Source organism: Pteropus medius, unplaced genomic scaffold (genome assembly GCF_902729225.1).
Source record: "Pteropus medius unplaced genomic scaffold, Ma_sr-lr_union100, whole genome shotgun sequence".
Lineage (NCBI taxonomy): Eukaryota > Metazoa > Chordata > Mammalia > Chiroptera > Pteropodidae > Pteropus > Pteropus medius.
The window spans coordinates 1-105238 of record NW_024340850.1 but is presented as its reverse complement, the minus strand read 5'-3'; the positions used below and the strand labels follow the sequence as shown (position 1 = coordinate 105238).

At 38.8% G+C, this 105238-nt stretch overlaps 1 protein-coding gene, 1 long non-coding RNA gene and 2 pseudogenes across 6 annotated transcripts; 2 read left to right on the top strand and 2 right to left on the bottom strand.

The window, feature by feature from the left end:
• Positions 1-9858: 9858 nt before the first annotated feature.
• On the bottom strand, positions 9859-14072 carry LOC120591564 (uncharacterized). 3 transcript variants are annotated; one of them, XR_005649918.1, is made up of 4 exons: positions 13604-14072; positions 12198-12359; positions 11859-12058; positions 9859-10219 (listed from the first exon to the last, which is right to left on the bottom strand). It is a non-coding gene; the product is annotated as an uncharacterized LOC120591564 (long non-coding RNA). The 3 variants fall into 3 exon arrangements; XR_005649917.1 differs by having other exon boundaries at positions 9859-12058; XR_005649919.1 differs by having other exon boundaries at positions 9859-12058; positions 12198-12351.
• A 20401-nt stretch (positions 14073-34473) lies between these two features.
• Positions 34474-39816, bottom strand: LOC120591553 (procathepsin L). 3 transcript variants are annotated; one of them, XM_039849050.1, is made up of 8 exons: positions 39679-39816; positions 38402-38538; positions 38007-38129; positions 37753-37899; positions 37349-37573; positions 36723-36888; positions 35922-36039; positions 34474-35175 (listed from the first exon to the last, which is right to left on the bottom strand). In XM_039849050.1, exons 2-8 carry the CDS (start codon positions 38525-38527, stop codon positions 35076-35078), a joined length of 1005 nt encoding a protein of 334 aa, XP_039704984.1. In that variant the 5' UTR covers positions 38528-38538; positions 39679-39816; the 3' UTR covers positions 34474-35075. The 3 variants fall into 3 exon arrangements, with proteins under 3 accessions (XP_039704984.1, XP_039705000.1, XP_039704994.1); XM_039849066.1 differs by lacking the exon at positions 39679-39816 and adding an exon at positions 39555-39676 and having other exon boundaries at positions 34963-35175; XM_039849060.1 differs by lacking the exon at positions 39679-39816 and adding an exon at positions 39512-39666 and having other exon boundaries at positions 34963-35175.
• LOC120591535 (vesicle transport through interaction with t-SNAREs homolog 1B-like) lies at positions 39519-95396 on the top strand (annotated as a pseudogene).
• Positions 95397-96478: 1082 nt separating this feature from the next.
• LOC120591579 (uncharacterized) lies at positions 96479-96597 on the top strand (annotated as a pseudogene).
• Positions 96598-105238: the final 8641 nt, after the last annotated feature.

Here is a 105238-nt window from a genome sequence, read left to right as displayed (position 1 = left end):
CTTTGCCCAGATCCATTAGGGGAATCACTATCTATGGCAACTATAACCTATGAAATACATTTCTTAAATAATAAGACTTGAAAATCACAATTACTCTTTAATCCATGGGCTGTAGAATAAATGTTGTATTAGCAGTCATAAAAACAACATTAATCTCATCGTACATCTCCATCAGAGCTCTTGGGTGACCAGGTGCATTGTCAATGAGCAGTAATCTTTTCAAAGGAATCTTTTTTTCTGAGTAGTAGTTCTCAACAGTGGGCTTAAATTATTTAGTTAATCATGTTGTAAACAGATGTGCTGTCATCCAGGCTTTGTTGTTTAAATTTACAGAGCACAGGCAGAGTAGATGAAGCATAATTATTAAGGGCCCTAGAATTTTTGGAATGATAAATGAGCACTGGCTTCAACTCAGTCACCAGCTCCTTAGCCCCTAACAAGAAATTCAACTTGTATTTTGAGGCTTTAAAGCAAGGCATTTCTCTTCTTTAGTTATGAAAGTCCTAGATGGCATCTTCTTCCAATATCAGGTTGTTTCATCTACATTGTGTAGAGAGCCAGATTTGAGCCATGCTTGACTGTGTTGCAATCTGCCAAAGGCAGAGAAGCAAACAAAGAACAGAGGGCTGCTTGTGATTTAGCACAGATAACCGGGTACAGACAGGCCTTCAGGAGATTATTGTTGCCAGCAAGTTTCGAGTCCTGAGAAGAAGACTCCCACCTCCTCCTTGACCTTTAGGTGTATATAATAAATGCACTGAGCTTATCTCAAAGTCACTGTATCTCCTTCAGAGTGTAGTGTTCTACCTGGCCTCAATTTTTCCTATAATATGTCTCTGTGTTTTTCTTAATCCTCCGTCACCCTCCCTCAGGTTAACCCTCTAGTCGTGCAGGTCGCAGCAACATTGAAAATCTGTTTTTTAGTATATCATTAATTATTTTAGCCAGATCTTCTGGATAACTTGCTGCAGCTTTACATCAGAATTTGCTGCTTCACTTTACAATTTTATGTTATGGAGACTGTTTTTTTCATTAAACCTCATGAACCAACCTCTGATAGTTTCAAACTTTTCTTCTGCAGCTTGCTCATCTCTCAGCCTTCAAAGCATTGAGTTAGGGACTTGCTCTGGATTAAGTTTTGGTTTAAGAGAATGTTGTGGGTGATTTGATCTTCTCCAGACCACTAAAACTTTCTGCATTTCAGCAATAAGGCTGTTTCACTTTCTTATCATTTGCGTGTTCACTGTAGTAAAACTTTTAATTTCTTTCAAGAAGTTTTCCTTTGCATTTACAACTTGGCTAACTTTTTGGCACAAGAGGCCCAGTTTTCAGCCTGTCTTGGCTTTTGGCGTGCCTTCCTCACTAAGCTTAATCATTGCTAACTTTTGATTCAAAGTGGAAGGCATGTGACTCCTTTCATTAGAATATTTAGAAGTCATCGTAGTGCTAATAATTGGACTAATTTCAATATTGTCAAGTCTCAGGGAATAGGGAAGTATGAGGAGAGGGAAGAAATGAGGAAATGGCTTGCCAGTGGAGCAGTCAAAACACACTCAACATTTATTGATTAAGTTCACTATCTTATTGGATGTGGTGTGTGATTCCCAAAACAATTACAATACTTGTAGTAACATCAAAGATCACTGATCACAGATCATCAAAATAAACATAATAATAATGAAAAAGTTTGAAATAATGCAAGAATTATCAAAATGTGATACAGAGACGAAGTGATCAAATGCTGTTGGGAAAATGGTTCTGACGAATTTGCTTGGCACGAAGTTGCCACAGACCTTTAATTTTTAAAAAGCAAAACGAAACATGATATCTGTGAAGCATAATAAAGCACAGTGCACTAAAATGAAGTATGCCTGTATGTTATTAGTAAGTTAGAGTGACATCACCAAGATGGCAAATAGGAGACCCCGTTTCCATTCCACTACAAAGATTAACAAGCAGACTGTTATTAATGAACAAGAAGAGCTCTGGGAGAACTTTCAAATCCACTTGAAAAAAATTCAGCAACACAATGTAACAAAAAACCTTGAGAATAACTGCACAAAAAGGGGAGGAAGAATAGTTTCCATTTGTCTGCATTACCCCATCCCCCAAGCTGGCATTGCCCAGCACCAAGAGGAAGCTCCCCAGCTGGAAAAAGTTCCTCTCTCTGGGATAAGAGGAATGGAGTGAGCAAACAGTTTTCCCAGAGACAGCTTGGCATGAGAAAGAAAAGCAAGAGCTAACAATACCATCCATGCAGCTGGAGTGACAGCAGATCTCAGTAACCTGCTCTGTAGTGACAACAACAGCTTTTGTCACTAAAGAACCCATGGCCACCACAGTTACTGTGACCCTCTGCATTTTCACTAGTGTTTGCTCTACAAGTATTCATGTTTGCCAGCCACCTGAGTCACTCCCCATTCCCCACTCCCTCACTCTCTCCACTTCCACCAAAGCCCAGGACCTGCGCCAGCAGTTGGCCCAAGCCTCTGTGGCTGTGCAAGTGCAAGAAACTGGTCTAGACTCTTGTGTTTGACACCCACTACTGTGCATGTGCTTTGAGCTAGCCTCTTTAGTTGTGAAATTTCATTCTGCCAGCCTGACACTCATCACTGGCCTCCATTGCTTTGTGTATATGCATGGCAAAGTCTTATAGCTATGGCACTATAGCTGTTTGTAGGCTTGGAGTCAGCCACATCTTCTATTACTCTCCTGCACCAGTGAGCTCTCCTACAACTGAACCCTACAGATGCTGACCTGCATACTTCCAGCCTAACTCTCATGACAAGCCTCCATGCCAGTGCACGTGATCTGCACTTAGTACTTTACACCACTAGACTGGGGTTACAGCATGCTCCAGCATGACTCAACCCACAGGAAAAGGTCTTTCCTTGCCAAAGTCAATTCATAAAGTCTGGAAAAGGTGACTACTTCTTCAAATATGCTGACACTTATGCAAAATTATGAGAATCATAAAGAATCAGGGAAACATGATTCCACCAAAGGAACAAAGTAAATTTCTAGTAATTGATCTCAAAAACTGAAGATACAGGAATTGCTCAACAAGGAATTAGAAATAGGTGTTCTAAAGATGATTAGAGAGCTCCAAGTGAACACGGATAAATCATTTGACAATTTCAGAAAACAAAACAAAAACAAAATGAGAAATTCAACAAAGAGATAGGCAATACAAAAAAGAACCAATAGAAATTTTGAGCTGAAAAATACAATGAATAAACTGAAGAATTAATTGGAGAGCTTTGACAGCAGACTATAACACGCAAAAGAAATAAGCAGTGAGCTTTAGAACAGAAAATTTGAAATTATCCAGTCAGAGGAACAAAAAGGAAAAAGAATGAAAAGGAATGAAGAAAGCCTACAAAACTTATGAGGTACCACTAAAATCTATGTATCAATGAGTCTCAGAAAGAGAAGAAAGGGGAAAAGGAGTAGAAAGCTTATTTAAAGAAATAATGGCTGAGAATGTCCCAAACCCAAGACAGAGCTCAAAAAACAAAACAAAACAAAAAACAAACAAACAAAAACAAAACAAACAAAAACTCCCCTAATGTTACACCTCAAGAAAAAGGAGAGAACATACTAAGTCTCAAATAACCAGAAAGAAGGAGATAGCAAAGATCCAAGAAGAAATAAATGAAATTGAGAATAGAAAAGTAATAAAAAATATCAATAAAACTAAGAGTTGGTTTTGGAAAGATAAATTTTACTCTTAGCATTGCTTTCACTGCATCTTATAAGTTTTGGTTTATTGCTTTTTTCATTTTCATTTCTCTCAAGATATTCTGTAATTTTGTTTGTGATTTCTTCTATGACACACTGGTTCTTTAAGAATGTGTTATTTAATTTCCATATTGTGAATTTTACAATTTTCTTTTTTTTTTCTATTTTTATTCATGATCAGAAAAGCTTTCTTGCATGATTTCAGTCTTGAAATTTATTAAGACTTGTTTTGTGGTCTAACATATAGTCTCTCTTGGAAGAAGATCCATACGCATTTGAGGAAATTGTGTACTCTGCTGTTGTTTAGTAGTGTGTTCTGTATATAGTTGTTAAATCTAATTAAGTTATATGCTGTTCAGATCATCTACATCCTTGCTAATCTTCTGACTAGTTGTTCTATCCATTATTGATAGCGAGGTATTGAAATCTCCAACTATTATCATAGAATTATCTATTTCTTCTTTCAATCCTGCCAATATATGAAGTCAATGTGCTTCATATAATTTGGAGATCTAATGTTCAGTATACATGTGATTATAATTTTTATATGTTTTTGTGAATTGTCCCTTTTATCAATAATATAATGTCCTTCTTCATCTCTTATAACAGTTTCTGATTTGAAGTCTACTTTGTCTGCTATTAATATAGCCAGCCCAGCTATCTTTCAGTTACTATTTGCATGTAATATCTTTGTCCATCCTATCATTTCAACATATTTATGTCCTTAGATCTAAATAAGTCTTTTGTAAACAGCACATAGTTGGATCACTTTAAAATTAATTCTGCTAATCGTTACCATTTCATTGGAGAGTTTAATCCACTACATTGAAAGTAATTATTGATTAGCAAGGACTTACCTCTGTTAGTTTGCTATTAGTTTTTTGGATAGGTTATAGCTTTCCCCCCTCATTTCTTTCATTGCTTCCTTCATTTGTGGGTAGTTGATTTCTGTAGTGATACATTTTGACTTCCTTTTCATTGTACACTTATAGGTATTTTTATTGTGGTTTCCATTGGTATTACATATAATATCCTAAAGTTGTAGCAATCTAATTCAAATTGATACCAAATAAATGTCAATCACATACAAAAATGGTACTCCCCAAAAGCTCCATCCATCTCCTTTATGTTATTGGAATCATAAAATTACACCTTTATACGTTATGTGTATGTGTACGGTAACATAAACTTATAATTGTTTTTATACAATTGTCTTTTAAAACCTGATAGAATAAAAAAAATTACAAACCAAAATTACAATATTAGCTTTTATATTTGCTCACATGCGTACTGAAGATTTTTATTTCTTCATATGGCTCCTGGTTACTATCTAGCATTCTTTCATTTCAACCTGAAGGATTTCCTTTAGCATTTGTTGTAGAGCACATGTAATGGTAATGAACTCTCACAGCTTTTATCAAAGGAATGTCTTAATTTCTTCCTTATTTTTTGAGTGAATGATTTGTTGGGTATAGAATTCTAGGTTGATCTTATTTTTCATTTTAGTACTTTTAAAATATAATCCCACTGTCTTCTGGTTTTCAAGGTTTCTGATTAGAAATCACTTGATAATTTCACTGAGGATTGCTTATATGTAACTGTAGTACAAATGCCTGACATGAAGCTTTTTTAAAAAATTGTAATATAAATGTCTGGCATTAAGCTTTGATTGTCAAGGCATCCATTTCAAAGACATCCATCTTGAACAAACATATCGTCAGGTGTATGACATAGCTACTAGCTAAATAATTAGGTAAAGACGCAAGAATCTCCTACTACAGAGTTCCTCTTTTAGAAATCCCTGGGTCACCTGGATAATCGATAACTTGAATGACTCTGCTTTTCCCTTCCTGTGCCCTAATAACCGCTCTTACATTTTACATTTGCCAATAAAGAATAAATCTCTGAAACTGCTTCTCTCTTGCTGCTTTGAAGATTCCCTTTGTCTCTGATAGTGTGATTATAATACATTTCAGGCTGAGTTTCTTTGAGTTTATTCAACTTGGAGTTTTTTCACTTTTTTGGATTTGTAGGTTCCTGAATTTCAGTAAATTTGGGACATTTTCAGCCATTATTTCTTAAAATAATCTTTCTGCTCATTTCTTTTCATCTTCTGTGACTACCATAAGTTTATGATTGTTCATTTGATGGTGTCCCATAGGTCCTTTAGGCTATATTCACTTTTCTTCATTCTTTTTCTTTTCTTTTCCTGAGAATCAATTATTTCAATCGGCCTATTTACAGAATCATGGGTTCTTTGTCCTGCCTGCTCAAATTTGCTGTTGACTCCTTCCTGTGAAATTTTCATTTTGGTTATAGTACTTCATAGCTCCAAAATTTCTATTTGGTTCCTTTTAATAATTTCTTTTTGTTGATTCTCATTTTTTCTACATAATTTTCCTGATTTCCTTTACTTAGTTGTTTGTCCATACTTTCCTTTAGCTCTTTGAGTATATTTAAGACAGTTGTTTTAAGGTCTTTGTCTAGTAAGTCTGATGTCTGGGCTTTCTCAGGGACTGTTTCTGTCAATTTATTTTGTTCCTTTGGAGAGGCCATGTTTCCCTGTTTGTTTGTATGCATTATAATTTTTTTTCGAAAACTGTTCATTTGACTATTATAACATGGTAACTTTGGAATTCAGATTCTCCTCATTCCTTGGGGTTTGTTGTTTATTTTTTGATTGTTGAAGACTGTAGTTCTCCATTTGTTTTGAGACTTTTCCACTTACTTTTGCAAAAACTATTCTTTACCATGTGTGATCTCTGTTCCTTCAGCTCACGTTTAGCTAATGTTTTAACAGAGATTTCCTTGATTGCCAAGAGCTTTCTTAGGCTTTGCAAATCTGCTTTGTGCTGCAGCAGTCCTTCGACACTTAGCTAAGCCTGCTCTGAGGCTCAATCCAAGGTGAAAGTTTAAGGTCTTCTGAGGTCTTTCTGAGCATGCATCTTGCCTGGTCATGCATGTATCTTTCTAAATTCCCTTGTATACATGGCTACATTTTAAAGTCCTAAATTCTCAAATAATCTCACCCCACCTTCTCCAGATCCTAAATGGCTTATTATGTTTCCACTTGTAATCTTTTGACCAGACATCTGTGCGTCTTGTAGCTATTAATAGCAGTGCCCACCACTTTTCTGCCTTAGTTCTGAGTTGTATGAAATAGACAGTGCCTTGTATTCTACGTTAAACAGATATGCACAATAACTTGCAAATAAGGTCTGCTTTGCTCCCTGGGAACTGGACTGCTGTTGCCTTAATGCCAAACCACCATCATGCCCCAAAGGGGTTTGGGAAGGAATAAGTAAAAATATCACAAAGCTTTCCTATAGCAATCAAGCTATGAACCTCTGACAGTTTTCACAGCTATGACAAAGTTGGTTCAGACAGTTTCTTTTTTTTTTTTTAACCTCGATATTTCTGTAGGAAAACAAGGGCTTTCCCACAATTTTTCTCATATATATGAATAAAATTTTAAAGCTTTTTCAATGATCGGATTTTAGTTTTGAACATATTTACAATTTCTAGTTTTATTGAACTATCATATTTGTATTCTGGAATTTATTAAAGGTTTTTTTTGTTGTTGTTCTAATGTATTCTTATGTTTTTAAATATACTGTTGGCATTGGTTTATTCTTTATTTCCAGAGTACATAGTTTGAAAGACGTATCTAGATATTTATTAGATTCACTGTATAAAATATTCCGTGTACATATTTTGGAGCAGAGTTTCTCAAATTTATCACTGCTAACATTTTGGACCAGAGAATTCTTGCTTGTGTGTGTGTGTGTATTGGGGTGGTGGCAGTGGTAGTAGCGTCCTGTGCATTATAGAAAGTTTAGCAGCATCACTAGCTTCTAAATGAAATAGGCGTAATATTTCTCCCTTAGCTGTGACAGCCATAAATGTCTCCAGACATTGCTAAATGTCCCATGGTGGGCAAAAATCACCTTCTGGAGGTGATTTTGAAAACCACTGTCTGGAGTATGGATTGGTAAACACTTTTTTGAAAAGGTCACATAATAAATATTGTGGGCTTTGCCATATGATTCCTGTCACCAGTCAACTATGCCTTTCTAGTATGAAGGCAGTGGTTGACAATACATAAAAGAACTGGAATAGCTGAGTTCCAAAAAACTTAATTCACAAAAACTTGGGTCAGGTTGGATTTGGCTCAGGGATCTAGTTTGCCAGCCCTTGTTCTAGAACTTCAGTTGTTCTCCATTATATTTGGTATAAAACCAGAGGGGTATATTAAGGCCTACTATATCTAATTTGTTTCTCTTTCTCCTTATATCTTACAATTGTTGCTTTATGGTTCCTGGTAGCTTATTTAATGCACAGATATTCAAAACTTTCATTGCTTTTTTAAAGACCATCTTTAAAAAATATCATTCAAGTGCCCTTTTTTCTGATTTAATGTTATTTTGCCTAAATTCTAACTTTAGCAGCTAGGTAAATGGATCCTGAATTATTTGTATATTTATTAGCTTACTGATTTACTGTTTTATATTTCAAACTTTGCATTATTTTTAAGGTATATCTCTTTGTTACAATCTTATAGCATTTCTTTTAATAGGTAACTTTAACTCCTTTATATTAGTTGATGTGGTAGATATGGTTGTTAGACATGTTGAGTTACGTTGTAAAAGTAAAAAGGCCTTTTCGGTAATAGTTCTGTTTTCATTGCTGTTAAATTTTCTTCTAATAATTAGGAAAGTTGTGTTTTTGCTCTACTAGGTACTTTTATCATTACAAACTTGTGTATTTTGTTAATATTCTATTTACTTAGACTATCTAGAAATTCCATATTACAGAACCAATGATGAAATTAATGTTTTTTCTCTCTCTAATCATACTTTAATCTTTCATTTTAGTACCTTTTCTAATATTTCTTAGTTTTTATTATTTTACCATTAAATAAACTTCCGTAAGTTGATTTGTCAGTTGTAAATGATATACTTGGGCTTCCAGCTTTTGAAGATCAGAATACCAATATGATTACACTTCACTGGTTATGTTAAACCACCATCACCTTCCACACTGTATTGGATCTATTCTTTGTAAACTTCCAAAGATAAAGGCCTTTACAAATTCCCACCTCTAAATGACCAGTTTGGATTTAATTTTCCCTGGATACCATCTCCTAGTACTCAGTAAATCACCTGAGTAGCTCCTGTTGAGAAATTCTTCCTCTAATAATCACAAATCTTCTCCTTCCTCCAACTCGAAGGACACATCTGATTTTCTAAAGTTATACTCTGTAAGTGGAAATAATTTAAGATTTGGATCAGCTGCATCAGATTTAATACTTTTGAATGTAAAGAAAGTTATAGCTTCAGGAGCTGCACATTAAAGATGCTCATGTGACCTTTTCGAAATGACAAAAGGAATGAATCTTCTTAAATCCCTGAACCTTATGGACAAAATAATAATAAACTCTAAAAATAGTCCACATGTGTTGGGTTTTATAAAAAAGACTGTATAGAGACTTTCACTTTATCTTTTCATGTCAAATAAGTAGAAAACCATACAAAATTGGATAACAGTCAGTACAGGACAGAAATTCTTAAGAAAAAGAAAACAAATTAGATGAGGCCTATTATTATCATAATTGGGAAAATTTCTAGGCCGCAGTACAGCAAGGGGAAAGTAAGGAAAGCCTGATAGTTTCAATAAGATGAGGAGACAGAGTTAGGGGTTTAAAAATGATAAGGCAACTAGAATTTGCAGGACAAAATACTAGAGAAAAAAGATCCATAGTAAGGGAAAACTGTGATGATCTGCATAAAAGTCTCCTTGAGTCTTTGGCTGAGTATGGATTTGTGTGTGAATGTAAGGCAACTACCTGAGTTTGGGGAAAGAAACACTGGGAAGGAGTAGAGTGAAAAATAACCAAAGCACACACAGAGATGGGAAATTTGTAACCCACCCGCCAGAGTAGAAAGTTCTCTTAATTCATGGAGGATTCAATATAATAACCTGAAACAATCTGCCTTAGTATAGGAGCAATATTAGCTCTAGAGTATAAGGCAATCTGAATCCATCAGAACAAAGATTAAAAGCAGACCTTAAAAGGATCAAACTAATTTCAAATAACTTTATTCCAATGAAGGCCAAAAATATTTTAAAATACCAAAAAATACAGTGTGCAACGATGTATATCCACAATATCTAGCATCTAGTAAAAAATTACGAAGCATGCAAAGAAGACACATATGACATTTAGCCTGGAGGAGAGTCAATCAATAGAAACAGTAAAGGATATGACACATATGATAAAAGAAACAGTCAAGAATAAGAGAACAAACAGTATTTTATTTTTGATGGAATCATATGGTAAAGCCCACTCATCCACTGAGATAAGGTGGCTGTAGTTCTCCAGGATCACATCTCTGTGCAGGGTCCTCTGAGCAGAGCCCAGGTGTCTCTGCTCCTCCTGGGTGAACTCCATAGTCACATCTTTGAATAACCCTGCTATCTATAAACAGCACATTTAGGGTTTAGAAATGCGACATGTAAAATACCTTTAAAAACTCTTAATGTTTACTTTTGAGAGTTTAAAACAAAATATTATAAAAAATAAATAAAATTATAAAATATTATTGCCCTTTGTTTTATACTTTGGGGGTATCACAAAATCAGTCTGAATATTATTCTTATGCCCTAATTCATTTGTATATCTTTCTAAAATATGTTCATTTACTGTCAGTTAATATGCCTCTATAAAGCTTGGTACCTTTTTAAAGACAAAGTCATTATACATAGACTTCTTGTAATCATTTCCTATACACCAGTGACTTATCTTGAGTACTTTCTAGGGTACGCACACCCTCATTCAAAGTTCTCTGATGGGGTAATGGGGAATCAACAAAGAGATATATGTAAGCACTGGAGGTGATACTAAGAACAGATGTGTATTTAAGAAGCACATATTAATCCTCAACTGATTTCCAACAGAAAAATGACATTTCAACGAAGAACGTATATACTTTTCAACAAATTGTGTTATAACTTTCAAATGTACATAAGGAAAATAAAAAGGTGAAATGCTTATGACCATGTTAGGCGATAATTTCTTAAGACAAAAAAAGTATAATTCATTGTTATTACTGAATTGTATCCCCCAAATTCATACTTTGAAGCTCTAACCTCCAACATGACTATATTTAGAAATAGGACCTTTAAGGAGGTCATTAAAGTTAAATAAGGTCAATAGGGCTGGTATTTTTTTAAGAGGAAGAGACCCTAGAAATCTCTCTTCTTCTCTCTGTGTGTGTATGCACAGAGGAAAGGCCATGTGAGGACACAGTAAGAAGGTGGCCATCAGAAAACCAGGAAGAGAATCTTCACAAGAAAACAACACCAATGATAACTTGATCTTGAACTTCCAGCCTCCAGAACTGTGGGAAAAGATATATCTGTTGTTTAAACTACTCAGTCTGTGGTATTCTGTTATGGCAGCCGAAGCAGACTAATATACTCACAAAAGAAAAAAACTGAAAAAATTTAAAAATTTGATAAGTGTAAAACCTCTGATCTTTGAAAGACACTGCTAAGAATATGAAAAAACACAAGCTGAGAGAAAAGTTCTACAAATCACTTACTAGAGAAAAGATTTTTATAGAATATGTATTACTTTCCAAATCAGCAAGAAACAATTTTTAAAAATGGGAAAAATAATCAAACAGGCACTTCACCAAAGAGGAACAGATGGTAACCAAATAAAAAGACGTTTATTATTAGACATTAGAAAATTTCAGATTCAAACTAAAATGAAATACCATTATAAACCTAATATGAAGGCTCAAATAAAAAAACATTATTAAATGCTAGTGGAGATGTGAAGCAACTAGAACCCTCACACATTGCTGATGGGAATACAAAATGACATAGCCACTTTGACATAGTCTGACAGATCCTTATGAGTTTAAACACACACTTATTTTGAGACCCAGCAATTCCACTCACTCCTTAGTATTAATTCAAAAGAATGAAGACAGATGTCCACACAAAGAAACCTGTATATGAATGTTTGTGTTTGGAAATTATCCAAATACACATCAACTGGTGAATGGAGAAATAAACGGTGAATAGCTATACAATAGGTCACTACTTACCAGTAAAAATAAGTGAATTACAGAAACATGCAACAGCATAGACTGTGGCAGAGTGCATGGCACTGTCTTAGATTCTGTCAAAAACAGATGGCCCTGGACAATTTACTGACACTCTCAGGTCCAACTTCTTTAAAGTTTTAAATGAATCAGAAATGGATGATAACATGTGGTGGTAGATACATATGAGAGCAGCACAGCATCTGTGAAGAAAGAGTGGGGCTGTTTAGGGAGAGTGGAGACAGAATTTCCTCCTTTTGCCTCTTTACCCTCAGAGTTTGCTCTCACTACCTGTCCCACAAAGTGGCCTTTCCTGGGCAGCCTGACCCTGGGCCAACCCACCTCACTTCACTCTTCTTCACGCTGGCCCAAACTGCCCACTGTCACACAGTGTGGTGGCTTCTGAATGTGCTGGTGTCTTCATCAAATTTGGCTCTTTCTGGGCAGGAGAATCAAGAACTGCTTCTGGCTGTGCAGACCGGCTTTTCTGCTTCTGCTGTGAAGCTCCAAAGAGAGATCTAGGTTCAGGGGGGTGTTCTCTTCCAGGTCAGATTCCTGTTACCAGAGGCCCCCTGCTTCCTACTTCACAAGAGCTGCTTTGCTCTCAAATGAATTTCCCAGGAGCTGAGATCTAGATCTGGGCAATTAATTTCAAGGCCAAAGAGGTGACTCCTTTGAAATTCACAATACAGTTGACTCTTGAACAACCTGGGTTTGATTTGTGTGGGTCCACATATATGTCAATTTATTTCAATAAATACAATTGACCCTCTGTATCCTTGGGTTTCACATGACTGGATTCAACCAACCACAGATCAAAACAACATTTTCGATCCCAGGTTAGTAATCTGTGGATGTGGAGGGCTGTTTGCATTGTTCTGCACCATTTTATGTAACAGTCTTGGATTTTGGTATCTGTAGGGGTCCTAGAATCAGACTCTGGTAAATGCCAAGGTATAACTGTAGTTAAGTTTTGGGGGACTCAAAAGTTATACATGGATTTTTGACTACACCAGGATTGGCATCCCTAACTTCTATTGCTCAAAGTTTAACTGTAATCTCAGATTGAATATACAACTTGCCAGTGCATGGGGGACTAGTTCGTGACTGACTCAAGGGATCTGAAGATACCAGCACTTCCAGAATACATGCAACACTTGGTAGGATTCCATCTACAACCACTTCCCATTCTCTGCTCTAAATAAAATCCAACCGTGGGTTTCTATAGAAAGTGGCATTTCGGGCTTTCCCTCTTTTTGTAAAGCGATTTGTCTAGTTTATTGTCTAGTTAACTTTAGTGACCCTTTAAAAGTTGGCATTGTAAATAAAACAACTTGCAAAAGTTTTCTGGGGGGGCGGGGGGGAAGCCTGAGATGCTTGTTTTAAACAGGTGTGAGATATTTAGACAAAGCCTGAGATTGGAAGCAAAGAACACCTACCTTTGAATCTGAACTTCCTCACAGCTAGCTTCTGCCTGAGCACATCACTACACCAACCTGAGCTTCGGTTATTTTTAATGCAGATGATTATTCCGACCTCACAGAGTGGTTGTGAGGCTTACATAAGCCATCCAATGAAAAGAACAAAGTGTCTTGGAAATATAATAGCAGTTGTCACTTATTCAGGGCTTAGTACCCTGCAGTAGCCTATATGATTTACAAGTGATGTGTTAATCTAAGTTTCAAAATAACGTCATGAAGCAGTCATTATCAATATCCTTGTTGTCACATGAGAAACTTGAGTCTTACCTAGGTTCCCTTTGTCGCCTCTGCTTACAGGTGAAATCCCAGAGCTGGAATTTACTCTGGTCTTTCTGGTTCCAGAACTCGTGCTCCACCACAGACCTACCGCCTGCGCTTTCTGGCACGCTCGCCAACTGCGCTAAAAACACGCTTTCCCCGCGGTGCCACTGACCTGGGATATTCTCTGGTGAGGCTGCACATGGGATCGGAGCCCGACACTGGGGATTAAGGTTGGGCGGACCCCGGGACTTCTTTCTCCCGCACTCTGGGTCACAGGCTCACTTCTCTCAGGAAGTTCCTAGGCTTCGCGGGGTCCCCGGACCCTACATTCCATCTCAGGTGCTACAACGAAGGTCACAGTATTAGAGAGTGTAGTACAGAAGCAGAAATGTAGTACAGGGTCTGCACATGCGCAGGTGTAGCCCAGACCCTTACCAGGTAGCTGCATTGTGAACCAGCCAGATTCAAGACTACATTCCCCACAAACCATCGCGCATTGACGTTACTTTTCGGCGTTTCTTGTTTATTATACGATTGGAAGATGATCTCGGTGGTCTCTTCTGCGCAAGTTAAATTTGAAATTTATCGCCAAGTACAATGGGCAAATCGATAGGTGCCAAAGACATTAGGAACAAGTTGGGAAACTTGAATGTGGACTGGCAATTAGGAATATTAGTTAACATTCCAGTCAGTCAATTGTTAAGTGGAATTATATCGGAAAATGTATTGATTTTAGAAAGGCATGCAGAGTGACACATTTAGCACGGAAATTATCTTTGTTAATTCACTTTACAAAATTTCAGCAAAAACTAACAAAGCAAATATGGCAAAAGGTTAAGGTTTCTTAGATGGAGGGCATGACTATGGATGGATGCTCATTTTATCATTTTCTACTTTTCTATGTAATACAAAGAAAAATAGGGATTCTCTCTTCAGCAATGTGCCTTTTAAACTCAAAAATTCCCAGAGAAATCAAGGTACAAATATCTCTTGGGACTAAGGCGGTGAAATGTAAATAAGACACTTGAACATGGAACACAAGAGTACTGTAAGAAAGTATCTGTGACCAACAGTTTATCTCAGGAAAGGGGAAAAAAGCAAGTTTCAAAAATACATATACAAGAATACACAAGGCAAAATAAGAAAATGGTTATCAAACAACTCACACATTTCCCAGAGATGAACCTACTTTAAACATTACGTGAGCACCTTGTTGATTTTTCTTCTGAACCAAATTGGGGACATATGAGCATACTATTATAGGAACATCTTTTTACTAAATCACATATATTAAACGTGTATCTTGGTCAATGTTATTGTACAGCAATCATTTCTTCTTTGAAAATAAATTTGGAAATCGAATCCTGTTGATATGAAGGAAAAAAGGAATAGTCATAAGAAGTTAGTGAGATCTATGTGAAAAGACGCGTAAAGCTTTACTCTTCAGCAGCTTTCTTAGGAAACGCTCACACCCGCCCCAGCTTGGGGCTTAACCACTCGCGCGCTGGCGCCCAGGGCCTGCAGCAGGCGGTGACGAGGTCCGCGGGCTGCTCAGCAGCCCTGGCAGAGGTTCCTTTGGCGTGTTCTCCAGCCTCAGTCAGCCGCGTTTGGGGACGTCCTCCTCAGTCTTGCGTCTGGACGCGTCCTCGGGCCTCGCTCCGCTGAATCTGGGGGCGTCCTTTCCTCTCCCTACGCGGAGTCTGGGAGCGCCCTCTCCGCCTCGCTCCACCAGGTATGGGCGCGTCTCCTCCCTGTCCAAGGTCTTGAAGCGACCCCTTGCTTCGCGTCCTGACTATGGCCCCCCGCCAACGTGAAAGAAGTCTGGAGTCTTCTATTTGGTCAGCTCCTGACGATCATGGTTATGTCCCCTAAATCAGACTGAACTTTCCATCTTTGCAAAAATGGACCCTATTTGGTGTCATGTGGGCTCTTTTTCGGAAGGACAAATAACGTGTTTTCTACAAACAATGTAATTGGTTTATTAATAATCAAATACTCTCCTTTTTCATTAAATGTAGTTTTCTATGTAGAAAAACTTGTAATGCGAAAGCTAAACGTGACGGTATAACAAATGGTCAACCTAACTATGTTTATTCCTTTTGTAATAGGCTTTGCAACTTGATATTTCTTCACTCTTAAGTTCTGTGCTGAACAAGTCTGTCAAATTAGCCTTGTCATTTTAAAAACACTTGAGTTGTTCTTATTTACTTTTTAATGAAAATATATTTAATGTTTCTTTAAAAAATTTAAATATATGCTCAATTTGATATGAACACGGCAGTGCATGATTAGATAATGGAAGCTCCTTCTTACTTTCCATCCCACCTTCCAAATAATACCAATATCAACTGCCAACTGACTCTTAATTCTAGACTTTATGCTAGAGCTAACAAAGCAGCCATTCCCTTCCAAAGGATGCCAGCATAACTTGCAGACATATTTATAACTCAAGGAGGGTGCCTTTTCTTTCTCTATTAAATGTTTATAGTGGACTCCCCAAGGGGCTTTAAAGTGCATGGAAAGTCATGTGTTGTTGAGGCAGTAGAAGTACCATGTGAATATGACCACTTGCTTATACAGTTTGCTTGTGCCATCATGTCCAGTTTTGGTCTGAGCTTGTATTTACCATTCCACTAAACAAAAGATAGCCTTATATACATAATATTTTGATCCACTGGAACAGATTATACCAGTTCATGATAAATATTTTGGGTCATAAAGTCACTTGTTATTCCATGTTCAGGAGTTTATTCTCTTTTAGGACCAATAGAAAATCAGAAGCTGCTTTTCAAATGAAGGAAAGTTACTCTGATGTAAAAGCATACTTTTCTCCAAATCTCTAGGAACCTAAGCTATACATATTGTCTTCAAATCTATGAACATGTCATGTCTCTCCATTAATTTATGTCTTCTTTGACTTATTAATCAGCATTTTTTATTTATTTTTTGTTGTACAGATCCTATACATGTTTCGTTAGATTTATTTTAACTTTTTTTGGAGGAATTGTAAATAGTATTGTTTTTTATTTCAGTTTCCAATGTTATTTGCTAATATATAGAAATACGATGATGTTTGTGTGTTGACCTTGTCATCTATGATCTTGCTAAACTCTCTTAATAGTTTTAGGAATTTTTTGGTAGATACCTTGGGATTTTCTATGTAGACAATCATGCAATCTGCAAATAAGGATATATTTATTTCTTCCTTTCCAATTAGCATGACTTTTTTTTCTCTTTCCTTTTCTTTCATTATTGAAAGAGCCAGGACTTCCATACTGTGTAAAGTGTTTTGGGGAAAGTGGATACACTTAGTTTCGTCTTAATTTTAGGGGGAAAGCATTAAGACTTAGCCATTAAGTGTGATGTTAGCTTTAGTAATTTTGTAGTTCTCCATTAGATTGAGGAAATTCCTTTTTATTTCTAGTTTGCTGAGGGTTGTCATTATGAATGGATGTTGGATTTGGTCAAATGTTTTTTCTGCATCAATTGATGTGTTGGTGTGGGTTTTTCTTCTGTAGCCTGTCAAAACTGCAGATTACATTGGTCGATTTTCAAATATTGAACCAGTCTTGCATTTGTGTAATAAACCATGCCTGGTTGTAGTGTAGCTTTCTTTTTATAATTTATGGATATGATTTATATATATTTTGATGAGAACATTTGTGTCTATATTCATAAGGAAAATTGGTCTGTAGTTTCTTCCTTGTACTGTCTTTGACTTTGATATTGTACTTATAAAATGAATTGACAATTATTCCCTCCACTTTTGTTTTCTGGAAGAGTTTGTAGGAAACTAGTGTTATTTCATCCCCCCTCCCCCAGCTTTGTTGAAGTATAATTGACAAATAAAATTTGTATATATTTAAGTGTACAGCTAGATGTTTTGATATACATATATATTGTAAAATAATCACCACAATCAAACTAATTAACATATCCATCATCTCATCATTTCTTTTTACTTCCTTCTTTCTTGCTTTTTTTTTTAATAGTGAGAGCACTTAAGATCTACTCTCATAGATAATTTCAAGTAACAATACAGTATTGTTAACTGTAGTCATATTGTTGTATATTAGATCTCCAGATCATCTTCGTTTTGCATTACTGAAACTTTGTACCCCTTGACCAGCATCTCTATTCCCCCTCCTCCTAGCCCCTTGAGATCACAATTCTATTCTCTACTTCCATGAGTTTGACTAGATTCCACACATTATTTCATTTTAAATGTTTGGAAGTTTCACCAGTGAAGACAATTGCATCTGGAGATTTCCATTTTTGGCAAGTTTTTAACTACATATTCAATTTATTTAATATAAGACTACTTAAATGATTTATTTCATCTTAGATGAATTTTGTTTGTGGTTTTCAAAGAATTGAACTATTTTGTCTAAGTTGTTAAATTTTGATGTATAGAATTTTTTGCATTATTCTTTTATTATCCTTTTTATGTTTCTGGGTTCTGTAGTTAGACTTCCTCTTTCAGCCTTCATATTAATAATTTGTATCTTCCGTTTATCTTTGTTAGTCCTGCCAGAAGTTTACTAATTTTGTTTTTCTTTTAAAAAAACTAAAACCTTTGGTTTGACTTTTCTCTTTTGTTTTCATATTTTCAATTATATTGACTCTTTACCATTCTTTTTTTCCTTCTATCCTTCTGTTTATTTTGCTCCCCCCCCGCCCTTATTTTCTCGTGGTGGAAGCTTAGATTGCTGATTTAAGACTTTTTATTTTCTAATATAAAAAATTTATTGCTCTAAACTTCCCAATAAGCACTTCTTTAACTATATCCAACAGATGTTATGTTGTATTTCACTTTTATTCATATATATTCAATGAGTTTCCTCTTTGACTACTGGAAAGTTGGGAATAGGATTGTTTAATTTCCAAGGTCAGGAGAGTTTTCTATTTTTTGTCATTGCTTTCATATTTAATTGCTCCATGGTTAGAGAATATATTTTGCATGAATTTAATTATTTTAATATTTTTCATATTTATTTTATATGCCAGGACGTTATTTTAGTATTTCTGGTGCTCTTGAAAAGATGTATTCTGCTGTTGTTAGTTGGAGTGTTCAGTAAATTTTAATTAGATCATGTTGATTGATGGTGTCTTTCAATTCTTTTATATCTTTGCTTACTTTCTGTCTACTGGTTCTATCAATTACTGAGGAGAGTTAAAATCTCAAAATATAATTATAGATTTGTCTATTTATTCTCTCAGTTCTATCAGATTTTGCTTCACATATTTTTAAAAATAATTTTTTAAATTTTTCAATTGCTGTTGGCATACAATATTATATTAGTTTCAGATGTACAACCCAGTGATTAGACGTTTACATAACTTACAAAGTGATCACCCCCATAAATCTAGTATCTATTTGATACCATACATAGTTATTATAATGTTATTGATAATATTCCTTATGTTATATTTTACATCCCCATGACTATTTTGTAACTACCAATTTGTACTTCCTAATCGATTCCCCTTTTTCATCCACTCTCCTGACTCCCCTACCATCTGGCAGCCATCAAACTGTTGTCTGTATCTACGAGTTTGTTTCTGCTTTGTTTGTTTATTTTGTTCTTTAGGTTCCACATGTAAGTGAAATCATATAGCATTTGTCTTTCTCTTTCTGACTTACTCCACTCAGCATAATTCTCTCTAAGTTCATCCATGTTGTTGCAGATGACAACATTTCATTCTTTTTTTATGGCTGAGAAATATTTCATCGTATATATGTACCACCTCTTCTTTATCCATTCATCCATTGGTGGACATCGAGATTGCCTTGGCTATTGTAAATAATGCTGCAATAAACATATGGTTTCATATGTCCCTTCAAAGTATTGCTTTGGGTTTCTTCGGATAAATACTCAAAGCGGGATAACTGGGTCCTTCTTTGTTTCTTGTTATAGCCTTTGTTTTAAAGTCTATTTTGTCTGATATTAGTATTACTACCCAGCTTTTTGTTTGTTTGTTTCCATTTTCATGAAATACCTTTTCCCTTCCCTTTACTTTCAGTCTCTGTGTGTCTTGTGATATAAATTGAGTCTCTTGCAGGCAGCATATGTAAGGATTTTGTTTTCTTATCCATTTAGCTACCCTATATTTTTATTGGAGCATTCAATCCATTCACATCCAAAGCAATTGTTGATAGATATGGAGTTATTATTTTATTCTTATATTTTTGATGGGTTTTTTTTTTGTCCTTCTTCTTAATGAAGTGCCTCTCACATTTACTGATGTGCTGGTTTGGTGCTAATGAACTCCTTCAGTTTTTTTTTTTTTTTTTGTATGGGAAGCTATTTATCTCTTCTTCGATTCTAAATGATAGCTTTGCTGGGTAAAGTAATCTTGGGTGTAAGTCCTTACTTTTCATCACTTTTAATATTTCTTGCCAATCCCTTTTGGCCTATACAGTTTCTGTTGAGGAATCAGCTGATAGTCTTATAGATAACCTAATTCCTTTTCTCTTGCTGTTTTTAAGATTCTTTCTTTATCTTTAACTTTTGGCATTTTAATGATGTTATGTCTTGGTGTGGGCCTCTTTGAGTTCATCTTGTTTGGGACTCTGTGCTTGTCCTGGGCTTGTCTATCTATTTCATTCACCAGATTAGGAAAAATTTCCGTCATTATTTCTTCAAATAGGTTTTCAATTCCTTGCTCTCTCTCTTCTCCTTCTGGTACCACTATGATGCAAATGTTGGTACGCTTAGTGTTGTCCCAGAGACCCCTTAAACTATGCTCATTTTTAAAATGCTGTTTATTTCATCGTTGTTGTAGCTGTTCCAATTGGACTTTTCTGGCTAACTTATCTTTTAAATCGCTGCTGATCCTCTGCTTCACCTAATCTACTATTGATTCCGTCTAATGTATTCTTCATTTCAGTTATTGTATTCTTCATTTCTGACTAGTTCTTTTTTATGTTTTCTATCTCCATTTTTATGTTTTCTATCTTTTTCTTAAAGTTTTTACTGAGTTCATCTACACTTCCCTTAAGTTCATTGAACATCCTTATCATTTGAACTCTGCATCTGGTAGATTGTCTCCATTTTGTTTAGTTCTTTTTCTGGAGTTTTGTCCTGTTCTTTCACTTGGGATGTGCTTTTTTTCCTCCCCATTTTTACTGCCTTCCTGCATTTGTTTCTATATATTAGGAAGGGCTGCTATGTCTCTGGTCTTAGTAGTAGGTGTCCTGTGGGGCCCAGTGACACAGTCTCCCTGGTCACCTGAGTTGGGTGCTGGAGGTGAGTTTCTTGTATGGGTTGTGTGTGCCATCCTATTGTTGTTGTGCCTTGGTTGCTTTTGGCATGCCTGTAAGAGGGATTGACCCACAGGCTGATTGGTTGTGAGGACTGGCTGGTGACTACAGTGGAGGAGCTGTTGTGTAGGGGCTGACCCTACAGAACAGGATTCATTTTAAAAGGGCTCTGGTTCCCCCCCAGTCTGCCCTTTGGTTGTGTTGTCCTTGGATGTGGCCCTAGGTGGTGATCTTGCTCAGTTCAAAGCCAGCAACTGGGTGTGCTGGCCACAGAGCTTCATGGGAGGAGCTCGGCCATAGGCCAAGTTCCGCTGCAGCATATACCTTCTCCGGGGTCACTTGGCATTGGCCTCCCAGAAATCCACAGGTGGCTGCCATCACACTGCGCTTGGGAGGCACGTGAGAGACCATGCCACAAGTTCAGCTGCAGCATATACCCTGTCCAGGATCACTTGGCACGAGCCTCCCAGAAATCCACAGGTGGCTGCCATCACACTGCGCTTGGAGGTACCATGAGAGACCATGCCACAAACTGAGGTTGCCTGCTATGATTGCTGGGCTTGGGGCTGCTCAGCAAGAGGTATGGGGCACACCAAGGCCAGATGCTACTTGTCTGGGTTTTGTGAACCTTTGAGAGATTTTAGGAAAGTTCACAGCATAAGCCAAGACAAGCTGTTTGTGTGGAAAAGCCACTGGAAGTGGCTTCAGTGGGCCTGCAAGTTGGGTTGGTCGGGGTCTCAGGGAATCACCAGAGCAGGGTGAACAGTGTTAGCCAGGTTGGTGGAGACTCAGATACTATGGCTGCCTGTGTCTGCACACTGGGAGGGGTAGGGCTCAACAGAAGAACAATGAATTCTACCAGCACTTTTGTCTCCTTCAGGCCTGCCCTGAAGCCAGACAATCCAGTTCTTCTCTGAATGTCCCTGGTTCCTTTTGTGCTGCTGCTGCAGTGCTGGAGCTCAGAGCAAGTGATTCCTCGGTGAGTAAGTTTGTGCATGGGTCCTTTAACAGGAACACCTGGGACTTGGGCTGCCCTCTGTTTCACTCAGCCACAAACTCTGCTTGTTTTCACAGCCAGAAATTATGTGGCCTTCTCCTCTTGGCACTGGAAACCTGGAACAGGAAGTCTGGTGTGTGGCTGGGACACCTTGTTCCTCAGAGAAAACCTCCACAGCCAAGATAGCCCTCCTGATTTTTAATGGCCACACATGGGTGTGGAACCAGCCTGTTCCATGTCTCTGCCCTGCCTACCAGTCTCAAGGTGGCCTCTTCTGTGTGTCCCCAGTTGTAGGACTTCTGTTCAGCTAGACTCCTGGTGATTTTCATACATGTTCTGTAATTTAGTTGTAATTTTGATGTGTTTGCGAAAGGAGGCAAGCACAGTATTTACCTACTCTGCCATCTTGACCGGAAATCTACTTCACATATTTTGATGCTCTATTTGCTGCAAAGATATTTAGGATTGTTATGTAGTAGACTTCATTAATAGATCATTTTATAATGATGTAATGTGCTTTTTGTTCTTGGTTATTTGCTTTGAAGATTACTTGTCTGATATTAATATATTCATTCCAGGTATTTTTTGCTTAGTATTTGCATGTTATATATATTTTCGTATTTTTACTTTTTACGTACTATATTATATTACATTTTAAGTGATTTTTTTTGTACGTAGACTATAGTTTTTCTTTTCCTAATCCATTCTCCCAAACTCTGTAACATATCACTGTCTATTATTATCAACATTTTACTACTTCACAGGTTATGTAGAAGATTTATGAACTTTCTGGTATCTTAACCAACCCTCTTTGTAATATAATTGTCTATATCACTTTTACTTACACTGAGAATCACATTAGCCAATGTTATCATTTTTTGCTTTGACCCATTAAAAGTAATTGAAAAACTAAAAGATAAGAATAGTACATTGTATTAATTATATATTTACACTTTCTGTTGGTTTTTCATATCTAATGTTCCACAAAATAACAGTTTTCTTCTGTTATTATTTCCTTTCTCTCTGAAGAATTTTCCTTAGCCATTCTTTTAGATACTTGCTGGTGACAAATTCTTTTAGTTTTACTTCATCTGAGAGTGTCTTTATTTCATCTTCATTCTCCAAGGATATTTTTTCTTGATATAAAATTTGGGGCTGATAGTCTTTTTCTTTCATTAATTTTAAAATGTGCCATTCATTTTGGCTTCCATGGTTTCTGATGAGAAATCCTCTGTCATTTGAATCATTATTCTACTATAAGTTTGGCCTCATTTATCTCTGACTGCTTTCAAGGATTTTTTGTGTGTATGTTTAATTTTAAGAAATTTCACTCTGATATATCTTGGTATATATTTATTTGGGTTTATTTTGTCAGAGGTTTGCGTGGCTTCTTAATCTGTAGGTTTTCGTCTTTTGCTAAGTATTGCAAGTTCACAATTATTTCTTTAAACACTTGTTCAGTTTCATACTCTTTCTTTTCTCTTTCTGAGACTTTGATGACATACATATTAGACCTTTTGATTTTGTTCCACAGGTCCCTCAGGCTGTTTTCTCTTTATTGTTCAGATTGGATAATTTCTACTGATATTTATTTGAGTTCACTAACTCTTTATTTTCTTCATCTCCATTCAGCTAGTAAGCCCATCTAGTGAATTTTTATTTCAGTTACTGCATTTTCACTTTCATAAATTTCCACTTATTTTTCCATATATGTTCTATTTCTTTGCTGAGAATTTCTATTTTCCTGTTTGTTTCAAGATTGTTCACAATTGCTTATTGTAACATTTTTATGACAGCTACTTTAAAATCCTTGTCAGATAATTCTGCATCATGTTAATGTAGCTGTTTTTTCTATGATTTACTTTCTCATTTGGGTAGAATTTTTTAGCTTTTCCACATGATTTAAAATTTTGGATTGAGATTCTGGTTCCTATATAAATCTTCTATTTTAGAAGGCAGTCAACTTTTGGGGTTTAGAATGCACTTCTTGGACCAATTTCGTGAGCCATATTTCAAAAATTAATTTATTTTTCAAAAACTTTGCAAAGACTTTGATCTGTTCCACTTTATGCTATCCAAAAACCCAACTGAAACCTGGGCAGAATTCTGTACTCATGTTTAGTTCTCAAATTTTTTGTTGTGTTGTTTCTTGTTGGTTTTATACATGGGCTGCTCAGAGTTTGGCCCAGGACTTTAAGCACAAATAGAGAAAATTCCTTTCCTTAGCTCAGTTCTCTCTATAATCTTTCCCACATTATCTGGTTAAGAGGGACATCTCTTTTTCTCAATGGGTGATAAAGACAGACGAACTATGCTGACATCATGTGCAGTTGCAGTGTCCATTGTGGAGAGGAAGGGACATAGCCTAAGGCTGTTACCACAGTCTCTACACAGTGTCCATGGCTGGGGAGTGGATGCCTCCCTATTATTGTAGGGTGGGGTTGGTAGACAGGACGCCGTCCACAATCTCCGTAGCTGCAAGCCCAGTGACTATCAAGGAGGGGGCACTTTTTAATAATGTTTTTCTAAATTGAGCAGGAATGATCAGAATGTTTCTGTCCTTTTTCCTAGTCCTTTTGCTAGACAGAGTGGGCTTTTCTGGAAGTTTTTTCTTTTGTTTGTGCCCATTGGTGTTTCTAAGTTAAAGATCTCTCTAGTGCTCAGGCTGTGATATATGGGGCAAAAAACAAAAACAAATACAAAAAAATAAAAAACCCTACAAGAAATCAGCACTAGATTTTCCTTGAGTCTTATGGTCCTTATACAGACTGTCTTCTTCCCTCTATCTTCAGAGTCTTTTTTGAGTTGCTTTATACATTTTGCTAATTTTTTTTTTTGAAATAGTAGGAGAAACACAATGGTATGTGCTTTCTCCATCTAGTCTAGAACCAGAAAAGTGATAGTCATTGAATTCTAGCCATTGAATGTGGTTTTCCCCTGCATTTCTTGGATAATTATGTTGAACATATTTTCCTGTCATTATTTGCATGCAAAATTTCTTTTATGAAAGGTCTATTCAAATTTTTGTCCCTTCTTTTATTGAGCTTTTGTCTTATTTTTTAGCTTTAAAATTTAAAAATATATTTTGTACATATTTTGACAGATATGTATTTTGCAAATATTTTTTCCCAGTCTGTGGTGTGCTATTTTTAAATTAAACTTTTTATTTTGAGACAATTGGAGATTAACATATAGTTATAATAAATATACAGAGTGATCCCATGTAGCTAATTTTCCTCAATAGTAATGCCTTGCAAAGCTGTAATGCATAACCAGTATACTGACATTATAGTCAAGATATAGAACATTTCATCATATGATTAGCTCTTTATTTTCTTAACACCCTCAACAAGCAGAAGGTTTAATTATGACGAAGTCTAATTTATCATTTTTTCTTCTTGCTTAATATTATGTGTGATATAAGAAATCATTGCCTATCTCACAATCATAAAATATTTCTCCTTTTAAAAATTTATATTGTTACCTTTTAAATTAAGAACTATGATTCATTTTTTTGTTGTTAATTTTTATGAATCATATAGAGTATGAGTAAGAGTTGAGCTTTTCCTCCCTACAAATATCTAGTTGTTCCAACACTATTTATGGAAAAGATTATGCTTCTGTCATTGAAGTACTTTGGCACTTATATAGAAAATCAATTGCCCAGACCATAAATGTGTTGGTCTGTTTCTGGACTTGCTTTCTTGTTCTATTGATCTGTATGTCCATCCCTATGCCAGTTTCACACTATCTTGATTACTGGAGACATAGTAATTCTTCAAATCAGATAATGTAAGTCCTCCAATTTTATTTTTACTTTATACAATTATTTTGGTTATTTAGATCTTTTGCATTTTCACATAGATTTTAAAATTTTCTTGTTAATTTAAACAAAAAAGCCTGGATTGTGTAAAATGAAATATTTTGGAAATGTGTGTATTTGTTACTCATTTTGACAACATATTATCAGAGATCTAAAAACAATATGAAAAATCATATTTATACTAGTGGAGTTAAGAATTTCATTAGTCAACTACTTGACATTTATGTAAAGTTAACTGAAAAATAGGTTCACAAAAAGGGCCTAAATTCATGAGGATAAGTCAATTTGTGTTTTAAGATTCTACAGGTTTCTGTGAAGAAAAGGATTTTAAAGGTTATGAGAATGTTGACTAGATCTGAGTTTTTAAAAATAAAAACTATTTGCTGAGTTATTGGAGGGAAGCTACCTAAGTTATTTGGAATTTGGGCATATCATCTATTATTATTCATAATAAAGCCATATTAGTAGCCTTTGCTTAGTAAGTTTTTCAGTATTTCCTTATGCAAATTTCACATGATAAATTCCTTTTAAGCTTGAGCACCAATAGGAAATTGGATACTTCTAAAAAAAAAAATGGGCTTCCTTTAATCAAGAATTTTGAATTATCCTTGATTCTCGATCACAGAGATTATATTCATTTCTTGATAAATATTCATATTTAATTTATAAAATGATTTTTTCATTACTTATTTTAATCTTTATTCCTTATAAACTATGGAACCACCAAGCCTCTGACTGAAAAGAAATTTAAAAAACATTGGTTTGAAAGAATCAATCTCTTGGTCTCAGTCACATGGCAAGAGTTTTATATGTTTGTTTTAACTCCATGCATATTTATTTTTATTATGTCTAATTGTGAATTGTCAATGCCATTATGGAAATTTTAAATTTGAAAAGCACATCTCATATTTGCACATTGTTGGCTCCAAAAGATGAGCTAAAGATTTCCTTTATTGCAATTATCATCAATGAACTTGTAGGAGCAACTAGTTATCAAATCAAAACTAAACATCAAACATCAGTGGCTAATATACAAAAAGTGACAAGACATCTCCCCAAATCCCAAAATACAAGGCATGCATACTAGTAGCATCTGTACAGGAAGAATCAAGGAAAGCAATGATATAGTACAATTTGAGAACAGCAGCTATAAAATGAAGTTTGTTCTCTCCTGTACCACACAAATACAAAAGGGCTGTGTTAAGATGATTGATAGGGATAGGGCAGCCTAGCTCCTATGAACTCTGAATTGACATGCCAGGGTTCCTTTTTAGGGCAGGGCCCCACAACTAAGGAGAAATTGCTTGTAGTGGAATAAAAATCAAGCAGGATGGGGACTACAGAGACGGTGGAAAGAGGTTTAAACTAAAGCGAGGGAGGAGATTAAAGGCAGGATGTTTTAGAAAGGAAAGCCACCAAGTTTTTGAACCTTAGACACAGACAACAAGAGAGAGGTCATATTGGAGGGGTTGAGATTCTACACTTGTATTTGAAAAAAATAATGTTTGAAACTTCTCAAATTTGAAAAAAGACATAAATCTATGATTTAGGAAGCTGATCAATCCCCAAAAAGGTTAAATAAAAAGAAATCTATGCTAAGACAGATTATAATTAAATTTTTGAAAACTAAAGGTGAATAAAAAATTTTGAAAACATCCAGAGAGAAACAACACATCAATTATAGGGAACACCAATTTGAATAACAGAATATTTCTTATCTGAAACCCTGAGGACAGAGAAAGTGAAAACATTTTCCAAGTACTAAGAGATAAATTTCTCAATCCAGATTTCTATATCCAGTGAAAATGTCCTTCAGTAATGAAGGAGAATTCATGACACTATCAGACAAAGAAAAAATTTTATGCTGGTAAACCTACTCTTTAAAAATGGTTAAAGGAAGTCTCTAACAGAAAGGCTTAGAACACTAGGTAAGAAAGAACATTAGAATGGGTAAAAATACAGGTAAATATAAAAAACTATCCAAACTTTCATGAGTTTCTTAAATTATATTTGATTGTTGAAGCAAAAATTATAACACCATCTCATGTGGTGTTGAAAATATAATGAGGAAACATAACAATTATATTTTAAAAGTGGGGAAAGTAAGGGGGATTAGAAATGAAGTTTCTATACTTCACTGGAAATGGTTAAACATTAATAGTAGACTGTGATAAGTTTCATATATGTATATGTATGGAATACTTAGAGCAATCACTAAGAAAATTATACGAAGCTATATACTTAAAATACCTCAAATAAATCAAGGTAGAATCCTAATAAATGTTTAAGTAACCCACAGGGGGTTAAGAAAAGAGAACTAGAAACAAGAAACATAAGAAAGAAAACAGAAAGCAAACAAGCAAATGACAGACTTTAGCCCTAACATACCAGAATTACTTTAAATGTAAATAGTCTAAATGCACTAATTAAGAGACAAAGATTGGCAGAGTGGATTAAAAAACAAACAAACAAACATGATCCAACAATATGCTGTTTACAAAAACCTCACTTCAAATATAGGGACATAGGTACGTTGGATGTAAAAAGATGAAAAAGATAGATCATCTATATGTTAACTTAAATAAAAGCAGGAGGGGCTATATTAATACCAGATAGACTTCAGAGCCAATACAATTACTTGAGACAAAGAAGGTTATTACATATTGATAATATAGACAATTTGCCAAGAAGACATAATGATCTTAACTGTGTTCGTACAAACAAGTGAGCCTTAACTACATGAAGTAAACACTAGCAGAACTGAAAGAAGAAATACACATATTCGCAATTGTTGAAGACTTCAACATCTAATCTCAGCAATTGATAGAATTAGTAAATGTAATGTTTAAAATTTGTATTTATTTAAAACAAACAAACAAATAAACCCAGGCTGAATAATATAACAAAAAAAAACAGTGTTTTTGTTAGAAATATCGTTGGTGTACTCTTTCCTTTTGCAAACTTCTATTGAGCTGGCATGACTTCATGAGCTTATAGAATCACATGCTTGGATGTGGTCCAGAGCTAAAGTCAAACTCTGTGTCCACAGCTGCAGCTACCTCATCGTCTTGCAGGTGCTGAGGCAGCTCTTGGTGTCGGAGACCAAGCAGAAGAGAAGCCCAATGTGTAGGTGCACCAAGAGGACAAGCCAAAAACACATGCCAGGATCCCCAGGCCCCCAAAGTCTCCAGTGCCATAGATGCCTCATAGTTATATGCCTGGGACTGTTGCTTTCTGTGAAATCAGGTGATACTAGAAATCCCAGAATCTTCTGGTCCTCCAGAGCCTTCTTCAAGGCTGGTCCAGAAAGTCATCCAATGTTTGCAGCCTGACCTGTGCTTACTGATATGTTCATGGGGCTTTGTTGGAGGTCCACAAGGCCTACCTGGTGGGCCCATTTGAAGACACCAACCTTCTTACGCAAAGCAGGGCTTCTCTCTATAATATCCATCCTATGGTCTTTTCAGATTATACTTTCTACCCCATAGCAATAAGCACTTTTCTTTACCAAAGTCACAGCATTCCTGGCTAAATACTGATTCTTCTCTGGACACTCACAAGTGACCTTCTTAAAATGTGTACCCAGGCCTGAATACAATATTCCAGATGTGATGCCATGAAGTAGAAATTAATGTCACAATCTCCTTCTTTATCCAGCCAGCTTCTTAAGTCCATTTTTGCAAACTTTTGGAGCATCCAAATCATGCTGTTAATCATTGCAAAATTATTGATAAACAAAAACTAAGGTATCTTTAAAGGGTACTATTAAATCATTTCTCTTTCATCCTGTACTTGCATTATATACATACATGTGCTTTTAAATAAAATTTAACATGAATACATATACTTAATCTCAACATACAGCTTTACATTTATGCACAAGAAATTTCATTAGGTTCAGTCTTTCTAGGGCTTTAAATCCTTTTCTTTTTTTTCTCTCTTCTTTTAAATCTTGATTTTTAAAATTCAGAGTATACTCTATCATGGACACATGTCGTTCTTGCCTATCTGGCAAAGATGTCCTGGTTTTCCTGTGGAAGCACTACTTTCCAATAGCAATCCTGTGATTTAAGTGAGTGGTCTGTCTCCCACATCCTGAGGGGGCACATGATTCAAGCAACACCAGCCCTGAACACAACTGGGAAAAACTTTGAAGAGGATCAAAGTGGAAGCCCGTCTGGGAGAAGCAGACCCTGACCATAAACAACAGAGTGCTGGAGACATTTTTTTGAGCCCAAGATCATCCAGCCACATCTGCAGCCAAGAAGTCCCCTTCCTGCATCAGCCTGTTTAAAACTGGTTTCTGTCACTCGTAGCCAAGAGTCTTGTTTAAGACCATCCCTGAAAATTCTCTCTGAAGGTATGACAATCATTTCCTCACAGGCTGGGTTAGTGGTGACCTGGGGCTCTGGGGATTTATTTCAGAGGTTCATATTCATAGCAAACACAGTCTTTATTTGTATTTCATATGTATTTGGGGTGGTTTAGTGGGGTGGGATGGATGTGTGTCTGTGGGTGCATGCACACGTATGTTAGAAGTTCTTTCAAGCTTCTTTATGTAAATGTTTGTTTAAATAGCTGATAAAGATCACTGAGGGAAATCCAGTCAGGGACACAGCCTGTTTATTTGCCACGAGAGATCATGTGTAAATTGACAGAAACTAACATTATTTGAGTCCACGATTTAGCTTTTTTTAAATCCAGGTCATATTGTTTGTGGGAATGTAAAATGTTACAGCTACTGTGGAAAACAGTTTGGCAGTTCCTTAATAAGTTAAATACAAAATTACCATGTGATCCAGCAATTCCATTCAGATACTGTACACCAATGTTCATAGCAGCCTTCTTTATAACAGCCAACAGATAGAAACAACCCAAATGTCCATCAACACATGAATGGATAAACAAAATATGCATATGCATACCACAGAATATTTTTCAGTCTTAAGGAGTAATAGAATTCTGGTACATGTGAAACATGGATGAACTTTGAAAACATCATGCTAAGTGAAATAAGCCAGACAAAAAGGACAAATATTGTATGATTCCACTTATATGAGGTACCTGGAATAGGCAAATTCATAGAGACAGAAAGTACAATAGAGATTATCAGAGGCTAGAGGGAGGGAAGGATGGGGAGTTATTATCTTATGGGTACAGAGCTTCTGTTTGAGATAATGAAAAAGTTCTCAAAGTGGATAGTGGTGATAATTGATAACATGGTGAACATACTTAATGCCACTGAGTTTACATGGTTAAAATGGTAAACTTTAAATTATGTACATTTTACCAAAAAAAAAAAAAAAGAACAAATATAACTTGCAGACATCGGTACTTCCTCTTAAATACTTTAGCATGCATATCATTAATGAGGGTTTAGTATTTACATTTTTTCTTTTTGTGTAAAATTTACATATAATGAACTGCACAAATCTTAAGGGCAGAGATTTTTGAGTTTTAACAAATGCCTACACCTATATAACCCAAATCTTTATCAAGATATAGAATGTTATCATCACCCTAGAAAGTTCCCTCATGTCCTTCCCAGTAAAATGGTTTACTTAAGTTCTCTTCAGAACTGGGTTTGGGGAAAGGGAAGGGTTTCCTTAAAAAATGTTCAAAAATTGATGGAAAATTGTGAGCACATAGTTGTTTTCCTTGGCCAACTATGTCATTTTGCAACCAAAGTTTGTTTGGTGTAAAATGAAGTTATGTAACATGAAATACTTCATAATTCTCTGTGAACAGTATTGTAGGTATTATGTTATTGTTTTAATTATTTTTTGGGGAAGCAGTTTCAGGTTGGAGAAATAAACTCTAGATCATGGAATGTTTGGTGACTAGGTGTCCTCAATCCTGAAGGCTGAAACCTTGAAGACACTTTCTGTTAAAAATTACAGGGTGGACAGAAATAATCTATAAAAAGCATTTGAGAAAAAACACCTTTGCTCAGAATTAACTATGATTAGACAACATCAAGAGATTATTTGGGTCATCTTAAAATGTTAGAAAATAAAAAGAATAAAAATATTCTAAGTGTGTATGTGTATTAAGGGGTATAAGATGGGGATGACAGCAAGACAAGGATCAGGTGGGTAATCAAGGAAGGGGTGATGGAGAGTGGAGGTATGCATCAAGGAGAAAGTTTCTGTGATGTTTAAATGCTATTTATAGACTTAGCTAAGCTATAGTGCTTTGTGGTTTAGTCAAACACTAGTCTAGATGTTGCTGTGAAGGTTGTTTTGTAGATGTAATTAGCATCTATAACCAGCTGACTTCGAGTAAAGCAGAGTACCCTCCATAATGTGGGTAGGACTTATCCAATCAGTTGAAGGCCTTATAAGCAAAAACTGAGATTTCCTAGAGAAGAAATTCTGCCTTAAGATTGTGACATAGAAATAGTGACTGAGTTTCCAGCTGGTCAGCCTGCCGTAGGAATTTTTGACTTGCCAGCCTCCACAATAGCATAAGCCAATTCCTTAAAATGCAGATTTTGTTACTGACCATGGTTCTAGAGGAAAAAAATGTTAAGAATGAGTTTCCTGAATTGGTTTCTGGAACTGATTCTCTAATCTGATTAGTGGTAAGGAGAGCACTGATAATTCGTGGTATAATGTGGCAACAGAGATATGCAAAATTACCACCGTTGAATACTTCTAATAAAATACCTGTAAGAGGTATGGTTCTGAGTGACTATTTATTTATAAGTAGAACACTTTGGTCAAACTAATGAGTATGAGATTGGCTCTTTGCTTATAACTGCACTGGACAAAGAGGGGAAGAAAAAGTATGAGTTCAGGGCTTTGAATTCCTGGCTCAAGAGCCGCCTAAATGACCAAAGTTTCTATATTTGCCCTGAAAGAAATTCTTATCACTTATAGCCACAGAGCTAAGATTTCTGAAAACCAAAGCCAAAATATCATCCTCCAAGTGGCTGAATTACAATGCCAATCAAATTCCCAACTCAGAGTATGAGCTGTTAAAGTAAGGGCATTTATCGGGAAGGAATGTCCTAAAATTCGAAATGGGGATATATGGAGACATCCTGATAAAGCTGGCGATGTTGAACCCCTAAATCCTGCTGAGTCTTCTTTGCCAGGAGAAGCAGGCCTTCTACCACTGTCTGAGGGACCCTGCTTTGCCAGGCAATGCCCCTCCCTAAGGTAGTTTCCTTGCAAGACACTGCTGATTTCTTGGGACCTACCCTCACCAATCCTCTTTGTAAACCTAAAACTAGACTCAGGTCTCAGCAGGCCCTGAAAAGTGGGAAGGTGCACTACGTTCCAAAAGAATTGCCTGATTTTTCCAGTTTATATAGACATATATCTGGGAAATATGGGTATGAATGAATATTAAGGGTGTGGGGGTAATAGTGAAAGGAAAGTTATTTCAGACTGAGTTTATTGATATGGACCTATTATGCAGAGATTACAATACTGTAACTCAAGATGGGGTTACCTAGGTAACCACATACTTAGGCAATTTTGTTCCCTTCTGTGTTTATTTTTAATTCAGAAATTAGGTAGCTAAACCCAAATTTGGCCTAGTGTTCTCTCACCCATCTTCCAAGACCAGAACCATTTTTGTAGCCCACCCTTATCTCCTGTGGACCTCGAACACACTTTTCCAGTACTTATCAAGCACCTGAGATTTGTTCATCACAACCACAAAATTTACTTTTGCTGACACTACGTACCAAATGAGGCTTTTCCTGGAAAAGTTATGTAGAATGCCATCAGAGACTTGGCAGAAAAAAGACAGAACAGCCTTGGCAAGCCACTTGCGTCTGATACTTTCTGAACTGCAAAGTAGTCACATGGCCTTCACTAGCAATTCAGGAAGATGCTGCAGTAACTGGCTCTGAGACTTTTATCACATCACCTTATTAGGTTATAACCATTTTGAGTACAAGAAAGAGGAGCTCCTTTTCTAGTATTTAAAACCTACAAATTGGTATTGTCTGTTCAGGTCCTCTTCCCATTTTTAAATTGGATTGTTATTTTTTTGTTGTTAATTTGTATGAGTTCCTTATATATTTTGGATATTAGCCTCTTATTGGAGGTGTTGTTTGCAATATATTCTCCCATTCGGCTGGTTGCCTCTGTTTTGTTGATGGGTTTTTTTTTTTTTTTTTTGCTGTGCAGAAGCTTTTTAGTTTGATATAATCCCATTCATTTATTCTTGATTTAATTCCCTTGCCTTTCAGATCAAATTCATAAAATCCTCTCTAAAACCAAGGTCCATGAGTTTATTATCTATGTTTTCTTCTACGCAATTTATTACTTCAGGTCTTATATTTAGGTCTTTGATGCATTTTGAGTTAATTTTGATAGCAGTCTAGTTCATTGCAGCATTATTCATGGTGGCCAAAACATGGAAACAATCAAAGTGCTCTTCAGTAGATGATTGGATAAAGAAGATATATATATATGTATGTATGTATACACACACACACACACAATGGAATTTTACTCAGCCATAAAAAAAGATGAAATAGTGCCATTTGCAACTACATGGAATGGATCTTGAGACTATCATGCTTACCGAAATAAGTCAGAAAAAGTTGAGAACCATATGATTTCATTCATATCTGTGATATAACACTGAAAGCAACAAACGAATGAGACAAAACTCATAGACATGTACAACAGTTTAGTGGTTACCAAAGGCAAAGGGTGAGGGGAGGTAGAAAAGGGTAAAGGGGTCAAATATGATGATGAAAGGACATTTGACTTTGGGCGGTGAACACACAGTGCAATATACATATGACATATTATTGAATTATACACTTGTAATCTATATAATTTTATTAACCAATGTCACCCCAATAAATTTAACTTAAAAAAAGTGAATTATTAATACAAATTTACCTTTGTTCTTCCAGATTGTCATTTTGCTAGATTCAAGAGTTAGGTCAACATAGCAAATGGGCAGCTGACATGAAATCTGCATATTTATAACTAGAAGATCCAGAGGGCTACCCAGTGTCTTTCTCCAATACAGTGCTGACACATTCAGTTATGTCTTTATAGCCCAATTGTATTTCCCGACCATACAAAAGTTAATGCGTTAAAAACAGAAATAAGTTCCACTTCTACATATTGAATTAAACTTTATTTTAAAAGGTAAAGTTTTATATATCCTTTTAAAAAATAAAAATTCAAAAGTCTTAGAATTAAGCAATAAGTCTTCAACATTATAAAGCTATTTATAACAGTAATTAAAGTACTGGTAACATTTACCCTTATAAAAATGTCACAGAATTCACATCAAAACTTGGATCCTTAATGATTCAAGTGTCTTATCTTACACAATAAGGGTTTGATCAGTTTTAAGGTAAAATTCCTCTGGAGATATGCTGTCCTCAAGGCTTCTATTACCACTGTCCATCAGCTCACACAGTGGGATAGCTGGCTGCCGTGGCAATTCCACAGTGGTTGTTCTGGTCTTTGGCCATTTTTACATAGCCATTCATGCCCCATTCTGGACCCCAGCTGAAAGAAGAGCATGTTTTCCATTTTGTACAAAGAATCAAGTACACATTAGATTTGTTAATAATAATAGCTAATCCTTAACATAGTGCTTACCATGCATCAGGCACTATTCCTAAGTACTATTACATATATTCATAAGTATATTAATTCTCCTGGGTCCTTTACTTATTAAGATAGGAAACTGAAGCAGAACTAAGATTCCAATGTAGCAATGTGTTTCCACAGGCTCTCTTATACGTCATCTCAATTAAAAACTTTAGCTATGAAAATTGCTCATGACAACCCCCAAGGCCTCTGAGAGCTGAGCAGCAGAATGCAACGGTAAAGCATCAGATGGTAACAGGAAGGATGCAAAGAAGCCACCGGGCTCTTGGACAATTTTTAGACTTAAATAGTCTGCAGAGGCAAATGTTTCTGCTCACTATCTTGTTGAAATATTGGAGACAGAAAAGAAATTCATTCCTCAAACCTACAGGTGAAAAATCCTTTATCTGAAACTCGAGGCCAGATGTATTTCTGAATTAAGAAAATTTTCAGAATTTTGAAATGCAGTGTTACAAATACATAATAACCCCAACAAGGTTGCTACAGAATCTTATAAACAAACATTAGAACTTCCGTGTTGACTCTATGTGGGAGAAAGACTTTTGGGATTTCAAGATTGAGCTTTAATGGACATGAAACCATATACTGATTCCAAAAGGGTTCCCGTTTCAATTTCAAATATCACATTTGGAGTTTTATACCTGTTCTTGACAATCCAAAATTTATTGCTCTTTGGGTCTCCTCCTTCAGAGCCATAGCCAATCACCAGAACACCATGATCCAGGTCTTTGCTGCTGCAGTCTGGTTCATAATAAATGCCTAGGAGAGTAAAATTCAATGTTGAGGTGAGAAGCTCCCAGTGACAGGTCAGGTGACAGTAACCCACTCTATCAACCACGGTTAAGAAAGGCATCTCAAAATTCAGTGAAATGTCAAAAACAAATTTCAAATAAGTCATATATTTGCCAACCCCACCCCCAGTAATGCCTGATTAAAAGAATAAAGTTAAACTTAACTCACTATAAATCAATTAAATTTAACTAAATTCAATATATTTTCTATTAAAAAAAGATTTCCAATATGATCTAGTTATCAAGACTGAGGTGATTTAGGCATTGATCTACTAACTGATATTAGCATAATCCTTCTTACTCCTAGAATGTCAACTAAGGAAACAGCCTATTAAAGGTTCTATATGAACACTTGAGCCATAGGATGCTTTATTGTTCTAATTACAGTAAGAAATTTTTGGAAAAAAGGTCCAACAATTGGAGGATAGGTAAATTAGGTTGTATCTATAAAATTAATGACACAGCCATTTAAAAATATTTACGAAAAATTTTTCATCATGAGAAAATGCTTTTTAATATAATGTCCAATGGAAACAACGTTATGTTAAATGTACACATTCAAAAGAAGGACTTCATACCAAAAAGTTAATCATGGTGGTATTTTCCAATTTTCCCTGTATGAATTTCTAGAATAAAAAGACAAACACTTACCTTTGTTATAGAACTGGAACGATGAATGGCCTGCATCAATAGCAACAGAGATGGGCCCCATAGTCGCCACTGCCTTCATAAGGGCCTTCTCCCGCTGAGGGATGTCCACGAAGCCAGTGTCGTTGGCAGCAGAATATTCAGGCTTGTAGTTACAGGTATCTGATTCCTTTTAAAGGCAAATAGGAAAGAGACTTGATTACTACCATCATCCTCCTGGGGAACATTAGTTCTAGGACTCCAAGACTCAGCAGTTTGCACCTTAATGATTTCTAAGTCAACTTTGTTATACAGCAGCTCAGGAAGCAAAATATTATTGGTTGGTTTGAAACTGAAAAATTAGTAGATGTTTTTTCAATGAGACCCCTTAGGTCTACCTGTCCATAAGAAATTTTTCACTATGGAGAAATTTGTATTATATGTAGAATGGTGTACATAGTCTCCATGTTACATAGAAGTAAGAACAGCTATATGTTAACCATCTAACGAGAGAACTGTGCAAAGTTTGATAATTTATAATGACAGTTCTGAGAGTTTGCATCTAAAATATGAATGCAGAATAACGTGTCCATTTTCTCTGAAAAGGTTCAACTTTTAAAAGCACTGGAATAACAAGGAGCTTCATTTACCTTTGCTAGATAAGGATAGGATTCCTCTGAGTCTAGGCCTCCGTTGTCCTTGATATACTGGAAGGCATTATCCATTAGGCCACCATTGCAGCCCTCATTGCCTTGAGACCGAGAACAGTCCACCAGGTTCTGCTCACTCAGTGAAACAAGTTTGCCAGTTTTCCGGAACATCTGTCCTTCAAGGGAACCGGTTGCACTAAAAGCCCAACAGGAACCACACTGACCCTGAAAGTAAAAAAAGCTATCAGTTTATAAGACAAATACAAAGACTGACAACAGCCCACATACCTGAACACTCTTAAAAGTCAGCAAACTGTATGTTACTCCACAGTTTACCAAAGCAGGTATGCCATTCCTTTTTGGCTTTCCTGAGATAAAGGATCTGAATCTGAATACTCTCATACCTGATTCTTCACAGGAGTTACATAGCCTTTCTGTCTCCAATCCACAGATGGCGGGATCTGAGCAAAGAGAGGTTCTCTGAACACTTTCCCTTTCTTGTGCTTCTGGTTTTGAAAGCCATTCATTATCTGCCTGAATTCTTCATTGGTCTATAAATAAAAGTAAAAAAAAAAATTGTTGAAAAAGCAAGAGGTAATTTTGCTAGAGTATTGAGGAGAGGAAGCATAAAAAGTTAAGTAACCCACTCCACACTCACCATGTCACCAAAGGCATTCATTGCCATTGTGAAGCCATGTTTCCTTTGGCTGTATTCCCGATTGTGCAGTTCAATCATTTTCATATTCTTCTCCCACACTGCTCTCCTCCATCCTTCTTCATTCTAGAGGCAAACATATAACCTATCTTCTTTATTTCTACTTAAAACCCAGCCCATCCTTACCAAGAGAAGAAGAAAAACCAGGGATGGCTTTATATTTCTGGGAGCTGTTCTCCAAGTTCCAGCACAGGGATATACACCTATATTGTGCTCAGTAAAGACTGCCATTAAGTTACTGCCTTGGTAAAAGCTGACCTCTAGAAGCTACTCTCTGCTATGAACTTCCAACAGCCTTCTCTAAAGGGTCCCTCTGTACAGTTTCAGATGTTACCAACCACGCCATATAGTCTTCTGTGTGTTGCCTTCCACTGATACCACTGTGCATCCAAACTTTGATCAAGTTTTGGAATAGCTGAGACTATTCCCAAGCAAAGGGTAGCCAGGAAGAGTGAGGGATTCATGTTTCAAAAACCTAGGAAGGGAAAAAAATGAGTATTCGATTAGACCAATCCTTCTAAAAGCCATTCGACTTTCTCCTGAGACATTATAGTCACTATGGTGGAGTAAAAACGTTTAATTTATCCTTACAAGTATTTACACAAGGACTAGGAGGAAGGCTAAGGATGTGGGTGGAGTAAAACAGGCCGAGGACTTATCAAATAGTGGAAGTATAGAATTTAGCCATCAAAATGAAAAACAGGCTGACAAGTGCTATAGGAACTGAAACAGACTTCACTGTAATAGTGCAATGATAATTTAGGTTTTGATAAGGGTCTCAGGGTACTTTATGGGTCAGAATCTTAAAGCAACTAGGAAACTGTTGGTCCGGTTATTTACTCAAGGTACCAAAGTGAGCTGGTAAATCTTATTTAGCAAGATGCCTGATCCCAAGTAGGGACAGGGATTCCCAGCATTACACCTTTCTTCTTGACTACTGTACGGCAGGAGGTGAGATATGCCTTCAAACCTCTGTTTCTTGAATTTGAAACCTTTTTGAAAGGCCTTCCCAGAAGATGAGTAGGAGTGCGCCCAGCACTCTGCTACCCCCACACCTCGCCTCTTCCCTCCAACACTCCCAGTCCCTCCTCCCCCAAACCCGCGACGCGATCACGTGGCATGAAGTTGCCCCGAGACCTCCGTTCCCGCGCCTGCACAGGGTCGTGACCTCCCAGGGCTCAGGATACAAGCCAGGGCTAGGTGACCCCGACGCTATTAGGCAGGGCCGGGACGCGGGAATGTCGCTCCGCCCCTCGCACACGCCCGCCGCTCCCAGAGGTTGTTGACGCAGCGTTGGGAGCCGGCCCCGCAGCCCCGCGGGCAGGGGTCACGCTGCCTGACTGGTGTCCGCCACCGCCCTGCGGCTGACCAACTCCTGCACAGCCTCGAACCCCGGTGGTCTCAGCGCCGCCCAGGGTTCCCCGAATTTCCATTCCACCCTTCCCCACCTCAAGGATGGCAGGGCTCGCGGCAGCGCCGATCCAGCCTCACCAGCTCCGGGCAGACTCTCTCGTTCCTGGGGGTCTCGCACACCCCTCGCCCATGTGCCTGAATGGCTGCCCCCGCCTCCAGTCCCTGTCCTTGACGCGCCTTGGCCGTAGACCACAGTACTGACCTGTGGCAGCTACAGCTGCGCATACGCACGTAACTCCTCTAAGATCGCCGAGACTGGCGGTTCTGGCCCAGTTGCCCCTGACTCAGCCTTTAAGGCCCTGGGTTTCGGCCGCCCCTCCCCCACCGCCTGTCCGCGCCGCGATTGGCTGAGCCGGCCTGGGGCGGGGTCTGCGGGCGCTGGGACTCCCGGCGCTTGACCCGGCTCGGTCCCAACTTGTCCTGGGATAAGTCCTACCTGTCTCAGTGGACTGGAAAGAGGCGAGCTGGCTCTCATAGACAAGTTCCGCATGACTTAATTTCCCCAAATTCTTGGTCTTGGTGGTAGTTCATGAAAAGATTACAAGGAGCCCCAAGTGGATTTTCAGTAACCCTGCATGCCCTTTGTTTTTGGTAAAAATCTCAGGAGGGCTGAGAACAGTATAATCTAGTCTGGTGGTTCCTGTTTATTCCACAGCAAAGGTGGAAGAAGGCAGAGCCCACAGTCAGACGTGTGCTCACTGTTTCGGGATGGGTTCAGCTGAGTTTTGGAGGAATCTAGAGTGGAATGGCAATGTCCAAAACACGGGGCATGATGGTCATAGCTCTCCCAAATCCTTGGAAGGAAGGGGGCCGAACCAGGTGGGTCTTCAGAGGAGTGGCATTTGTGATGCACCTTTACTGTCTTCTCCAGTCAGGGAGTCTTTCTTCTGAAGCAAGAGTTATTTACAGAGGAATTTGCCTTAATAAAAAGGAGAAAAGCAATTGAAAAGGGCGGAAACTGCTTTTACTTCCCTAGTCAGTGCTTCTCTTTGGTTTAAGAAATGTACTTTAATAACATTTAGTGTCAGGGTTTAGGTTACGCAGTTTGAAGAAATGTTTTAGATGGAAAAATATGTATATATATAAAAATTTAAGAAAATTCAGAAACGTCTTAAAAAGTTTCTTTTAAGAATTATGTAAGAAACACTTATCGTAGAAAATATATTTTAGAAAATAAACATCCCTCGTCCCCTCCCTCATAACTCTTTTCTAGGTATATCTTTATATATTTTTTTTCACAAAAATGGAGTCACAGCGCATGCCGATTGGTAAACTCTTAGTTAAAATTAAATTGAGAGACTTCATAGACGTACAGACAAATATTTTAAAAAATTAATTTATTAAAAATTTCACTTTATGTCTTTTGAAGTAGCATCCCTTTCGTATGAACACTACCAGGAGCCAGAAGTTCTCAAGTGGTTAGAAAGTATATTGTATTGCATATGGCTGGAGTTTTTTCTTTTTTAAAAAAAAAAATAATTATGGCAATCAACACAAGTGGAAATAAATGAATACCACCCACATGAAAACAACTTGCTATATCAAGGAAGACGATTCAGACGGTCTGGGTGAGGAAAAGCTTTAAAATGAAAAAAACAAAGAAGCTTCCCTAATCCCTGATTAGAGGTCATTGTCATGGGGAAGCTGGACGAGAAACAACTAGAAATGGAATACGTTATGTGATTGGTTTGGGGAGAATGTTTGGATATCTTTGGTTTGCCTTGGATTGGAAGTGGAGGCAGAAATAAGTTGGCAGCCATTCAGCAAGTCCTGACAATTCTGAGGTGGATGCTACAGAGATTTATTTTATAGGTTGGAATTCTATTGTCATATAAAATCTAGCCACTGTCCTTTTGTTTACTTAGTCTATCACAAGAAATCTAAGTTATTTTAACACGTAGGTTTTACAGTTGTCCTTGGGTCATAGCCCCATAAGATTGCACAGTGTGGAAAAACCTGCTACTGCATGACAGCCTGCACCTTAGGCAATAGCCTGACAAGGAGGCTGGATGGCAGGTGCTGCTCTGAAGAACAGCATCCCATCTGTTTCTTGAAATGTGATACAAACACAATGAAAGAAAAAATGGACTTTATTGCAAATATACTCAAAACCTAAATTAAATCAAGAAATACCTAAATTCAGGAGAAATACAGGAGAAAGCCATTTAAGCAAAGAGTGGAAGATATCGCTCCAACTTATGACATCGATTTATAAATAATATGTTAAATAATGCATTACAGAAATGTGTTATTACTAACATTGTATTCTTCTATTTATATTTCTTTACAAAATAACTTTGATCAGTGCTAATTATTAAAATGTTCACATTTTAGTCAAGTGACCAATCCTTAGCTCTGCCTTTGATAAAATGCAGTTGGCAGATTTCCCAATTCCTATTTGATATACAGTCTCTGTGAAAGTATATTCTTTTGTGTGTCTGTCTAGATTTCTTTTGCTCACTAGTAAAACAGGATATAATTCTTTATCCCATCTCTAGAAGTTTTTAACCATATGGGAATGAACAAATCTAGTGTGGTGGTATTCAGGACACTGAGGCCATTTGACACCTTTCCCCAATATAACATCTCCTTCGATTTGTTGAAATTCCCTAAACCAAGACTTAACTCTTAAAAAATATTATCCAGAAAACTGTCCACTAGTTAAATGGTTTATTATGTTTTACAATTTTATGAAAAAGAGCCTGTTTATGATTAGATGTTATTATGAAGCCACTTATAAAATAACTTGTTTTTCTGAGTAGTGTAATCTTGCTTTTCCTACAGGGTTAAACATTAAGCCAATTTATTAATTAAATCAACCGTCAAGAATTAATTAAACTCTTACTTTGTGTTCATTGTCTTCTCCTAATGTAGTTTGTACATTTACTTAGCTACATTCTACAGTAACTTTACTAACAGCTTTTCTGAAGCTCAGCCTTCCTATTTTAAAATCTGAGATTAACTACAGTAATCTTGAGTTTACAGCATATGAGCACAGCTATGGCCAATATATTTAAATGAGATTATGGCAAAGCATCTTTGTGCAGTATGATAAAGAAAGAGCTGACTCCTAAGACCATAATCCGCTAACTCTCCTTTGGATACCAGAGGCTTTTTTCCTCGAATCTGAAAGAAATCTTTTCATGAATCAAGGTGTATTAGTTTCCTAGGCTGCTGTAACAAATTCCCACAAACTTGATGGCTTAAAACAATAGGAATTTATTCTCTTACAGTTATGGAGATTGGAAGTCCAAAATCAGCATTACATGGGCTGAAAACCAGGAGTTGGTAAGGCTGGTCTCCCTCAACAGGCTCTAAAGGAGAACCTGTTTCTCTCCTCTTCAGCTTTTGGTGGCTTTAGGCACTTCTTGATTTATGGCTACACCATCTCAATCTCTATGTCTGTGGTCACATTGCCTTCTCCTCTTCTGTTTTTGTGGAATTTCCCACCACCTGCTTATAGGAACACTTATGAGTGCATTTAAGGCCCATCCAGATAATCGAGGGTAATCTCTACATCTCAAGATCCTTAATTTAATTACATTTGCAAAAACTTTGCCATATAAGTTAACATTTACACGTTCCAAGAATTAAGACCCTATATCTTTGGGGACCATTATTTAGACTACTGCATATGGCATAAGTAAAAATCAGTTTCTTAAAGGAACACTCATACACTGCTAGTAGGACTGCAAATTGGTACAGCCACTATGGAAAACAGTATGGAGGTTCCTCAAAAAACTAAGAATTGATCTACCATATGATCCAGCAATCCCTCTACTGTGTACTTACCCCAAAGACTTGAAAACCTACATCTGAAAAGATATTTGCATACAGATGTTCATATTAGCATTATTCACAATAGGCAGGACATGGAAGCAACTGAAGTGTCCTATGATAGATGATTGAATAAAGAAGCTGTGGTACATATAATCAATGAAATATTACTCAGCTATAAGAAGAGATGAAATACTGCCATTTGCGACAACCTGGATGGACCTTGAGATAATCATGCTAAGCAAAATAAGCCAGACAGAAAATGTTGAAGATCACATAATATCACTTATATGTGGGATATAAACCTAAAGGCAACAAAGGAACAGGACAAACAAACAAACAGAGACTCATGGACATGGACTGTAGACTAGTGGTTACCAGAGAGTAAGGGGTGGATGGGGTAAAGGGGATCAAATATGTGGTGACAGAAAGAAATGTAACTATGAGAGGTGAAGGCACAGTGTAAATATATATATGCCTTACTGTTAAAGTGTACAGCTGAAACTTACTGGCTTTCGTTAACCAATGTCACCATAAAAAAAAAAAATTAATTAATTAAAAAAATCAGTTTCTTGACAAGGCTGATCAAAAATTTGGGTTTAACATATCTTTAGGCTGGCTTGACTAGGATAATTGGGTCCTAAATTCTATGTAATCTTCCTAAACTAACTTCTTCGCTCATGTGCCTGATTACAGCCAACATTTCATGCCTTGACTCTCCTGTTAGTGCAATGTTTGACCCAGTTTTTTAAGTTTCAAGACTCCTATACAGCATTTTTATTACCCCCTCCCCCCTTACTCTTTCCACAACCACCTATCCCATAATATCTGCATATAAAAGCATTGCTTACCCCTTTCCAAGACATTTCTGGTTTAGGCTTTGAGCATCTCCCTATTGTAATCATCCCCATTAATAAAGTCTTTCCTTACTAATATAAATTCTTACATTTTTTTCCTTCTTTATACTTCATATCATTATTGTAACTGGTCAAGAAAGAGAAGACTTTTATGCTGTTTAGAGAGTCAGCTTGCATATATATGAGCCATAGAAAGCCTACAGGAAAGGCATCTCATTCCGTGTGTATCTGGTACTACTGGAAATTAAAGTGTTATTAGAAAGGATTCCTGTCATGATGATGATGATACTAATAGCTAAATCACACTTAGAAGCCAGGCACTGTTCTGAGCATGTCATACATGATCCTTCATGGACTTTTTGCAGCAATCCTACGACGGTGGTTCTCAGACTTGATTGTGCCTCAGAAGCACCTGGAGGGCTTCTGAAACCAGATTGCTGACTCCCATTCTCTGAGTTTCTGTTTCAGTGGGTCTGGGATGGGGTTCCTCAACTGGCTTTTCTAACAAGTTCTTTTCAAAGTTGTTGCTATTGGGGGACCCACTTTGAGAACCACCGCTATAGGAGATGGGTGCTACTGGATGCTCATTTTACAAATGAGGATGGCCACAATGGTGAGGTGTACAAAATCAAAGGGAGTGCCAGGTTCCTCTCTCCAGTGAAGAAGTAACTTAAATGTGCTTTAGGCCAGTAGGACTTAGAAAAGTAAGCTGAATTTTGGGGACTTTGCCCTTGTCCCTCGCCTCCAGCCCCCATCACTTACTTGGCAAACTGAACTCTGGGTGCCAGAGGGCAGCAGGAGAAGTAAAATATGAGCACTGAGGTCATTGTGAGATACTGTACCACAGCTCCCCAGGGCCAGGCTCTCACTTTGGCACCTGCTTACCTGGTGTCATGCTGAAAGGAGGAAAAGACAGGTGAGCCACACAGAAGGCATGCAGCTGCCTCCTCTGGGCTGGGCTTCCGTATCTTCCCACCCCACCAGCTTCCAGGAGGGTGTTTTGCCCTGTGCTTCCTGCGTGTTTCCTTGCTTGCTCATTTCTTGGAGGCAAAAGCTTTGCACCTTACCTATGATCAATTCATTGACAGATATTTAAGCCTACCTCTGATAACAATGGTTTAATGACTCATGGTTTTGAGAAGCTCAGTTATTACAAAAGTAAGGTTTATTCATTCACCAATTCTAAAGACACACATAAAATATTCTTTAAAAAAATTTGAGACCTCAGAAAGCAAATAGAACCATATAATCAAGCATTCTTGATTTCTATATAATCCCCTCAAAAGCCAAAAATCAGGGAAACTTTTTCAATAGAAGCTTTGACAATTTCGCTGAGTCACTGACTTCATTCTAATGGTTTGTGATTTTTTTTCTTATGTCCTCTGTGTCCCCTCAATACCAGTGGTTGCTGCCTTTCTATGTTGGTTTCATTGTCCTCAAAGCGGACATGTAACTGTGGTCAAGTACATCTAAACTTTATCCTCAAACCCATAGGATCCATTGAAGAACCCAGCTTCCACTTTAGAGAACTAACTCTCTCTCTGAATAAGGAGTCTGATCTTTCTTTGGGATCACTGATAACACCTATGCCAGATGCATAGATGTAAGAGTTCAGTATAGAACTCAGTTCTGGTCCAAGAATGCAACAACATTTCTGTTAAATGATTTTATTATTAACAGTGTCCTGTGCCCAGATGTCAGTCTTCCATTCTAGGAGGAGAAATCAGGCAGATGGCAGAGTGCCCAGGTGCCTCCAGTCTGATAACCCGACTGCATGTTGAATTAGTAAGGCTTGGAATCTGATTATCCTGACTGTTTCCTTGCTCAGCATCCCAGGTTTACTGTCCAGGGAGCAAGGATCACACACGGTTACCATTCCCAGTCTAATTAGCATTTATATTATGGATATGAAATGTGTGTCTTCTAAATCCACCCACCCGTCTGCACAGCACTCTACCCCTCATACACTTTTCAGTTTCTAAATTTCCATGGGCTCTGTGTAAAAAGTAACTGACATGCAATGCTCAGTGATAGTGTCCAGTGATGGTTGCATGACTGTGTAGAAAGTGAGTGGGATTTGATTGAGAACATTTGGGAAGTGGTAAAAAGTATCCCCCTGCCCCCCCACTGAATTTGAAGAGGGAAATGAGACTAATGATAATTTGAATGATACAAGAAATGTCTTTTACTGTCATTAAGAAGACAAGTAAAACTAAATCATATATCTTGTTTTCCTAATGAAAGCATCTTGAGAACAGAGACTTAAAAAACTTTTATTTATTGTGTTGAGGTTCCCAGTGTGTGGTAGACACACAGTAAATATCATTGCAGAATGACAGTTATTAGGCTAAGAGAGAAATTGTTGCTAGTCTGGCTCCAACTCTCTGGGGCCCCTTGGCCTCAGCTCAGTGGGTTTCAGGTGGATTTGGGGGAACTTCTCCTGTTTCCAGGACACAGAAATCCTAGTCCCCCTTCACTGTCCTTGAAAATATTAGAAATTCCACAGTGTAGAATTATCTTGTTCCTTAGAGAGTATTTAAATCAGGAACTAGCCAGCAAAGGTCCCTAAGGTCTTACCACTTCATCTTCAGGGTCCTGGTGGAGTCTAAAACTCTGATGGAGTCCACCATCAGAGTGGTGCAAGAGGGCCCTGTGGAATCTTGGGATAATAAGCCAAGTAGCTATTATTGCATGCCTGATCCCAGAAAGTGAGACTCTCTCTTGCTGCCCTTCTTCTAAGAGAACCCTGGAGGGACGTTGAGAAAATAGAGAACTAGTTTGAGGTGTGTGAGAGAAATGCTAAAAATGAACATGGAGGTACAATTCATCTTAATCAGGTTTTTAATCTGGTAATTTCCAAGAATACTAGAAAATATAGTCATTTGGCATAATGTTGCATTACCTCTTGTGATACATATTAAAGATCTAGACATTGCACCTGGCAGGCAACCACACCTTTCTGTAAGCATAATGGGGAGTTACCCTTTGAAAGTGAATTATTTGATAATTTTGCTAAATTTATGAAAGAGTAGAGATCTGGGGATTTGTCTGAACTTTTCTGTTTTATCTTTTGGTTTTTCTTTTGGATTTGAAAAGCAATGAAAAACCATTTATGCTTTCTCTTCTTCCTGTTTATTTTATTATTTTGATTGAGGTGGAAAAGAGAGTTGATGAATAAGAATGTTTTGCTGGAAATACTAAACTTTGATAGCCAAAATTATAGAATATCCCAAAACTTCTATTTAAAAATCTTTCAACACTATAGCCTCGTTTGCATTAAAACAGTCAGTGGAAAAATGACAAACCAATAAAAGCACAGTTTTCAGTACCTCTTGACCCAATTTTCTACCAAATTTCACTGGCTTTGGAATATAGACAATTTCAGTTTCATCTTTAATAGGCATAAACTTTGTGCAAATGACTTACTCTAAGTCTTGGTTTCATCCACTTATACCCTTATAAGGTTTAGTAAAAATTAAATGAGATAACATGAGTATCGATATAAGCAGCCATTTATAGAATTTCTCCCTCAAAAATGAACATGTCCTTAAGAATGGTCATTCAATCGAAAGTCATACTAACATTTTAGCAAAAACTGTTGCCATTGAGATATTGGCTATTGATCATATTTATTGATTTACCATTTATCTAGAATTCTACTGTAAGGCATTAGAGAAGTTTTTTAACTTGATTCAGAATAAACAGCCCTCAGTAACCATAAACCATAAAAACTGACATCCTTCCCTTTCAGGATGGTTCTCTGCCAGATTTCTTCCACTGTTTCACCTATCGTTCTAAGAAGCTATCCTCTCCAGGGATTCATTTAGACCTATGAATGGGCTTGAAAGCCTCTAAGAAGAGTGATGGAATTGTACAATATGCTTCCAATTCCATTTGAGGAAAAGCGATGGGTGAGAGACAAAGGGTTTTGAGGGATTTTAGCCTAATTCACACAGTCCTGGCTTAGAGTGCCAGGCCTGAGTCCAGAGTGACACGAATGACTGGGTCTTGCCCTTCCCACCAGCCCTTTAGCCAGATCCTTGGAACTGCGTTTGGTCCATTTTTTTCCTTTGCGCATAATCTCCACTCTGTTCCTCCTGGGGAAACTGTGTAAAGTATTGGAATAGGAAGGGCAAGGGACATGATAGCACAATGGCCTGATTCAGGAAATGATGTTTTGCCATTCATTCATTCTATAAATCCCTTTTCTGGCAGGCCCTTTGCTCAGGAATCATTGATGAACTAATACTGATACATACCCTGCGCTGGAGAAGCTTACTTACATCCAATGGAACAGTTGGAGTGAATCAAATATTCCCTTTGGATGGTATATAGACTTGTGCTTCTTTTCTTCCCCATTGACCTAACAATCTTGGCAGTTTCTCATTCTGTGGATCTCTAAAAGGTTTCCATATAGCCATCCTATCATCCTAGAAGGGGCCTCAGAAAGTATGTAGACTCCTTTTCTTCAGATTTCATAAGGAAAAAGTAGTCTTGAATGACATTAAATAAAAGACATTTTGATCAAGGCTGCCTAGTGCCCTTCATCATGGACCAAACATGCCTAATTGATTCAGGTGTTTCTGCCTGCCTGGATGACCTGGTATGTGGTCTCAACCTTCAAGCAGTCTACTATTGACCCTCGGGCTGCCCATGATGAATCCCTTTGGTGATCTCACTATTAATCTGTGCAGGTCCTGCTATGTTAACAGAGAAAACAAGGGGTGATATTCTGATTAGAGAGGTCAGGTAGCAACAGAATGGAGCAGCCTTTGAAGTTTAACCCAACGCTGTCAGCACTTTAGAGTTCTTTCTCAGGGAGCAAAATGTTTATTTTAACAGAATGAGTACAGAACCCATCCCCTGCCTACCGTGGAAGATATTAACAAAATGTCTAGGATTGTAAATGGTATCAAGTAATATAAACTCTTTTATTTTGGGTCAAATACTATACTATGGACATCTTTCATTGTCAATATACATAGCATTTCATTGTTTGACGTGTAAATGAAGAGGGGCTTATGTAGTAAAGCTGACAAGCTCAGTAAAAGTTGTCTCCCAGGCTGATCTGATCATAAATTCCTATCTGGACAGGTCATGGTGGGTGGTCATGCCCCAGGTCTGTAAATTTCTTAGTAAAAGTTTTATTTCTGTCTTAAGCAAGCCCTGTCCATTGTTTTTGTACATCTAGGTTAACATACCTTTGAAATGCTCTTTTTCAGACCCCTCGGATGCATAATCACCTTCAAGGGAGCACATGATCTTGTTACCTGTATACCATCCTGTACCCACCTATGCAAATGAAGTACGTATCTTTTCATTTTACTTTTTACCCAATCATAGGGATTTCCATGCCTTGCTTTCTCCTGCCTACTTAATCTACTACCAATGGATTTCATGTAATCTTCCTTATGTTCCCTCCTTTGATTCCAAATACATAAAAAGAAATGTAAAATTTCTATTCTCTGGAGTATTATCTCAGTCTGTTGAGATCTTGCTTCTGAGCATGTCCTCAGTTTGGCTCAAATAAACTCTTATAAAATTTCCTATGGGTTTGGTCATTCTTATGTTGACAGACCATATCATTTAACACTCTCCTTTTCTCTTATCGATGGACATTTAAATATTTTTTGTTTTCCATTTGCAAATAATACTGCAATGGATATCTTTATAGATGTGTACAAATATCATAAAACTGACTCCTGGGAATGGAACTACTTGCTGAAAAAATTTATTCCATTGGGTACTCTCACATATTGTAAATGAGAATGTGCATTTCCTCACAGCTTGTAAACCCGCTCATTTTATAAGCAAAAAGTGATCTAATTGCTGTTTTCCAACATTAAGAACCCAACGTGCCATAGACTTTACATATAGTTGGAATTAATTTAATTTACTCCTTGCAAAAACTGTGAGGTAAGAACTGCTAGCTATTTTACAATCGAAAAGCAAAATACGAGCTAGCTGTGCGCCCTTAGGCAAGTAATTTAAGCAATCTCGTACTTCCAGTCTTCTAGTAGAAAACAGAAGTGGTAATTCAATCCTTATCTACTACATGGCTGTGACGATCAGTTTTATGTGCCAGTTTAGGTCGGCTGTAGTCCGTAGTTATTTAATAAAACAGTAATCTAGGTGTTGTCATGCAGATATTTCATAGATGTGATAAAAATCCATATCAGTTGACTTTAAGTAAGGGAGATTATTTCATATAATTAGGGTGAGTCTGATTTAATCAGATGAAACATTTTAAGAATAGAACTGAAATTTCCCTGAGGTAGAAGATACCCCACCTGTGGATTTAGTTGTGCCTGAGTGTTTCAATATGTTTTTACTGATGGCCAACCCCACAATTGCATAAACTAATTTCTTTCAATAAATCTCCTGCTGGTTTTGCCTCTCTGGTTGAACACAATGGAGATGTGTTAAAAATAAAAGTACTGAACATCTGCAAGGTGTTTTATGGTGCCTGTAAATTGTGTGATGGATATGATACATTTACAGTTTAAATATGCTGTGGAGGATGGCAGCATAGGAAGAAGACTGAAAAGACTGGGCGCTAGGATGTGGTTTAGCCACCAGCAGGCTTTATAATTTTGAATAAGTGATGTAATCTCTCTCTGGGCCTTCATTTCCTCACTTATAAAATATACAAGGAAGGAGTTTCACCAGATGGACTGTAAATACCTTTTCAGGGCTAAATAGTCTAGAATTATGAATTTACTTTATATCCACAATTAGGCTTTAAATCTTTTTTATTGTCAGCTTTGAGGTTTCATTTACGAACAGTAAGATTCATCAATTTTAAGTGTACAGGTTGGTGAGTTTCTCTATAAAGTTCCCTCCTGACCCTTTGTAGTCTATCCCCTCCCCTAAGCCTGGCCCTTGGCACTCACTGATCTTCTTTCTGTCACTAAAACCTTGCCTTTGTTATAATTTTGTATACATAGACTCATACAAAAAAGAAATGTCTTCTTTTGTGGCTTTTTTCACTAGGCTCAATGCTTTTGAGATATATATTTATGATTATTAGTGCATTTTGTTATAATTTCATATTGCCTACTTGTATATCTTCTAAAATAGACTATGTCCTTTGCTCATTTTCTACTGGGTCATTGAACTTTTGTAAATTTCTTAGAAGCACATTTTTTAAAAGTCTGTGAATAATATGAAAGTTGATTTTATTTTTATTTTTAAGCTTCTTAAGTGTCTTTTTTTTTACCCAGTGGCCTACTTAGAACACAGATGGCCATAGACATCCCCATTTTTTCTCTCTTCTGCCATCTCTTGAGGTACTTCCTCCTTTCCACCTCTCAGCTTGCTGCACAGGAGCACACTCTGGCCTGTTGTTCATACTTCTCAGATGAGACTGAGAGGCCTTGGAAAAGGGAACTCCTGCTTATACCCCTGCTTCTTGGTGCCCATCTAAGGGTGGTTTCCCAGTTACAGAATTACAGAGTTCCCTGGGCCTGCTCCATGTCCCTGAACCTGTGTACTCGGTCCTGGGACTAGGGACCCTACATGGCCAAAGGCTGGATTTGCTTTGACCTGCAGCTAAGCCATCTTTTCCCTCTGTAACACAGTATGTACCAAGGGGTGGAGAATGAACTGTCACCCTCATCAAGTTCTGCCTCATTACCCACCATAAATACTCAGGAAACCTCTGTAGGGCGGGACATTCTCTGCAATGGCCCCCTCTAATCCTTAGTGAAAAGGGATCACTGGGCAGGTATGCAGGGCTGGTGGCTGGGGGCGGGGTTGGAGAGACAAACGGTGATGGGAAACTACTAGGACAGACAAGGTCATTTCAGCCCTACTCAGCCCCAAAGGACACCTGGATGCCACCCCCAGGTCTCTCGTCCGGGCTATACCATCATGTCGCAAAGCTAGGAGCAGCCCACCATGTCTCATTGCCTTGTACTGGGCAGCTGGGAGAAGGGCAGGCTTTGATCTACTATACTGGGACAGATGTGTAACTGCCTTCCCAGAGAGATCTTGTGGCCCACAGGGGTTAGGGCCTATTGGGTGCCATCAGCATGGTACCATTTCAGGTGCACCCCCAGGTAAGTGGACCAGAGTCAGTGCCTAACCACCAAGGCTTGATACCTGAGGTAAAATACATCTTGTTTTCTAATCAGCCAATTGGGCTCACACTAGAGGTACACAACTTACTTATGAACTGGGGTGACCTTGTGTAATTTTCATAGAAAGCTTGAATAAGTTCAGACACGTACAAATGGATTTTGTTCAATTTTTCTTTTTTTTTCCCCTGCCTCTATCTAATACAAGATGGAATTAAAGAGGATACACAGCAGAAAGGAGTAATTTGGAATGATGACAATGAAAAAAATAGTCTTGGTTTAATTCCAATGCCCACCTAATATCTCTTTTATTAAAAGCTATTAACTAGAAAAATTTGTGTAACAGTCCTATGATAATTTCATATAAGTTTTTGTTCCAGAATTTCTTTATGGAACTCTCTAAAATTCTCATCTCTTAACCAACTGAATCTATCTTGGAATCTTCAAATTCCCCAAATCTTTAGAGACGTGATGGTCAATCACTGGTCAGGGACATTGTAAAAGGATTCTGGAAATTTTGCCTTAATGATTAACAAAGGCCCTCCTAAATATTTATCTGATTCCAAGATCCCCAAAGAGTGGAAAAATTTCTCAGCATCTTTCCTGTGGAAAGACCATCTACTCCATCTTCTGTTGCAACACAAATAACCACTGTGAAGGTCAATGGTGAATTTTAATGAGTTTATTCTATCACATGTGACCCGGGTAGGCTTGGGCTTACAGGTATGTTTGTGCTGTTTCATATTCAAATGCACAGTTCCAACAATTTATTTTATAAGTAGTACTCTTTGTCTTCCTTGCATTCTCTCAAGCACCAAGTACAGTGGCATCTCCATGTGGGTGCTCTGTAAACACTAATTGGTGATGACCAGGATAATGATAGTGATAAATAGCCCCATGACATTGATGAATCATTTGGTGGAAGAGAGAAGTATGTAATGTTACTTCACCAAACAGGTAATGTTTCATACCTCAGAGTAACACAGGGCATTATGCCTGTCTGTGCCTAGTCACTATTTTGAGTCAGAGGCAAAAAGGCTCCTTTGTAGAGAGCAGAACCTTGGAAAAGTATTGATCTTGTAGGCAGACGATTAATGTTTCCTTAGGTTCAAGCTACTATCAAAGCTTGGCTCCTTCATGAATTGACAATCAAATCAACAAAAGAATGAAGCAAGAAGTTTGAACCAGATAATAAAAGCAAATAAACTAACTCATCTAACTATTAACACTACAGTGGTATTGTTCTTACTGTCCGGTGGAAAGGTCTGGACCTTTTAAAATAAATTGGCTATGGAATAGACAAATTTACAGAAAAGCTTTTCATTTATTTCGGGAGATTGCTGATATTCAAATATTTTTGACCTTCAAAATTGCAGTTTCAAGTAGTTCAAGTTAATAAAAGATTTAAGAATTCTTAACTTGTTTAAACCTCCAAGCCTTTTCAAATGTTCTTCTTTCTGTATGACATGTCTTTACTTCCTTTTTAGCTAGTATACTTATAGTCATTCTTTAATATCCAGCCGAAGTGTCATCATCATTATCTGACCAGTCACCCAATACAGGATAGTTTTTCTTTTTCTTTTTTTTTGCATTCTCATAGGGCAGATTGAAATCTTCCTTTGCGAACACTTATTACAACATATTATAGATATTTTCTTTGTGCCTATTACCGTCAATTGTATTATAAGGTAATCAAGTAAATAGATTAATTTTCCTAATTTGCAACATTATAATTTCCAAAATTATAAAGCAATATTAAAATTGTAAAAAAAAATCTTTTACTTAGAATGTGTCTATATAAACATAGAAGAAAACTAAAGCAAAGAAACTAATTCTTAATACTTGTTTCCTGGCAAATTCATAATTATTCTCATTTGATCTTCTTTTTTAGGTCTAAGTGAGGCAAAAAAAGTTTGTTTTCTAGACATTAAATTTCATGTTAAATTTTAAATAAAAATCAAGACAAAAACTTTAACTTAAAATTTAAAATAATAAAATTTTGTAAAATTTTAGATTTTTTTAATGTAATTTATTTCAACAGAAGCCAAAATCTGCCACTCAGATGTAGTTCTTTGTCAATTAGCTGTTTTAGGTCAGGGTTGCAATATCTCAGACAAGTGATATACAGTCTTCACAATCATTAACACTTTTACCAAGGAGAATCCGTTTAGTAAGTTTGGCACTCTCCAGTTGCTAAAGTTCATAGCATTCTCTACTGATTCCCCCACAGCATTTATTTGCATTTTCCTGTTGGTTCTCCAAAGCATTCCAGTTTGCAACCTCTGTCTTAGATAACATTGATGGCTCTCCTCTTTTGCTCCTTCAATGTGTCGAAAACATTGAGTCAAGGAATTAAGAGGGGATGCCTTGATTCTACCATAAATTTCACCTTATGACATGTTTTGTTTTCAGAGTGTGAGCAAAGGGAGACAAAATACTGGAAGACACTCACTTCTCATAATCCAGGAGATGTAAATTAAAATAAGACATCTTTCTAGTTTAAACTTTCAGTTTTGCGAAAGTTAAAAGATTGGTAATATTCAGGGTTAGTGGGAGTGTGGAGAAATGGGTCCTCTTGTTTGCTTTTGTAAATCGATGTACTTTTTTTGTTCAGGTACTGGGAAATGTTTATCACTTTTGAATATATATACTTCATGTATTCAAATATTTTTATTGCTTTTGTTTGTGACAGGAAACTCAAAAATAACATAAATGTTTATCATTTGAGAAATGTTCAATTAGAGTGATACATGTACAAACATGGAAGTGTGTCCAGCATTTATGGCTGAGTCAAAAGCAAAATCCAGAACAATATGCATAGTGTGAATCTATTAAAAACCAAAATAAAATTAAAGCATTGTATCTATGTATTTTGATAAATGGAAATAAGTTTATATAGAGAGAAATCTAAAAGAATATGTATCAAACTATAACAGTTATCTGTGGCAATGAGAAAGAATGGGCTATGTTAGAAATGTTAACTTTATACTTCATGTTCTTTTTTATTATTCAGCATCTTTTATTTAAATTAAAATTTTAATTAAAATTTTAAATTATTTTTAACAAAAATTTTATAAAACTTCTATAAAAGTCACATAGTTCAACCTTTCCCTAGCCCCCAAATATACAAAGGTATGCAGTTAAAAGTTTTCTTCCATCTATATCCCCACCCGACCCATGTAGGATCTACTGTCAGTTTCTTAGGCATCCTTCTAGAATTTCTTTGTTTCTAAGGACAAATACAAATATATAATTTTATTCTCTTCTTTTCTTTTCCACAAAGTTAGCACATTATATCCTACTTAACACTTTATTTTTTCCCATTCAACAATATACATGTTTGTACTGTTTGATAAAAACATTTTATAGTGATATTTATTCCTCTGAAATTAAAAAATATGAGAAATGTTGGCCCTTGGGGAGGTTGGAGTCACAGCTGTAGGGAAGGATTACTCATCTTTCACAAAGATGGCCGGGACACTTCAGCAGTTGGAAAGCAAGACAATATTTCTAAAATCGAGTCAAAAGTAGCTTTTCCAAGCAAAGAAGTATTTATCAGCAGATCATGAATTTCCCCTTCGAGCACTGAGTTTGCTCCATTTAGAAATGTAGTTCCACATCTCTAGACAGTTAGTCACTGCCTCCTTGTCTTGAAATACCTCTGTGAAAGCACCTGGGGTTCTTTCCTCACATGCCTGTCCTAAGGACTTCTCTGCTGTGAGAAAACAGTGTACAAAGGGATTTAGTATATGGGTGCAGAGTCAGAGCAGAGACAAGTCAGCCATTCTGTAGCTTTACATCTGTGAGGCCTTAGGCAGTTTATATACTTCCCCTAAGTCTCAGTTTCCTTATTTAGGAAATGGGGATAATAATGATTACTTCCTCATAGGATTGTTGTGAAGATTAAGTGAGATAATATATGTAAAGCATTAGCATATAGTAGAGTTAATTTAATACTGCTTTACTGTGAAGTCAAAGCAAAATCTTTTCAGAGGTCTTGCTTAATTCAGAAAATATTGATTAGAGAATTTGATGCTCAGGCAGTCCTCATTTATTTCTTTACTTCCTATGAGCCAGGTTACTAAATGGGTGAAATAAGCCATAAAGTATAGTGGTAAATAAGCATATATGTTTAAAGCCAAGATACAATTAGCTAACATTATCAAATTATATTCCCAAACTGATAAAATTCGGTATACATGTCCTAGAACTATACCCACACAACCTAAAATATAACCCATTCTCTCATGTTTGATCTGTCATGATATAGATGATGTAGTATTTTAAATTACAGATAACTTTACTTGCCTTATTAATATTTAGAAGATCATTTAAGGCATGCTAAGATGGCACAAGTTTTCTTAACAACTGTTTGAAATTACAGTGAGATGACATTTCATATGTATGAGAATAGATAAAATTAAAAACGATGCAATACTAAGTGTTGGTGAGGATGTGGAACAATTGGAACTCTCACATATTTTTTACTAATGGGATGTAAAATGGTAAAACTATTCTGGAGAAGAGCTTACCAGCTAATTATAACATTAACCACACCTACTCACTGATTCAATTCCACATTTAGGTGTATACCAAGTTAAAACATTCAGAGCAGCTTTAATTCATAATAGCTCCCAACTGGAAATTGATGGGCAGGTATCCATCCACAGGAGAATGGATAGACACTTTTTAATATTTTCATATTCAACAACTAAAAAAAGGCCAAATTATCTCTATGTGCAACAAATAACATTAATGAATCTCAAACACACTGTGTCAGTGGACTTGTGGTCAAGATGGTGAAGTAAGAAAACACACCACCATATCAAAATTACAACTAAACTGTAGAACAATTTTCATTGTGAATTGCCTGAATGAAGTCTAGCTGAATAGAAGTTCTACAACTAAGGACATAGAGAAGAAGTAACCTTGAGACTGGTAGGAGGGGCAGAGATACAGAATAGGCTGGTCCCACACCTGTGTGTGGTCGTTAAAAATCAGGAGGTATATTTTGGCTGTGGAGGTCCCCCCCAGAGGAATGAGGGGTCCCAGCTATACACCAGGCTCCCCAGCCCAGGGTTCCAGTGCTGAGAAGAGAAGTCCTCAAACTTCTGGCTGTAAAATCCAGAGAAGTTTGTAGCTAAGTAAGATAGAGGGCTACTGGAATGCCTGATGTTCCTCTTAAAGGGCCCACACATGGACTTACTTGCCGATATACTCACTTGCTTTGAGCTCCAGCACTGGGACAGCAGCGTAAGGTGCCAAGGACATACAGGGAGAACTGAATTATCTGGCTTCAGGGCAAGGGCTGGAGGGGCAGCTTTTTCCCAGACAAAAGTGCTGGCAGAACCCATGGTTTCTTTGTTGGGCCCTCTTTCTGACCTAGCCTGCAAACCCAGGTGGTCATATCTAAGTCTCCATCGACTGGTTAACACTGGTCACCCTGCCCTGTTGATTCCCTGAGATCCTACCCAACCTAACTTGTGGCCTGCCCAAACCACTTTCAGTGGCTTTTTAATACAAATGGCCTGTCTTATCTCATGCTGAGGACTTAACTAAAATCTCTCAAAGGTTCACATAATGCTAACAAGTAGCATCTGGCCTCAGAGTGCTCCATACCTTTGCTGAGGAGCCACAAGCCTGGTACTAGGAGGAGCCAGCTTCAGTTCATAGCTTAGCATTTCCCAGGCACCTCCAAGCCCAGCATAAGTGGCAGTTACCTGAAGATTACTTTGTAGCTCATACCAAGTGGCCTCGGGCAGGGCACAGGTAGCAGCTGAACTTGACCTGCAACAGAGCTCCTCCTAAGAAGCCCAGAACCAACACACCTGGTGGCCAGCTTCAGACAACACTAGAGGACTATCCAACCACCTCCACAAATGACAGACCCAAAGGGCAGACTGGGCAGACACAAGAGCCTTGCTAAAATGAATCTTGCTATGTAGGGTCAGTCCCTATACAACAACTCCTCCCCTGTAGTTACCGGTCACTCCTCACGACCAATCAGCCTGTGGGTCAATCTGCAAACAGCAACCAAGTTTCAACTACAAAAGAGGGCACACACAACCCATACAAGGGACATACCTGCAGCATCCGGCTCAGGTGACCAAGGAGACTGTGCCACTGGGACTCATAGGACACCTACACCTTATGTACACACCTTATGTGTACATCTTATACACCTTTTGTATAAGGCCACTCTACCAAGATTGGGAGACATAGCAGCCCTTCCTATTACATAGAAACAAACACAGGGAGGCAGCCAAAATGGGGTGAAAAAAAACCCAAAAAACATCCTAAATGAAATAACAGAACAAAGCTCCAGAAGAAGAACTAAACAAAATGGAAACAAACAACTTACCAGATGCAGAGTTCAAAATTGGTTATAAGGATGCTCAGTGAACTTAGGGGAAGAGTAGAGAATTCAGTAAGAAACTTAAGAAAGAGATCGAAAACATAAATATGGAGATAGAAAGCATTAAAAAACCCAGTCAGAAATGAAGAATACAATAACTGAAATGAAGAATACATTAGATGAAATCAACAGTAGATTAGATGAAGCAGAGGATCCAATCGGTGATTTAAAAGATAAGGTAGCAGAAAATGCCCAATCAGAATAGCAACAACAACAAAAGAATAAAAAATGAGCATCTTTTAAGGGCCTCTGTGACAACTTCAAGTGTACTAACATTTGCAACATTTGCAGAAAAAGAGAGAGTGCAAGGAACTGAAACCCCATATGAAGAAAAAATGACAGAAAACTTTTCTAACATGGTGAAAGAAATAGACAAGCCCAGGAAGTGCACAGAGTCCCAAGCAAGATAAACCCAAAGAGGCCCACACCAAGTCACATCATAATTAAAATGCCAAGATTTAAAGACAAAGAATCTTAAAAATAGCAAGAGAAAAGCAATTAGTTACCTACAAGGGAGTTCCCATAAGACTATCAGCTTTCTCAGCAGAAAGATTTCTCAGCAGAAACTTTGTAGGCCAGAAGGAATTGGCATGAAATGTTCAAAGTGATGAAAAGTAAGGACTAACAACAAGGATTACTCTACTTAACAAGGCTATCATTTAGAATGGAAGGACAAATAAAGAACTTCCCAGACAAGAAAAAACTAAAAGAATTCATCAACTCCAAACGAGTATTATAAGAAATGTTAAAGGGACTTAGAAGATGGAGGAGGAGGAGGGGCAGGTGGAGGAGGAGAAGAAGGAAGAGGAGGAGAAGAAGAAGAAGGAGAAAAAGATTAAAAAATGTGAATAATAAAATGGCAATAACTACATATCTATCAATAAGTACTTTAAATGTGAATGGATTGAATACTTCAATCAAAAGATAGGGTGGATGAATGGATAAGAAACAAGACCCTTACATATGCTGCCTCACAAGAGACTCACTTCAGATTGAAAGACACACACAGACTGAAAGTAAAGGGATGGAAAAAATATTTCATGAGAGGTCAGAAGCATGGCAACGTGAGAGGTCACCTTGGTCTCTGTCCTTAAAATTACAACAAAGTGAACAGATACAATTGAACAGATAACACCCAGCCTAACAAAGGAACACTTCTGAGAGATCTGCATATCAGAGCATCAGAAGGTGGGTGAGTTGGATGAGCAAGGGAGGAGAAAAAGGAGAAGAGAGGAGACCGATGCTGTGAACACAGCCTGAAGCTCCCTGAAGGATGTAGGGAGAGGAGAGGAATTAGGTGGTGGTTTGCACTCTTTGTAGCCCCAAGCATTCCTGCCTGAGTGATCAGCATATTCCACGTGGCAGAGACCAGTGAACAAGGCAGAGAATAGGGCAGAGACAGAATATAGAGGGGCAACAGCTGTGTTTGCACAATTGCCATTGCCAGCTAGAAAGCTGAATCATGAAGCCTGAGTGACTCCCCCCACCCTCCCAGATCTTGCCTTCCCTTACCCTCTCAGAGCTAGCAGCAGGCTTCAGGGAAAACTGCAGCAGTGAGTACCCCAGGAACTGAAGAGACACACGCTATAGCTGGTCACAGTGACGGGGTGGAGATATAGAAGCAAGAGAGCTGAAGCTTGACAGCCGGCATTACTAGAAGGAAAACAGCCATAGACATACCAGAAGCCTCTCGACCCCAACCCACTCCCACTCATCTAGGCTGATTAGGGAGGAGACAGCCCAGCACTGCATCTGGCTGCTGGATCAGTACCGGGACTTAAGGGGCTCTTCGGAAGTTTGGATCCCCATTGCCCTTCACATTCTTCCTAGTATCAAAGTGACCTGGACACAGAGGAGACACACATCTCCTGAGAAATCAAGATTTTTTTTGTGTGTGTATTTTTTTTTTTTTTTTGGTCACTAAGCAGAGATCCAGAAGGCCTGGTTGGTACAGGAGGATTGTGCACTATCTACTGGAAAACAAAAGAAAAACCTATTCTTATTAACTTGCTAAATAGAGATCACTCTAAATAATAATGAAAAAATTTTTACAAAGCAGAGTACATTCTCACAAATGTTCAGGTGGAGAAATAATCCATCTAGTACCATGAACAACCAAGGTTATAAGGCAGCTCAGAAAGAAAAGAAAAAATCTCCAGAACATAAACTTAAAGATATAAAAATATGTAACTTAAATGACAAAGAATTTAAGATTGCACTTCTGAAAAAAGTCAACATGATGCAAGAAAATTCTTATTGGCAGTTCAATGAACTCAGAAACAAAATCAAAGAACAACAGGGTACTTTACCAAGAATACTGAAGCTCTAAAAAAGAACCAAATAGAACGTCTGGAGCTGAAGAACTCAATAATGAGATAAAGAATGAAACAGCAAGCTTAGGAAATAGAACTGACAAAATGGAGGAAAGAATTCGTGGTACTGAAGACATAAATCTGAAAATGATGCAGATGCAAGAAGAGAGAGACTCGACAGTGAAAAAATAAAAGAAAGAACTCTTAACAGAATTATCTGGCTCCATCAGAAAAAGCAATATAAGAATAACGGGTATACCAGAAGGAGATGAAAAGGAGATGGGAACAGAGAACCTATTTAAACAAATAGTCGATGAGAACTTCCTAAACCTCTGGAAAGAACTGGATCTTTGAATCCAAGAAGCAAACAGAACACCTAATTATCTTAATCCAAAATGGCTTTTTCCAAGGCACATTATATTCAAACTGTCAAAAATTAATGGCACAGAAAGAATTCTCAAGGCAGACAGGGAAAAGTAGACCATAACTTATTTTTAAAAAACCCATTAGATTATCATTGGATTTTTCAGCAGGAACTCTACAAGTTAAGAGGGAGTGGAATTAAATATTCAAATTATTGGAGAAAGAAAAGCAAAAATAAATGAATGGGACTCTATCTAACTAGAAAGTTTCTGCACAGCAAAAGAAACCTTTAATAAGGTAAAGAGACAACCATCCAAACGGGAAAATATATTTGCAAGCAATGTTTCTGATAAGGACCTAATATCCAAAATATACAAAGAACTCATACAACTCAATAATAACAAAAAAACTCAAACAATCCAATTAAAAAATAGGCAGAAGACCCAACCAGACACTTCTCCCAAGAAGACATACAAATGGCCAACAGATATATGAAAAGATGTTTGACATCACTAGCTATTAGGAAAATACAAATCAAAACCACGATCAGAAACCATCTCATACCTGTTAGAATAGCTATTATTAACAGGACAAGTAATAACAAGTGTTGGAGAGGATGCAGAGAAAAAAGAACCCTCATACACTGCTGGTAGGACTGCAAATTGGTACAGCCACTATGGAAAACAGTATAGAGGTTCCTAAAAAAATTAAGAATTGATCTACCATATGATCCAGCAATCCCTCTACTGGGTATTTACTCCAAAGACTTGAGAACCCCTATCTGAAAAGATATTTGCACATCGATGTTCATAGCAGCATTATTCATGGTGGCTAGGACATGGAAACAACTGAAGTGCCCTACAATAGATGATTGGATAAAGAAGTTGTGGTATGTATATACAATGGAATATTACTCAGCCATAAGAAAAGATAAAATACTGCCATTTGCATCAAGATGGATAGATCCTGAGATTATCATGCTAGGCCAAATAAGTCAGACAAAAGTTGAGAACCATATGATTTCTCTCATGTTAAATATAAAACTGAAAGCAACAAGCAAACAAGACAAAAGAATAGAGACTCATGGACACTGACAACAGCTTAGCGGTTATCCCAGGGAAGAAGGAAAGGAGGGTGGTAGATAAGGATAAAGGAGTCAAGTTTATGGTGACAGAAGGAAATTTAAGTTTGAATGGTGAACGCACAATATAATATATAGATGCTGTATTATTGAATTGTACACTTGGAATCTATATAATTTTATTAATCAATGTCACCCCAATAAAAAAGCGGAGGTAGCAATACTTATACCAGACAAAATAGACTTCAAAAGAAAGGCTATAATGAGAGACAAAGGAGGGTCCAGTAATCTCATTTCCGGGTATTTATCCAAAGAAACCCAAACACTACTTCGAAGGGACATGTGAATCCATATATTTGTTCACTGTAGCATTATTTACAATAGCCAAGATATGGGGGCAACCTGGGTGTCCATCAGGGGATGAATGAATAAAGAAGAGGTGGTACATATATACAATGGAATATTTTTCAACCATAAAATATGAATGAAATTTTGCTACTTGCAACAACATGGATAGGCCTAGAGGGTATTGTGCTGAGTGGAGTAAGTCAGATAGAGAAAGACAAATGCCATATAATTTCACTTATATGTGGAATCTAAAGAACAAAATAAACAAACAAAGCAGAAACAAACTTGTAATACAGAGGACATTTTGACAATTGCCAGATGGTGGGGGGGTTGGTGGGGTGAAAAAGGAGAAAGGATTAAGAAGTACAAATTGGTAGTTACAAAAGTCACGAGGATATAAAGTATAACATAAGAAATATAGTCAATAATATTGTAATAACTATGTATGATATTAGATGGGTATTAGATTTATCAGGATGATCTCTTTGTAAGTTATATAAATGTCTAATCACTATGTTGTATGCCTGAAACTGAAATAATATTGTATGCCGACTGTAATCGAAAAATAAAAAAATATTATTAAAAAAATACTATGTCAGCAAAAGAAGCCACCTATGAAAAAGAACATTTTCTATAATTACATGAAGTTCAAGAACAGGAAAAACTACTCTATACTAAGAGATACAGAAAAGTGGTTTTCTTGAGGTGAAATATTGACTGGAACAGAGCATGAGGAAACTTTCTAGGATGATGGGAATTTCTGTATCTTGATTTGAGGGATAGGTCTATGGTTGCATACATGTGTCAAAACTTAACACGCTATATACTTAAGAAATATTAATTTTATACTACATGAATTGTATCTACTTCAATAGAAACTTTGTTATTATGAAAACATCGAAGAGCAAAGCAAAACAACAACAACAACAGAACAAAAAACAAAAAAAAGTTAAACTGTAAAAATAGAAATCTGTGTCGGAGAATTGAGAAGATTTATTTTTAGGGGTGGGGTGGGGGAAGCAACTGTAGAAAGTTGTCAAGAATCTGTTTATCAACTCTAGAGCGATGCCCAAAGTAAGACTAATAAATATCTGTGCTTGTTGATGTTGGTAGAAATAAGAAGGTGACGGTCGTTCTCCTTCTGAAAGCTTCTGGGAAACGAAAGGCTGACCTTCCATTTGTCCCTCCATTTAGTGCCTGCAGCCTGGCTGGGTTCATCCACAGCCAGAGGCAGCAGCTCCAGTGGAATGAAGCTGTCTGAACTCAGGATAGCTGCTGAGAAACCTGTTCACCAATCTGGGCTTAACTTTCTTTTTCTTTATACTATTCTGAAATACTCAGCTGACATAGGATTTAAATAGCATTCTCTCATCTTTAATGCTGCAGGAGAAATATTCGTTACCGAATTCAGGTTTTATTTGTAAGACAATAACATTTTCCCCAGGTCCTTAGTCTTTCTAAAGAGGAGCTTGAGAACATCTCCTGGAAGGCTAAGATGCAAGCAACCTGCTGGGAAGAGAAGAGGTGGAACAGCAGGAACCAAACTTTCACTCAGGGGAAAGGATTTTATTCTTCTGTATTTGACTATTGTTTGGAAAGTTTTTTACTCTGCCTTGCTTGTCTCTACTAAACTGTATGTCTCAAGTCATTTCATACAAAATAAAAACTCCAAAATGGTGATGCTTTCAAGGATTTACTATACAAATTCTTTAAAAAAATTATTGCTTTAGTCAACCATTTATTTAGTTATCTGGTCCAGCACTCCAAATTTTTGGAGATTATGAGTCCTTTCAATATATATTTCCCTCCTCAGATTAGATTTTTTAAAAAATGCTAAGTTTCCAGAAATCTGATATTTGAAGCTGTTTCCTTCACTTGTCACTAGTGTACAATTAAATTCAACTTTATTTGTTGTTAGTTATAAATAGGTTAAGAAGTGAAAACTTTAAAGATGCCTAGTTTAGTTCCTTTTTTATCTTAGCCTAGTAAATTATTAATCCTCTCTCTCTTTAAATGCCTAAATAAAAACCATTATTTAAAATGGATTTTTAGTTAGTTGTTAATAGAAAAACTCTCTGGTCACCCTATACCTTGGCTAAGAGAAATCTAAACAAAGAAAAGAATTGGCTCCCATCTTCTCTCACCTGCCTCTTCTGTACCCCATAGGGTGGCCTGCAGGCAGATGGGTGCAGGAAGAATAAACAGAGGTGTAGTCATATGAAGGCTCGGTGAGGTCAAGGAAGTAATGCTGGCCCTAGTGCATGTCACTCAGTACTATGGTGTTTATAGGGCTGTTTCACAGGGTGCACCCTTATGTCTGTCCATGTGAGCTTCACAACCACCCAGGGAAGTAGTCACTTGCTAGGGCAGATACGCCTGTTTCTATTATCCAAGTGAGGAATCTAAAGAGGTTACATGACCATGCATTTCTTGGGGTAAGTGGTGACATATCTGGGACTAGACACTGTGACTTCTCAGTCCAGAGCTCCTTCGCATGTGTGATGCTGAGAATGAGAACCACAAAGCATAAAACAGCATCTTAGTAAATAAAAGTATCTGATAGCCTCAAGTGCTTCCCTTCAAATCCCCATTTTCTGCTGAAAGGTTCTTATCCCAAAATAAATACAATCTCCTTCTTACCACGTTCAGTTCTTTCCCTCTGGAGTGAAATTAATTCTGCCTCTTCCAGTGGGTTTTGAAGGCAGCAGTGTGATTATAAGTCTGTGGAATCCTACTTATAATCCTCTTACTTTCCCATTTCTGCATAGCCCATGGATATTTTATAGATTTGCTGGACAAATGTGACTTTTTCTGTCATTTATTATCTATTCTAAAGCAACATCAAAGAGTTGGAAGTGCTAGCTACAAAGCTTTTCTCCTACCACTCTGTGGCTTGTTCATTGAAAAAGCATGGGAAAATTGCTGGATTTTATAGAATGTCTTAGATCATTTGGAGTGAAGGTACACAATTGGGGCAAAAAAAAAAATCTCTTTTGAATTAGAAATAGTAGAGAAGAGAAAAAGTATCTTGAACTAACACTTTAGCAATTTAAATTAAATCATGATTTGACCAACTAAGAAAGTTAAAGATGGCTGATGACTTAAAGGTTTCACCTCAAATTAGTCTATTCTCAGTTTTGTCCAAAATATTTACATTAAGTAAAGATAGTTTTCTCTTACACATTGATTGCCAGTGATTGTATGCCTGCTTTAAAATAGCAGAAATAGTCATGTAAGTTCCTTGTAACACATTCTGCAGTCTTGCAGATTGATTCATCCACTTGACTATTATAGTGGATTATATAAGTACCTTTAAATATTTTGGCCCAAGAAAATTAAACACTAACTTAACCTAAGGATTAAACACTAACTTAACCTAAGGAGGTTAACTAAATTTAGGTGAACTCTGATTTCAACTCTGAAAGAAACATCAACATTTTCTCCAGGTCATTCAGCACCGCTATGTCTTTCCAGATGAGAGTACTTTAGGTTTTGTTTGCCTCTCACTGGCTAAGTTGTCAGGAAAGAGAGTCTGATGCAGCTTCAAGGACAATGGACCATAGACAGAAAACATTGGATGAGGTTTAGGCTTAAAAGGGAGAATTGAAAAATTCACATGTCCTTATTTTATACAATATTCATTATAGTCTCCAAATATTTCACATTTCTGAGTAGCACCAGAAGGATCCATTAATATAAAATAAAAAATATAAAAATATATAAAATTAAAAAAATAAAAAATATGAAAATTAAAAAAAATTATTTCCAGGCAATTTTACAGGAAGTGGAAGAAATGTTCGCAATGACCACTTGTGATGTTACTACGGTGGTTAATGTCTCTCTAATCTTTATGAGATAGAGGCAAAATATTTTATTTTGTGTGATGTGAAGTCATAGCAATTGGTTTCTGATTAATTTGTCATGGCTGTTGAGGTACTCAATTCTTCACAGTGTCATCACTGGGCTCACTCTTTTTACCCCATTCTGATAGTACACCATAACCATCATCATCACTTTTGTTTCCCTGTGTCCTCACAGATGGCCCTAAATAGCCTTTCTAGGCTTATCTCTCACTCTCTCCCATGAAAGATCCATTTCAGACATGCTGCATTGATTACTTGACGTTGCTCTGTGGAGGTTTCCTGTGCCTGTGCCTTTGCCCAAGCTGTTCCTTTCACCTGAGATGCTCTTCCTTTTCATTCTACCTTTTTGAATGTCTGGTTTGAGAAATTCTGCTCATTCCTTAAGTCTCCTGTCAAATGCCAGTAAATAAATTTCCTCATGTTTCCACAACCCTGGACCTTAAAACTATCAGAACACCTGTTACGGTGTTTTGTAATTTTTTTTTTTTAGAAATTCTTGCTAGGTTGAGTTCCTCAGAGTCATGCTTATGTCTTCCAAACCATTGACTCCACTGTCCCAGTGACTGGGTCAGTAGGTGCTTGATTAATAAGTAAGCTTGTATGCTGCATTAAAAATGTGAGCAGCAGCACCTAATGATGACTTCCAATTACTTTAGATTTTAACATTTTTCTAATATGCAAAGTATATCCATGCATATAGTTGCCCTCATTTTGGTCATTTTAAAAATGAGAAAATTAAACTGAAATATTCACGTTTATGTCTACAGTTTTTCTTCCAACTAATAATCTATGAAATTCAACCAGGACATGTTGGTTAGCAACTGTGGGAGCTTCCCGCTTGAAATGCGAAACTGGTTCCCATATGCGGGGGTGCGAGGAGAGAACAAAGAATGAGGCAGGACATTTGAAATTGGTAGGCAGTTTTTATAAGAAAGGGAACTTACATATGAGCTTTGTTCTGGGTGATCACAAGACAGGTAGATATCCGCTCACACCCATTACAACTCAAAAGTTTATATAAAGGCCTTAACTGGGTTTAGTCATATATAGCATCCAGTTGGTCTTAACAGCATCTCACTCTCTCAGGCTATATCATTGGAACAGCTTCCACTGTGGTAATGATAGGCAGAGCACACATTCTAAGGACAAAGGTGGGTGCGAGGTGTCTCCGATTGCCCAGGTCTAGCTCAAGGGTCAACCAGCAGTCTTGTCCTCTGATTACCTCCTCCAATAAGGCAGGTGAAGTTTTCTTCTTTATTATATGAAGAAAGAATTTTATGAATAAATTAATAGACAAGTAAATGCAGGAAATGTATTTGAATTACTGAGAGGAAAAAAATGCTTATAACATATTAGCATTGTTATTATCTGCATTGAAATTACCTGAAAATTATATCATCTACTTATGAAAATAATTACTCTGGTTTCTCTTTATCAACAATTAAAACAAATTACTAGGAAATTTGATTCAGATATTCTACAATTCAGGAAATCATCATTATAATCATCATCACATCATCCTGGTAGCATTTCTTAATAATTTATAATATGTTAGGTATTGTTAGTTAATTTAAGTGCATCATTGCATTTACTTTTTGCAGTAACTACTACCTGAGAGAGTCTCTGAACACTTGCCTTTCCCAATGTTGCGGAACTCTAATTTAGTCTATGTAAAAAATAAGAAAACTGACAAGATGTGAAACCTGAGTAATTAATAACTCAAATGGTTGTAAGATCTTTCTGAATAACAAATGACAGATAATCCAAATCAATTAAATTAATTTTTTAAAAAGAAATTTGGGAAATGAATTGAGATGTTCACAGAGTTGATGTCAAGACTGGAGAAATGGATATCGCAATTGAAACAATCAGAATCCAGGGAAACTGGCATCAAAGTAGCAGGAATTATTCATCAGTGTGGTCAGGGCTCAGGCATTGGAATAAATGAATTCAAACTGTTTTTTCCATTCTTATATCACTCGTTCATGATTCAGAATCCTGGAAGACAGTATGTTCCAACATCTCGTTCCTTATTTGGAGGAGGACAAGGCGCTTCAATTATAACTCCATCAAGATAACATATAATGGGAAGAAACAAGTTGCCCAAAAGAAATAGATTGCTCCTACCAATACAAGAAGAAATGGATTCTGATGGCTAAGAAATGGCCATTGTTCACCATAGCAGCCCCAAATGTTCAAATAAGTTTTTTATAATTAAATTTTTTATGTTGAGATAATTATAGATTCACATGGCAGTTGTAAGAAATAATACTGAGAAATCCCATGTACCTTTTATTAGCATAAAAACAGACACATAGATCAATGGAATGGAATAGAGAGCCCAGAAATAAACACACACATTTGTGATCAATTAATTTATGCAAAGGAGCCAAGAATATACAATGGGGAAAGGATAGCCTTCAATAAATGGTGTTGGAAAAACTGGATCGTCACATACAAAAGAAAAAAATTGGACCACTATCTCATGTCATACACAAAAATTAACTCAAAATAATTAAAGACTTAAACATAAGACCTGAAACCATAAAAATTTTAGAAGAAATCATAAATGGTGGGCTCCCTGATATAGATCTTAGTGATATTTTAAAAATATGACACCAAAAGCAAAAGCAACAAAAGCAAAAATAAACAAGTGGGGTTACAACTACATCAAACTAAAAAGCTTCTACACAGCAAAGGAAACCATCAGCAAATGAAAAGGCAACCTACTGAATGGGAGAAAATATTTGCAAATCATATATGATAAGGAGTTAATATCCAAAAGATGTAAAGAGCTCTTACAACTCAATAGCAAAAATACAATCCAATTAAAAAATGGGCAGAAGATCTCAACAGACATTTTCTCAAAGAAAACATATATATTGTCAACAGGTACATGAAAGGATAATCATCAGGGAAGTGCAAATCAAAACCACAATGAGAATGAACTCATACCTATTAGAATGGCTAGTAGCAAAAATGACAGGAAATAACAAGTGCAAATGAGCATGTGAAGAAAAGCAAACCCTTGTGTACTGTTGGTTGGATTGTAAATTGATGCAGCCACTATGGTGTGCTGGCTGGAAAATTACTGTTTGGCTATCACCCATGGGAACATAACACTCTAATAATAAGTTTTCTGCTCCTGTACCCCCCTCTTGCACAACCGACCTGTGGGTTGACAGTAAAAAGAGGAAAAATAGACTTGTGTGTTCAAACAGGATGAAAAATGGGGTTTAGGGCTTAAAAACTCTGTACCTCTACATTTCGGGGCTGCTTAATTTGAGGTCTGCGTACCCCTGGCAGACCCAGCTGGCTGAATAAGGAATGTGTTTCCTATAACTCACTGATTTCTGGTGGCCCATGTGTCTATCGGGGGCTGGTGGCTACAACATTGGAAAACAGTATGACATTTTCTCAGAAAATTAAAAAGAGAACTATCGTAAGATTCAATAATTCTACTTATGGATATTTATCAGAAGAAAATGAAAACACTAACTCAAGAAGATATATGTACCTCCATGTTCATTGCAGCATTATTTACAATAGTCAAGATAAGAAAACATTATAAGTATCCATTGATGCGAATTGATAAAGAAACTGTTGTATATATATTATATAATAGGGTATTATTGATTCATTCATAAAAAAAAAAAAAGAGTGAAATCTTGCCATTCGTGATAACATGGATGGACCTTGAGAGCATTATGCTAAGTGAAATAAGTCAAAAAATGACAAATACCATATGATCTCTCTTAAATGTAGATTCTAAAAACAAAACAAAACAACAATCTCATGGATATGGAGAATAAGATTGGTGGTTTCCAGAGGCAGGGGTTAGGGAGTGAAATAAATGGGTGATGAGAGTCAAAAGTAAAAAAATTATTTAAAAAGAAGGCTCAAGGGAGAAAACTGCTGATTCTTTTTTTTTTTTTTATCTTATTTTGTTTTCCACCTTTAGCCTCAATTTCAACTTTAGCCTGGGGCAGAGAATTTATTATCGGTAACACTGAAAGTAAAAAGATAAATAGAATCCAAAACATCTTCCTTTACTTACACACTAAAAGAATCTTACTTAACAAGGTTTTATTATTTTTTCTGTTTGTAGATAGACTAGAATGCATAGAAATTTCTTTGTAAAAGAACCAAGGAAAGCTCCGAGGATAAGAAGATGACATCTGGATAATCAGCTATCCCAGGATTCCACACATGATTTGCTAAAAGTTCGTACTTTAACACTCTTTAAAAAACTTAACGTTAGATTTCCTAAAATCTTTCTCTTTATATTTTTATGGTAATACCTGTAGTTATTGTTGTATTACTTTATTGGAATATATATATATTCACATTCATTTATGAATGACTACTCTAAAATAGAATAGGAATAGAGGATGAAACTAATTTACATTCTTATACCTTTCTCCTTACTACATCTATATGAAAACTGTATATGCTTTCCTAGACTCTGTCAACAAAAAAAATCCAAGTCTTTTAAGGTCTTGATATCCTTATCTATCTGTATTCTAATTTCACGTAATTCATTTTCTCCCTTGATGAGAGCAGTAGTACCTACAGCTGCAAAGCCTGCTATTCCGAGTCCTAGGGGTATTAAGACTGGTATGGCCTGTTTCTGTAGCCTGTCCTGGTGGAAGAAGTGGAGTCTGCCTTCCAGCCCATTGTAAAGGGACACTTGCGGGAGTACAAAGACTGGGATACAAATATTAGTCTCAACTGAGTTGAAAAGATTGGATGCAGCACAGTGAGTGAGCACACTATCACATGCTAGCCAAGTATTATCTGGAGCCTTATAGTATTTACCCCCTGAGATAGGTACTTCGATAGTACGATTACAGTTATCGAAGTAAGGTGACTGTGCCAACAGCTTGGAATAGTTCTTTGAAATTAGGCAGGTTCCTTTTTCTTGTATGTCTCCTAAGGTGAGTCGAGGAGTTTCCCATTCACAGCCTCGTGCGCTGCTGAGCTCAGTTAAGTTTAGGGGAGTTCCTACCCCGACATAATACGAGGGTTTCGGGTTTAGGCACAACCAGCAATCTTGTCCTATGTCTGGGGTGGTCTTATTTAAGACTTTGTGTATTGTCGTTAACATAGTTATTAATGCTCCTTCTGGTTTTGTTTGTGACTGTCGAATGCCTGGAGTTTAATAGCTGTTAGGCTACTACCTGAAGGGGCTAGAGCTGGAGTTGGACTTGCTCCGGAAACAGAAGTTTTCTTAGGTGTAAGACTTTGGGGTAGTCCTGGAACTAGAAGTGGTTTGTTGGGTCCTATAAGGTTAGCTTTCATGGGAGGGTCCTTAACCTGTATAGTAAAATATAATCCTGAATCATACCCGGTTTTATATAATCTGATACCCCATGTCTGTCCTGTGAGCTAATAGTGTTGTCCCCGAGGGCTAGCAGTTTTGATGGTGATTATGATAGGACTGCAAGACCCAAGAGTGCATGTGGAGGGGCTTGGTCCTCTTATTAATCTAATATGCTCATCATTCTGTTTTTTGTAATTATCTATAGTGGAGATAGTCTCACAACCCCAGTTAGCACAAGGAAATTGGCCTTGGCCCTCACATCCAAGTCCCATATTACCCATGTGGCCAGATATCCCTGGGTAATGTCATTGAGGACAAATATAGAGTCCTATCGCTAAGAGGCTTTTCTCAGCTGATAGTATGTCACAGCCGGGTCCCTCCTTGTAGTCTAATATGTTCCTCCGCCTAGGAAAGATCCCGATCCAAGGTGGTGTCCAGCCGTTGCAATGGCGAGGGGATCTCTGGCAAGCCGGCACAAGTCTACTTGGATCTCTGGAGTACCATCGCTGGTGATGTTCTGGACAATAATTTCACCGGTCTCAGTTACTATAAGCTCCTATACTCTAGGCTGGTGTATGTTTCTGTATGCCTGGGCTAAAGAGGAAAAAAGGAAGAAACAGAGGGTTAGACTTAGGTATGCTTGAGTCTTAGTCTAAAGGGCCCGTCTTCCTGAGCTGTCCACTCTCGTGCTGCCTTCACGTGGGAGTGATGAATCCATGATAGGATGTCGTCTACTTTAACTGCAGTGGGCGTCGTCAGGTAGACAGTGAAGGGTCCTTTCCATTTGAGTTCTAGTCCTTTGGAAGTGAACTTCTGGATCCACACAGAGTCCCCAGGATGAAACTGATGGGGATATCTGTCTCCTGGGGCTGAGTAGGCAGCACGAACCCGGGACCAAATCTCCTTCTGAAAACTTTGAAGGGCCTGTAAAGACTTAAGTAAGACAAGGTTATGTAGTTCTGCCTTTTTCTCATCTTCTATTCTAAGTACTAAAGGTGAGGGTTTTCCAAAGAAAATTTGAAATGGGGTAAATCCATTAATATATGGAGTACATTGGCTCGGAGAAGAGCAAAGGGGAGAAGTTCTACCCAGATCCCACCAGTTTCTAATCCTAACTTGACTAATGTCTCTTTTAGAGTCCGATTCATTTGCTCTACTTGGCCCGAACTTTGGGACCGGTAGGCGCAATAAAGTTTCCATCGCAAATTTAGGTAGCTAGCCAATTGTTATGATACCTTTGCTATGAAGGCTGGCCCGTTATCCGACCCTAAAGTTCCGGGGAGACCAAATTGAGGGAAGATTTCTTGGAGTAATTTCTTAGTAACTACTAATGCAGTCTTTTTCCTGGTGGGGAAGGCCTCTGCCCATCCTGAAAAGGTGTCTATAAAAACAAGTAAATATTTGTAGCCCCCCACAGCCGGGGTTTCCTCAGTGCAATCAACTTCCCAGTGGTCCCCCAGATAAGTTCCTCTTTCCCTATGCCTAGGTTCTTCTATCTTCCCCTTCTTTGGATTTACTTGGGCACAAGCTGGGCATCGTGAGGCAATCTGCGGTTCTTCTCCCTTCTAACAAGTGAAAGTAGGCGTCTAAAGCTTGGAGCATCTTAGTTCGTCTGGTGTAGTTGGTGGAGGTGAGTCCTTCCAAGGGCCTGTGAGAGCCTGATTTTTCCATCTGGGGTCATCCACCACCCCTGTTGGTTCCTAGTGGCTCCCTTGTCTTGAAAATATATGTTCTCTTCCACCGTGTAGGTTGGAGATGGAGGCAGTTCTGGGTAAGGGACAGCAGTCAGTAGATGTGGTGGGGGTCCCACTGGCCTTGTGGCTGTTGTTCTTGCCTCTGCATTGGCTCATCAGTTTCCCTCAGCCTTGGGACTATTCCCTTTTTGTTGCCCTTTACAATGAACAATAGCCAGAGCCTTAGGCATCCATTAAGGCTTCAAGTAAGGCTAAGATCTCCTCCTTTTTCTTGACGTCCTTCCCAACTGAAGTCAGAAGCCCTCTTTCCTTGTAGCTGGCTCCATGTACATGTGCAGTGGCAAAGGCATATCGGCTGTCAGTGTATATTGTGACTGCCTTATCCTTTCCCCATCTTAGTGCCTCAGTGAGGGTGATGAGTTCGGCCCTTTGAGCAGAAGTCCCATGGGGAAGAGCCTGTGACCAGATGGTGCCAATTAGAGTTACGACCTCTGCCCCAGTGTATCTTCTTCCTTCCTGCATGAAGCCGCTCCCATCCGTGAACAGAACTTCATCGGCCTCAGGTAGAGGGGAGTCTTTGAGGTCTGGCCGCAAGGAACACCCAGAATCAGTGAAATCTATGCCGTCATGAATGGGGGTCTCGGGGTCTGGATCTGGCAACAGATTGGCTAGATTGATGACAGTAGCTTTGGAGAAGTTGATCCTCGGCTGGTCGAGGAAGAGAGCCTGGTATTGAGTGGTTTTGGAGTTAGTCATATATCATTCTGGGCTACTGCGGAGAAAGGCCTCTACCACGTGATGGGCAGTAATGTCTATATTCTGCCCAAGGGTGAGTTTGTCAGCTTCTTTGACAAGGAGAGTGATCACTGCTTGGCTTGTAGGCAGGGTGGCCATCCGGAGGCCACCGAGTCTAGTCTCTTTGATAGATAGGCTACTTGTTGGTGCCATGGACCTAGCGTTTGGGTTAGGACCCCTTTGGCGATTCCCTTGGTCTCACTCACAAAAAGATGAAATCCCTTGGTGATGTCTAGAAGAGCAAGGGGTAGGGCTGACATGAGAGCCTGCTTGAAAAGGTCAAAGGCCTTCTGTTCTGTCTCTGTCCAATTGAGGGGCTGATTTCCTCCTGTAGAAGTACAAGGGCTTTGCGATCTATGCGAACCCAGGAATCCAAAGTCTGCAATAGTCCGCCGCCCCAAGGAATTCTCTTACCTGTCTCTTGGTGGTGGGTACTGGGATTTGGAGAATGGCTTCAATCCTCTGCCGGGAGAGAGTCCGTTTTCCTCCTTTGAGAGTAAGCCTGAGGTAGGCCACCGACTGGGTGGGTGCACAGCTGTGCTTTCTTAGCGGAGACTCGGCACCCGTATGCCTCTAGGGTGCCGAGTAAGTCCCTGGTTGACACGAGACAGATCTCCTCGGTTTCAGCTGCTAATAGTAAACATCAACATACTGGAGTAATGGACCGTCAAGATTACATTGACGAAAGGAACAGAGATCTGCATTTAGGGCCTCATCAAATAGGGTAGGAGAATTTTTGAATCCTTGCAGTAAACGTGTCCAGGTTAGTTGGCCCGAGAATCCCTCCTCTGGGTCTGTCCACTCGAAGGCAAAGATAGGCTGGCTGCTGGGGGCTAGGGGAATGCTGAAGAAAGCATCTTTTAAATCTAATACAGTATAAACAGTTCTCTCTGGAGGTAGTAAGCTTAAGAGAGTGTACAGGTTGGGCACAGTCGGGTGGATGATTTCAACCCTCTTGTTCCCTTCTCTTAAATCTTGTACCGGCCGGTAATTCTAAGTACCAGGCTCCTGGAATGGGAGTAAGGGAATGTTCCATGGCGATTGGCATGGCACGAGCATCCCCACTTCCCGCAGCCACTGGATATGCTTCCTTATACCGATTTTGGCATCTTGGGCAATCGGGTATTGCTTAACCCAGACAGGGGTCGCGGTAGTGGTTAAGCTCACCACTACCGGGGCTTGGTGCCTAGCCAACCCTGGGGCATTGCTTTCAGCCCATACCTCTGGATATTCTATCAGGAGTCTGTCTAGTAAAGGCAGGGTCTACATTTTCTTCCTTCTCGTAGAGGAGGTACTCTTCATATAGAGGACAGGTAACTAAGATAGTTGATGGGGCAGACATGGACATTGAGGTGTACTATCTCCGAATGTGATAGTAGCCCTTAGCTTTTGGAGTGGGTCTCTACCAAGAAATGGGACCGGACATTCTGGAATTACAAGGAAAGATTGGGTCACTATCCCTCGTCCCAGATCTACAGTCCTTTCAGTGGTCCATGGGTATTTTCATGTTTTGCCTGTGGCTGCTTGGATGCTGGTCTTTCATTTGGAGATTGGTCCCCCGGGTCGATTAACACTGAAGTGGGTAGCTTCTGTGTCCACCAGGAAGTTAACAGTTTTGCCCCCAATTTTTAAGGCTTAGTGTGTAGGAGCCCTGGCCCCGTCAGTCCTCTCCCTCAGTAACGAGGATTTTAGTTTTGCAGTTTTCCTAGTCCTTCGCGTTTTTCTCAGGACATTCATTCTTCCAATGGCCTTCTTTCTTGCAGTAGGCACACTGATTTTTCCCTAGGGGTGTGCAACCCTTATGTGGGCCTTTTTCTGACCTCCCTTGTCATGCCTAGTCTTCCCTGGTCTATCCTCCTGCATGGCAGCTACTATTATTTTAGCTATACGTTTGGGGTCATCTGGTACTTCCGTATTGTTGAACACTTCTGGGCTATCTTGACAAGTTGGGACAGGTTCATCCCTGCAAAACCTTCTAATTTTTGCAATTTACGCCGAATATCAGGGGCTGCCTGAGTAGCAAAGGTTACATTAATTGCCCGCTGGTTCTCAGGGGCCTCAGGATCAGTGGGGGTATATACCCAGTACACCTCCTGTAGTTGTTCAAGAAACGCTCCGGGGGATTCCTGAGGTCCCTGTGTAACTTCAGTTACCTTAGAAAGGTTAGTTGGCTGACGAGCAGCCATCCTAATTCCCCCAATTAGAATCTGGTGTAACCGATCTAATGCCGTTCTCCCTGCCTGAGAATTATGTCCCCATTCTGGGCAGGTGGAGGGAAATTCCTCCTCAATCTGTTCCCCTGCTTCCTCAACTCTCCTCCCTCCCGCAGCTATCTTTTGTGCTTCTGCTCGAATGCGACCACATTCTTCTGCAGTGAAGATGGTAACTAAAAGCTGTTGACAAATTGTCCCAAGTGGCACGGTGAGTCTGAAAGACACTCTCTAAGAGTCCCATTAATGCCTGGGGTTTCTCAGAAAAAGGCAAATTCTGTGCCTTCCAGTTGTACAGGTCACTAGTCGAGAAAGGCACGTAAACCATAAAGGGCCTGTCTGTGTGATGACCCTGGAGTGGTGTTTCTCGCAAGGGGAGGATGGCTGATGTGGTAGTATCGGCTGGTGTTCCGCCCGGAGCAGGAGCGGGAGGCCCATAGGGGTTTCCTGCCTATGTCCAAGGAGGTGAGGCAGTGTTATTTGGCCTCTGTTGTCCTGGATTATAGGATAGGGAAAGGTCACTGTCCTCCGATGGAGATTGGAGGACTGAGGGACTGGGCTGTCTTGGAGATTCAGTTGCTGCATATTTCGGGGGGCCCACAACTAAGACTTGCGCCCCTAGAGAAAGGGTGCACCGGCAAAGCCAAGGAGGGGCTGTCTGAACAAGGTTTAACCATTAATCGACGTAGGGAAACTGATTGGGATGTCCCTGGTCTCCTGTGACAATCTTGCAAACATTCCTCACTAAACTCCTGTCAAAAGAACCCTCCAGAGACTAGTTTACATCAAAAGACAGCCACTCAACTTTACACAATGTTTTTAGTCTGCCTGGAGAAAACTTTATGCCATAGTCAGCTCCTTCTACAAACTCTTCTTTGAAATGTCGCAGGAGACACCCCAAGGGTGTCTTCTGTGAACTTGGCTTCCCCCCATCGCTTACACAGAAAACACAAGACAGACACTCAGACGAGAACAATTACTGGGGTGTTGGTGGACTCGGAGAAGTCCGCCACCTACAATCCAGACAAGACCAAAGACAATAGAGAGAACCCGATGACAGGGCACAGGAGGCAGCGTCCTGGCCATGGTCCGGGAGATATGGCTGCGTCCAGTCTCTCCACGGACCCCCAATGACTGGTCAACAGAAACAGAAAGGTACCTTTTTATCTAGACGTCGAGGCCTCGGAGATTCCTGTTGGGTTCAGGAACAAAGAGTGTGTCCTAAAGGTTGCATCCTTGATGAATGCATTGACCCCATCACGGCATTCAAGGGCTCTGGAACATCTCAGGTTGGCCATCCCTTTGAGTCCGTAACAGGGACAGCAACCGTTTCAGAGGCCGGTCCGGTCTTAGATCTCAGGGCCACTCCCTGAGATCTCGCTGGGGCTTCCAAATGTTGTAGCCGCCAGCCTCCGATAGACACACGGACCATCAGAAATCAGTGAGTTATAGGAAACGCACTCTTCATTCAGCCAGCTGGGTCTGCCAGGGATATGCAGACCCCAAATTAAGCAGCCCCGAAATGTAGAGGTACAGGGTTTTTAAGCCCTAAACCCCATTCTTCATCCCATTTGAACATACAAGTCTATTTTTCTTCTTTTTACTAACTGTCAACCCACAGGTCAGTTGTGCAAGCGGGAGGGTACAGAAGCAGAAAGCTTATTGTTAGAGCCTTATGTTCCCATGGGTGATAGCCTATGTTCCCATGGGTGATAGCCAAGCAGTAATTTTCCAGCCAGCACATTGTGATAGCTGTCTACCTCTGATATCAGTAGTTTCTCATCCTCAAAGTGTCTTTGGTGTCTGTTGTAGTCAGAGGCAAGCATCAGAGACAGGAAAAGATGTCCATTCATGATTACATACCTGATAATGTCCCTTCCAATAAGGTTGATGTCTTTTCCAACAAAAGAAAATCTCCTGGTTGTAAGTCATGGTCTTTGATGTCTTCATCTCTCAGGAGCACACTGTGAAATGAATCAGTTACTAATATATCAATTTATTTAAGCTGGTTAATAATTCCTTGACAATAATGCAGAATGTATTTTATTGGTAAGGTTGATTCATATGCCCCTTCATTTAGATGCATAGGGTGACTGGTGACTATTTCATGAGGAGAAAGGCTAGGTTTACCAAAATGGGTAGATCTCAGGTTGAGAAACACTATAGAAAGAGCTTTTAGCCAAGGGAGATTAAAAGCTTCTGAAAATTTAGTTACTTGAACACCATTGGTATATTCCACAAGTCCAGACCACTGGGGGGTGATAAGAATAATGAAAATGCTGTTGAATAGATCAAATGTTCCAAATGGATTGTATTATTTGCCCAGTGAAAGGAATCCCCAGGTCACTATGTAACTCGGAAGGAATTCCCCAATGGGGAATTATTTTTTTCTAATGATAATTTACTTACTATTAAAGCTGTTGCTCTTCTGCAAGGGAGTACTTCAACCCAGTGAGAAAACATACAGATCATAACTAATACATATTTGTATCCTCGAGATGGTGATGTTTGGATAAATTGCCATATCTCGAATGGACCTAAAGGGAGTGGGAAATGTCCCTGGGACCCATGGAGTGGTTTTCCAGGGTTATATTTTGGACAGATAGAACATCTGCTATATGCTTTATCAGCTACAGTAGGAGAAGGTTGTAGTAATATTGTTTCTCCATGAAGTCATTTTTTCAGGACCCCAATGGGTTAGCTCATGTACATGTTGAAGTATAGGTAGTTGAGGCCCTATAGGTAAGGTTGGTATCTGATTGGGTCTAAGCCATACCTGTTTGTATGAATTGAAGGTTTCCCTGTTTTTTGTTGCCATATCTTTTCCTCTTCTGTAGCTGTCTGTTGGAACTGTAAAAGAGAGTCTTCGATTGATTTAATAGGGAACAAGGAACATTTTCAGATCTGAATAATTTTACTTCTTAGTGCTGCTTGTTTAGCTGCAGTATCAGCAGCTAAATAATTTTCTAAATGATTCCTCTTTGCTTCCATGGTAGCAGTTTTAGAATATTTTGGAATTTTGATAATTGCCATTTGTTTGGGTCGATATATGGCATCTAATAATACTGCAAGCATTCTTTATAGGCTGTCCTGAGGAATTTAGGAAGCCTCGCTGTTTCCATAACATTCCAGAGTCAAGAGATACACCAGAGGCATAGTGATTATCAGTGTAAATATTGGTTATTTGATCTTTGGGCAATTGACAAGCTCGAGTTAGAGCAATTAATTCTTCTTGTCAGGCAAATCTTATTTCTCGTAAGAACTTTTAATTATGTCCAAGGAAGTTATTTCATATCCAGCACAGTAATGTACCTTTTCATCTTTGAGATAAGATCCATCTGTAAACCAAATTAAGTCAGCATTATCAATAGATAGAGGCAAAGTCAGTAGTTATTGATAGGAGCGGCTGACTTAATGTTGCCAACAGAAGTACCTGAAAGAACCCAGAGCTCTGTTGGAACGTCCTGTAACAAATTTTCAGTCTCAAGATTGGTTTTTCCTCGTGGAGATTTCTTTAAAATCGTTATTTTCTTAATTGGTTCAGTATCTGATTCATTTACATCTAAATACATTTCCATCTTCTGAGGAAAAAAATGTAGACATCATGAGTTTTAAGAAAGTCTCACCCTATCAAGTGAATTAGGGTAGATTTGACTTGTAAAATTATATATTGCCCCACAACATTGCTTAGCTGGAAGAGAATAGGTTCTGATTTAAAAACAGACATTTGTTGATTAGATATCCCTACCACGTGTACAGAAGATTTACTCCAAGGGAAAGGGCAACTTAGCTGGGTAAGGTTAAGAACAGATAAAGTAGCCTCACTATCTAGGAGGGCTTTAGTAGTTTTCCTTGTTATGGTAATTTAAATGTCTCCTAAAGTATTGGCAGGGAGAAGGGAAAAAGCCCTCTCCCAGTCCTCGGAACAGCCCTATGCTTACTCCTGTCTTCTTTTTCTAGCTCCCATTTCAATTTTCTATAATCCATAAAATGATCTGGCTTTTTATAGTAAAAGCAGACCCCTTTTTCTCCTTCTTGAAAAAGACTTCAGGGAGTTCTGATCTGATTGCTTAATTGCTAGAGTTGTAAATTCATGATTTTTAGTATCTTTATCTTTTCTAAACCAATATGTCTATTAGTTGGAATAGGTCAGAACAGCCAGGATCATATGTTCCAACACTTAAATCAAAATCCTTCGTGAACCCATCAAGGTCTTGGAGAGGATCAGGGAAAATGTTTAGTTAGATTTCTTAATTCTGTTCTAGTCCAAGTAACTTAAACATTTGCTAATTCCCCCCACCTGAAATTAGATTTTCTCTAAAGGGAGCTGTCAGAATTTCTTTTCTCTTTTTTTCCCCCTGATCTACCTTGATCTGGCTCTCTATTCTGAGTCTCCCCTAGCTCAGTAGGGAATGGTGGTGGGGGAGGTGTAGAGGAGAGAGAAGGGGCAGGAGGAAGAGAGGGTAAGCATAGATAAGGAAGCTTCAAAAGTAAAGGATGTGTAGGGGCAGTTGGAGAAGGGGGAAAAGAGTGGTGTTGGCATTGAGTAGCTTTGGAAATCCTCTTTTTAGCTCAGAGACAGTCTCTAGAATTTTCTTGTTAACTTCCTGTAGGGAAGAGAATTTATCTGTGCATTCTTTTAAAGGCTTCTATTTGCCAACTGAGGTAAGCCTCCCATTTATCCAGTTTGATTTTAGAGCTGGCCTTTTCCAATTGAGTGCACAAAAAGTTAATTTAGAGGTGTCAAAGAGCCCTATTTTGGCTATCTTAAGCTGATATGACTTTTAATTAAGTCTTCCCATTTCTGTAGATACTTGCAAGTTAAGACTCCATGCAAATTATACAGACAGTATACGGGAATATTTATAGGGGGCTAGGTATCTTCGGACTTTTTGGCCTTGGAAGCATAATTTCCCATGTTAATTTTAGTTTTCTTTTGAGATATGCAGAGTCTGAACAAAATTGTAGTGATATTACATGGTGGTTTGAACTGTGCTGCTTGTGGGTTGAGCTCCAAGGGGCTGTCATCTCTTACATGTCTTAGTTTCTCTTCCTGGTTGTCTAATACAATTGTAAGGACTCAGAGAGCTAGGTAACCAGCCTATATGTGTGCATCCCAGGACAGGTCAATTATTTAATTACAGTGTCTTGGAGTTCTCTACAGGGCCACTTCCTACCTTGAGCATTCCACAGGCACCCCCCATGGAGATTCTTAATCACCTAAAATGCCAGATATTTGGATTGGGGGGAGTAGGTGCCCCTTATCTTTGGAGCTGAATGATTTCAGACTCTCATTTATTCGGCAAAAATAATGTTGTTCAGATCCACAGTAAGTATTTCTGATTGGAAAGCAGAAATTAGAAACAGCTGCCCATTTTTTTCTTTTGGTCCTGAGTTATCTCAATTCTTATCATTTAGTGCCATCTTGAGAATTTTCTAAGAATAGCTCAAAGAAAGTCGAGACCTACCTTAAGTGAAGGAGGTGCAGGATTCCAAGAGCAGGGAGCCAGCCAGTGGGGCGCAATGAGCCCCTGATGATTGTTAGGTCATACTACTTCACTCTGCACCACACTATCAAGCCCTCTAGCCGGCAGAACCGACCAGTCAACGCCACACTCCAGTCGACTATCCACTACCAAACCCCTTTTCAACAGATCCCACCACCCCTATTCAGTAGGAAGCAGCTACAGAAGATGGAGTCACCATCCTATTCCATAAAACAAAAAGGCTGGAATGTTAGGTCCACGAGGGCCCTATCCCTACCCCCAGAGTGTGGGAACCAGACTTACCCTTTTATAAAAAAATAAATTTATTTATTTCAATTAGTTTCAAGTATACAGTACATTGGTTAGACATCTATATTGTTCATAAAACAATTCCCTCAATTGCTCCCTCCCTCCTCTGGCCCTCCACTTAGCCATCATATTAATGCTAACTGCATTCCCTATGCCGTGCTCCCCATCCTCATGCCCAACTATCAACTACTAATTTGTACTTCTTTAATCCTTCACCCCATTCTCCCAGTGCCCCCACCCCACCTCCCCTCCAGCAGACTTACCTTTTGTGTGGGAACTGGTCCTTGCAAGGTCTGGGGTGGCAATGCTACATGCTCACCTCCCATTTCACTGGACTCTCCTCTCTTCCTTGCCAACTTACCTGCTCGAAATATTCCCACAAAAAGAGCCCACCTCAAGCCCCACGTAAGTTTCAGGTCTTCTTGCATTCAGGGCTGACACCATCTTTAGCTCAGCCCGGCTGTCACTCTGCTACAATAAATCTTACTTAACCCCCTTGGCCTTGTGTGTTCCTCCTTCGGCGAACCTAACACTGGTACCTAACACTGGGTCTGGGTCTGCAAGGTGGTCTTGGGTGGACTTATTTGGAATCCTTCTGGCTACATCACATAAATGTTGATGAAACATCCAATATATAGAAAAGTTTTACAGGAGTTTGTTTGAGCCAAAGTTTTGAGAACATGCCCAGAAGCAAAATCTCAATGGATTGAGAAAAATCTCTGGAGAATGACAGTTTTAAAACTAAATTTATACATTTAGAATCAAAGGAGGAAATATACAAAATTTTATATGAAATCTATTGGGAGTAGATTGGAGAGGGAAGGGAAAGCAAAGCAGAGGACTTTCTAGGATTGGGTAAAAAGCAAAATGGAGAAACATATACTTTTTTTTTACATTGGTGGGTATGGGATAGTTAACACATAACATTTATAGTACATAGAGATGTGTAACAAGATGACAATGAAGAGTTCTGTAGTCTTGTGCTCTGGCACCATGATTGTGACTTAGAAGGGTCTGGAGAAGAAAATGACTCTGACATTTCAAAAGTATGCTATCCTAGATGCATAGAAACAATGGACAGGGCTCATTGTGAGGTAAAGATTAACCTTTACTAAGGAAGCTATAGGCCTAGGACATGACTACCTGCCATTACCTGTCCAGTTAGGAATTTATGATCAAACCATCCTGTGTGCTTACTTTTGGTCACCAAGTTTGTAAAGCCTGTCATATACTTCTACCCCACCCTCACCCCCTACCCCTACCCCAACCCCAAGCTTGTCAGGTTTTGTATATAGCACTTTTTTCATTCACATTTTCTGACTGGAGAGAAGGACAGAAAAGTAAGACTACTGTGGAACTTTTTATTCTTTGATATGTGGTTTGTCATTCCCATCCCCTCCTTCCCCTCACTATTTGATACCTTCCCTTCAAAAGATTCTCCTTATCATGGTAGTACTCACTTCCTGGCTATGGGTACTAACATTTGCCTAGGTTCTAGTTTTAAATATTGCCAGCAGGGTTGGCACATTGACTCTATTACTCAGGGAAGAATTAGAAAACAAACCTTGGGGATGTTAGTACCAGGAAGTGGAAGAACTTGTTTCTCTACCCTGGAGGCCTAAATCAGCCACCAGCCTGTGCTTTAGTAAAGAGTTGGGCTCTCAAACCTCTGACACTGGAGCAAGGAGAGATATTATTGAAATCTAGAGATAAAGCATGCTGTTAGCTGATCTGCCACTTGTCAAATCACGTCTTGGGAGCTTGTGGGCTTCTTGAGGGAGAATATTACACCAGAAAAGCTTGATGACTCAGTGGGAATTATGACATCTAGGCAGAACCTGGGAGGGAAGAAACAAGGGCATTATCTAAATCAAAAGCCTAAAGAAAGGGAGACCATAGTTGACTTTCCAGAACAATTTATGATCCTGTGCTGGCCCCTATTGCTATTTCCATCCTCCTCCCGCAGAAGTACTGCTTTTTTTTTTTTTTTTTTTTTAATCTCTTGTAACCTTGGGTTTTGCCTGCTTTGGATAAGATCTCCCACACTTGAAGGAGCTGTAGTAACAAAACTATTGGCACTGTCCCAGCGAGCTCATGTTAACGGTAATGCTGACAACATCCAATTCTACTAGAACTTTCTAGTGACTAGGCAGCCTTGGCAGGAGACTGACAATTAGTAGTCTTTCCTGCTTTGGTCGGTGATGAGGAAGCTTTTCTTCTTTAGATAGAGAAACTGCAACTCAAAAGGCCAGCCCAAATTTGCCCAAAGTAGTCACTGGGACCCTCACCATACCATCATGTCTTATCTTATCCTTTAGTTACCTTCACATATAGTCACATTTACACAGGAACCCTGCTTCCTTATTTAAAAAGTAGCATGAATGCATTTTAGCAAATGCTGAAATGGTAGAAACTTTTGACTGAACTGGCTCCTACTTTCAGGTCAGCCTCCTACCACTTCTATTTGTGGGTGACTGGTGAGTAAGGGGCAGGAATGCACCTTAGATTTCCAACTTGATTAATAATAAGTGTGACCTGAGGGAAGATGGCTAAGTCCTCTCTCCTGTGATATGGGGTCTGATGGGTCAGGCCCTGCTGCTTGCTGCTGCCTCGTGCATTCGGGTGAGGTCTTCTCATCAGCCTGACAGCACATGCAGGTCCACTGCTGGGCCTTCTCACCTCCATCAGCATCCTCCATCAGACAATTTCCTTTATGCTTTCTAATGATCAACCAGTTCCTTCCTGAGTGGCTAAAATAAGTGTTCAAAAACCTTTCTAGAAACTCATCAATAATCTGTGGATGACACTGCATTCTTCCCTATTAAAAACACCTTCAGTAAGTCAGACTTAATAATTTCCTTTCCTGATTATCTTTAAAAGACCCCAAGTGGCTTTGTTGTTCCATGGACAGTGTCTTTAATAGCAAAGTGCTTCTAGAGACAGGAAACAGATTGTCTTCTCTAGAATCCTGACTGTTGGTATTATCTAGGACACTGGGACTTATTTTGAGAAGAAGCTTTGGATCTAGGATTCAAAAGTTCATAGTTTCCGGAAACACAGGAAAGGCATTCAGGAGAAAAAGATGGGCAGAGGTGGTGACCTGCTCGGGGTGGCCAGACCGTCCATAGGGAGAATAAGTTAGAATAAATAGGAGAAGAGGTGACTTGTTGTTGAGGTGTGTTAGAAACAAGTAATTTTATGTCACTGAAAATGAGATGGCTGTAGAATTAACTTTAGTTTTCTGTAAGAGAAACAATGTTAGCCATATATTTTAGAGGATTAGATATTTGGGTGAAGAAATTTCTCTTTTGAAGTTGGATTTAGTTTTCCCCTCTTATAAAATGTTTTATTTATTTTCTCACTTAATTTAAATTTTCTAGCTTTGAATAGCTTGAGCTGATTAATCTAGCATATATAATATTCACAAGAGAAACAAATACTACAAAAGTCTTAATGTAAAGTGTTTCTGCAATGCAACTAGGAATTCCCACTTCTGTACCAAGGAGCCACAGATTTGGCTGGACTTGTTAGGGGAACAAGGATACTGGCCCTGATATTTCAATGAACTAGGAAATAAACAATGACCTGCCATTTCACCATTATGTCTCCATTCCCTATGTCTTGATGAAAAATAGTCTTTATTCATTCTATAAATATTTATTTAGAACCTATTTAATAAGAAGAATGGTAAACACAAAGGATAGACAATAACCAAATAAACGAATATGTAATTATTAAGGCCACTGATTTGGAATTAAATAGTTCTGGGTTCAAATCTTAGTTCTGTCTGTTAATGGCCATGTAACCTTGAGCAACACGCTTCACCTCATAGAACTTCCATTTTTCATCTGTTAAAGGAGATAAAAATGCCTACCTCTGGGGAATATTATAAGGATTATAGAGGGTAAGTTATATACTGCTTAGCACATAGTCTCTAGTATATAGCTACTATTATAATTATTCTTAATGATGTTTTGGAATTTTTGAAAGTCCTTATATCATCAAAACATCTTTATTTGGGGTGATATATTATGATATATCACTGAAGATTTTAGAATTGTAAAACAACACAGATAAATAACAAGATATGTGACAAGCCCTCAAGGTCTGAGAAGGGCCAGGCACCTGAAGTGTTAGGACATAGCAGAGAATAACAGAAGCTTAGGGCCACCAGGCCACAAACACTCACCTGGAGTAATTTTAAGAGGATGCCTCAGGTGTGCTCTGTTCTCATGGTTCACTGTAAAGGTAAAGCTCTTGGAGTTTCTCAACAAGACCAGCCTTTACCATCATTGCTTTCCCCTCTGCTTTTCTTGGTTGTAGAGCCCTTAAATATGCAGGATGCACTGAAAGAGGTCAACTATGGGCAGAATTTCTGGCAAAATGCAATGCTGAGTCCAGGTCTTGCCTTGGTGAACCTTGTTGACTAGTGATCCATCTGGGAAGCTTGTATTCCCCCTGCCCCCACCCGCTTGCATATCCTTAGACAATAATACGAAAGCAAAAAACAACTTTTCTGACATTTAGTAGACTGACTCTCCAATTTAGTCCTGGCAAACTGGACTTGCCAGAAGACATGAGTGAGGTGTGCCTTTAAATTTCTGTTCTTAACCTAATGAAAAAAGGCATTGGCTTGTTGTAAAAATAGCGAGTATGTAAATGTTAAATTACCAAATGGAACAACTAACCAAACCAGTTACTGGGCTCATGAGCAATAATGTTATGCATTCCTGGGGATGGAAAAGTAAGCACATCACCTATCTGGCTCGTTTTTCTTTCTTTAGATTTTTTGGTGAATAAATTGGTAGAGGCTGTTTTCAAGGATTCTCAGAGGGACCTTGGCCATTGCCTTTTCAGTAGTTTCTTCTGTTACTATTTTGTTGTTTTGTTTGTTAAAAAACAAACAAGTAATCATTATGAAAAACTTAGAAAGTATAGATAAGCAAAATGGGGGAGAAAATGCATCCAAAATCCCATTCTACTTTCTTGTGGCCTTTACCAGTAGACAACTCAGAACGTATTGCTCACTCATGTACCATAGTAACCTTTATTCCCATTTTACAGATGAATAAACTGAAGCTATGAGAGTTCGCATTTCTGTTGTTAGAATCCCGATTCTCTGTGAGACAAGAATGTCCCTGGCTGTAGAGGGAAAATGTCCATATAAAAGAACACAGTTTGTAAGCCAGGAAGCCAGCACTTGATGTGAGACAGTGTAACTCCAGACAAGCCAGCAGGAAGCACTGCAGGGCTGCATCAGACCTAGGATTAAAGCTTGATGGTCATTAAAAGTCATTAAAAAGAATTGCAAGAGGACAACAGTTGCCGATTTATGCTAAATAAGACCTTTCCCACAATCCAGGGGAATAGCAACCAAGAGCCCACATCCTTCCCAGCGGCCCTATACAAGTCATGGCCCTATGCACAGTCCCTACCCCTTTGCCACTATCTCCATGTGAACATTTCTCAAAAGTGCTTCCTGTGCACTTTGACACCCCACTGACTTATGGGGAAATTCTATCTTTTTGCTGCAGGAACCACATCCACCTCTTTCTGTAACAGAATGTTTTCCCATTTCTGAGTTATTTCTTCTAGAGCAGGTCCTGGGGTGGTGGTGGGTGTGGTGAAGGGAGACTTTTTTCAAATACTGTGGACCTGTGGTGTATATGATTCAAGGGGATGACTTCTTTAATTTTTATATTTTTTGAAAATATGAGTGCTCTTTTCTTATTTGTGTTCTTTTATAGGAACATTTCCCCTCTACAGCCAGGGACATTCTTGTCTCACAGACAATCAGGATTCTAACAACAGAAATGCAAAGAGGTAAAGAATCAACCTTCAGTATTTGACATCCCAAATAGAATTCCTGAGTCCACAATAGTCCCGAAATCCAAGCATTGAAAAGAGAGAAAAAGCTTTCTAAATCATATGGTCCAAGCTGAAGCCTTCATATCAGGTCAATACCGTCAAGGAGTGAAGTGTCCATTGCCCAGGGGAGTTGGAGGAAGCGGGGAGAAGAATTTTCCCCAAGACTGCAAGTGGCTGAGGGTGGTAGCCCGCTTGCACTCATGTCTTGTGTGGCTGCTTTTAGACAGGGTGGGTTCTGGAAGATTCCCATAGGCAAGTCTGGTATGAAGGGGCAGTAGGTCACACATCTTGGGATGTCCAAGGGCAGAGCAAAAAGAGATGGCCTATAAGACCCCAGGACCCTTGTACCACCATTGGGGAGGAAGAATGGTTCCTTGAAGAATGAAAGAGAGTGGATTTTGCATGAGTGATGTACAAGTTAGATTTATTTTAGGAAGAATAAAAGAATATGAGAGTTTGTCACCGTGTGGGGGAGTAATTAAGCCCAAGGGCGGGGTTTGTCATCAGTGAATCTAAAAGAGACTAATTAGTTCCCAGATAATGGAAGGAAATGGCAGAGGGTTGATGAAATCTAGTGTTTAAGTTTACATTTTTTCCTTAAGTTAGTCCTATGATTCCAGTTGACTTGCCTTAACTTTCAGTCCTACCCAGTAACTAAGAAAGATCAAGATTGATAAACATAAAAAAGAAAACACCAGTCTCTCTAATGGGTTAGGACATTTTTGCTGACTCAGCCATGTGTGTACAGCTTTGGGTTCCTGTGTCTGCTGGTGACCTCTTTTCCCAGCCCTTACTCTCCCCCACCCTGAGTTCTGCACATTCCTGTGGTGCAGGGGAACTGTCACTATTAGCATAGTGGAGTATTCAGTGAACTGAGAGTGATCTAAACAGTCTGAGCACAAATCCCATCCAGCCTGTTCCAAGTAGTATTTTTAGTGCCTTTAGTGTTAGGTCTCAGTGCCAACAATCACTTGTACAGGTGGAGAACCATGAGCACCGGCTTGAGGTGAATGCAGGTTAATATGTAGGCCCCAATCGCCTCCCTCCAGGCACCTTTGGGCAGTGCACAACTCCTTGCACGGACTGTACGGGTACTATGTTGCTGCATGTAAGATATACAGAGTGCTCTACCCTGCTTGTCCAGAGCTCACAATTGAAGACAGTATGGGGAGTCAACAAGTCAAGGCTGGTCTGTCACACTTAAATTGTAGTACCTGGTAGCTGGACATGCCTTGTACTTCCATTAGTCTTCCAGATCGTCACCACTGCCATCCTAAAAGCACCCATTTCCATAGTTCCCAACTTTTTTCTTGTTCTCTTCCAAGAGGTGGCAAGAGAAATTCCCATGCTTGCAGGCTCACTGGGAAGCAAGTTTAATTCTTTAAAAAAAATTATGGTAAAATATATACAATTTAACCATTTTTCATTTAGTACGTTCAGTATTGTGCAATCATCACCACCATCCATCTCTAAAACATTTTCATCATTTCAAACCGAAATTGTATCCATTAAACACTAACTCTTCATTTCCTTCTTCTCTCAGCTCCTTAATTTCAAATATGGAGAGGAATAATATTTTTAGAATGATAATGTTCATTTCTTATTGGCTTTTTTTTTTATATGCAACCCTCCCTTGATTCAGCCAGGGGTATTCATTGCTTTGGGAATTGTTAGGGGTATTAAAGGAGAAATGAAAAGAAAAAGAGTCAAATGTTCAGGATTTTTGACCTCTTGGCTTTCAATAAAAATCCAGGCTTTACAGAGAGATAAAAGTTCCTTCCAAATTCCAAAAGCTTCTGAGAAGCTGGGGTAGGCACCTTGGATGTGACTCAAGATCATCTTGTCTTTCACTGTACATGTTTTTAGGAGATGAAAAAAATCAGCAAGCAGCATAATAACTATTTTAAAAAAATATTTAAGGGGCTGTCGTGGATGAGTATGAAGATTTCTGTGTAACCTGGAAAACAGAACAAAGATGGGAAGTTCAGGTAGCAACTGTCAGCACACTTATGAATTAAAGACCTGCTTCTCCAAGTCTCTCTCCTGGGACTGTTCCAGCAGAGACTGACTGACCCTTGTATTTCATGGTGGGGTCACACTCTGGTCGAACTGCATGACTTCCAGGTTCCCTTCCCATGCTGGGTCCTGTTACCCTGTTTCAATTGCAGCCAGAATTATGGTCCTTCCCAAAGCGTGGCTCCACCTGTGGAGCAAGTAGGTAAGTTTTCAGTGGATGGAATCAACATTAACATGATATATTTCATGGGAAGGGTCCTGTGTGGCTTTCCCTGTGCTTCTATACAGAGCAAATAGTAAAGGCTTCTGGATGAACAAAATACAAAAATAAAATTTAAAGCCACATTGTCCTTAACAAACTGATCATTTGGTGAAATGGAGAAAAATAAAGATCACTAGGTAACTTTTTTTTCTAAGATTACATTATTCAATTCAAAAAAATGTCCATTATTGTAACATTAAAACTGTCCTAATTTTCTTAATTTTATCTTACCCTTTTTATTTTTGGCATTACAATATCAAAAAATTTTGGAGGGGGAGTGTAGATTACAGGTGAGAGCAGTTGGTAGTTGTTGCTATTTCTAAGGGTCTTGTTTTGCAAAACAAAGTGTCAGTTTCCCATGTTCTTTATTTTACTGTTCCATGAAATTCCCAAACTGTGAGAACTACTGGCACACAGCAGTGCTTCTCAGGGTTCACAGTCAGTAAAACAAAAAGCTATTCTCTATTGGAAAACAGCTTCAGGCTACTGTTTTGGGGGTAGAGAGAAATAAAATTCATTTTTATTTCTTATTTTCAATACAACATTCTCGGCAAAATGAGAAATGAGAATCTAATCAAAACTTTAGTCCACCTTTGTCTAGTTTATGGAAGGAAAAGTTCAGTGTCACCAGGAGAAAACAATTGGATAAATCCACATTAGAACATTCTACAATTCTTTTTTTTTTTTTTCGTAGTAAAACAAAGGTATAGAAGTGTAACTTCACTGTTTATGGCCTGTTTTGACTGAGAAGGTCCTCCAGTAATTTCCCAATACCAAGGAAGGCAAGGACCTGGCTGGAAGCCTGGCTCCCAGGTGTAGCTCCAGTTTGGAGGTAGGAGAATTGGGAACCCTGGGCCAGATGACAGGGGAGCCATGCAAAGAGAAAAACCAGAACACAAATAAGCATGCCTTCTCAGTGAGAGATGCCTGCAAGATACTCAGGATATCAAACCAGATGCAGAAGGATATCCACCATAACACATTGGTCCATGAGTGCTGACAATTGATGAGCATTTAAAATAAGTCATTAGATAAGAAAACTTCACATGTCAGAAAATCCTACAGCTTGTATATGAAAAAAATACGACTTGAAGGAAGTTCTCCAGATTTGAAAGTAATCCTAAAATTATATGTGGTATCACCAAAAATGAGTTTGGAAACTGAAAAATTTCTAAACTAGTAATAACTGTAATTGTAACTAATGATTTTTGTTTCTCACAATGGTGGAAAGATTGAATTTTCTTTTTGTTTTTGCTCAGAGTGACATTCTAAAAGCACAAAAAAGTATTAAAATGTATTATAAGGTATGTCAACAACTGATTAATAAAAATAATGTTTCTAGGGGGAGAGGAATCCACAGAGAAACACAAATGCAATTTTTTTGCTCAGCAAGAAATGCTTCCCTCCTTGAATTTTAATTGCAAATGACAAAATCCAAAAATAAATGTGTCATGTCCGATCCAGAATACAGAAAAAAAAAAAAGTGCACAAAGGTGTTTATCTCGGCTTTATTTATAATAGGGAAAACGCCTGAGTGTTTCATGGTAGGAAAGTTAAGTAAATTGAACTATGACAACACTGTCATAGTGTTATGAAGCCATTAAAACTGATGTTTCTAAAGAGTTTCTAATAGCATATAAAAATAGCTGTCATAATATTAGGTTAAAAGAAAACAAAGTATAGAAGTGTAAATTTTGCATGATTTCAGTTACACTAAAATATGTTAGAAAAAATAGCCAAAGGGATAGAAACTCTCAGTGTATCAAATTGCCCAAAAAGCAAAGGGCATTGCCTGAGCCCAGGGGAGGGCTGGCTCGAGGGCTGTGGTTTGCTGACTTCCAGCCCAGAGGCAGGAACAGGACTGTCAGCAATAAATGCCTGGCTTCTCCTTCCCCTGCGAGTCTTAGTCACAGAGTCACATGATTTAGAGGAGGCAGCACTGGCCTCCCTCTAGGGTGACTGCCCTTGCCTTAGAAGACAGAAAGATCATCATGGGTGTTGGCTGTGACACAACCTGAGGGCTCTGCAGAACCCTGTGGGGCTCACACAAAGGCAGGGGTAAGACATGGAGGTGTGGGAAAAAGAATGTTCTCATGATGCTCTGTTAGTCACCCTGCTTGTGGGAAAAAGGAGCTCATGGTTGAATGGATGACAATCAAGACTCCTGGCCAGAAGAGATTCTTTTTATGTCCCGAGACTCCCTCATTTCAGGAAACTCATAAATATACACTTATACACAATATACATACCATGCACATACACATATTTATACACAATACACACCTGCCACATACACACACTTATATACAATAGATACAATACACGCAAATACACAATACACACTCACACATAATACACACTCACACACAACACACACTAATACATACATCACACACACTTATACACTATACATACTCCACACACATACACACACTTATACACAATGTGCACACTACATACATATGCAACCACACTTATACACAATACACACATCACACACACACTTATACACAATACATACCCCCACACAAACATGTATTTATACATAATACACACACTACATACGTAAACATACTTATATACAATATACACATCATACGCATTCACACTTATACACATACCACACAGATTTACACACAAACACATACTTACACAAAATACACACCACACACTTACACACAATATTCACAGCACACATATACACATTTACACACAAAATTCACAACACACATACACACACTTACACACAATACACGCATACACACTTACATAGATAAACACACATGCATACGCTTCCACACAAACACAAACTTATACACACGTATGCACACATACAATTACACATAGGCACACATACATAGTTACGCACGAGCACATACATATATGATACACATATATACACATGCACACATACTTATGTACATATAAATGAATGAACACGTGCATATGTACTTACACAATACATGCATGCATGTGTATGTGTACTCATGACATATGCATACACATCAAAGAGTTCTAACGAGGGTCCCCAAGATGTGCCACTTTGGCATGTGGTTTATTTTGACCTGAAGACAATCAAGACCCAGCAGTTTCAAGAAAAACTTTTACTTCTCTCTTAGTTACCTAAAAGTATTAGTTGGGGCAAGAGGGCTGGCCCAGAAAAAGAGTTATTAACCAGAGATAACGTTTTATCTGAAAGACCTATCTGTATGGCAGGGCAAACTCTGCTCTTCTTATTGTCTTGTAATTACTCATCTCCTCTTTGAGGCCCCAGGCCCCATCCTATTTCTTAGCTCAGGTGGCATGGCAGCCTCAACTGCCTCACTGGCCCTTGAGTCTCTTATTTTTATGGGACTTGTAAAAAAAATAACAAATGGAGCTACTTTTAAATGGAGTTGGAGCTATCATCCCAGAGGAACTGGGCTGCATGTCTCACTCCTCAAGACCTTGGAATGTTAAAGCAAAGCAAAATAACCTTTTCACTAGGCCCAGAGCAACATCCCAAAGAACTGTTTGTAAGGATAACAAGGTAGCAGATACATGGCTATCAGATTGAATATCAAAAACTTTCTTTAGAATTAGTGTCACTATGTTAACTTATCTGTTAACCAATATAAATGCTTTTCTTATATTGATGTAATTAATTGCTCCCCTTCTCTTTCTCATGAATACCCCTTGCCTTTGTCCCCTAATCAGGACACTATTTGGGCTTCTGCTTGACATCAGTGCTTCCTGAATAGCATATATATATTTTTTAATCTCAAATCCTTGTTGGCTTTCACTTTGGCCCTTTATTTTTTAGCTTAACAGGTTTTCATATGTAATTAATTTTGTTTTTCTCCTGTTAATATATATATCTTATGTCAATTTGATTATTAGATGAGCCAAAGAACTTAGAAAGGTAAAGAAAAATTTTTTCCTCCCCAGCAACACATACTACATTACGACATAAATACTTAGTAAAGGAGTATAAAAGACCCCCAGTCGTGGTCAGACAGCCTGACAGTCTGAATCATTAATAATTGAGCCGTAGGACCTCTGCCGCAACCCCGGAAGCGCCTCGTCCAAGGGCGGCGGTGGCTGCGTTGGCGGTGATGTCTGCAAGCTGGGCAGTTGACTGCCGGGGTAGGAGCAGCAGGGCCTAGAATCTCCCGGATGTGGCTGGAGCTTTGCCTGCGCTGTGGCTGCCTCTGCCGCCTCCTCTGAGCATTTCGAGAAATTACCCGAGACCTTCTGCGGCCTCCATGAAGACCTGCAAGGGGCACGGAAGCTGGTCCTGGGGACTGCAGGAACAGAAGAGAAGAAGTTGGTCAGAGATTTTGATGAAAAGGTACAGGAAGGAAGTGAAACGCTGGCAGATATGGAAGAACTATGTTATGCACCCCTATCTTTCCGTAACTCCATGATGTCTAAGTTTCGAACCTACAGGGGAGACCTTGCAAACTCCATGGGGAAGTGAGAAGCACACCTTTGGCAGCCATACCTGGGGGCTGAGGAGACACGAAATACGGCACATATACTGTAGAAAACGAGCATAAGAATCGGCTGTAGTCTCAAAGGGCATCGCTTCTGCAAGGCACTGACAGCCTGAACCAGACTACCCAGAGTGTGGAGCGTTCTCATCGGATTGCCACGGAGACTGACTAGATCCGCTCAGAAATCGTAGAAGAGCTGGGGGAGCAACGTGACCAGCTGGAACGTGCCAAGAATAGACTGGTAAACACAATTGAAAACTTGAACGAAAGTGGAAAGATTCTCCGGTCGATGTCCAGAAAAGTGACAACCAACAAGCTGCTACTTTCCATCGTGATCTTACTGTCCCTGGGAGGCCTGGTTTATTACAAGTTCTTTTTCAAGTACTGAACTTCCCACAGGGAATGGTGTGTGCACCAGAACTTTGACCCTCTGACTGAGGTGTTGGAGATGTGGTGTTAGAGATGGTGTTAGAGATGTGGAATAAGCATATTGCTGCTGAGAGCTAAGGGTTCAAGGTTGCAATGTGTAGCCAGACTGAGAGGAGGGAGGAAAGATGGAAAACCAGTCAAATGTAAAGGAACAGCAACAAGACCAGTGTGTAATAAATGCTGTTTATGACTTTTTAAATTAAAAAAATAATTGAAGGGTAAAATTTCGCCTAAATCTCTTAAACTCATTTTTTCCCAGTCCCTGAAGAGTGATTAAACTGAACCATCTATAAGTCCCTTTTCATTGTAAAATTCTGTGATTTTGGTGAGACAATGTTTGTACATCCAGACCCAAAGAAAAAGCCCAAGACTGAAAATCTACTTCTGTAAGTAGAGGGCAGGTCAAGACTGAAAAAAGAGGCAGGCCACTCCAGTCTGGCAATTAACGGAGTTTATTAAGGAAAACTTACATACGAAGCACATCTTGGGTGGTGGCAAGATGATATGGAAATATTCTATGCTTCTGGGCAGGCACTAAAGAATTAAATAGAATAGGCAAGATGGGTAGGGGTACTGGTGTGACTCATTCCAGATAAGGGAAAATGCCTTATATGCTTGCCCAGGGCAGAGCAACAGCCTGTCCAGGAACCAGCACTCTGTGGGGCATAGCGGAGGGGCAGATCAGATAGTCTCAGAGGGGATTTATGGGAAGCGAGCTCTGTTCTGGCCCAGATCTAGATTATGGGTCTAGCAGCGCCCATGTCATAGAAGAGTCTCTCCTCCATAGACAAGACACTTCATCTATCAAGAGCTCGTCTTGGTTCCTCCTCTATACTCCTGACAGGAACCCACAGGCTGGAGTCACATTCTTTTTGGCTCATGACAAGGATACCTTCACCAAGCATCAGCTCTGAGTGTGCCAGCACATTGCAGTCCAATCCCGGGGGACTTCTGCTATAGATATTTGTGCAACTCCTTTCTTGCCCCTCCTCCCCTTGCCCACCTAGGTCTTCACTCTTTTTTGATTAAAGAATCAGCCTTGTCTATGGCCATGCCACTCTGAACAAGCCTGATCCCATCTGATCTCAGAAGCCAAGCAGGGCCGGGCCTGGTTAGTACTTGGATGGGAGACCACCTAGGAATATTAGGTGGTGTAGGCATAAAAAAAAAAAAAAAAAAAGATTGTGGCAGGAGGTCAACCAAGGGTTGCTTGTCTAAAAAATATATATATTAAAAAAAAAAAAGAATCAGCCTTGTGAACAACAGTCATGAGCCAGCAACCATCTGCTGAGTCTGAGCGGTTCTGGGAAGATTTGCAGCTGTCTCCTAGAGTCATTTCCTGCTCTGTCACCCACATGTCTATAGGGATGCAGATGGAAGGGGACTGACTCCTTCCCTGCCCACTATCTGGCCAGAGTGTTTGGCTGGGACAGACAATACTGTCCCTATCCTGGCCTTGTCTGGAACCTGCTGAGTCCTAGGCATGAGAAGTCCGAGTCTCAGGCCTTGCATCAGTTTGTGACTTTTGCTTGTACTAATAGTCTGACCTCACCCTCAGGTTGTGACCTAAAGTACAGATACAATCCCAGAAAATAGCTCCTGAGAGCGAATTACTCAAGCTGCTATTAAGTTGAGTCTTGTGTCCAGCCTTTGTGAGCAACCCCGGGCCTGCTCGGTTTCATGCCCTGTTGTGAGCCTGGGGCTGGCGCCTATAACAGGTGCTCAGCAAACGTCTTGGAAATGATGAATCAGAGTATATGCCTTCTTATAAACAGTTTGGCCTGATTAAGTACTCAGGATTCCAAAGTCCTGTAAAGACTATGGCATCATTCCATGTAGGAATTCAAACTGAAACAAGCAAATGAAAACTAAATATCAAACAAAGAAACAAACAAAAAAAGCCAAATAAAATTCTTACTTCTTTCCCCTAGAATAACCACTTTAAAGAATTTTATTTTGGAATAACAAATATCAAATTCTTCTGAAAAGCAATTTATCATTTTTTCTATGCCCATCTTTTGGGGGGGCCCTCCTTTGCTGTGCTACTCTAAACACAATGGATAGTTATGTATGTTACTATGTGGGCTTTCCTGTTACCTGGATAGTGTTAAGTTCCAGCTTCATCTTTTTTCTTTTCTTTTTAAAAAATTGTGGTAAAAGAGATATAAAAATTTTCACTTTAACCATTTTGAACTGCACAGTACAGTGGCATTAAGACATCACATTTTATGCGACCATCTCCACCGTCTATCTCCAGAACTTTCTTTCATCTTGCAAAGCTGAAACTACGTTTTTACTCTTCATGAAGGCTTCTACTTTTATGCTCAGATCTCACACTGCCTTCTCGGTTTTACAGCCTGGCTGGCATCTAGCTGCTGTTTATGCAGAAATAGTCAGGTACAGCCCTTCGCTTTGGAGTGGCTTTTCTGGGGTCACACCATCAGAGTTTAGTAAGAGCACGTGGATCTGCACATTGTTGGAACCCAATGTAGTTGTATCCTTTCAGGGAAACCTGCAGTTGTCATTGTAAATCCTCTTCTGCAAATCACCTCCAGAATTCCTATTCGGAGTTCTGGTTCTTTTTTGAAGGCGTAGCATCCAGTTGGAACCAATCAGAACTCCCAGAAATGCCCTCCAGCCCACACCACAGGGACAGATGCATCCCTGGGATGCTTCTGTCCTTTGGGACATCTCCGGCACCCAGGGCAGCCCAAGATGGGACTTTGTACCAAGGGGCAGCCACAGCTCAGAGGGGATGAGGAACATGCTGCCCAAGCAGCTCTTCATGTTTCATAACAACTCTAAGAAAAAAGGCCCATAAAAGTTTTTTTTCTGGCTCCTAAGAACTCGCACCTCTTGATTCTCACTGTGGCCGCAGGTGTGCTGTGGTCTGGTTTCTCCCCTCCTGCAGGAGACAGAGCCAGCAACCCAGGGTGGGGCTTTGCCGGACAGTTTCAGCCTGACCAGAGTTCATGGCACTGGAGATGCTTAACGTCTCCTGGAGTGGCCCCCATGACATTTCCCAGGACGGGGCAGTGAGTGCCATGGTCCTTAAGCGCTTCAAAGTTGGATTGTAATGATTTCTAGGTGTGGCTTCAACATTTCAGGAGCCCAGGTGGCCTCATAACCTTAGGAACAGGTGACATCCTTGGACCTGCATAAAACAAAAGTATAAACATGCCTGTTGCACTTTGCACTTGTTTGCCCAACATCCTCCCTCTGCCCCTTCTTCTTGGAGAGAATGACTCCTTCCCCAGCGTGGACTGATGGTAAATGGGGCCAGGCCAATCATATGACTCTACCTCCCCAACCACTGTGTCCTGCACAGGGACGGCTCCTTGGCCCAGGCTGGCGCAGTCAGAATCCTGCTCTGGGATTTTACATACAGAAGCTGCCAGAGGCAAACCCCTTGCCTCTGGGTTCTAGCTGCCTGATGCTGTGTCCCTGTGATGTGAGCACTCTTTTGATGTGGGAGAGAGTGAAGCGACATTCAGGAGGGAGTTGATGCAAGAAAAGGAGGTTCCACAATTTCAACCACAGTTTCAGTGTCATTCTTTCTAGGCATGTGTATGTGTAGCTTTTAGTTTTATTTCATTAATGTTTTTTCTCATGAAACTAAATCATGTTTATTGTGGAAAATCTGAGCAAAACAGAAATGAACTGTATAACCGCAACCACGGAGAAAATCAACATTACCATTATAGTCTTTTTCTTTCCAATCTTTTTTCTTTGCACATTTTTTTTTTTAAGCAGTTTTGAGATTTTACTAAATATTTGTTTTGTCACTTTGAGCTTTTGTCCTGTATAGCTGCAAGCAGGTCAAAACATGTTTTTAATTGATGGCCTGGGGCAGTCTGGTCTAAATTTAAAGAAAAGCAGAAGGTTGTGAATATTTTGCTGTAGGTTTTCTCTTTCTCTGGCAGGACCCCATTCCTTTCACCGTACAGAAATAGAAAGCTTCCTATGTTCCCCTGTAGCCAAGACTAAATGGCTTCATTTGTTTTTTTGATTCACCAAGGAAAATGGAAGGGACCTCTTTTCTTTAAAGTGAGAATAAATGTGAAAATCATCTGGGCTCTTTTTACTTCCACATACCATTCCCAATTTTAGTAATAATTAAGCACCTAAATAAACCAGGTGTTTCCATCATTAGGAAATTAAGTTTAATGACTTTCTGAATTTCAGATTAGCTTGTCCCACTATGTGGGGTCTTTGTGAGTGAAAACAAAACAAAAAGAAAAAAATATTTTTAATTAAAGACCAACATACTAATACAACAGGCAACGATTTATTAAAAAAAAGAAAAAAAAAGGAAAGAACTTTTTACTATATCCTATAGTTAAAGTAAAAATACCTGCATTAATATTTATTTACATACATACTTCATATATATATACATATGATATAACATTAAAATTATATGCTTCTCATGACAGAAGAATTAGAACATGTGGAGGAGAGACTGCTCCAAGGCCTGACCACTGACTAACCCTCCAGCTGGACCCGGGCCAGTAGGGAGGTTGTTTGTCATGGATCCCCTTAGAGATGGTCTAATCCTAACTTATGTTAATTCTGACATAAATCAGCACCCTCCCCTGCCTTTTGTTATGTGCTGGTTTTTCAAATAGGCTGTTATCACAACCTGTCAAATATGTAAAGTGATTTTCTGTACCTGGACTAGTACCTGCAACTCTTCTCTTTATTGCCCTACGTAATTCTTTGGCACCTACTAAATAGAGTTTATTAAGGAAAACTTACACCCAAGATGCACCTGTGTGTAAGGTTCTTTAATAAACTCTGTTAATTACTGGAGTTAATTAATGGAGTGGCCAGCCTCTTTCTTTGTTTTTTCCCTGACCTCTGCTTAGGGAGGTAGATTATTTAGTTCCGGGTACTTTCCCTGGGTCCACATGTACTAACAAAATGTTCCTTTATATGGATGCAAAACTTTAGCACAATTTGAAATCACTGCAAAAAAACTTGCTTTATTTCATTTTTCAGACATCAAGTGTATAGTTTTCAAACCAGGTTCTAAAATGTGGAAAACCATATGCTATGCACAAATGACAATGGACTGCTGCAAATCATGAGTCAGGGGTCTTCTGCGTTCTCATACACATCTTTGTAACCCTACAACAGTGTCGACCCTCAATCTGAGATGAGAGGAAATGACAAAGTGTGACGGTTTGTAGTTTTCATGTGGATGTTCACAATGATGTTCATACAAAAGCAAAGACATGTCTTATCGTAGAAACAAAAAAGCCTATGAAATCACTCCAGAGAAGAATTCCTTTCTCCCTTTCTCTTACAAAATGAAACTCAAAAATTTCTCCCAAAAAAACTCAGGGTGAAGCATCTCTGGCAATGATCAGCACACAGCAAGTGACAGAGAGAGAGCGTTTCCTTTGTGACAGCTCCTGCCTGATTTTGATGATTTCAAACACATCCTCTTTTGCAAAAGGCACTCATTGTCTTTATAAATTATTCAGTAGGATTCCATAGATGGGAGTTTTCCTTGCAAATATAAAAGAGATAAGCTCAGGACAAGGTATAACAGAGAAAAGAGTATAAGAAATACACATTTTGCTTAAATATGCCCTTTTCTTTAAAGGACAATCATTATAGTAGTTAAAAATATCATTAAAAAGTTAGAAATTCTAGTAAAATTATCAATAAGGAGCAAGGTAGTAGAGGATGAGACATGGATGGAGTTCAAAACACAGAGAGGAAGGATGCTAACTTTTCAAATGGCCAAAGGAAAGGGTGGCTTCCTTCAGTATGTGGAAGGAATGTACCCAGAATCTCTGATGGGAAAGATGGGCTGCATTCCCCCTTGTTTCTGCATTCTGGCACTATTGTTCTTGCAGCCCCTCACCCATAGGTGGATGCCCATGTCTTACTTAGTGCTATCTGCTGGGGGAGCCACCCCCAGAGGTTCACCTGGACCTTGTGAAAGATGCCACACAGGAAGGGGGAAGGTTTTTCTAAGACATAATGTGCACACTTCTGAAGACCCTCACCTCGTCCTCCTCGTCTGTCCAGAAGCAGCGCAGGTTGTGTTTTGATCAGGGCGGGGATGACCACCATGGACCTGTTGCTGAGGTCTCGGGTGCAGGTGTCCATGGCATCTAGGATCTGCAGCAGCTCCTCCATGTTACTGTTGGGCATGAGGTTCTGGACGTCCTCCTTGGTGTAGTATCCCCAGTAATGGCTCAGGGCCCGTGGGGTCTGTAGGGAAAACAGTTTCTCCAGGACTTCCGTGCCAAGCTAGTGGGGAATCAGGAGCTGCATGTCCCAGACGGTTTCACTCTGCATGATGTTGATCTAGAGGAGACAACAGGAGGTCACACATAGGGTCATAAATGTACAGGAGGCACCAGCTTCTCAGGATAACAAAGGGCCTGAGCAGTGACAAAATCTATGCAGATGTTACAAGGAATGACCTAGGGCATTGATATGGATGGATCTAAAAAAAAAAAAAGCAGCCTGAGAGTGTCATAGGAGAGATGCTGAAAAGACTACCTCTGATTCTCTGATTCTTAAGAAAGGTCAATATAATAAAAGAAGAGAGCAGCAGGAGAGAGAGAGAGAGAGAGAGAGAGAGAGAGAGAGAGAGAGAGAGAGAGAGAGAGAGAGGGGCACCAAATGCAATAAGTGATTTTTGACTGGATTTTGAATCCCAAAATAAATACATAAATGAATACAAATAACTATAAAATAAATTATTGGGACAAGTGGTAAACACTTGAATGAGGAATATATATTCAATAACAGTATTATATCAATGTTATATTTCTGCACTGTGATAATTGATCACATTGTGGTTATGTGGGATAATGTCCTTCTCCTTGGGAGATACAGGCTAAATACTTAGGGGTGAAATGTCATGATGTTTGCAAAGTCATAAGCAAATAAACCAAAGAGAGAGGGATAAAGCAAATGTAGCAAAATGTAAATAATTGGTTAATTTAGGGGTAGAGTATATGAGGATTTATTGTACCATGCTTGCAACTTCTCCAAAGGCTTGAAGTTTTTCAAATAAAGATTTGAATGTTATGATATTATATTGTTATGTAAATTTTAACACACATAGGTAAAAAAGGTTACGGAAGATATGCCATCATGACACTGGTTGGCCTTGAGGAGGATGAGAGAGGAGAGAGGCTAGAGGCTACAGGTAATGGTGAGGGGACTTTAGCCCCACCTGACACATTCATTTCTTTAAAAAGCAAAAGCCAGAAAGAAAAAAATGTGAAAAAATAGAAGCACCTTCCCCTTCTGGAACACTTATCTCACCCCCCTCTTCCCTCCCTGTTCTAGGCTACTTCTACAAATAATGGCGATGCAAGGTAGACTTTGTTCCCACAGGGAGGCTGAGATCTGGACCTGTTTGCACCAAGAGTCCTTTTCTACCCATCGTCTGGTTTAAATCTTTGAGCCACCCTCTGCAAATGATTCTGTTCAAATCTGAGTCTTAGACTTAAAATTCCTGGAGGGTAGAGCGAGAGTCCATTTAGTTCACAATAAAGCATTTGCTGGACACCATCTGAAATTCAGTCCTAGATGGATGCTGCCAAGTCCTCAGGGCCAGGGATGACATCCTGATAAACTGTCCTATATTGGAGGAGACCAAAGAGATAGATAGATGGCAAAGTGCCATGTGGGGTACTAGGCCAGAAAAGGCATCAGAAATAAAACGGGTGAAATTTGAATAAGACTTGAAGTTTAATTTAGAAGGCAATGATAGTACCAAAGGAGGGGTTGGTGGCCAGTCACAGTGGAGGCCACTTGACTTGGATTCCTCCCCCTTTTCCTTCTATGTTTTAGTCTTCATTTATTTACTTACTGAAGTCTCAAGGGCAAGGAAGAATGTGATGCCAAATAAAATGTATCATACTCTAAAATCTAGAAAGTTGTTGGTCAAATACCAGAAGACGAGATAAGGCTGTGCCAAAAGAGTGAGTTTATTATTATGGTTAAATCACTTTTAACATCCAGTGGTATCTTATCATGCGAGCTATGATCCTTCACCTCTCCCCATCCTTGGATTAAATTACTTTTTACAGTATTCCTGTTAGGGCCGGGAGATTAGCCAGCAGTTTCATTGAAGTCAGAGACTGACACAATCACTGTTTGAGATTCTATTTTCAAGGTCGCTGACTTCTGGGTGACTTCGTTTTCATTTCAAGCCTACATGATCCACACAAACTAGCCACAGGGTGAGACGTGGCACCTGAGGTTGGAGAGGCAGCTTCAGGTTTTTAAAATTCTCAGAACTGCTTCTGGTGTTTGATATTCAGAACTGCTCTCCTAGGCCCAGACGAGCTCACGTCTCCTGATTTCTTTCACATGATGGAGGAATGTGCAGCCTCTGCCCTTCGTGAGGACGGGCATATGATGCAGTTAGAACAGGGCTCCCAAGCCCCAGGCCAGTGCTGAATGTCACACAACCAGGAGCAAAGTTTCCCATTGTTTGGTCATTTCTGGCCATTGCTACTTGCTATGTCTTTGTGTCTCAAGATATCCTCGTATCCCTGCTGTGTCTTGATTATCTGTGAATCCAAGAGGTCTGATTGGAGCTGGCATCACCTATGGAGAGCAGGCACCCTGAAGGCTGCAGAAATCACAACTCAGCATCCGGTGGCCAGGGAGACAGGAGACAGGCCCAGTCACCCAGGGCAGCGGGAACTATTTTCCCTGACAGAAGCTGGAAAACAAACCACCCAAAGCAAAACAAAATAACAGCTCTTAGGGTGACTAGGAGAGCAGACACCACAGTTCCGAAAATCACTTGAGGCTGTGTGATAGTCACACGTCTGGAAATATCATCGTAGGTGAGCAGTTTCCACTCTGCCTCCCCAGGCTCATACCATCTTCGGACAGTGGAATGTGGATGGAAGTGAAGCCCCTCCTGGAGCCCCTCCAAGACCCTTGCCTGGGCTCTACTGTGGAGCTGCTGGGCTATGGACCTGGGGTCCACTTGGCTGGCCAGGGGGTTCAGCTGGTCCTGCTGCAGTGACATCAGCTGGTCGGGCCTGTTGAGCTTCCTCCCGGAGGGCAGCGTGAAGATGATTTTCTCACACAGGTGTGTCATTGGAGGGCAGACCTAGAGCACGCGGGACGCAGCACATGTATGTCAGCCTCGGGGACTCAGAAGGAGCCTGGATAGAAACTGTGCTGCCTGTCGTCCTTTGGCTGAGTTAGAGCTTTTTTGGTTGAGCCCTGGGCAGTTCTTTTTCAATGTTGCCCTTAAGCAGAAATGATCAAATATAAAATTCTGTAGAGCCTTTCACTCCTTTTGCTCATGTTAAATGTGCGGTGAGGTCACCATGATGTTTTCGGAATCCTGGGCTCAATCGACCAGTGTTCCCCAGATCCCAGTGTGCTACCCCTCCCCCCTCATCAGAGTGACAGTCTCAGCCGGGTGATGGGCACCTTATGAACAAATACAGAGGAAAAGAGAGAATCATTATTTATAATAGAGTGGGGTTTTACCAGTAAATTAGATACTCATGGGACTGTTGTTGAAATATGATTTCAAATTTGACTTATTTTTGCTAATTGGCTCGAAGTAGGTTTTTAATCTCTTACTTGGGTAAGTAGTCAGTCTATGTTACAGACTCATTTAACCAACACACCTTCCTACCTAAAAACTGCTGCAGCCATACATGGCACTTTGTCATTCATTAGGAAGTCCTCTCTGGAATCCTGTTTTTATGCCAGATATACTCTACTCCCTATTCAAAGATCAAAATTTCCAAAATAAGGCAATTTATTTGGTGAGTTCTACCTGCCTGACTT

Coding starts and splice junctions, on each gene's coding strand:
- LOC120591553 (XM_039849050.1), bottom strand. CDS start 38,527: ATGAATCCCTCACTCTTCCTGGCTACCCTTTGCTTGGGAATAGTCTCA. Junction 37,900..38,006: donor TGAATGCCTTTGGTGACATG/GTGAGTGTGGAG, acceptor TTTTATTTATAG/ACCAATGAAGAATTCAGGCA. Junction 37,574..37,752: donor TAACTCCTGTGAAGAATCAG/GTATGAGAGTAT, acceptor TTTTACTTTCAG/GGTCAGTGTGGTTCCTGTTG.